The 144,179-nt window shown below is 42.0% G+C and overlaps 6 protein-coding genes across 7 annotated transcripts in view; 4 read left to right on the top strand and 2 right to left on the bottom strand.

Annotated features, from left to right (window-relative positions):
- Positions 1-31,712: 31,712 nt before the first annotated feature.
- Positions 31,713-36,943, bottom strand: LOC134290968 (uncharacterized). The gene is made up of 2 exons (XM_062858203.1): positions 32,226-36,943; positions 31,713-32,121 (listed from the first exon to the last, which is right to left on the bottom strand). Exons 1-2 carry the CDS (start codon positions 36,941-36,943, stop codon positions 31,713-31,715), a joined length of 5,127 nt encoding a protein of 1,708 aa, XP_062714187.1.
- Positions 36,944-49,684: 12,741 nt separating this feature from the next.
- On the top strand, positions 49,685-73,999 carry LOC109398945 (vesicular glutamate transporter 2). Of its 2 annotated transcripts, none has more exons than XM_029875345.2 (5): positions 49,685-50,368; positions 72,399-72,644; positions 72,699-73,163; positions 73,227-73,601; positions 73,670-73,999. In XM_029875345.2, the coding sequence occupies exons 1-5, from the start codon at positions 50,024-50,026 to the stop codon at positions 73,961-73,963; spliced, it is 1,725 nt and encodes a 574-aa protein (XP_029731205.2). In that variant the 5' UTR covers positions 49,685-50,023; the 3' UTR covers positions 73,964-73,999. The 2 variants fall into 2 exon arrangements, with proteins under 2 accessions (XP_029731205.2, XP_062711875.1); XM_062855891.1 differs by lacking the exon at positions 49,685-50,368 and adding an exon at positions 68,405-68,692.
- Positions 74,000-90,764: 16,765 nt separating this feature from the next.
- Positions 90,765-117,104, top strand: LOC115254196 (structural maintenance of chromosomes protein 2). Its single transcript, XM_029875344.2, has 4 exons — positions 90,765-91,270; positions 91,329-93,262; positions 115,588-115,736; positions 115,802-117,104. The coding sequence occupies exons 1-4, from the start codon at positions 91,103-91,105 to the stop codon at positions 117,097-117,099; spliced, it is 3,549 nt and encodes a 1,182-aa protein (XP_029731204.2). The 5' UTR covers positions 90,765-91,102; the 3' UTR covers positions 117,100-117,104.
- A 505-nt stretch (positions 117,105-117,609) lies between these two features.
- On the top strand, positions 117,610-118,976 carry LOC109399555 (failed axon connections). Its single transcript, XM_029876327.2, has 3 exons — positions 117,610-117,832; positions 117,893-118,715; positions 118,787-118,976. The coding sequence occupies exons 1-3, from the start codon at positions 117,741-117,743 to the stop codon at positions 118,892-118,894; spliced, it is 1,023 nt and encodes a 340-aa protein (XP_029732187.2). The 5' UTR covers positions 117,610-117,740; the 3' UTR covers positions 118,895-118,976.
- Positions 118,977-124,180: 5,204 nt separating this feature from the next.
- The window catches only part of LOC134289672 (uncharacterized), a 75,452-nt gene continuing 55,453 nt past the window's right edge, over positions 124,181-144,179 (top strand). Inside the window, exon 1 of the mRNA XM_062855896.1 lies at positions 124,181-124,458. The gene's annotated coding sequence lies outside the window, so the exon portion shown is untranslated. The remainder of the gene's footprint in view (positions 124,459-144,179) is intronic.
- LOC109398778 (lamin Dm0) overlaps positions 128,198-144,179 on the bottom strand; it is a 79,681-nt gene continuing 63,699 nt past the window's right edge. The window contains exons 4-7 of the mRNA XM_062855895.1: positions 129,960-130,418; positions 129,576-129,797; positions 129,392-129,496; positions 128,198-129,271 (exon numbers count right to left, since the gene is read on the bottom strand). Coding sequence (XP_062711879.1) covers positions 129,233-129,271; positions 129,392-129,496; positions 129,576-129,797; positions 129,960-130,418 — 825 coding nt within the window. The 3' untranslated portion in view covers positions 128,198-129,232. The remainder of the gene's footprint in view (positions 129,272-129,391; positions 129,497-129,575; positions 129,798-129,959; positions 130,419-144,179) is intronic.

Raw genomic sequence — 144,179 nt, 5'->3', positions numbered from 1 at the left:
TTTATGCGCATTGTCCGATGTTCAATATAGATGGCAGCAGTTAGATCGCCTCGCCATTCTATTGATATTGGTTTAAGAAGGATACGCTTTCATACCATATGAGCAAAGCCATGCTGAATGCTACTTGGATGAGATCAATGAATGGGCAAATATTTGTTTAAGTTTGAATGTTTTCAATTTCAAATGTACCTCTATGTCCAAGAAAATCATATCGTATAATGGAGTAACTATAAATTAGAGGTTGGAAAAAGTATTGAACGTGTTTTCGTTTATTGCTGACGAAATTACTAAGAATATTTAGTATACCTTTTTTTTTTTCTTTTATTACACATTGAAACGAATTATTTTCTCAAGTTTATGTTTTTGAAACTTGTATTGAGACCTCAACGATAAATTTCAATTGAACGATGAATCATGGCACTTAAGTCAAGCCACGTTAGCCAGCACATGGTAGAAATGCTTGTGTCCCATCCCTGATTTTAAAAGGCCAATGGAGTCACGCTCACATCATACTTACCTTACCGATCAGACTAAAGCCTCAGTGGCCTCTGCTGTACATAGTAGCCGTCTCCATTCCACTCGATCCATGGCTGTGTGTCTCAAGTTCCGCTCTTTGCAAAGGGTCCGCAGATCGTTCTCCACTTGATCGACCCACCTAGCTCGCTGCACACCACATCTTCTTGTACCGGTCGGATGACTCTCAAGAATCACTTTGGTGGAATCACTTAGCAGCTGATTCAGCTCGTGGAAGGCGATTCTCCAAGTCCCGTCTTCCATCTGCACTCCGCCGTAGATGGTACGCAACACCTTCCGTTCGAAAACTCCAAGGGCGCGTTGGTCCTCTACACGTAGGGTCCATGTTTCGTGCCCATAGAGGATGACCGGTCTAATCAGCGTTTTGTAGATAGTTAACTTCGTGTTACGGCGAACTTCATTCAATCGTAGAGTTCTGCGGAGTAAGCACGATTTCCTGCCACAATGCACCTCTGAATTTCTCTGCAGGTGTCGTTGTCGGCGGTCACCAGTGAGCCCAAGTACACGAACTCTTCAACCGCCTCGATTTCATCACCGTCGATAGATTCTTCCCTGGAGCCCTTTGCCATCATGTACTTTGTCTTCGACACATTAGTGACTAATCCGATTCGTCTGGCTTCACTCTTTAGTCGGATGTACGTTTCCGCCATCGTCTCAAATTTACGAGCAATAATATCAATATCATCAGCGAAATCAAACAGCTAAACGGACTTCGTGAAAATCGTCCCACTCGTGTTTATCCCCGCTCTCCTTATTACACCCTCCAAAGCAATGTTGAACAGCAAGCACGAAAGACCATCACCTTGCCGTAACCCTCTGCGAGATTCGAAGGGACTCGAGAGTGTCCCTGATACTCGAACTACGCACATCACTCGATCCATCGTCGCCTTGATCAACCGTATCAGTTTATCCGGGAATCCGTATTCGTGCATAATCTGCCATAGCTGTTCTCGATCGATTGTATCATACGCCGATTTGAAGTCGATGAACAAGTGATGTGTGGGCACGTTGTATTCGCGGCATTTCTGCAATACCTGGCGGATGGCGAACATCTGGTCCGTTGTAGCGCGTTCACCCATAAATCCAGCCTGATATTGCCCCACGAACTCTCTTGCAATCGGTGATAGACGGCGGCATAAAATTTGAGAGAGTATCTTGTAGGCAGCGCTCAGTAGTGTGATCGCGCGGTAGTTCCCGCAATCCAACTTGTCGCCCTTTTTGTAGATGGGACACACGATACCTTCCATCCATTCCTCCGGTAATACTTCCTCCTCCCAAATCTTGGTAATGACCCAGTGTAGTGCTCTCACCAGTGCTTCTCCACCGTATTTTAGAAGCTCGCTTGGTAGTTGATCTGCTCCAGCGGCTTTGTTGTTTTTCAACCGGCCAACCTCCTCCTCAATCTCTTGAAGGTCAGGGGCCGGAAGTCTTTCGTCCTGTGCACATACTCCTAGATCTGTTACCACGCCACCTTCGGTACTTGCAACGTCGCCATTGAGGTGCTCATCGTAATGCTGCCGCCACCTCTCGACCACCTCACGCTCGCTCGTGAGAATATTCCCGTGATTATCTCGGCACATGTCGGCTTGTGGCACAAAGCCTCTGCGCGAGCGGTTCAGCTTCTCGTAGAACTTTCGTGTGTCCTTAGCGCGGTACAGCTCTTCCATCGCTTCGCGATCTCGTTCTTCCTGCTGGCGCTTCTTCATCCGGAAGACTGAGTTCTGCCTGTTCCGCGCCTGTTTGTAACGTGCCTCATTCGCTCTCGTACGGTGTTGCAGCATTCTCGCCCATGCTGCATTCTTCTCGTTTTTCAACTGTTCACATTCGCCGTCGTACCAGTCGTTTCTGTGATTCGGAGTCGCGAAACCTAGTGCTGTAGCCGAGGTACTACCTATGGCGGATCGGATGTCCCTCCAGCCATCTTCAAGTGTAGCTGCGCCAAGCTGCTCTTCCGTTGGTAGGGCCACTGCTAACTGCTGCGCGTAGTCTTGAGCCACTTCTACGTTACGAAGTTGCTCGATGTTGAGCCGCGGCGTTCGACTTCGACGCGTGGTGATAACTGTCGAAAGTTTTGAGCGCATGCATACAGCGACTAAGTAGTGATCTGAATCTATATTCGCACTGCGGTATGTGCGGACTTTGGTAATATCCGAGAAGAATTTACCGTCGATTAGAACGTGGTCGATTTGGTTTTCTGTTTGATGGTCGGGTGATCTCCAAGTGGCTTTGTGGATATCTTTGTGGGGGACGAATGTGCTTCGGACTACCATACCACGGGAGGCTTTAAAGTTTACGCATCGCTGACCGTTATCATTCGATACGGCGTGCAGGCTGTTTCGTCCGATTACCGGTCTGTACATTTCCTCCCTTCCTACTTGCGCGTTCATGTCGCCGACAGCGATTTTCACGTCACGCGGCGAGCAACCATCGTATGTTTGCTCTAACTGCGCGTAGAACGCTTCTTTCTCGTCATCAGATCTCCCTTCGTGTGGGCAGTGGACGTTGATGATGCTGTAGTTGAAGAAACGACCATTAACTCTTAACATGCACATCCTTGCGTTGATCGGCTGCCACCCGATCACACGTTGTCGCATCTTGCCCAACACTATAAATCCTGTTCCCAGTTCATTGGTGGTGCCACAGCTTTGGTAGAAGGTAGCCGGCTCAATGCCCGCTTTTCCACACTTTCTGTCCAATCCAACAAAGTTCCTGCAACGCCACGGTGTCGAAGTTGCGGGGATGTAGTTCGTCGTAAATTATCCTGTCACATCCTGCGAAACCTAGGGACTTGCAATTCCATGTTCCAAGTTTCCAATCGTAGTCCTTATTTCGTCGCGTGGGTCTTTGCCGATTGTATCGAGTCGTATTTTCTCCTATGTTATTCGCGATGGGGATTTTTTTACGGGTGGCTTATTGGGCCTACGCCAACACTCCTGTCTCGCCGGAGGGCCATTGTGCCAGTTCTGTTTAACGTCCCAACCAACACTGGGACGACCACGCTGATGGAACTACCACCTTGGATCTAGCTGGGCGTGGTGCAGCGTTTCTTACTCAGCCGCTGGATGCCAGAACAGACGCTTTTTGACCCGCACCTCCTTGGTGAAAAGATGCTCGAGTCGTACCTCCTCAATCTAGCTGAAGTCAGAAGGACAACAGTGCTCAGGCTACACTACCAGCTAAGCACATAACTCTTAGCTGGCGGTCTTTGACATCGCTTGACCCGTGGAAGCATGAGGTAGGAACTTGTGAGGACCAGAGCTATGTTGGACGCTCTCCTTATCGACTCAACGTTTTGCAGCCCAGTTCGTATCCTACAGAACATATATTTCCTATATTAAGGCCGATGCAAATATTTAATTTGTTTTATGTCACCCCCCCTTCAAAAATCCCAAAATATTGAAGGGACGAAAAAAAAACATGGCGTACCATGACTCCATTTTCAATAGAAAAAATGTTTACAAGCAACTATTTTTCAATAGTTGAAAAATATTTTTTCAATAGTTGGTAAAATTTGTAATTTTTCAATAGTTTTTTTTATTGTTCCTTATTTATTTTTGTCCCCCCCCCCCTCGAACCCTATGGGAGGTCTCGGACATAAAAGAAAAATAATATTTGCATCGGCCTAAATAAAAAAAAAAAAACCTTACAAGTAGATGCAAAAAAATAGAGTTGATGTGAAAAATAGTATTGACCATCTTTTGTACAAAATCACCCAACAATGCACTGTTTTACTATCTATGCCGTTGAGATCATCACTATCCGCGGAGTTAAGGATCATAGTAGTAGCACCCTTGAGTGCAATGCTAAACAACAATAGTGGTACTGTCCAATGACTAAAATTGGTATTGGTTACCTACGTGAACTGAACAGAGATGTGAATTGTTTTTGTTGCATCACTCCCAAAAGCGGAAAAATTCAGTAGAAGAAAAAACAAAACATCACCGCAGGAAAAAAAGAATCAATTTACACTTGCACAACTCATTCTTCCACGTTCCCACTAACTAAACTCTAGAGAAGCATATCCATTCGGCGACGGGAACGACGACATTTGTTTATGGTTTTCCATTTTACGATTCCGTGCCGCCGCGCCGTGTGCAACTTGCTGCTTCCACAGTTCCACAGCCTGCATAGAAACAACAACGAGGCCTCTCCCTACGTGGATGGGGGTGGATTTGCACCTTCTTTTTTTTTCGCCCCGCCACCATCAATTCGTTAGAAACACGCTGGGTGTGTTTTTCAGCTCTCGTGAATATCCTCACGAATTCACATTTTTTTTTCTTGCCTTTGCTTTGTTCGTTTGCAATTCTACACGCCATTTCTCTGGAGATTAGAAATTTATGTGTACACTTGCATTAAACATGGATTCTGCGGGGATGTACGGGCCCCCGGAACTTGTAGCTCAATGGATGGAGCCACCAACAATATTTTTTCACTCTCATCTCGTGCGCGACAGAATTATGGATTGAGTTGTAAAAATGCTACCGGAGGTAGCGGAGAAAACCTAGGGAAAACCGGATCACAAATTAAAATAGCAGCCGACTTCGTGGTGGGTGGAACCACGGTAACAGCTCCAGAAAGCAATACATTTTACCGTGAAGAGACTTCTTTACAACCGTTGATAATCGTAAGAGATTGAAATGAGCCACTGGATTTGGCGGGGTTTTGAAATATTTAAGGAACCACCGCGTGTAGAACGTCATTTCTGCTCGTTTTCAAATACAGCAAATACCTTTGTACCTACTTCGCATCACCTGGACCAAATCACTCACTCCAAGCCGGGTTGAATCAATGCTGAGAAACGAAAAAAAAAACATTTTTTTCGTGAATAATAAATGATTCCTGAATAATGTAATTGTGGCTTGCTTGCGCGATGCTCGATGGAATCGCGAACAAGCGTATAATTGAATATTTGCGGAGGTGAATTGCGGGAGGGCTGCTGTTCTGGTAGCATAAATGCTAAAATTTTACGCAAATTTTCGGTTCGTTTTGGAAGTGGTGGATTCCGGAGCATGTGGTGGCACCATTGCCCTGGATGGAGATTTTTTTTGTCATAGGTACCTGTCTAGATGAATTCATAGGCTAGCGTGTTTCGGTTTGCTGATTACGAATGATCTCCTTCTATTGTGACCCATTCATCTGTGGAGAATGTTTAACAGATTTGAGGAAAGCATTACATTATTCATTCAGGGTTTGATTCTTTACCCAGAGCCGTAGCGTGGTCCCATGGCGCCATTAGCAAGCGTATGCTGGATCCAGGTGGGCACCCCACGGCACAAATTTTCTCTTAAAGTTGTATTTTGATGTTTCGAAGAAATATTTTCTATTTTTATAGTGTTTTTCATTCGTGTATTTGTTCAGAAATTTCAATGGGAGTAGCCCAAAAATTATACGATTTTTTTCCTCTTACACGAGTTTAAGAACGAACTCATTTTGCATTTCAAGAAATTCACTAGGACCAGCACAATAATTAGGAATTACATTGTTGAAAATGCATTGACATCCGTGTGCACATCAGAACATGTGCTCGATGAAGAAATTGAGATTTGAATAATGAAAAGAAATCCACGTACTCCGGTGAGACTCAAACTCACGACTCCCAATTTGTGACGGGCGCTTCTATTCCTTCAAGCTACGGAGTCACTCGACTACCTCCGTCGCCAGTAGGCAAAGAACTGAACTCGATTCTACAATCGCACATGGTTCACGCAGAAAAATAAATTGTAAACACAATTAAATTCTAGTTCAAATCAACCAATTTTTCAGTTTACTATAGCGATAAACTGATTTCTAGTTCAAACTGAACTGTTCTATTGTTGGATAATACAAATATTTTCATTTGCCGAAATTTTTGACAGTTTGTTAAAACAAACAGAGATATGGTATTTTCAACATGAAATAATGGATTGATTCAAACGACTGCACTTTTGCCACTAACAAACCCGGAATGTGATTGTGTTGGTGACGACAGCAACTGCGGCAGCTCGAAAATCTATTTTTAGACCGTCGGTAAGCGGATGGGGAGGAGATCGACTAAAAAAAAGACAAAAAAGGCGAAACCGATCAACTTTTTGTGGATGCTGTCGTGAGTACCTGCGCGTTATCCATCACGGCCAAAGCTGCACTTGAAAGTTGGCGTGATGGATTTGCTGCACCTTCTTCGTTGTGGCGATGTTGGGGTAAGCATTTTATAGATGTGTGAGTGCTTTCGGAACCATGTTTATGGTTTTTATTTTGTTAAAACAAATGAAATTTTTGACATTATATGAAATGATGGTAATCGGTTGTTATTATCGATAAACTCTAAATGAAAACAATTAAATATAACTTTGGAACAAGTAAATTCTCAGTTTGAAAATCAACCATGCGTTTTATTGTTTTAAACATGCGTCATTTTTCTGCATGTTATCTTCTTTTCACAATCCAAACCTCCTTCGGATGGGATTAGATGAACATCTAACACGGTGGTTCCCAAAGTGGGCGAAATCGCCCCCTAGGGGGCGAAAATCATGCCGAAGGGGGCGAAAATTTGAAATACCCAAATTGGGGGGCGAAAATACACAAAATGGGGGCGATTTTTTTGATTTGAGAAATATCAAAAGTATTGAAGTACAAGTCCAGAATGTAAAAGGAATCATTAAAACTCCCAGACATTTTAAAATATTTAGTTTCAAGGATTCGAGATCGACTAAATTTTACAGAATTTTTGATGTTTATGAGAAGTTTTTGGCACAAATAACAAGAGAAAAAAAAAAAACAAATAAGACTGCTTCACGAATTTCAAAAAAAGTCCTAGAAATCCAATGAATAAGAAACTTCTATGGTTGAAATTCTATGACTAACTTTGTTCAAGTTCATTCATTGATTGAACTTAGAAAAAGTTATGAAAGGAACAGGTTTTTTTTTTACTTGATAATAAAGTTTTGTTTCTAATTTATATGCGTTTTTTCATAAAAATGTCAGTCAAAAACATAAAGTTTAAGATGAATTTTAGAACACTTTTCGTGTGACAGTCGTCACACATTGTTTGAAAATATTTCAGAGAAGCTTTCCGGAGGTGTTCCAAACATTGCTTATTACTTGGAAAGTATTTTAAAAGTTTTCCACAAATTCAGCCTTGAATTCCCTCCAAACCGAGTAATGACTGCAATTCATTGGAAGCTTGCCAATTCTCATCACTGGCTTTTCTTGATTTTTAATCACAAAGCTGACTACATTTGAAAATAAATCCAAATTAGTTCGTAAATGTTCACATATTGCACTTCACCAAATGGATTGGTCGTTTCTGGAATCTCTTGACATTGATAACGCTGTGTCTCGCTTCACTGAGGTTGTGCTTAACAAGCTTGCTGAATTTGTCCCTCCACGTGGTCCCATTCCTAAGCCTCCATGGGGTAATGCTCGCCTTCGACATTTGAAACGTATACGTTCGAAGTCACTTCGGAAATACTGTAGATCCCGTTGTCCGTTCAGTAAACTACAGTTCAGCCGTGCAAGCAATAATTATCGGATATACAATCGTTTCCTGTACAAGCGGTATACACTACGCATGCAAGATAATCTACGGCGAAATCCCAAGCAATTTTGGCGTTTTGTCAATACAAAGCGGAAAGAAGGCGGATTACCAGTCGAAATGTTCCTGGAAAATTGTACCGGCAGCACAGCATCAGAAAAGTGCAACCTTTTCGCTTCCCACTTTGAGAGTGCATTTAACTCTTCTAGCTCATCTGCAACTCAGATCGAACAGGCAGTTCGGGATACCCCAAGTAATGTGATTTCGTTAGAAATATTCCAAATTACTCCTCGGCAAGTCAATTCTGCCATTCGCCTTGACGGAGGCTCTCTGAGAGAATTGCGCTGTGCGTGAAATCAATTTTTTTTAACATGGGAAAGGATAGGAGCTGCATTTTCAAATGCTTCTAAAATATTTTAGGGACTTCAGATTGAAAAAAGTGTTAATGTTTTGCAATATACTTTCAATTAGCTACATTATAACTGGTTTTAGACAAAAGTTTTTAAATCACAATGTTATGTCTATAATATAGCGTATCAAAATCTCATTCGATAACATTAAGAACGTTTTGCTTGAAAAAATTTCTATAAAGAATTAGAAGCATTTGAAAATGCAGCTCCTATCCTTTCCCATGTTAAAAAAAATTGTTTTCACGCAAGCGCAATTCTCTCAGAGAGCCTCCGTCAAGGCGAATTGAGAAGCTAAAATCGTCCTCGTCAAGTCCTGATGGCATACCGTCGTGCTTTTTGAAAAAGTGTAGTAATGCCTTGATTGAACCACTAACAACCATCTTTAACAACTCGCTTAGACAGTGCAAATTTCCTACGGAGTGGAAGTATTCTGAAATGTTTCCGGTGTACAAAAAGGAAAACAGACGAGATGTTGCGAATTATCGAGGCATAACTTCGCTGTGTGCTTGCTCAAAAATTTTTGAAATCATCATTAATAACGCACTGTTCGCATCATGCAAATCATACATTTCTCCAGATCAACATGGTTTCTATCCTAAGAGATCAACTTGCACGAACCTTTCTCAGTTTACTTCATTTTGCTTGCGAAACATGGACGCAGGAAAACAAGTTGACACCGTGTATACAGACTTCAAATTCGCCTTCGATCGAGTCGATCATGGAATACTGCTTGCGCGGCTCAGCAAACTCGGAATCTGCCTAGAACTTATCAGCTGGTTTGAGTCATACTTAGTAGATCGTCATCTCGTAGTGAAAATTGGAACAGATAAATCTAGAGTCTTCACGAATACTTCCGGTGTGCCACAAGGAAGTAACCTCGGCCCGCTGCTATTCACGATATTCATCAACGACCTAACCAGTGCGCTTCCACCAGGTTGTCGCCTCTTCTTTGCGGACGATGTTAAGTTGTACATGGCCATTAAAAGTATTCTAGATTGCTTGGCTCTTCAATGTCTGGTTAACCGCCTCGTCGAATGGTGCTCGAAAAACTTGTTGACTCTGAGTGTCCAAAAATGCTGTATTATGTCGTTTCATCGCAAACTGCTTCCAATTACTTACCGCTACACCATCGCTAACCAGGTCCTCGCACGCGTTTCTGAAGTCCGTGATCTCGGTGTTACGCTAGACACAGCACTCACGTTTCACTGCCACCATGATGACATTATCCGCAGAGCTAATCGGCAATTGGGCTTTATCTTCAAGATTGCAAGGGAATTCCGCGATCCCTTTTGCCTTCGTTCGCTTTACTGTGCCTTAGTACGATCGATACTCGAATCAAATGTAGTAGTATGGCGCCCATTTCAAACCACTTGGATCGCAAGAATTGAGGCGGTTCAGAAGAAATTCATCAGATACGCTCTACGTGGACTGCCATGGCGTGACCCGCTCAACTTACCTCGGTACGAAGATCGCTGTAACCTTTTGGGAATACAAACGCTGAGTCACAGGAGAAAAACTGCGCAAGCTGTATTTGTCGCTAAGATTTTACTAGGAGAGACCGAATCTCCAGCCATTCTGTCTCAACTAAACGTCTATGCTCCAGAACGAACCCTCAGACAACGCGAATTCCTACGGATGGATCACAGAAATACCGTGTACGGTTTGCATGATCCCATACGATTCATGTCGAGAAGCTTCAACGATGTCTACGAGTTTTTCGATTTCAACTCCTCTGCCTTAGCCTTCAAACAAAGATTGCTGAGCAACCGCACTCCGCCATGACCTGGATGAACCGGAACTCAGTGATAACCGAGCGGGTGAGTCTCTGTCCAATAGATTTACCGTTTTTGTCTTGTGCTATACCTGTTGTTTTTTCTCGGTTGTTCATCGTCACCATTACGTCCATCGAGCGGTCCTCACTCCAAGAGATTTGTTGAACGTCGTACTGCCAGATATTAGGTTTAAAATAAGTTATGTTCTAGTTAATTAAGTATCAACTCAGAATGTTTGTCGTTTCAATGTTTAACTAGTTTTTAAGATTAATTTTTTGTTACATTTGAGAAAAGATATGGGGTTTTTACGCTTTCTTGTTCTTGGCATAATGTGGCTGGCTCAAGGAAGCTTTTCCCCATCCCACTACATTCATTAAGACTACAAAGGTCAGATGATATGAGCAAATACAAATACAAATACAAATACATAACGTTCTGTTTTGTTAAATTTTGTTCAAGAATATCTATAGCACAAACATGATTTCAAAATGTATTGTTTTTACATACAATAATTCATTTTTTTTTTCAAATGCACACAATCAATGCTTTTACATAACAAATCAATGAAAATAAGTGCGATATTAATTTAGATATATTTATTAAATACCAGTTTTGCCACAGTAGTGTCAAAAAGTGGGCTTATAAAGGCTTTTGCTAAGCAAATTTTGAGTCTTTTGTCATGGAAAAAATAAATCTCACTTTGGGGGGCGCAAATGTTTTTCTCGATCTCCAAGGGGGCGATACCTCCTAGAAGTTTGGGAAACACTGATCTAACACATACACTGTTGTGCACACACAGATAAAAATAATTAGATTTACACGTCATGTAAACTTCAGTTCAGTCATGTAAACTTAGTGTTATGATGGTTTACATGATATATCATGTAAATTTGTGTTATATGTCATGTAAATATTCAGAGTCATGCTGAATTACATGACATATAATGGAATTTTACATGATATTTTATGACTTTTACATGATATGTCATGTAAAATTCTGTGATATCCCACGCTCCAATCATGTGCATCATATGTCACAGAATTTTACACTCTTTTTTCGATTTGTGCATGTTTGGAGAGGAAATAATTTTTAATAGATAGACGAACCAGCCAAGGGCTGAATGTCTCTTTAATAAAGACAAATCAATCAATCAATTTTAATAGAATTTACATTTCAATTTCCTATCATAAATATTTATTTCTTCAGGAATTTTATCAGTATTTTTTTGCCTTTCTCGTGCACCAAGGTGTACCGAAAGGCTATATGTTCACTACAAAAACGAAAATATGATAGAGCCTCCGGAGGGGTCAAGTCTTATATACCAATCGACTCAGCTCGACGAATTGAGGTGATGTCTTTGTCATCACTTTTTGGCAGTAAACCTCAACCGATTTTAATGACCGACGGTTCATTCGACGCGGAATCTGGTCCCATTGTTTCCTATTGAAAATGGTTCAGATCGTTCCAGCCGTTCCGGATTTATGGCCATTTAGGTGTTCCGGACCGGTACCCTAGGAGGGGGCCAGATATGAAAACGCTACAAACCCATCCATGCGGCACATCAAACTAAGGCATTTTCGATAACTTGATGAATGGTAAACAGAAAAATAGTCTCAAACCATATCTGAACCGGTAGTGTCCCGGAACCGGTTCCGGGTGTCCCGCCGGAAGTGACCAAACATAAAAGTGAACTAAACCCATGCATGCGACGTATCAAACCGCGGCTTTTTCGATAACGTGATGAACAGTAAGCAGGAAAACATTCTCAGACCATATCGGAACCAGTAGTGTTCCGGAACCGGTTGCAAATGTCCCGCCGGAAGTGGCCAAGTATTAAAGTTAACCAAACCCATGCATGCGAAATATCAAATGGTGGCTTTATTGATACTCTGATGAACAGTAAGCAGGATAATATTCTAAGACCATATCTGAACCGGTTGTGTCCCGGAACCGGTTCCGGGTGTCCCGTCGGTAGTGGCCAAATATAAAATTGAACTAAAACCATGCATGCGACATATCAAACGGCAGCTTTTTCGATAACCTGATGAACAGTAAGCAGGAAAGCATTCTCAGACCATATCAGAACCGGTTCCAAATGTTCCGCCGGAGGTGGCAAAGTATAAAAGTTAATTAAACCCATGCAAGCAACATATGAAATAGTGGCTTTTTTTGATATCCTGATGAGCAGTAAGCAGGAAAATATTTTCAGAACATATCTGAATCGGTTGTGATCCGGAACCGGTTCCGGGTGTCCCGCCGGAAATGGCCAAATATAAAAGGGAACCAAACCCATGCAAGCGACACATCAAATCGCGGATTTTTAGGCATCTTGATTTAACAAAAAAAATGTTTCCGGCCATTTTGGGGACAACCGGAAGTGTTCCGCAACCGATTACGGTTGCCCCATCGGAAGTGGTCAAATTTAAAGGAGAACCAAACCCATAAATTCGACACATTAAATGACTTTTTAGGTAAGCTGGTTGAATGGTTAACAAAAAAAATCATAGACCATACTTTGGAAAACCAATAGTGTGCCGAAACCGGTTCCAGGTGCCCCGACGGAAGTAGTCAAATGTAGAAAAGAACCAAACGCATACACGCAGCACACTAAATAACGGCTTCTTCGATAACGCGAAGAACGGTCAGCAAGAAAATAGTCTCAGGTCAGTAGTGTTCCGGAGCCAGATTCGAGTGCCTCGCCGGAACTGGCGAAATGCACAAATGAACCAAGCCCAAACATGCATTACATCAATTTGCGACTTTTTAGGAAAACTGATTAATAATTTGCATGAAACTAGTCTAAGACCACATCACGGACAATCGGTAAGTGATAAAATGTGAACCGAAAGTTGTAAATGTGAAATTGGACCAAACCCATGCGTATCGTACCATAAAACCACGCTAATTCGACAATTATTGCTGTCAAATTACCTGGGTAAACTTTTAGTTCGATAAACTAACTCTATTTTAGTTTTGTTTTGATTGTATGATTTGTTTTGGAACACAAATCTTACAAATATTGTGGTAGTACAAATTGATAGCTTGTTCATTTTACGATTGTTGGCTTCCGAGGTTCACTGCGGTTGATCACCAAACGGATCAGGTGTTGGAAAGCACCAAATTAGAACTTTCGGAAGTAGCAACTGCACGAGGAGCCGCTGCGGGTTTCAGTAACATCACCCAAGCAACACACTTGGACATTAATAAGTTCCTGTAACTTGTATGCAACTATATTGAAAGTTATGCCATTTGAACCAATCGTCATGTTAACGACTAAATTACAACTAAAAAAGCGCAAGAGGTGGAGCCAATATAAAACATCCATTCGTGATATAAACGGTTTTAATACGCAATCGAATTATAACCAAGATACAACGTATAGTCGACTTACAAACTGTGACCGGTTCGACAACTAGTCAACTAGTCACCACATTCGTCACTGCCAGTGACTATGCACCCACAGTTTCGTTCAAGTGATCAATAATTGCCGCTCCAGATTTATCGGTAAGTCACACATTTTGGGAATCCGTATTGACAAAGTACAACAATGTTGCACGCGGTACACGGAACCGCCAAACTACCCAAAATTGGATTCTTTTAACGCAATCCCATAGTTCGGCCCAATAAGTCAACATTTGCGTGAATCGATTAAACTTATGCTAGGTAAATTGCTTTTCATTTACGTGGACAAGAGGCTGTCCATTTATTACGTAAGGAAAATTTAACGTTTTTTTGTAAAAAATGTTTACCCATTGTAAAATTTGTCGTGGGAAACTCCTAATATGTTTGTACGTTACGTTAGATTTCTGAAACCCCCATATATTCCCAGGTACACGCAGAACTCGATGTACACAGAGCAACGAGTAACTTTCACGCAGCGATCGAAAAGACAAAAGAATTTTCACGCAGATTTGTGTAACACCGGATCAGCACATTTTTTGTGTTGATCCAGTCGTACGCAGATATGAGTGAAAAATCCTTTGTCTTTTCGCTCGCTGCGTGAAAGTTACTCGTGCGATGTGTTGTTTCATTTAAGAATGTACCAGTCGTTCAGTACTGCGAAAATGAGGCTTTTTTATTGAGTCTTTATTATACTTCCAATCAGATTTTTTTTTCTATTTTACCACTTTAACTTTATAACATTTGGAATATGTCGATAAATTTATGAAGAAAAAATTACATTTTATTTGTACATGATTTCATAATTTTTGAAACATTTTGGTTTTTTATAGTGCATTTTATATTTTTCATGATCACAAAAACATTTTGCCGCACATTTTGGAACGTCTACCTCTCCTGTCAAAATTGTTCGTTATGTTCTAAATAAGTTGCAGGTGCAACATGTTTATAACAATCAGAATCAATGTTTTTGTTGATTTGGTTTGTAAACGGTTGTAACTAAGATTCGTTGAAACAATAATATTATACTTCAGTTACAAATTGGTTTCGCAAGTTTCGACTAATGATGACGTTTGTTTTCATTTTGCTAGTTGTTATAAAAATGTTATACCTCAGTTTGGCATTACCAACAGAATTTAAATAGGTTTCAATTTTGTTTGTTTCATGAAAACTCAGTTGCAACATGTTTGCAACGATGATCATTTCCATTTTAGTTGCAGGTGCTACTTGGGCACAATATCGTATCATTCGTATTTACAGTGTATTACACTGTGACATTTGATCATTTTTTAATTCAACAAATTTCAAATGAGCGGGGAACAAATTAAAAAGTGTCGTATTAAAAAGTGATGAATACGCGGGGTTTGACAGTACATCAAATAGCAGCTTTTTGATAACTTCTTCTTCTTTATGGTTCGACGTTCGCATTGGAACTTGGCCTGCCTCTCTTCTACTTAGTGTTCTTTAGAGCACTTCCACAGTTATTAATTGAATGGTTTTCTTTGCCTGTCATTGCATGAATTTGTATATTGCGAGGCAAGTACAATGATACACTATGCCCAGGAAGTCGAGAAAATCTGCCCGAATGGAACGGGAATCAAACCCGCCGTTTCCGGATTGGCGATTCATAGCCTTAACCGCTAGGCCAACTGGAGACCCTTTTTGATAACACGATGATCGATTCGTAAGAACATAGCCTCAGACCATATTTTAGACAACCGGTAGTGTCCCGAAACTAGTCCTGGGTGTTCCACTGGAAGTGGTCAAATGTAAAAGTGATCTGTACCCATGCATAAGATAAATCAAATCGTGTTTTTTTCAGGCAACCAAATGTACGTTAGCAATGATATTGCCTCAGACTATATTTGGGAGACCCGGTGGTGCTCCGGAACCTGTTCCGGAAAGTAACCAATTGTACCATGCGACACACCACATCACGGCTTTTTTAATAACCTGAGGAACGGTTAACTAGAAAATAGGCTCATACCACATTAGAGACTACCGGTAGGGTTGCACAACCAGCGTTTGATGCTTCGCCGGAGCTACGAAAGTAAATAAAATCAATGCAAGCGATAAATATGTGTAAGAGAACAAAATCTTGACATATTAAACCCACATACAAACAGACGTCTCACTATACTATACTACGTTCTTGTTTCCAACGGTCAATAATGTGCAGAAAAAACTTTATCGAAGGTGATCTGTGATTGTGTAAAAAGTTATATCTTAGCTTGTTAGTATCGTCTTGATATTGATCTGCTCTCAATGTTAGTGAAGGTACTCAAGCAGTCAACTGAGAAATCTGATATTATTCAGCTCTGCTTATACGCTAAACACAATGTCGGACTATGTGCCATGAATAAGTTTTAAGTCAATTCAATGATGGCTTTGATAAAATGCTTGCTTTTCTTAAAAAATACCAGGATACAGAAACACTTTGACTTACGTCGACGGAAAGATCATGAGAACATATACGACGAGAAAGGCACTATCTCCTCTAGGTGGATTAATTTGGGTGTTTTTTTATTCAAAATTCTTCCGAAAAATATTCCTGAATCTTCTCAGGCATTTCGTAACATTCCCGTATGAATGCACCGAGAACCTAATATTGTTATCCAATTCTCCAAACGACAATTACTCTGTGGGAACGATAATCACACACAAAAAACGATACCCGATTTTCCAAAACCTTCCGTTTTAAATCCGGCGTGGTCCCAGCTCGACGAGCAGCGAACGCACTTTGCAACACAAACAAATCAATTATACTGTTTGATATTTGATTTATACCTCGATGAGTGTACATTATTCATACGTGTGCCCGTGCCATGTATCGTCCCAGTAGATCTCTCACCGGAGGAGAGACCGAAAAAAATAACCCCAAACTCGGAACCCCAAAAACGGAAGGGACGGACAACGACGCATGCTGCCGAAATTTTCGAACCCGGTACCGGAGGTTATGAATACGAATGACTATCAACCAAATTTGTAACCATATTAAATTTTATTTCAGCCATAATTCGCAACCCGGAGTCACCACTCCCCTTTTCGGGCCATACAGGCCATATTGCAACGCATCCATCCCCTGCCTCTAATCCCCTGCCTCTACGCCTACACATTGTTACAGTGTCATACTGGGCTGGCTCCACACACGTACTGACTGGCTCTCTTGTGCCGCGGCGGACGTAAATATCCCAGAGGAACTCCAAATTTTGTGTATTTTAAGTGAATAAAAAATCCGGTGGCCCTACTCCAATTCGCACACGGACTCTGCTGCATAGAGGATCTGTGGTAGGTTTGTTTCGCAACGCAACTCATGTCTGTTTGTTTGCCTGCTACATGTGTGTGGTTTATAGATTTGCATGAATGGTGTTTGGCTTTGTTTCCTTTCCACCCTTCCTCGGTGTATTTGCATTGCTGATGGAGGTCCTGTTAGGTGGACTGGTTGTGCTGAAAAGTCGAAGGGGATAGTGGTCTAGAACGTATCCATTATCTTCCAACTTCCATCTTCCATCTTCCATCTTCCATCTTCCATCTTCCATCTTCCATCTTCCATCTTCCATCTTCCATCTTCCATCTTCCATCTTCCATCTTCCATCTTCCATCTTCCATCTTCCATCTTCCATCTTCCATCTTCCATCTTCCATCTTCCATCTTCCATCTTCCATCTTCCATCTTCCATCTTCCATCTTCCATCTTCCATCTTCCATCTTCCATCTTCCATCTTCCATCTTCCATCTTCCATCTTCCATCTTCCATCTTCCATCTTCCATCTTCCATCTTCCATCTTCCATCTTCCATCTTCCATCTTCCATCTTCCATCTTCCATCTTCCATCTTCCATCTTCCATCTTCCATCTTCCATCTTCCATCTTCCATCTTCCATCTTCCATCTTCCATCTTCCATCTTCCATCTTCCATCTTCCACACAGCAAATAATTTTGTAATATCCAGGCGCGTAATTTCTGGCGATGTATTCATTTTTGAACGTAATTCGGTTACATCGTTTTTAACATTTATCACACTCACTATGTATACCCTGGTTGGCACTGGAAAGTGTTAACAAACCCATTCCAGCAAACACTCAGAAGCAGTATTATATTTATCATTTACCTCCCAACTCGGTGAAATAGCCGAGAGGTAAGGGATAGGCTTCACAATCAGCGGATCAGTGTACGAATCCATGCCAATATTTTACTTATATATGATTCCATCCATCGTTCCGGTTCTAGCGATTGCTAGACCCACTTTCAATCTGCGGCGGCTGATTTGCTGCGTAGAACGGGTGTAATTTGTACATCAATTTTACGACGCGACTGATGTGCGTCGAAAATGATGTGATGTTACAAGATTTTTTTTTGCTGTGCATCTTCCATCTTCCATCTTCCATCTTCCATCTTCCATCTTCCATCTTCCATCTTCCATCTTCCATCTTCCATCTTCCATCTTCCATCTTCCATCTTCCATCTTCCATCTTCCATCTTCCATCTTCCATCTTCCATCTTCCATCTTCCATCTTCCATCTTCCATCTTCCATCTTCCATCTTCCATCTTCCATCTTCCATCTTCCATCTTCCATCTTCCATCTTCCATCTTCCATCTTCCATCTTCCATCTTCCATCTTGCATCTTCCATCTTCTATCTTCTATCTTCTATCTTCTATTTTCCACCCTATGTCCCCACTATGTACTGTTCTCCCCTACACCATGTTTGTGATGAACAACGGAATCCAAGCAGGGGAGGGTATGTTCGATGATGGGAAAATTTGGAAACCGCACAAGTCTTCGAAAGGGATGTGGATCTTTTCGAATTTTCTTCAAGACACTGTCGAATACGGTTGCCTGCCCCGCCGAGAGGAAGGTGGATTTCGATATAGAGGCATATTTTAAGCCAAGATGAAAGAAAGCTTTCAACGGTGTCCGGGAAGGTACCTACGTACGTTGATGTATGGCGGGGAAAATTTATTGAAAAGGAAGATACGGAATTTCGACATTGGAAATCGATGCTGACTACGGAACGAATCAATATAGAAAACAAAATTGACGTGGTTTCGTTGTCATGTGGCTTGGGCCACGAAACATTTAGTCGCATCGTGCAGAGGAGCGTATGTTCGATTCCCACCGCAGCTGTCAAGAAAGTTTTCTGCTGTGTCTCCCGTATCACCTTAAGTGGGGTTCCATATATTCGCTAAAATATCAATTAATTTTCTTACCTAGAACTAACAGAAATTTCACAAAAAAATCTTCAAATCCTTATAACCGATTTTTTTTTGTATTAACGAGATTTTTAGCCCTAGGCTAGTTCAACTCGGGACCCACGCTTTACTTCCCTTCCGAAGGAACAACTCATATTTTGCGAGTTTGTCGGGAGTGGGATTCGATCCCAGGTCCTCGGCGTGATAGTCAAGTGTTCTAACCATCACACCAGGTCCGCTCCAGTATAACCGATTGTGTTTTGTGTTGAACAATGTATTATTTCAAAAATATTTGAAACAAACCGTTCTGAACAGTTTCCTATGCGTATCTTAAGAAATATCTCCGTCGAATTGTTCCAGAAAATCATACAAAATTACTTCAGTTACTTATTTAAACTTGAGAAGGAAAAATATCAGCTACGTATTATCAATTTCTTCTAAAAATAATGAGCAAAATTGTTTCTCTTTGGATTCTGTCAGTCTTTCAACAAAAAAAACTAAAATATCTTTCAAAAATAGTTCAACATTTCCTGTTAAAATTTCAATGCGGTCCAAATCCATGTTTTAGCAGGAAAAAAATCATATCTCTGTTATCGTTAATTTCAGGCGTTTGGTGTCTTCAGAGAAGTTGTTTGCATTTGTTTGCTGCATCTTTTCCAAGAACTTTTGATTAGGTTGGTCATTGTCTTAACTCAAATCTGGAATAGAACATTTTCTCTGAAGACAGGATAACAGAACAGAAGATAACAGAGATAGGATTTTTTCCTGCTAAAACATGGATTCGAACCACTGTGCCGTGTCTTGCACAAATATTTAAGACTTCTTAAGAATTTAATGATACAGGGGATACACTAAACGACCTGGACGTGATCAATTCGGCCGGCCATTTTCAAAGCAACGTGGAACAGAGAAAACATTTTTTGCAATTCCTCATCTTAATAGGCTGTTTTACCTCACGCAAATCTGACAGGAAAAGGCCTACTTTCCCACTCCAAATTATCAGTGCTGTAATGGTTCATTACAGCACTGATTTGCGTTGCGTAATGAACCATTACAGCACTGTTTTCGGTTTTGATCATTTTTTTATGCTTTTTGGATGCAGTTTTGTAAAATTGTGACAACTGCACAGTATAACCTGCTATGATCAGATTTTCTTAAACATGGCTATGAGCATCAGTATGCAGTTTGATGAAAAATTTTGTTCAAGTGGTAATTTATGAACTTGCAAAAAACGTTGTACGCAACTCGGTGCAGAACTCGATTTTTACAGCACTCGTCGTAATTATCCTACTCGGCAAGCCTCGTTGGATAAATGTACGACTCCTGCTGTAAAAATCGTCATTCTGCACCTTGTTGCGTAAACTACTATTTCAGACGGTTTTGAAAATGCAGTCGCTCGCGCGCACAGCATGCTGCGAAAGATACTCTAGTTAATGCGTTAAGTTACATCATAAGTAATCACAACAATTTCTTTATTACACCACTAAACCTAACCTCCAAAACATTTGACTATTCTGTTGTTGCTTGACAGATGTAACATGACCAAAAAGAGAACGACAACAAGGTCAGTAAAGTAGAAAATATGTTTTGTGTGTATCTTGCTTGTGTGTGACCTGAGGATTGTAAAACATTTTGGAGATTTGTTTAAAAGAATAATTCTTTCAAAAATTGCACTAGGCAATCTGTACAATTTCTTCCAAAATCTTGTAGAAAAATTCTAATAGTTAGGATTAGCCTAAGGATAGGAATAGTCTAATCGTTAGTAATCGTTCGTTGCTTGAGAATTCCTTGATTAATTCTGTCGATTTTTCAAAAAAAAAAATATTTCTTCGTACCTGTATTGAAACGAAGACTCCCTTCAAATCTTAATCAAGAAAGTTTCTCGCAATTTCACTCTCCAGATATTTTTTGAAAAATGAAACCACATTTCCTACATTTCCTGATCTCAGTGAAACTCCCAAACTATATCGAAAAATGCATAGTTTTTGAATTTTATACTTTTGTCAGGTTCTAGATGAATTTAACTAAAATCATTGTTCTATAATTCAATCTTATAATTGCACAAACCATTATCCAAGTATTGGAAATCTTTGAATGTTAAAATGATATACCAAAGTTGGTTTCTAACCCAATGTTTTTGGTATTCAGAATTGCTCCAAAGATCTTCAACGCACCCATGAATACAGCCATCCCATGCATATGCAACGAAACTGATGTACGTACTCACATCCATGCATAATAAATGGCCCGTAAGTGTATGTCCATAATTTTACCGGAAGCTACCGCAAGTCGAAGGAAAACTCCTTTTCCCTCGTCTTTCAAACAAAGATACCGCCACCGCCGCACACACAGCTTGCATTCCTGAGCATTGCCTCAAAAGTACGCCGCATATACGGTGGCTGATAAAATATTCAAATGCAGTAAAAGACACTTTTATACCTATCATACGTTGCGGAAATTTATGTTTATTTGATTTCAATACATTTCCCAGCGAGTTATCTGATCACCTTCCACGTCCCACCCCCCTTTTTACCTTGTGCTATACATATGCCGCGGGTGAAACCGAAGGCACACACGATGACGACTAAATCCCAACACAGTTTGACATCTTTGAAATTACCGCATTTCCGGTGAATAAATAAAGCCGATCCGGCATCCAACGGAGTTCCAACGCTCCGAAGCTCTATAACGCTTTTGCAATTCGCGAAGTTACCGTTCTCCTATATTTAGAAAAAAAATAGATCGATTCCAACTCGAGTGCAGTTGAAACTTGCGTGAATCAAGTTGTACAGATTTTTACTGTTATCTTCTACTTGGTTTCTTCAATGTTCTGTTTTCAGTTTACTGGCTTCTGACACAAGGCTTTTGGTTTCTGATATTTGATTTCAGGCTTTTGGCTTCTGCATTCTGGTCGCTACTGCATTCTGGTTTCTGGCTTATGGTTGCTAGTTACAGGCTCCTGTTTTTTGGTTTCTGACTTGCAGCGCGAGTTTCTGGTTTCTGGCGTCTCGTTTTTGGATTCTAGTTTTTAGCTTCCGGTTTCTAGCTTATGGCTTGTTGTTTGCAACTTCTGGTTTCTGCCTTTTAGATTGAAGCTGATTTCTGGTTACTAGTTTCTTTATTATGTCTTCTAGTTTCTGGCTTCAGGATGCTGGTTTCTAAATTTTGGCTACTTGACTTTGACTTCTGGTTTCTGACAGTCGACTGCTAGATTCTGGCTTCTGGCGTCTAGCTTCTGGTTTCTGGCTTCTTATGATTTCTGGATTTTGGCGTCTGGTTTCTGTTTTCTAGCTTCTGGCTTGATATTTGTAGTTTCTGACTTCTACCTTCTAGATTCGAACTTCCAGCTTCTGGGTTCTGTCTTCTAGTTTCTGCCTTCTGTCTTCTGGTGTCTGATTTCTGGTTACTAGTTTCTTTATTATGTCTTCTAATTTCTGGCTTCAGGATGCTGGTTTCTGGATTTTGGATACTTAATTCTGGCTTATGGTTTCTGACTATTGACTGCTAGTTTCTGGCTTCTGGCGTCTAGCTTCTGGTCTCTGGATTCTTATGATATCTGGATTTTCACGACTGGTTTTTGTTTTCTAGCTTTTTTCTTGTTGTTTTCAATTTCTGGCTTTTACCTTCAAGATTCAAGCTTCCAGATTCCGGCTTCTGTCTTCTGAATTCCGCCCTCTGTTTGCTGGTGTCTGATTTTGGATATTAGTTTCTGATCATGTCTTCTAGTTTCTGGCTTCAGGAAGTTGGTTTCTGGATTTTAGATCCTTGTTTCTTGCTATTAGCTTCTGACTTCTAAATTCTGCCTTTTGGTTTCTGACATCTCACTGCTACTTTCTGGCTTCTGGCGTCTAGCTTCTGGCCTGTTGTGTGTAGTTTCTGGCTTCTTCCTAGATCCAAGCATCTAGTTTCTGGTTTCTGTCTTCTAGCTTCCTCCTGTTTCTGGTTTCTGATTTCTGCTCATTAGTTTCTTATTATGTCTTCTAGTTTCTGACTTCAGGATGCTGGTTACTAGCTTCTGGTATCTAGTTTCTGCCTTGTGGTTTCTGACAACTTACTACTAGTTTCTGGCTTCTGGATTCTAGTTTCTAACTTCTGGCTTATGATTTCAGACTTGACTTTCCTGGTTTTTAGATTTTTGGTTTCTGGCGTCTGGATTCTAGCTTTCTGCCTCCACGTAGTTTCAAGTTTGGGCGTCTGGCTTCTGGTTTCTAACTTCTGGCTTATTGGTTGTAACTTCTGGCTTCTGCCTTCTAGATTCAAGCTTCTATGTATTTTCTGGCTTGTGTTTTCTGAATTCCGCCATCTGTTTTATGATTTCTGGCTACTAGTGTCTGATTATATCTTCTAGTTTCTGGTTCTAGAAAACTGGTTTCTTGCGTCTTTGATTTTGACCATTTGATTCTAGCAATTAGCTTCTGATTTATGCTTTTTGGTTTCTGACATCCGACTACTAGTTTCAAGCTTCTGCCATCTGTTTTCTGGGTTCTGGATTCTAGCTTCTAGCTGATTTTTGACTTGTGGTTCCTGGCTTCTAGCTTTTGGTTTGGAACGTCTGGCTTCTGGTTTCTATTGATTGTAGCTTCTGTCTTCTGCCTTCTAGATTCAAGCTTCTATGTAGTTTATGGCTTCTATTTTCTGGTTTCCGCCTTCTGTATTCTGATTTCTGTTTTATGGTTACTACATCCGACAGCTAGTTTCTAGCTTCTGGCATCTGACTTCTAGTTTCTAGCTTCTGGCTTGTACCTTCTACATGCAATCTTCTAGTTTCTGGCTTCTGTCTTCCAGTTTCCACCTTCTGTGTTTTGGTTTCTGATTTCTGGTTACTAGTTTATTATTATATCTTGAGAGTATCTAGCTTCGGGATGCTGGTTTCTGAATTTTAGCTTCTTGATTCTGGTAACTAATTTCTGGCAAAGACTGAACGTAACTTACACGACACCCCGTGGCTTAATGAACATTATTTCATTCGATGAAAAGTTTTCTCTGACTAGAATTGGAATCGAACCTATACTTCGTTGCTTACAATACGCCTAAACAGCTGGCACGCCACTAACTGCATGGCCACGAAGCCCACAATCAATGTTGGCTTCTTGATTCTGGCTTCAGGTTTCTGGTTTTTGGTTTCTGGCATCCGACTGCTAGTTTCTGGCTTCCGGTTTTTGGATTCTAGTTTCTAGCTTCTGGTTTCTGGCTTATGCTTTCTGACTTGTGCTTTCTGGTTTCTAGATTTTGAAGCTTCTGGCGTCTGGAATTTAGCTTCTGGCTTTTAGCTAGTTTCTTCCTTTTGGCGTCTGGCTTCTGGTTTCTAGCTTCTGGCTTGTTGTTGGTAGTTTCTAGTATCTGCCTTCTAGATTCAAGCTTCCAGTTTCTGGCTTCTGTCTTCTGGTTTCCACCTTCTATCTTCCGGTTTCCGGTGTCTGGCTATTAGTTTATGTTTATGTATTCAAGTTTCTGGCTTTAGGGTGCTGGATTCTGAATTATTTTGAAGTTTGTTCAACTGGAGTGAAAATTGAACTCACTCTCCGTAGCTAAGAATATGTCTGAACGGCTGGCGCCGCTAACCACACGGTCACGAAGCCCACAATCAATATTAAATTATTTGATGCTAGCTACTAGCTTCTGGCTTCTGGTTTTTGCCTTTTGGTTTCTGACATCCGAATGGTAGTTTCTGACTTCTGACGTCTGACTTATAGTTTGTGGATTCTAGTTTCCAGCTCCTGGCTTATGGTTTCTGACTTGTGGTTCTAGTTTTTATAATTCTTTTGGGGTTCTAGCTTCTGGTTTTTAGCTACCCAAGTAGCTGAATAACAGTTTCTTAAACCAAAGTTTGCTTAAGAGTAGTTTATTAAACTATTGTACAGCAAAAATGCTTGTTAGGTAATTTCTGGCTTTTGGCATCTGGCTTCTGTCTTCTGGTTTCAATCTTCGGTCTTCTAGTTTCAGATTGTTGACTACTAGTTTCTGATTATGTGTTCCAGTTTCTGGTTCCAGAAAGCTGGTTTCTGGCTCGTGGTTTTTATGCTTCTTGATTCTGGTTAATAGCTTCTGGTTTTCACCTTTTGGTTTCTGACATTCGACTGTTAGTTTACAGCTTCTGGCGTTTGTTTCTGGAATCTAGTTTCTAGCTTTAGGCTTCTGATTTATTATTTGTGATTTCCAGGGGGAGCGACACTAGTTTTGCCAAGCCGAAAAACCCCAAGAAAAGTCGAAAAAAGACGAAAAAAACCGGTGAAACCCGCAAAACTTTTGCGGGTTTTAGCGACTTTTTTCGGCTTTCTTGAGGTTTTTTGACTTGGCAAAACTAGTGTCGCTCCCCCAGGTGATTTCTGACTTCCAGATTTTGGTTTCTGACTTTTGGATTTTGACTTATTGTTTCTCGTATCAGAATTCTGGATTCTGACTTCTGCTTATTACTATCTGACTTCTAGCATCTAGTTTCTGACCAATAGTTTCTGGGTAGTAGCTACTGGTATCTGGAAAGTAGTATCAGACTTCTTGTTTCTGCTTCCTTCTTTCTGGTCTCTGGGTCTCATGGTTTCTGATATCTAATTGCTAGTTTCTAGCGTCTAGCTTCTGGTTTCTAGCTTCTGATTTGTTGGTTCTTGTTTTTGGCTTCTGCATTTTAGATTCTGGCTTGTAATGTCAGGTTTCTAGTATCTGGATTCTGCCTATTGATTACTTATTTCCAACTTCTGTATTCTATCTTCTGTCTCCTGGCTATTATCTCTTGTTTTTGTCATCTGTATTTTTCTATATTCTTTTTTACCTTAAATCGTCGTCCCAGTTTCTTTTAACTTATATTTTAAATCTTTGTTTATTGCAATACCTTTCCTCTCAGACACCTGCTTAAATGCCGGATGCCACAGCGAATCAGCATCATCGTACTTCGGAAGCAGCACCAGAAAAAAACATGTGTCGAAAAAGTAGCAAGAAGCGATAAAATTGAAATTGGATCAACACGATAAAAGCGTCTTTATACGCACCCATCAGCAGCGAGGAGGAGGGGCGGAGGACGAAATGTGAAAAGGTATTATCACGTGTGCCCCACCAACGAACGAACCAAGCAAGAACTTTCCCGCATTACTTCAGTGTTTTTTTTCTTTGGGCAGACGTGAATGCAGCATCCAGAGCATAAAACCCCAGAAGTACCTGCGGTAAAGAAATAAAAGGATTCCGAAATGTCGGTTTGATTGGCTGTCGAATGGAGCTTTTATCGTGCCTCAAATTGACGATTGCGAATGGGATCATCACAAATGGGACGGTGGTTATTTGCACGGTGAATAGCTCGGTAAATGCACTTTGAAGAAACAGATTTAGGACTGCGAATTGAAATAGTATAAAAGGTTGATGAATTTGCTGGAAATTTTAGAAAAACAACACTAACTTTATTTTTGTGGGTAGGTATCAGTTGGGCGCTGTACTTTTCCCAGCTCAATTCCACAAAAATGGAACTTTGTTTGCTACTCTGAGAACCTACTCTAAAACTTTTTTCCAGTATCTATATGTTACACCAGCATCCGAAAAAGTTAAAAAACCCAACTTTGCCATCTACTTTGATAACCACGAGAAGGTTGTTTATTTGACCAGAGGTGTCTAACTTTATGTGTTGCACCCATCTACGGAAGCACTGTTCGAAGGCGACATAGGAACGAGTGGTTCAACGAGGAATGCTACAGGATAACGGACTAGAAAAATGTTACCAGAAGCCGAATGCTGGTATCGAAGACCCGGCAGAGCAGGGAGCGATATAGGGAAACAAGAGAAGCCGAAAAACGAATCCACCGCAAAATGAATAGAAAACATGAGGAAATTGTGATTGTTCAGGCGCAACAAGAGATTATGGAACAGAACGATATGCGAAGATTTTACGAAACTGTCAATGGCTTGTGGAGAAAAATAGCGCCTTCTCCCGTCATGCGCAACGATCGTGATGGAAAATTGCAACCAGACAAAACAATGGTGGCTTCCAGGAGGAGAGGGCAACAGACACAATTTGAATCTAACGACGATGGACAGGCTGTGGAACCTCCGACGCTAGAAGACGCCATGACAGCCATTAGAGGGCTGAAGAATAACGAGGCTGCTGGAAAGGACGATCTTAAGGTATTACTTACTCCAATTGCACAGTCATATTCTCGTATTTTACAGTTAAGGTACATGTACTTTTTCTGCCAAATCTCCATCATAGAACCCAGAAGTTCCCTTCCTCTAATCAACTGCACTCACTATCAGTTTTCAGAGACAATCATGGAAATTCAAGACATTTGTTCTTAAAGTGTATTTCAGGAAACAATAAATCTCTACAACTGGAACTTCTCCACATTATTGCAATATTTCAGAATTCTGCAGAAACAATCATAAGTTTCCACCCTTGAGTCATGAACATCCACGTTGAGAACCCCTGATACACTACAGGGTCGCCTAGTGCATATATGACACACAACAACCTCTTCACCAGCAAACCCGCAAGCAAAACTTTTATTTTAAATGTATATATCTTGTACTGACACGGTAAAAAGGACATTTTTCAAAACTCCCGGGAGGGGCATTTATTTGCTTATAATGTAAGTAAATGTTGTTTCCCGGATCATCGCCACCGACGACGATGGTCACCGGCGAAAACTCTTTCCATCCACACATTGCTGTGCTGTTAGGGTTGGTTGTTTTTCTAAGCCAGCTAACATGCATGCAAGGGTATTTGAAGAAAAGGGTTCACCAAATGACAACAGAAAGGAGCAAGTTTAGAGAGATAGAGAGATACACAGCACCTGCAGAGATACTGTGTGAATATTTTAGTATTTGTGTTATCAGTCTGTTTGCTCGCTCTGTGTACTTGCCTTTTTTGTCCTAATTTAAAAGTAAATGAAACCACTTGATTAATGTGTTTATGGTTGGAATCCCGTATCTTTCTGAAGTTGTACATTATGAGATATGCGATGAAAACAAATATTTCTCAATGCATTGTTTGTAATTGGATAATCTGTTTCAAACTGTGGGCCTGGCCGACTAACGTATGTGATGGATCCTTCTTGGATTTTATCTTCTGTGGACCAAGGCATATGTTCTGTTCACGATCCATGTGTTCTTTTATAGAATTAATCAAGATTCAGCGTTGATCAATTTTTGCAATTTTTTAGGAATGTAATTTTCTAGATTTTTTTCTCAATTCGTCTTAAGGGTGATCCCGTTTCGACCGAAAATTCTTCTGGGACTCAGGAGATAATCGTGCATTGCGAATCTTCGTAAAATTTCACAAATCTCCTCAAAACTCGGGTTCAGTAGACGTTCGGTAACTGCAACATGTAAACGCTTCACTCAGCGAACGAAATTCGACAACCGCAACGCCTGACAGGTGTCAACAAACCATCAACTTATGTTAAATAATTTAACGTAAAATTCATCCGATTGTTCATTTGGTCTTACATGGCGCATAATTTTGACGTTTCGTGGTGCGAAAACTGCAAATTTGATGCACTTACCGGACTTGCAGTTAAACCGTTTGCAGCGACCGAAAGACTACTGTATTTTGCTAAAAGTTCCTCCTGAAATTTTTCTTATGATTTCACTTTTTTTTAAATGAAAGACCTTCATTTCTCTTTTTGTTCCTTTGGGACATTGGCATTCAGAACATAGTCCGCGGAACATACCAGTTGCTGCTCTACAATGTTTTTTTTTTTTTCCAAAAAACCCTTGTATTGATGTCATAAACAAACATTTATTCTGAATAAAGTTACATTTAGGGCCCATATAGCCGAGGCGGTAAACGCACGGGTATTCAGCATGACCATGCTGAGGGTTACGGGTTCGATTCCCGGTCGGTACAGGATCTTTTCGAAAAGGAAATTTCCTTGACTTCTTTGGGCATAGAGTATCTTCATGCCTGCCACACGATATACACATGCAAAATGGTCATTAGCAGAGGAAGCTCTCAGTTAATAACTGTGTAAGTGCTCATAGAACACTAAGCTGAGAAGCAGGCTATGTCCCAGTGAGGACGTTACGCCAAGAAGAAGAAGAAGGAGAAGAAGAAGAAGAAGAAGAAGAAAGTTACATTTTAAAAGCTTGTCATGGAACCGTTTTCCAAAATCATGAACGAAATCCACGATACTCTTTAGTCGATGTTCCAGAAAATTCCGTAATCAAGTATTTTGGGAGCAATTCATAGAATAATTCACAACAAGCCCTCAGTCTGTAGTGGATATCACTCAATACCCCGGACAGACATGTGATACGAGTGTAATACACGTACAACGGTACACAATGTCAAGGAAATTCTAACAAGACTTGACTGTTCAAGAGAGAATTATCAGTGTGACATTCATTTAAAGTGCAATAATTGTACAGTGATTCCTGTATCACATGTGTGTCATAAGTATGAAATACTAAAAGCTCAGATTAATTCACCTTATCGTGCTAGCGCCTTCCTCGTCAAATATTTACTCATGATCTTTCCGTCGATGTAAGCCAAAGTACATATTCGTTAGTCCTGATAAAATATGGTTTAGAAAAGCATCAATTGTCGTTATCCTTGAATTTGAATCATTGGCGAATCTAGCTTTTTCTTTTTTCTCGCTCACTCTCCTAAACAAACACTAGAAAGAGCGGGATGCAAAGAGGTGCCGCGGCACCCCTCTCCATCCTTCTCTTTCTCGTGTTTGTTTAGGAGAGTGAGCAAGAAAAAAGAAAAAAGCTAGATTCGCCAATGATTTGAATACTTGAAAAAATGTCACAAACTGTGGATTATGCAACAAGTTTAAGTCGACAGACGAAGCATTGCCTTCACCAAGAATTTAAATGGTGCGATTTGATGCATTGCATCAATTCTGACAAGATTTTGTTCGCTTCAACCATTTCTTCACTTTCAGTCTAAGGCTATCGATAACAGTTCTCAACTAACATTTATTGTGAATGTAAACGTCAACAAAGCGTCCTCAATACGGCTTGATGCTGAGTTACTGTGTTGTGCATATGGACGGAAGCTTCTATGCAAGCCCTATACCAAGCCCTATACCAATGAATCTGGCGAACTTAATCCACATGTATATGCTGTGCGATCAGCTTCTATGCCACGAAGCCATAGCTCTTTTCTCGGCTCCTATGTAACTGACTGAAACACATCTTGAGAAAGCGCCTTTTCAGCCTTTTCGCAGTTGTTAAATAATAGTTAAACGGTTGGGGATCGAATAAATATAATTAGGTTATGGATACCGTGACGCAATACATGTGGAACTGGAATTATCACTTTTAAAATTGAATAATTAAAGTACTTGCCGCTACTTGGAATCGAACTCCCGATCTCCGTATCCACTGGTCCCGATGATGTCCTCGCTGCCAAACTGTTATATATAAATAGCATAGAAAATTGCCCGTTTTGTTTTACTCCAGACAAGGCTTCATAATTGTGCCACAAGAAACCTTACCCAGCTTCTTCTTGCTGCAAAAGCTTGTGAAACGTCAAACGCAATAATGTTTATAGTGAACAAGCTGTGTGGTTGCGCCAACAGGTTCTTCGTCACAGCTTCTAGCTGAAAGAGTGTTATTTAAACAGCTACGAAGCGCTGTTGTTATGTGTATTTGGCAACATTACAAAACGTACTGTATAAAAGCAGCTGCTCTATTGGCCGGGACTCTTACTCGATTTGCACATCTTCCGGAAAATCTTCCGGAATTGAATTAAAGTGGAAAAAAAAACAAATAATTTCACAGCACAGTGATGGATAGCTGTAACGAATTTGCGTAGTAGCTATATATTCCGCTTAAATTTTGATTTGACAATAATGTTTACATCCTACAAGCCGTGTTGGTATACCATCAGTTTCTTTATTACAGCTTCTAGCTGTAATGAAATCGCATAACTGCCTTCAAAGCACTGCTGGTTTGGGAATTTGTCAGTACGAACTGTACTGTATAGTAGCAGCTGTTTTATCAGTGGGAAGTCCTATTCGATTTGTTCAAGTTTTCACATCTTCCGGAAAATCTCTCGGAGTTGGAATAGAGTGGAGTAAAGGCAACCCCAGTGACAAGTGATGGATTTCTGAAAACCGAGTTTGGTAGCTGTATGGTGCTTGTTTTGCAGTCGTGTATTAGCTTATGATTTATATTTGACTAGCTTCCGTTTTATTCAGCGTTGACTGCTTTTATTCGATGGTTACACAACAAAAAGCAAATGACTGAAGCTTAGACCAAGCCCACTCATGGGCTCAATCAAGCGTTTTAACGTTAAGTAGAGCTCCGAACAAAGAAGTGAACCGCACCGGTCGCTGCTAAGTAGGGCTCGAAAGCGAAAAGTTTACGTACGGTTCGTAGCAGGGCTTAGAATATAGAGACACGCAAAGTACGGTGTTGGGCGATCGGGGTGCTATTCAGACGGTTCGGGATGGGTCCTAGTCCTTTAGGCCACAGGCGATGACGGGGCGGGTTTAACGGGCGTAAACGGGGTCACTTTGTGGGTGGCTTCTCTGCCGAGGTTATCTTCGACCAAAGGGGCAAAAATCCAGCAGGGGAACTGTCGGGCAAATCGGGATCAACACACCGGGGAGGAACCGAATCTTTGGTACACTTTGGAGACCGTAAAATGCACACGGGATGGGTAAGAAACCGAAACCGGTTATCGAGAACACGGTAGAAATTTCGGATGTTCGCGTACTAAAATTTGCACATGCGAATGGTTCGGTTGTTCGTTTGACTGTGATGTATTTCATGGTTGGGTAACACAATGGAGTGAGTAGTGGTATCTATAATCTAATAGATGTGCGGTGCGTAAGCATACAGTAGTAATTCGATTTTATTACCCATCATAACACCGGCCACCTTTTGCAACTAATATGCAAAATAATCTAATCTACATCAAATTCACCTTGAAACATTTCACAACTTACAAATATCTCGGTGTAAACTCACGCTTCTGTTGCACATTCGATGGGGCAGATTTTGCAGACAGCCCTCTTCAGGATTCCAGATGGCGTACGAAGACTGACAACTCTGGTCACTCCGTCGGGTCCAGGATGAAGTTCGACGATGCGGGCCAACGGCCAGCGAGCAGGAGGATGGCACTCATCCTTTAAGATGACGAGATCGCCGACGTTGAGCTGGTACTGCTTCGGGTTCATCCGGTACTGTAGGTTCAGTTCCTTCAGATATTCATTGCGCCACCGGTGCCAAAAAAGCTGGGCGTGCTTCTGGAGGGTTTGGTATTGGCTAAGGCGGTTAAACGGTACGCTGCGGACGTCGGCTTCGGGAAGAGGACGGATCATGTTCTTCACCAAGAAGTGCGCTGGGGTTAAAGTGCCAAAGTCGTTCGGGTCACTAGAAAGAGGTAACAGCGGACGAGAGTTCATACAACCCTCGATTTTGATGAGCACGGTAGAAAGTTCTTCGAAGGACAACAAGGAAGAGCCGAGTTGACGTACAAGGTGCGCTTTGGCAACTTCACGGCGGCCTCCCATAGGCCACCAAAGTTGGGAGCACGGGGTGGTATCAAGTGCCATTGAATATTGTCTTCGGCGAGGTGTTTGGCGATCTTATCATTGTCAGCGCCTAGCTGGAGCATATTGTAGAGGGCGTGTAATTCGTTCTTAGCCCCGATGAAATTTGTTCCGTTATCCGAATATAGGTGTAGCGGCTTATTCCTCCTCCAAACGAAACGATCGAGCGCCATCAGAAACGCGGCTGTGCTCAGGTCACTTGCGAGCTTCAAGTGGACCGCCTTCGTGCTCAAACAGACGAACACGCATATGTAAGATTTGCGCGCAGCGGCTTTTCGGTGTGTTGGCTTCAGGAAAATAGGTCCGCAATAATCTACACCGGTGCATGTGAACGCCTCATTAGCGGTCACTCGGGCGATCGGTAATTGACCAATCGGTTGCTGGATGGGCTGAGGATTTGCTCTGCTGCACTGGTAGCACTTTCGAATGGCACTGCGAACTGCCTTTCGGCCATTTAGTGGCCAGAATTCGTCGCGGACGACCGACAAGGTCATCGAAATGCCTCCATGAACGAGTTTGCGGTGGTGATGCTTCAATAGCAGCTGCGTGAAGGGGTGGAAACCAGGAATGACGATTTGGTGTTTCACACTGTAGGGTTCGTCGGACAGCCGTAACCGGCCACCAACGCGGATCACGCCGTCTGCGTCGATGAACGGGCTTAGCAGACGGAGTGAGGATTTGCTAGACACCATCTGTCCTTTCTTCAACCGTTGCAAGTCTTCGGGAAACGTCTCACTTTGCACAAGCTTTACGAGGGCTAATTTGGCATTCTGCAATTCGATGACAGAGAGGACTGTGCTGGAAACTTTCGGCTTCAGGTTACGGGCATTGTTGTAGAAACGGAAACAGTATCCAACAGCGGAAAGGAGGGTTTGAAATGACGAAAATCTCTCGAACAACGAGTTCGGCGAAACTAATTGAGTGGTCAAAATTGAAGGATTCTTCGCCTCCAGCGCTTCTATGGTGAACTTGCTCTCCAGAGCAGGTTGAGCAGGCCATTTCGATTTATCTTCTCGCAACCAAGTGGGGCCACGCTTCCAAAGATCACTGCTGACCAAATCATTTGCGGACATTCCTCGCGAGATCATATCCGCGGGGTTTTCGTTGCCGGAAATGTGCTGCCAATGAGAACCGTGGGAAAGGGTCTGAATTTCAGCGACACGATTTGCCACAAACGTCTGCCACGTCCGTGGAGGAGCTTTCAGCCACTGGATAACAATGGTGGAATCAGACCAGAAATAGCTTCTAGAGAATTCCATGTCGAATGCGGCGATAACTTTTTCGTGTAGACGGGAGGCGAGAAGAGCGGCACAAAGCTCCAGGCGTGGGATACTCAGCGGCTTTATGGGGGCAACCTTTGATTTGGAAGCGAGCAAACTCACCTGGACACATCCTTGGGGATCTTCGGAGCGGATGTATATACATGCTCCATAGCCTACTTCAGAAGCGTCGGCAAAACAGTGCAGCTCCGCACAGCAGTAGTCAGGAGCGAACGCAAACCTACCGATGCAGAAGTTGGAGAGGCTGGGAAGTTGATCGCAGAATTGACGCCATTTCCGTTGCAGATCAGGCGATACTTCGTCATCCCAATCCAATGCCAAAAGCCACAGATGTTGCATCAGTATTTTGGCCTGTACAATAACGGGGGCGATGAGTCCGAGGGGGTCGTACAACTGCGCAATGGCGGACAGGATGTTGCGCTTCGTAGCCGGCTGGCTATTTACGGTGATTGAAACATCGAAACGAAAGACATCCGCCTCGAGATCCCAACGAATTCCCAAGGTCTTGGTGATTTCGCCAGGATCGAACCTCAGTGATGACTGCGTTCCTAGAAGTTCTGGAGGAAGTCCGGCTAGGACAGGAAGTGAATTCGAACACCATTTACGAAGACGGAATCCACCCTTTTGGAGCAGTTCATCAAGTTCCTCGCGAAGCTGGATGGCGTCAACGATGCTGTCGGCTCCACCGAGGAAATCGTCTACGTAGGTGTTTTTCGTTATTGCTTTGCTTGCTTTCGGGAACGGGGTTCCTTCATCCTCAACTAGCTGCAGAAGAGTTCGCGTAGCGAGGAACGAAGACGGGGCCAGACCGTAAGTTACGGTGCTCAATTCGAATGCCTGAAGCGGCTGGGACTCGTCAAACTGCCACAGAATTCTTTGCAACGGACGGTCGTGCTCGTGCATTGTAATCTGGCGGTACATCTTCTCGATGTCAGCCACCAAAGCGATCGGAAATTTCCGAAATCGGAGAACGAGACTGAACAGATCGTCTTGGACGACAGGTCCGACTAACAAAGAATCGTTCAGAGAATGCCCAGAGCTCGTCTTCGCAGATCCATCAAAGACGACTCTAACTTTCGTCGTGGAGCTTGACTCCTTCAGGACGGGGTGATGTGGGAGGTAGCAAGCCTTCGGATCGTCTTCCTCGTTCAGTGGAACCGGTATCATGTGCCCAAGCGAAATGTACTCCCTGATGAAATCGTGGTACTGGGTCTTCAGATTGTCGTCCTTGGAGAGTCTCCGTTCCAACAGCTTGAAACGGCGTAATGCGACCGGCTTCGATGCTCCAATCAGCTCTTCGTGGTTGGGGTGCTTTGGCATACGAACTACGTATCGGCCAGTTGAGTCACGGGAGACGGTCGCGCGATAGTAATCTTCGCACCTTTGCTCGTCGATGGAGTAGTTCGAACCGTGAAGTTCTTCCACTTGCCAAAAACGCTCTAGCTGCTCGCCTAGGGAAGCCACGGTCGCCGTATGACACGTAACTGTGGGTCGCGAAGTCGTACCACCGATTTCCTCAAACCTTCCGGACACTATCCAGCCGAATACCGTTTCGACTAGTAATGGGCCAGGGCTTTGTAGGCGGAATCGTCCATCGCGCAGGAATGAATAAAAGTGGGCTGCGCCGATGATCATATCCACTCTTCGAGAAGTGTGGAAGTCGGGATCAGCCAGGGCTAGACCTTCGGGAAGTGTCCACTGAGCGGTGGAGAACGAAACAGATGGCGAGTCATGGGTCACCTTTCGCAGAACCAGGAAGTCCAGTGATTCGTTGAAGTTGGCCACACGAGATCGAATTTCTACACGTACTTCGTGTTTCGCATTGGTGACGATGCTGTCAACTCCGGCAATCGGCACGTTAACAACCTTGCGGGGGAGGTGCAACTGCTGACACAGCCGCTCACTGATTGCGTTGGGCTGAGAACCGGTGTCCAACATAGCGCGAGCAATGTGCTCTTGACCGTAGACGTCGACGACAATCAATACAACGGTCGTAAGGAGAACGTTGGCGTTGGAGGACTTCACCGTGGATACAATCTGCGGAGTAGGTGCTGCTACCACTGCCGTGGTAACACTAGAGGTGCTGGTAGACGGTACAGCCTGACTGGGCGGTGTATTGCTTTCGGAGGTAGCATCGAACGGTCCGGGGTGGATCATGGAATGATGCCGCTTCGAACAATGCTTGCAATTGAATTTGGAACGACAGTTGCGGGCAAAATGGTCGCTACGGAAGCAGTTGCTGCAGAGCTTCTTATCAGAGACCACCCTTAGGCGGCCTTTCGTATCCAGACCGTTGAAGACAGAGCAGTCAAAGATCGAGTGCTTCTGTTTGTCACAGGCTGGACAGATCGGGAACGACTTCGACGGGATTTCAGCCGCCGCGATGGTACTAATCCGAGGCTGATTTGCTTTCTTCGTCGCGGGAACGTTTGCAGGTTTGGAACTGGAATGTTGCGGGCGATTGATGGCAATCGTCTCCAGAATGCGTGCTCGTTTCTGCAGGAATTCGACCATCTTGTCATAAGTAGGATGAGGTTCAATGGCGATCGATTCCTCCCAAGCCGTCAACGAAGCATCGTCTAGCTTATCCTCCAGCAACTCGATTAAAATGGAGCTAAACTGCGCCACTGGCTCACCAAGCTGCTCCAGAACTTTTGTGTGGCGCTGAAACTCGTCGACGACCTTGTGAAGGGCATCCACATTGTTGTGCGGGATTTTGGGGTACTTGAGGAGGGCACGAATGTGCTTTTTCCGAAGGATGGCCTTGTTGGAGTACCGGTTGACCAGTGTGTCCCAAGCGACCGCGTAATTGTTGGCCGTTATCGTGATCGACTGGATTGCGTTGGCCGCTTCACCCTTCAAAGCGGCTCGCAGATAATGAAATTTCTGCACCTGGGAAATTTCTGTCGATGAATGAATCATCGATAGAAAGGTGTCGTGGAAGGTCAACCAGGTATTAAAATAGCCATCAAACTCGGGGAGTGATATGGTGGGTAGCTTAACGTTGGCCAGAGGCGACGGAGCGACTGGCGCTGACGAAGGTCCGGGATTTGCTGGAGCAGGCGGTTTAGCTGGCATTTTCGCTATGAGACCTGCCTTCACACGAAAGTATAGCGCTTCTACTTGACCACGTAGCTCGAGGTTTGTCTTCACAGATTCCTCCGCATCATCCAGCTCTTCACATTCATCCTGCACAATCTCAAATATCTCCCATACTTTCTCCAAACGATCCAAGCGGGGGGCAACCTCACGTTGATGTTGCTCTGGGACGTAGCCGGCGAGGAACAGGTCCATTCGTTTGAAGACGTCGATTGCATTCCGCCGTTTCGCCTCCTTGGCCTTCAAGCGCTTTTCATCGGCCATCCCGTAGCCACTTATAAACGTCGTCGATCACTACGCAGCACGGCTGGAAGGGTCGAAAAAGATCCAGGAAGTACCGTACTAACGGGGGTAAGCGGGTTGGAGAGGTACTCACCTGGTACCTCTTGTTTAAAGGCCTTGTATGGTTTTTGATCTGGAACCAGCAACTGGAGAAACCTCCGGACGGGTGTTGTGCATACAAGAGCGACTAGAAGTGGGGTTATGTTTCCCACGTGCTCGGGAACGGGAAAACCAGAAATCCTGGTCACGGCACCAGAATGTTGGGCGATCGGGGTGCTATTCAGACGGTTCGGGATGGGTCCTAGTCCTTTAGGCCACAGGCGATGACGGGGCGGGTTTAACAGGCGTAAACGGGGTCACTTTGTGGGTGGCTTCTCTGACGAGGTTATCTTCGACCAAAGGGGCAAAAATCCAGCAGGGGAACTGTCGGGCAAATCGGGATCAACACACCGGGGAGGAACCGAATCTTTGGTATACTTTGGAGACCGTAAAATGCACACGGGATGGGTAAGAAACCGAAACCGGTTATCGAGAACACGGTAGAAATTTCGGATGTTCGCGTACTAAAATTTGCACATGCGAATGGTTCGGTTGTTCGTTTGACTGTGATGTATTTCATGGTTGGGTAACACAATGGAGTGAGTAGTGGTATCTATAATCTAATAGATGTGCGGTGCGTAAGCATACAGTAGTAATTCGATTTTATTACCCATCATACGGTCTCTATCCGTAGGCTCGTGCGCTCTCTCGCGTTTAGCTCTCTGGTTAGCGTAAAGAGGAGACGAAAGAACATGAGTATGGATTTGTTGCCAGGTATATAGTTTCTAGAGAATGATTTTCTTGTTTTGTATAGGTAGGAATTTATTTGAGTTTGCATCAAATATTTAATTTTTTTATTTTTACTTGCTTTGAAATTTTCAACCAAACAATGTCATAGATCGTTACACGAATAACACAACAAATTGTCTGACATACAATTGTGATAGAGTGACAATACAAACGCAGAAAAATAATAGGTTTAAATTGACAAGCTTTGCTTAAGTATGTTATGAATAAAGTTTTCCCTTCTTCGCCAATTTTAGGATTATGCATAACGAAAATGTATCGATTTTCTTATAAAAATAGTTACGATTGTTCATAATCACACCTTAAGTTTTTGATTCGGTCGATCGTTTCGAGACTAATATTTGAAGAAATGTATAGTGATTCAGTGAGTTTTGCTATTTTAACACGTACATGTTTGAGCCGGGGTTGCTACGCAGCAAGTAAAGTTTGGTTTCGCACATTTAGAAGTTCGTTCCGACAAGTTCCAAAATTATCGTCATCCGTCGCAGATTACGATGAGAAGATGTGCGTTTTTTCTAACCCGAAAAGATACCATTTGACGGTAATAAGTGACCACAAGGTTTCTTTCTCCACTTTCCGGGCTGAGATCCCCCGCTTTGAAAGAGCTGTGCCTCGCGTTTCGTTTTGTCGTGTATATTTCGAAAAAGGCAAAGGATTTTTGGTTTGATTGCTGTTTTTGAAAATGGTGGTCATATAAATTTAAAAATATAAATTAAATAAACGAGACATTAGGAAGAAAGTGTGCGAAATGGGTAACTTCACCCTTGTAGAAACAATAAGGCAAAGCAGCAAAAAAAAATCTGTGAAGACCCCATGCGAATAACATCGATCATACAGAATAGGAGGTTCGACATTAGATCAATAAAAACAACCCAACAATTGGGGAGATCTTTCCAATATTACACATTTATTCACAGCTTTATTATCCACATTTTCATATATTTAAAACATATTCATCAACATGTTATGTATCTGGATCGTTTGGTACAATATGTCCACGCATCCTTCCTCCCCTGTAAATTCGAGAAGTACCTTGCCGAAAGAAAATATTCTGTACTCCAAGTATTTCGAAAAATCATCTTTGCGCGTAAATACAACGCAGTAGACCTGGCCGCTCTGATGCATGTGTCATATCTCTGATATGCTGCAAGCATCAGTATTGACAAGAAAAGTAACACGATTGCTTTCCAGGGTGATTCCAGGGTGATTCCGTACTGGCTGCGTATGTATAAGATTAGATAAGATTAGTTACGATTTTTCAAAGATGCTTTGACTGTACCTATTTCAATTCAGATATCATAGAAGCACTTCAGTAATTTTTTTTTGTAAAAACAAACTTTAATCATACCGATAATAATAAAAAAAAATGTAGTCGAGCTGCCAAGTTTCATCAATTAAAATAGGCGGTGAATAGAAAAAGCAAGGTGTTGGATGTTAAAATACATCAATTGTTGTATGAAGTGCCAAAAAGGAGAGTGGGCTCATTATGTACTTTTAAAAATACGCAGTCTACTTCAAGCGCATAGAATCTGCTTCCAACAAAATATTCATATAGGGCACTGCATGAAATTCTCACCTTCTCTTTCACTCTTACAGAAATTTTGTAAACAACAAGGCCAAGAAACGTCAAAATCCCCTACAAAATCAAAACAATGCAGTGCCCTATACCAGCATCCAAAGGATCGCAATATATATTAAGATTTCCGATTGATGCTTTGTAACTAAAAGGTTGTGACTGAGTATAGAATAAGCTGAAGTTAAAATACACGTTATTTAAAAAAAGGTTGCGCAAACTTATCGCAGGCTGTTAGAAGACAGCTTCTACTATGACCAGGATTCAAAAATCTTGACCTACGCGAAGTTGTAAAGGAGACAACTACGTTACAAATGTGTTGGAAATGCAAGGGATGTAATTATTCAATAAACCTAATTATTAAAAAGATGCTCAAAATCTCAAATTCAGATAAATTTCTTGCGAGAAAGGCAACATGGATATCGAAGAGATGGATATTATTTTAGATAAAATTCAACCTACAAGTCATACAGTAAGTAACAAACACATAATTTAAAAAATATTGCTTGAATTCCGAGATTAAATACAATCATACATTATTGAGAAAATAATATCTTTAAACGCACCAAAACTGGTACAAATCTCCAAGGGAATTATTTATTTGAGTTCAATATTTACTAACTGTTTTCGGTCTTATCCAAAACCCCTTCTTTCCAAATATGAACACAGATTATACTGAATAAGATTTGCAATAACACCATAGAAATACACAAAATATTGCGATGATTTACAGAAGTGCAAAAAACCGATGGTACGGATAGAATAGAGACCACCGGTGCGCCAAGGGGACCGATCATTATTTTACTCACATGGAAACGAACGACCGGTGCGAAAATGAGTGGATAATGAAATTAAAAATCGTTAAGACCAAGCCCACTCATGGGCTCAATCAAGCGTTTTAACGTTAAGTAGAGCCCCGAACAAAGAAGCGAACCGCACCGGTCGCTGCTAAGTAGGGCTCGAAAGCGAAAAGTTTAAGTACGGTTCGTAGCCGGGCTTAGAATATAGAGACACGCAAAGTACGGTCTCTATCCGTAGGTTCGTGCGCTCTCTCGCGTTTAGCTCTCTGGGTAGCGTAAAGAGGAGACGAAAGAACATGAGTATGGATTTGTTGCCCGGTATATAGTTTCTAGAGAATGATTTTCTTGTTTTGTATAGGTAGGAATTTATTTTAGTTTGCATCAACTATTTGAAATTTTCAGCCAATCAATATCATAGATCGTTACACGAATAACACAACAAATTGTCTGACATAGAATTGTGATAGAGTGACGATACAAACGCAGAAAAATAATAGGTTTAAATTGACAAGCTTTGCTTAAGTATGTTATGAATAAAGTTTTCGCTTCTTCGCCAATTTTAGGATCATGCATATCGAAAATGTATTGATTTTCTCTTAAAAATAGTTACGATTGCTCATAATCGCACCTTTAGTTTTTGATTTGGCCGATCGTTTCGAAACTTATATTTGAAGAAATGTATAGTGATTCAGTGAGTTTTGCTGTTTTAACACGTACATGTTTGAGCCGGGTTTTCTACGCAGCAAGTAAAGCTTAGTTTCGCACATTTAGAAAAATGTCCAAATAAATAACTCGCGAAGTTCGTTTCGACAAGTTCCAAAATTATCGTCATCCGTCGCAGATTCCGGTGAGAAGATGTGAGTATTTTCTAACCCGAAAAGAAACTATTTGACGGTAATAAGTGACCACAAGGATTTCTTTCTTCACTTTCCGGGCTGAGATCCTCCGCTTTGAAAGAGCTATGCCTCGCGTTTCGTTTTGTCGTGTATATTTCAAAAAGGCAAAAGAGTTTTGGTTTGATTGCTGTTTTTGAAAATGGTGGTCGTCAGTGGGTGGTTTATTAAATATATATTTAAAAATATAAATTAAATAAACGAGACATTAGGAAGAAAGTGTGCGAAATGGGTAACTTCACCGTCCACGCATCCTTCCTCCCCTGTAAATTCGAGAAGTACCTTGCCGAAATAAAATATTCTGTACTCCAAGTATTTAGAAGAATCATCTTTGCGCGTAAATACAACGCAGTAGACCAGGCCGCTTTGATGCATGTGTCATATCTCTGATATGCTGCAAGCATCAGTATTGACAAGAAAAGTAACACGATTGCTTTCCAGGGTGATTCCGCGTATGTATGAGACTAGATAAGAGTAGTTACGATTTTTCAAAGATGCATTTGACTGTACCTAACTCAACTCAGATATCAAACAGTTATTTCTTTTTGTAAAAACTAAATCATACCGATAAAAATTAAAAAAAATGTAGTCGAGCTGCCAAGTTTCATCAATTAAAATAGGCGGTGTGCAGGACTGCCATATTGTAGGTTCCTCGTTATAGAAAAAGCAAGGCGTTGGATGTTAAAATACAACAATGGTTGTATGAAGTGCCAAAAAGGAGAGTGGGCTCATTATGTACTTTGACAAATACGCAGCGAAGTTGTAAAGGAGACAACTACGTTATAAATGTTTTTTTGTTTTATTATTATTATTATTATTATAAAGAAATGCAAGGGATGTAATTATTCAATAAACCTAACTCACGCCGAGGACCTGGGATCGAATCCCACTCCCGACAAACTCACTAAATGTGGGTTCTTCCTTCGGAAGGGAAGTAAAGCGTGGGCCCCGAGATGAACTAGCCTAGGGCTAAAAATCTCGTTAATAGATAAAAAAAATAAACCTAATTATTAAAAAAGATGCTCATAATCTCAAATTCAGATAAATTTCTTGCGAGAAAGGCAACATGAATATTGAAGAGATGGATATTATTTTGGATAAAAATTCAACCTACAAGTCATACAGTAAGCAACAAACATATAATTTAAAAGAAGATTGCTTGAATTCCGGGATTAAATACAATCATAAATTATTGAGAAAATGATATCTTTAAACGCACCAAAACTGGTACAAATCTTCAAGGGAATTATTTATTTGAATTCAATTTTTACTAACAGTTTTCAGTCTTATCCAAAACCCCATCTTTCATAATATGAGCACAAATTATTATACTGAATAAGATTTGCAATAACCCTATAGAAATACACAAAATATTGCGATGATTTACAGAAGTGCAAAAAACCGATGGTACGGAGAGAATAGAGACTACCGGTGCGCAAAGGCGACCGATCATTATTCTACTCACATGAAAACAAACGACCGGTGCGAAAATGGGTTGATAACGAAATTAAAAATCGTTAACGACGTGCTGTTGCGTGTGTAGTATTAAGCCCACGGGTGGGCTTGGTCTAACAACGTGCTGTTGCGTGTGTAGTATGAAGCCCACGAGTGGGCTTGGTCTTATAGCGCTGAAAATGTTACGTGACCATTTACGTGCCGTATGCATGGGTTTGCTGCATTTTATGACCTGCCCCTTTCCTGGGGTACCGATACATACCACAAAAATGACCATAACTCCGGAACGGCTAGACCGATCCATTTTCAATGCAAAATAGTGGGGCAATATTCCCCATCGTATAACCATTAGAGATTTACTGCCACAAAGTGATGCGAATTTTTTGTATATACGCATACAAATACACATACACACTCAGACACAAGCTCAGACATCACCTTATTTCGTCGAATTGTGTGGATTGGTATAAGTAATTTGACCCTCCGGGCCATCTATTAAAAAATCATTTCTGGAGTGAACATGTAGCCTTTCCAGTACACTGAGAGATTCTTCATTTTTCGCAATGAAATCCGGCACAATTTCCATTGAGAAGTTATCCGAAATTCAAATGCTCTACCCCAACGTGGAATCTGTGCTGCCATGCGCAAAGTGAAACATAGTGTGTATCAATAGAGAACGCTCAAATGATGCAAGTCTTCATCAACAGATGTCTGCGGTACAAGTAATTCTGTTGACCTCATAACTGGATGTTTAACATTGAGTCAGTGTCACCAAAAGTTTGTCGGGCAAACTCTTCGCAGAGGCGAACAAAAAATCTGCAAACAAGCATTAGATTGGAATTCAGCAACGCAAAGGCATGCCCAGAGGCTCATTGTGGCGCAGCTTCAATAAAGAAGTAAAAGTAAGGAAATTTAACCACCTGGTAGTTATATACATATGTTACACGGCATGTCTTAGTGATCTCCGCAAGATGTCTCTTACCTGAAAAAAAAACTGAGAAACCTGGAACTGTCAGGGAATTTCATTTACTATGGAAGAAACGGAGAATTATCAGGGAATTCGGGAGTCAACCAGGGAATATTTAGTGGCAAGAAAGTTTTATTGAAACTTATTGAACTACACAAATATCAATTTCATTAAGAAAATCTGGTGAAATACAATATAGAGGCATTGTTTTCATCTCTTGAACAAATTTCTTATAAACTCATCGAGTCGATTTTGATAGATCTTGGACGGGAGATGTCGACCGAAGCTGGGGAGAAATTTCTATTAGCTCCCTTAGAAGAAATTTACAGATTCTTGAAAAATATCGCAGAATTTTCTGAAGTGTTTAGTACATAAAGACGTTATCTGAAATAACTAGAGAAATTTGCAGTATGCTTAATAATTCAATTCAAAAATTAGTAATAAATAAATCTGGCGAAAAATATAGATAGTACCGTAAACCGGGGTCAAATTGGTCATTCTGGTACAACATTGTAATTCCATACTAGGAACTCTTAAGCGTTGAAATGATCTTAAACTTTTCATGCCATCTAGTTCAGAGATGTCTAGAGATGAGTGTAGGCTTTTAATTGTTTAGATAGAAGTTAGTTTTGTATTATTGTTTAGAGGAATTTGCAATGTATCTCTCATTTAGTCGAAATCATTGCTACTAAACAATCGATTGCCAATAGGACTTGCCGTGAATTCTCTGTTTTAACATTTTTGTGGAGCATTGGTTGGGAAGTTATGTAGCTATTCTGAACATGAATTGGTCAAAAACAGTTCATTTTATGATGAAATAGTCGTTTATGTTGGTAGAAATCACTTATTTCAAATTAAATTGCCTACCTTTAGGCGTTTAAGGGGGACATTTCAATTTTTAACCCTAAAAGGGATACCTTCATGGCCTCAGTTTCGTCACCTCGCTGAGTGTGTTCCATCAAAGATGAGCTCTGAAAGGCGCCTGGGGTCCTGGACCCCAGGTATCCCTTTTAGGGTTAATTTTGATTTTTTAGTATCAAATTCACTAGTTGTAAGAGTTTAAACGCGTTTTGCGGTTTTAGAAGAGCAAAATTAAGCGGAGAAGGAAATTTTCCTTTCTAACCGATGCCTAATTGTATGCTGATCAATTTCGCCCCAAACTGGTATTTCCGTTTTTTTTTGTAGTTAATTAACTTAACGTTAAAATTTGTTGAACAAAATTATGTCACAGGGTTCCATGGAGATCCACTAGGTACTGATTTTCCCGAAATTCTTTTGGCAATATTTGAATTGTCACTAATGTTATCCGCAAAAGTTGTTTTAAAGTGATCAATTTGACCCCGGATTACGGTACTCCAACATTTATAAAGGATCGATGGAGATCCTCAGAGAATTTGTATGACGGAAATCTTAACAATATTATTTTACAATTCTTTACCGGAATATATAAATGAGCTATAGCCTGGTAGTACAAAACTTTCGATCAGGTTTGAAACTTTCAAGAAAAACATCTAAGAATTACAAATAAAGCTTCTGGTGACACTACTAAACATGTTTGATGAAGTTGCTTGTAAATTTTTAATTAATGAGGGGGATGGGGTTGGTTTGGGACTGTTTAAGATTTCCTAGCATAAGTTTCTTGAGCATAAGTTATCGAATCCACATGTATAACTTGTGTGCCTTAATGATTGAATAAAAGTCATGCCTACACAGCCTCATGCAACTTTGTGCTAACAAGTGGTAAGTTCAATGTTTGTTTAAGAATTTCAAAGAGCTCCCTTGAGTATAGATCATCGGATCTACAATCATAAACGGTCTAGAACGTCTTGAATCTCTACTGAAACCACCTGGAACGTTTAAGAAACGCTTTGAAGTGCCGCTGAAATCTCCCTGAAACTCACTTAAGTGCTGTGATCCAAAATGTATTTTCAGAAACTGTAGGCCCCAATAACCCCCCCCCCCCCCCCCCCTCAAACCCTACTATAGAACCCCTGAGACCTTACGAAATCCCCGAAAACGCTTGCATAACTCCTCTGAAATCCTTCAAAAATCCTCTGAAGCTTCCGAAAACGCCCTCGAAATCCCCCTAAAACCCCCTCGGACCCCATGTAACAAACCTGAGACCCTCAGAAACCACCGAAAACGCCTATCCCAAGTAACATTTTTAGTTTTGTTATTGCCTACAAGCTGTTGTTACAATCAAGCCGATAAAACTCATTTTAATGCTTAGTAATCCTAACAGCTCTAATAAAATCGTGATAAACACCTATTAAGTACAAAAGGGCCCACCCTACAGGAGGTTGTTAAAACCATTCCTTAAAACATTTTATAGGCTACTTGATTTAACGACACGTTCCTGTAGTCTGCTATACAGCTAAGATAAGATCTGTTATGTAGGCTGTAAGAAGATCAACATGCCGTATCTAAGTTCGTAAAACATCTTCTACGAACGATTAAAACCTAAAACGAGATCTGAAATCAAAGTCATCAAATAAATTAAAATAAATTTTAAATTAATAATGACGCAAAAAATAAGGTCGGTCAGTCATGGCCATGATATTTAGTTACAAATTTCACCAGCGTAAAACTCTGTTTCTATGACGTAGAAACTCATGCCATAAAAGTTTACTCGCATAATGTAATAAGTTACTACTGAATAAGACGAAGCGCCACGTCAGCTTGCGATTTTTTCATATTGAAAATAATTAGCGGGATTGAGGTTTACATTGTTATGCATTGAAATTTCAACCCAAACATCAACATGGCGCACACAAGTTGCAATCAGGAACAGAACATCGTGGCTAAAATATGGATGCCGTCATGTTAAACCCTCTTGGGTTTGATTAAGATCGTTTAAGATCAGTTAGTGTAAAAGCAACATGTTCTAGGGTTGCTGTTCTTTATGAATACGGAGCAAAGCCCAGCATGCGCCCACTTATTCTTAACGCATATGATTTGCGCTACTCAAACTCTATTAGGTTCTAAGGAACGGCGGGATGAGACTGACTGTTCTTAAGAACTCTCCGGGTGGCTGATAGCCGTCAAACTATGTAAACAAACAGAAATTTCATGTGTTCTCCAGTTCTTCAGTAGTGGTTCGTGGTAATTTGAGGCTGTTGACTCATCTTCTCGAGTGTTAGGTAGGTATATAGTGTAATTAATCACAATTATGACCCATTGGGTGTTAACTTCGAATAGTGGAAAATGGAATCATACGTGATTGCTTACGTTTCCGATTGGATTGCCTATAAAATCTTTTGCCCACATGAAGATCGCATTGCAGCAATACTCCTAAGGTTGCTTTAATACCTCCCCTTAAAATCCCGAAAAGATTTAAGATTGCTTTATTGCGACTTTATCTTATCTATTAAGTTTTGAGGCCGATGCGATATGCGATGCATACGGCTTTGAAAGAAGTTTTAAGATTAAGATTTAATACGTACTTAACAGTCCACATAGATAAAAAAAAATTGCTTTGCAAAAAGGCAAGCGGATAAGTTTTACTGAGTAGACTTCTAGATATCTACAAAGTGCTTTAAAGTTACATGTGTCATTAAGACTGCTTTACATTAAATAATGCTTTATTAAACCGAGAGGGGTTTACCAAAGCAACGACAAAACCTCCATAAATAAAATCTAAGAGCAGAAAGCATTGAAATTGTTACTTGGGATGTAACGCCCCTGAAACTCGCCAAAATCATCTGAAGCTGTCTGAAATGCCTTCGAAATTCACCTAAAACCCCCTCAGACCCCACGTAACGAACCTGAAACCCTCAGGAATCACCGAAAACGCCTACGTAACGCTTGAGTAATACCTCTGAAACTCGCCAAAAACTCTCTGAAGGTTCCTGAAATGCCCTCAAAATCCCCCTAAAGCGCCATCGGATCCCATGTAATGCAACTGAGATCCTTCGAAACTCCCCGAAAATACCCCTGAAGCCCACCGGTGCAACGCCTCTGACAAACCCCCCCCCCTCCCCCTCCTGAAACTCCCATGAAATCCCTATGAAACCCCACATGGCCCCCTCTAAATCTCCAGGCCAATCGACGTTCTTAAACTTCTTTTCAAACTTCAAATCCATTTAGGTAATGAACTGAATCCATTTAGATAATGAATACATTTAGGTAAAAACTCTATTTAGACAGTCCCGATTCGTTACCTAAATGGAGGTTTCGATGTAAGAGAGTATCCATAGCTGTGTAGTGGCACTGTTCTAGATGATGCCCAATAGCTCTGCGGTGTACGCCATTAAGCGCAATCTCCTGGCAAGCAAGGTTGCAACCATTCATTTGCAAAGATTTACATTCATTTGCTATTATCTCAGTTCAGAAGCATGCTATCGAAAAACCATGTATGGATGAATTTAACCTTGTAGTTTTATCTGAAAGTTTTCCGAATAACATTGGGGTCGCAAACGTATACCAAAGTCGTGAGCGAGCTGTGAAGGCAACTCTCCACGCGGTGAATGTAAATTTCATTCACGCTGTGGAAAGTTGCCTTCACAGCTCGCTCACGACTTTAATATACGTTTGCGACCCCAATGTTATTCGGCAAACTTTCAGATAAAACTACATGGTTAAATTCATCCATGTATTGTTTTTCGATAGCATGCTTCTGAACTGAGATAATAGCAAATGAATGTAAATCTTTGCAAATGAATGGTTGCAACCTTGCTGGCAAGTGTCACCTCATCCATACTAAGTGTATCCCCATACTGGGTAAGGACGAGGTGATACTGGCCAGAAATTTGCGCTTACTGGCGTACACCGCAGAGCTATTGGGCAGAGTGCTTCGAAATGCTCGGCACGAAGAGCCTACTTAAATCTGCTATGTTAGCCTCAATGACCACGCAGCAGCCTATGTGGGACCATTCTACAAAAGGTAGTTGGATCCACAGGTTAGTTCCTAGGGTAGATAGATGTGTTAACTGTTACAGGTGTCATGGCAAAGTTTTATACCACTTGACCCAGGCCCTTTCGAACCATGGCTACTTTAGACAGTAAAGTGCCCAGTTTTGCTCATGGTGAACAGCTGTTCCTACTACATGGAACAACCACAACCCACAGGCACAACCTGTTGAGAGCTGACACGAAGCTGCAGATCAGATACACTGGCAGATACGAGTCGTTCTATGCTTATCAGTTGTCCTACGATTACTCGTAGGTACATAGGCAAATACTACAGCGTGAGAGGGATAAAAGTAACTAATTAAATAATAAGGTAAGAACCATTCAAAAGACCTTTTTGTGATGATGATGAACCTGGGCGTATTAGTTGAATACCCGTAAGAAAAAAGAAAATCGAGTTACTATTCCTTTTAATTTCAACTACATGTTTGCATCCTATGACAAATAGGCCCAGACAACCAGTAAACGCATAAGATGTTGCCTAAGAGGATAAAGTGGAGGCCATATACGTACATGCCTCCATTTAGGCGCATGTTAAATGTACGCATTTCGTCTTCACTTTAACATCGTATGCAACATCGTATGCGATCACTGGTTCAACTGGTCAACTGTAAGGTCATCTTCACTGTCTCATCGTACTTAAGTTTGACCTTTTTGTAGTTCAGAGCCGTATGAAGTTTCTATTTATATCCACCTTCTCTATTATCTGAACAACCATTGTTACTATTTAACTTAAGAGATACACGTTGAACAGTTTCGCTCTTTGAGGATCAACATCGAGCAATAAACAGATTAGTATGAACGTCAGCAAAAGGAGAAACGGGAGGCTGGGAAACGTGAGAAATCGCATATTTACTTTTCGCTAATTGTCCGTTTATTTAAACGGACCACACACAGTAAATCAAGCTGAAATATTTCAAAATCATTGTCAAGAGTTGCCATCCGAGAAATTCCCATTAGGTGTGAAACAATTTGCGATTAAATGTGTTAATAATGACCAACATAAATTTCATTCTCAAAACACTACAGATAGTGAGCTCGTTGCTCACGTGTGACCTTCTTCTACATATATTGAAATCCTCTCAAAAATCAACTGAATTCCGCTAGCACTGCACTGATTCAAACGCGCACACGGTCCGTTCGCCCCGAAAGGAACAGATGATTTATAACGAGGTATTATCACGGTTATTGTGGCGCTTTACGCGTTCTCTCGCGCAAAGCCACTATCTCCCGGCATGTGAAGATTGAAGACGCTGCGCTGTTAAGAATGTAGTACTATAGGTTAATTCGAGTCCGGCTTTAGTAGCACACCGCTTGATAAGATCCAGGCCCATCAGTCAGCCGGCGAGTGCTGCCAGTGCTTCGTTGAGTTAGACCGAAGCTCAAGTTCTGCGAGCTAATAGGCGCCGATCATCAGTAGTACAGCGGATCAGAAATCCGAATACTCGGTAGGAACGTTCCACGCACGCCCTGTCAGATCTATCCGGTCCGGTTCGGTATCAACCGTTCTAAGAAGAGGATGATAGTGACAGCGCTGGAGTGACTTAATTAGTGGCGGTTGTTAGTTTAAACAAAGTATTCGTGATAGTCAATAAGATCGTGAAGAAACTACGGTTCAAAATGGGAAACGAAACGGGAGCAAGTGCGCGATCAGTATTATGGTACCTGGTGTTTGTCGGGTTTGCGGTGAACTACATGATCCGGATCAATTCCAATATCACAATCGTCACGATGGTGAAGTCAGGCAGTGCGAAAAAAGCGCAGCTTGATCAGGAACCGGAGCTGATGAGTTCGACGATGACTCCAAAGCAGAGTCAACCGAAGATGTATGCTTGCTACGTGGAGAGGAACGAGTCGGATCTGTCGGTTGGCGAAGATTCGGCTGGTAGAAATCGACCAACAGGGAGAATACGAAGTGAACCGAATTGGGTGTCTCCGGAAAAATGGCTACTTAAGACATTGCAGGTAGAATATGGTTAACCCTCCTAAGATGTTAGGATATGTTACTAGCGTTAAATACACTGTGATATATTAACGTTAACAGAAACATTTTATTTACATTAATGAGCGTAGTATGAAGTATATTTTAGTTAGTCGTATCGTGACATAGTGAGAAAACTGATTCTCTTCGTAAAATCTCATGTGTTGTAGAATCAGTAAGTGAATATCGAGAACTATTAATCTTCAACCAACCTGTCTTTTTTAATACAAGTGATACGAAAAGCAAATTCGGTTGCATTCGGTCACATCAGGATGCATGTGTGCATTGCTGTTTTGCGTTCTGCGTTGAAGAAATTTCTGAATTGATTACTATTCGTATTATGAGCTACGCGCCAAGGATACATACATGTTCTCATTGAGATGTGCTCGGACAAGGGCGTAGCCAGCTTTTCGGTCAGGGGGGGGGGGGGGGGTCAAGAACCCTTAGCAAATTTGTACCTACTAGCTTTTAAAACTAAACGCAGCACGATGAAATTGAGTATATTAACATATTAACATATATTCTTAAAGCATTATTTGTATTTTGTTCAATACGTTAAAAAAAGCTTACCTGATCTACACAAATCAACGTGATGCTGGTAGCGGTGATCAATTTCAGGAAGATTAGCGATTTTTATTCACTCGTGCATAATTTTGCTCTGATTTTTATATTGTTAAAGTTAACAAAATATTTATGCTAAAATCTTATTACGAACTTTTTTGAAGACTAACCTAGAATTTCCTAGTTCCTGTATGCAACTTTTTTAAATTATCTTTCAATATTATTCGCTGGAGCAATTCCTCCACAAATTCTTGAAATATAAAAAAAAAAATCACGCAATCCCCGAAAAGATGTTTGTAGGATTTCTGATATTTCCGAAGGAACTCCCGAATTAGTTTTTATAGAGAGGGGGAATTTGTGAATTGAGAAACTGATAAATTTCTGGAGAAATCCTTGGAAGACTTCCTGGATAAATCCCTGAAGAAAAACCTGGATGAATCGCTGTTACAATTCCTACAGGAATACCTGGAGGAAGCCCTGTAGAATCCCTGGAGGAATTCCCGGCGAAATTCCCGGAGGAATACCTGGAAGAATTTTTGAAAGTATACCTGGAGGAATTCCTGTATGAAAATATGGGAGGAATACTTAAAGAAATTTCTGAAGAGATCTCATGAGGAAATCCTAGAAGAAATCCTACATTAATTTCTGGAGGATTCTTTGGGGGAATTCTTGGAGAAATCCCAGAAAAGATTTCTGGAGGAATCCTTGAAGTAGTTCCTGGGAAAATCTCTAGCGAGAATCCTGGAGGAAGGCCTGGAGAAACTTCTCAACAATTTCAGGGCGTAATTCCTGGAGAAATTTCTTGGATGAATTCTTGGAGCAATTTCATCTTCAGAGGAGTTCTAAGAGAACTTTCTGAAAAAAAAATCCCTTGAGAAATTCCAGGAGGATTTCCTGGAATAACCGTTGGAGGAATTTCTGGAGAAACCTCTGGAGGGATCTCTGGGAATATCCCTGGAGATATTCGTGGGGAAATCCCTAAAGAAAATCCTGGAGGAATCTCTGGAGGAATCCTTGAAAAATTCCTGAAAGTATTACTGGAGAATTTCCTGGAAGAATCTCTGAACTAATCCCTAGAGGATCTTCTGGAGAAATTCCTGAAGGAATTGCTGATACAGCTTCTGAAGGATGTCCAGAAGCAATTCCTGGAGGAAATCCTGAAGAAATTCCTGGGGGGTTTCCTGGAGGAGTTCCTAGAGAAGTTTCTGGAGAAATTCCTGGATAAAATCCTGGAGAAATGCCAGGAGGAATTCCTAGAGGTATTCCTGTGGGAATTGCTTTAGGAATCTCTAGAAGAAATCTTGTAAGAATAACTGGATGAAGTTCTAGAGGAATTCTGGGAGATTGCTATTTCTATTTCCGAAAAAAATCCCCTGAGAAATCTTTGAAGGAATTCCTGAAAAAATCCCTGGGGGAATCCTGGAATAAATTTGTGGAGAAATCCCTGGAGGAATACCTGGAGAAATCCCTGGAAAATTCCTGAAGGTATTCCTGGAAGAATTTTTGAAGGTATTCCTGGAAGAATCCTTGGAAGAACTTTTGAAGGATTTTCTGGAGGAATCCTTGGGTAAAAAGAAATTTCTGGAGGAATCCTGGGAAAATCCCTTAAAATCGTGAAGAAACCCCTGGAAGAATACCTGAAGCAATTCATGAAGGAATCTCAGGAGGAATTCTTTAGGATATTTTTGGAGAATTTCCTGGAAGAATTTCTGAAAAAATCCCCAGAAAAATTCCTTAAGAAAATCCTGGAGAAATTGCTTACATAATTTCTTAAGGATGTCCAGGAGCAATCCATAGATAAAATCCTAGAGAATTTTCTGGAGAAAATCCTGAAGAAATTCTTGGAGTAATTCCTCGGGAATTTCCCGGTGGAGTTCCTGGAGAAATTCCTGAATGAAATCTTGAAGGAATTCCTGGAGGTTTTCTTTTGAGAATTGCTGGAGGAATCCCTGAAGGAATTCCTGGAGAAATTATTACAACACTCTCTCCTCTTGGCGTAACGTCCTCACTGGGACAAAGCCTGCTTCTCAGCTTAGTGTTCTATGAGCACTTCCACAGTTATTAACTGAGAGCTTCCTCTGCCAATGACCATTTTGCATGTGTATATCGTGTGGCAGGCAGGCACTTTACGAAAAGATCCTGGACCGACCGGGAATCGAACCCGTCACCCTCAGCATGGTCATGCTGAATACCCGTGCGTTTACCGCCTCGGCTATATGGGCCCTCACAAATTATTACAACAATTATTACTGAATAAATTACTGGGGGAATCTCAGAGGAACCCTGGGAGAAAGTTCTGGAAAATCCCCTGAAAATTCATGGAAGAATTCCTAGATAAATTTATGGAGGAGTTCCTGGAGAAATCTTCGAAGGAATTCGTGAAGAAATCCTTGGGGAATAATTGGAGAAATTCGTGGAGAAATCCCTGGAAAATCCCTGAAGAAGTTCCTGGAGGAATTTTTAGTGGAATTCCTGGAGGAAGATCTGGAAGAATTCTTGGAGAAGTTTTTGGAAAAAAAAAGAAAAAAAAACCTGTCTGAATACTGTGTTTTTTTTAATACAGCTCCAGTGAGAAGTGCTCCGCTCTCTTTCCGAAGGAAGAACCGTCCTCGTCCCAAAAACACCTGCATGCAAATTTTCACGCCGATCGGTCCAGTAGTTTTCAAATCCATAAGGGTCAGACAGACACACAGACAGGAATTCATTCATTACATATACATGTAATTCGAGAACTTTTTCAGGGATTTCTCATTCAATAATGCGTTCAGGGATTCTTCTAAAAAAATCATTCAGGAATGTCTCCAAGAATTCCTCCTGAAGTTCTTCGATGATTTTTTGTGATTCCAGCAGATATTCCTCCGGAAACTACTGCAAAAATTTATATAGAGAATCATTTAGCAGTTCCTGTGGGTATTCCTCCATGTATTTCCTCAGAAATATTTTTTACAGGAATTCCTGCACGGGTTCCTAAAGGAGTTTTTCCGAGAATTTTTCCAGGAATTTCTTCAAGAATTGTCCATGATTTTTTTAGAATATCTCAGAAATTAGGAATTAGGAAGATTTATTCAAAAAGTACTCATAGTTTTCTTATGGAAATTCCTCCGCGGAATCCATCTAGAACATCTTCAGGAATTACTTCAAAAAATCTTCAAAGACTCCTTTAGCAGTTTAGGGATTTTCCCACGGATTTTCTCATTAATGTCATCGAAGGGTTTCCTCAGAAATTCTTCCTTAGTTTTCTTTTTCAAAGTTTCCATATTTTTTTTAATTGATTATGTTTTATCACAATTTTTAACGATGCTCCAGAAATGCCTTGGAAAATTGCGTCTTGGGTTACTGAAAAAAACAGGAAGGTTTATGTTGAACATCAATCAGAATAAAAAATGAATTTGCAATACTTCTTAAATAAATAATATAATGATCATCCTACAAAAATAAAGCCATTTTGGCCTTTCATTCATTGTATATCGCTTTATATAACTTCTATGTACTAGCTAAATCTATTAGGTTAAACTAACTTACTAATACTTGTATCATGCGCCATATAAAAGTAAACCCCCCTTCCCGTAGTTATCAGAAGGCTGGCTTCAGAGGCACGTTATCCTCCATTTGGGACATTTCTGCCATTCCCGTCACGGCGTGTGTATGGGAAAAGTTTATAACAAAAAAATGGGCATCGTCAAACTTTTGGCTATTCAAAAATAGAGGCTTTCAGCTTTCATTTGCAAGGTCCCTCAAAAAAATCCACCGAGGGATCCCGAACAACTTTTTCAGAATACTGTTTTTCCCCATACAAAATGCACGGTCCCAAATTAATCCCTATTTCTACTTAAAAAACATACCCAAATTTTTGTATGAAAAAGTTCCCCCGATGGAATATTTCGATGTTGGGCTTGAATGAAAGCTGGTAGCGTCAACTTTCACGTAGCGTAAAAATTAGCGATGCCCATTTTTTTGTAATAAATTTGTTCTACCAGACACACCGTGCCGTAGTTAAGTCAGTTCTTGTGAAAAATACCGCCTGTGCGAACCGAAACGTGTTCCACTTCGAAAACCCTCAGTGAAACGCCACGCCTGTGTGTAAAGTGCCCCACACAATGCATACGTTTGCGTTTGCGTGACAGTAGTTTGACACATTTCCCATGGGTAAACTGTCAAAAAAACGCAAACCTCGACGGAACGGACGCTATGTGTTCCAGGCTTAACCCCTAGTACAGTATATACCAGGGGTTCCCAACCTTTTTGAGGTGACGACCCCCTTTAAGAATTGTCAAAACATTTGGGACCCAATGAAAATTTTAGAAAAAAAAATACGAATTAAATGAACGAAACCGAGTTTATGGGTACAGTGATGTAGCCAGAAATTTAATGTGGGAGCGATTTTCGGCGAGCATTGATACTTATTTTCATTCGGCATTCACATTCCGTAAACAATGATATCTGGCGTTCAATTTGAATAGGTCGTATGTTTGCTGTGATTCCTATGCTATGTATGCTAAATATATTCAATTTGAGTCGTAGCTGAAAAATAGCGGCGCAGCAGAAAAATTTTTCTTCTGAAGGCGTTTTGTACTGAAAATTTGTTCCTCAAATTGTGGCTTTTGGGGGTGGCAGTTTACAAAATTAAAACATTATATAATTTGCTCAAAATAGAAAAAAAAAATAACATTTTTCTTGGTAACACCGCGGCCTCTCTGGGCTGGCTTCACGCCTCCCCAGGGGGGCGCGGACCACCAGTTGGGGACCCGTGGTACATACAGTCCATCTTAAGCGTGAAGGCGTGAAGGCCTGCCCGCGAATTTCGAGAGAAGTGAATTTGGGGTCGGAAAAAGTTACTGCTAGAACAGTTTCTTCATGGAATTTCTCATGCAGTTCTTTCAAAAATATCTCCTGGAATTCTTTTAGAGATTCCCGCAAGATTTTTTTTTACATATTTCTCCACGGATTTTTACAGAAGTTCTCAATTAAATCACATAAAAAATACTGGAGTAATTCTTCATGGGTTATTTTAGGGAATTTCCAAAATAATTTCTAGAGATACCGCTGGAGATTCCAAGAAGAAATTTTTAAAAATTTCTTCAAGAGATTCTTGAACGAAATTCTTGGAAGCAGTTTTTGAATCATTGGAGAAGTTTCAGGACGAAACCTAGAGGAACCCTTGAGATGGCTCTGGAGAAATTCCAAGAAGAATTTTATGTGAAACTTTTGGAGGAATTAAAAAAAAATTGCCGGCGGAGTTTCTGAGAAAATCTCCGATGGGATCTTCAAGGGATACCCTTGAGGAATTTCTGAAGCAAACCTGGGAAAAACTCCTGGAAAAATTCTTGTGAAATGTCTGAAAGGTATTATGTAGTGTACAAAAATACCTGGAGCAGTTTCTAAAGGTATCCCCTTTATTCTTTTATTTTGAGTAGGGAGAAAATGGGAGCGTAAATTCTTAGTAAGGGAACAATCCTAGGGCAGACTGTTTAAAGCCGTTGACGAAAACTTCATCAACGTCTCTTTTATAATGGTAAGAGACTATTTCAGCATTAAACAATTGTATTATCTGTATTAGCGAGATTTTTAGCCCGAGGCTAGTTAATCTCGGGATCCACGCTTCACTTCCCTTCCGAAGGATGAACTCACTTTTTATGAGCTTGTCGGGAGTGGGATTCGATCCAAGGTCATCGTCGTGATAGTCAAGTGATCTAACCATCACACCAGGTCCACTCCTCTGCAGTGGACTGTTAATCAAACAAAAATCTACTAAAGAAAGATTGAGGTAACCAAAATGTGATCCACGTAGTTTACAAAAAGCAACAAATGTTCAAATATGCAGTTTTGGGAAGGCTATAAACAAGGTTGCACCCAAAAAAAAGTTCAGTAAAATCTACAAATTCCAAAAAATCTACAATTTCAACAGGAGACCTACAAGTGCTATCAAGAGAAATTTTCATTACTTTCCTTCAATTTCATAAAAAAATCTTCAGTTTTTACATGCTTTTTATTCAATTTTTGACAACTTTAGGCTTGAGGGACCACTTAGCCTTGAGATACTGACTTCAAATTTTGACACGATCATTTATTAGGTAAAACGATCATTTTCCAACAACGAACTACTAACTTCTGCAGAAATTCCATAGATTTCTTCACAGATTATTTCAAAAATTCCTGCGGGAATAAAGTAGTATCATACTACTAGTATGTAATATAATCCTCTCTGGATGCCTTTAGTTTTTTTTTTCAAGATTCTATTTTTTCCTGAAATAATACTAGGAGCACCAGTACCAAGCACCAGTACTCAGAGTGTTCTTTAGTTCTTCCTAGTTTTAAAGGTAACGAAATTTGATTAAGATAAGTCCATGAAACAACTTTTAAAGAAATCCATCGCTGAAATGTCTAAAGAAAATTTTAAAATACTGAAGAGTTCCTGGAGATAATTCTGAAGAAATCCTGAAGAATTTTAGCATTAATTCATGTAGGAATTTCAATAAAAATTCATAAATGATTGTTAAAAGTAATTCATTTTCATTTATTTAGTTAACATCAAATTCATGATAATACTGAATCAACAATTTGCCGCCATAATACTCGATTTGCAGCTGCAGCTCTCCAACGTCGGTCACGCCCAACACTCGCCAGATCACGCTCCACCTGGTCCGCCCATCGTGCTCTCTGCGCTCCACGCCTTCTTGTACCAACCGGATGGTTAGCAAACACCAACTTTGCAGGGTTGTTGTCCGGCATTCTTGCAACATGCCCTGCCCACCGTATCCTTCCGGCTTTGGCTACCTTCTGGATGCTGGGTTCGCCATAAAGTGCAGCGAGCTCGTGGTTCATCCTTCTCCGCCACACACCGTTCTCCTGCACGCCGCCGAAGATCGTCCTTAGCACCCGTCGCTCGAAAACTCCGAGTGCTTGCATGTCCTCCTCGAGCATCGTCCACGTCTCGTGCCCGTAGAGAACCACCGGTCTTATTAACGTCTTGTACATGGTACATTTGGTGCGGGGGTGAATCTTTTTTGACCGCAGTTTCTTCTGGAGCCCATAATAGGCACGACTTCCACTGATGATGCGCCTTCGTATTTCACGGCTCACGTTATTGTCAGCCGTTAGCAAGGAACCGAGGTAGACGAATTCTTCTACCACCTCGAAAGTATCCCCGTCTATCGTAACATTGCTGCCAAGGCTTGTCCTGTCTCGCTCAGTCCCACCTACCAGCATGTACTTTGTCTTAGCCGCATTCACCACCAGTCCGACCTTTGCTGCTTCACGTTTCAGGCGGGTGTACTGTTCTGCCACCGTTCCAAATGTTCTGGCAATAATATCCATGTCATCCGCAAAACAGACAAATTGGCTGGATTTCGTGAAGATCGTACCCCGGCTGTTGAGCCCGGCTCGTCGCATAACACCTTCCAGGGCGATGTTGAATAGTAGGCAGGAAAGTCCATCACCTTGTCGTAGTCCCCGTCGAGATTCAAATGAACTGGATAGTTCACCCGAAATCCTTACGCTGTTCTGCACACCGTCCATCGTTGCTCTTATCAGTCTAGTCAGCTTCCCGGGAAAGCTGTTCTCGTCCATAATTTTCCATAGCTCTGTGCGGTCGATACTGTCGTATGCCGCTTTGAAGTCGATGAACAGGTGATGCGTTGGGACCTGGTATTCACGGCATTTCTGGAGGATTTGCCGTACGGTGAAGATCTGGTCCGTTGTCGACCGGCCGTCGATGAAACCGGCTTGGTAACTTCCCACGAACTCATTTACTTTAGGTGAAAGACGACGGAAGATGATCTGGGATAGCACTTTGTAGGCGGCATTCAAAATGGTGATCGCTTGAAAGTTCTCACACATCAACTTGTCGCCTTTCTTGTGGATGGGACAGATTATCCCTTCCTTCCACTCCTCCGGTAGCTGTTCGGTTTCCCAGATCTTGACTACTAACTGGTGTAGACAGGTGGCCAACTTTTCCGGGCCCATCTTGATGAGTTCCGCTGCGATACCGTCCTTACCAGCCGCTTTGTTGTTTTTGAGCTGGTGGATGGCATCCTTAACTTCCCTCAGCGTGGGAGTTGGTTCGTTCCCGTCCTCTGCTGCACCAACATAGTCATTTCCTCCGCTGCCTTGGTCCTCCGTGCCTACATTCTCTTCGCCATTCAGGTGCTCGTCGAAGTGCTGCTTCCACCTTTCGATCACCTCACGTTTGTCCGTCAGGAGGCTCCCGTCCTTATCCCTGCAGATTTCGGCTTGCGGCACGTAGCCTTTGCGGGATGCGTTGAGCTTCTGGTAGAACTTGCGTGTTTCCTGTGAACGGCACAGCAGTTCCATTTCCTCGCACTCCGCTTCTTCCAGGCGGCGCTTTTTCTCCCGGAAGAGACGGGTCTGCTGCTTCCGCTTCTGTCTGTATCGCTCCACATTCTGTCGGGTTCCATGCTGCAGCATTACCGCCCGCGCTGCATCCTTCTCCTCCAGAACCGCTCTGCACTCCTCGTCGAACCAATCGTTTCGTCGACTCCGTTCTACGTACCCGATAGTGCTCTCAGCTGCGTTGTTGATGGCTGCTTTGATTGTACTCCAGCAGTCCTCTAGAGGGGCCACATCGAGCACACCCTCGTCCGGCAACGCTGCCTCGAGATTCTGTGCGTATGCGGTGGCGACATCCGGTTGCTTCAGTCGCTCTAGATCGTACCGGGGCGGCCGCCGGTAATGTACGTTGTTAATAACGGAGAGTTTTGGGCGCAGTTTAACCATCACCAGGTAGTGATCGGAGTCGATATTAGCGCCACGATAGGTCCTGACGTCGATAATGTCGGAGAAGTGCCGTCCATCAATCAGAACGTGGTCGATTTGCGATTCCGTTTGTTGTGGTGATCTCCAGGTGTAACGATACGGGAGGCTGTGCTGGAAGAAGGTGCTACGAATGGCCATGTTCTTGGAGGCGGCGAAATCGATGAGGCGTAGGTCATTTTCGTTCGTCAGCTGGTGGGCGCTGAACTTTCCAATCGTCGGTCTGAATTCCTCCTCCTGGCCTACCTGAGCGTTTAGATCCCCTATGATGATCTTGACGTCGTGGTTTGGGCAGCGGTCGTACTCGCGTTCGAGCTGCGCGTAAAATGCGTCTTTGTCATCATCAGTGCTTCCGGAGTGAGGGCTGTGCACGTTTATTATGCTAATGTTGAAGAATCGGCCCTTGATCCTCAACCTGCACATTCTTTCGTCGATCGGCCACCAACCGATCACGCGCCTCTGCATGTCGCCCATCACTATAAAAGCTGTTCCCAGCTCACGTGTGTTGCCGCAACTCTGGTAGATGGTATGATTACCTCTAAACGTTCGCACCATAGATCCTGTCCAACACACCTCCTGCAGCGCTACGATTCCGAACCCGCGGTCCTTCAGTATATCGGCGAGTATGCGGGTGCTCCCGATGAAGTTGAGAGATCTGCAGTTCCACGTACCGAGCTTCCAATCGCAAGTCCCTTTTCGTCGCTGTGGTCGTCGCCATTGGTATCGTTTCGCATTCTTCTCTTGTTGATTTTCCGGTGCTAGTCTTTTTTACGGCTGGCTCGCAGGGCCTGACACCAACCCACTAACCCAGGGAGCTGGGCTTACCTTCCCGGAAGCTACGGGTTCTGTATTGGCATTTCCTCCAACTACAGTGCTAAATAGCTAGGCTCGAGCGCCAGTCTTCGCCGGGGGTGGTGTTTTTAATGGGCGCCCAGGAGATAATATTTTACCTGAGCTTCCTCTGGTAATCTCTAGTCTAATTCCGGTAAAAATTCCTGATGGTATTTTTTAAGGAACCAAGGGAGTTTTTGCAAAAAATCCTGGAGGAACTCCTGGAAAACTTCTTGGGAAACGCTTAGAGAAACTTCAAGATTTTTTGCAACTTCAGAAGAGCTTCTGAAGATATCCTTCCAATATCTTGAGAAATTTCCAATAGAACTGCTGTAGGAATTCCTAGGAAATGTGGTTGAAGAACTTTTTGAACCCATAGAAAAATTCTTAGAGGTCCTTGAAAGAAATGATGGAGGAATTTCAGGGGAAATATAATGAGGAATACTACTGAAACTCCTGGATCGATAGAGGAATTATGAGATGAATACCCGAAAAAGAATTTCCAGCAAAAATCTATTGAGCAATTACTATATTGACGACGACTGTTTTGAAGACATCCGGGTAGTTTTTGGCGTTTCAGTCTTTCCGGGAGTCAAAAATAACTAAATGTTTTCTTCTCCTAACAATTATTGGATCTTCCTCAGGGAATCTGTAATTTATATTGATTATTTCATTGGCTTTGGAGTGATTCTTGCCAAATTCATAAAAAGTTCCTGCAATTATTCCAGAAAAGGTGAAACATTGTCCATCCAAGACTTCCATTCGAATGTATGTACAGTAAAGGATCTTTAATCAACCCCTAGGTTTTACGTTCATAAACTTTCTGGTCTTTGAATTGATATTTTCCTTAATCTAGTATGAAAATTGAAAAATCATAATTTGTTTTGCTTATTCGCTAGAAAATGAAAAAAAGGATGATTGTTGGATAGTATATTGGACACTAGGCCGTCCCTTATTTTGCGAAAATTGGAAATGTTATAAGTTCGTTAGTGGAAAATGATCGTTCTAGCTAAGAAATGATCGTGTCAAAATTTGAAGTCCGTACCTCAAGGCTAAGTGGTCCCTCAACGGGCCTAAAGTTGTCAAAAATTGTATAGGACCAAAAAAACATGAAATTTTTTCGACAAAAAAAAATACGCTATTCTACTAAAACCGGTGATTTTAGAACCCTTAAGGGCCAAAAATGTGCTTAGGTTTGCGTTATCTCTACTCGTTTTTCAGTTATTGAACAAAATAGGATAAGTTTCCTTCGGAATCTAAAAAAATGGTCAAAAATGCTGATTTTTTCAGTTGTTTTTTGTCAATATCTTGGAAACGAGTAGAGATATCGCAAATCTAAGTACATTTTTGGCCCTGAAGGGTCCTAAAATCACCGGTTTTAGTGGAATAGCGTATTTGTTTTGTCGAAAAAAATTTCATGTTTTTTTGGTCCCATACAATTTTTGACAACTTCAGGCCCCTTGAGGGACCACTTAGCCTTGAGATACGGACTTCAAATTTTGACACGATCATTTTTTAGCTAAAACGATCATTTTCCACTAACGAACTTATAACATTTCTAAATTTTGCAAAATAAGGGACGGCGTATTGGACACATTCTACCGTGACGTTTCAACATTTTGACGCCTTTTTGGCCAGATTTTTTACTATAACCCATAAATGCGTACCGTAAACCTCTAATAGTTTTCCTTGTTGTCTTCTTATTCGGATTTCTTGTAAAATTTCCAGTAAATATGATCTGTTTACAATTAGTTTTCATTGAAAAAGTATGTTCAAAATGGGAATTAGTAGCGTGACGTTACAACGTTGTAATGTCACGCTACTAATTTCCATTGTGAACATACTTTTTCTATGAAAACTAAATGTTCAACCGATCATATTTACTGGAAATCCAATCATATACAAGGAATCCGAGTATACAAAAATATTTGTACAAATCTGACCAAAAAGTGGTCAAAACGTTGTAACTTCACGGTAGAATGTGTCATAGACCTTTCATTTGAAGTTGACTTTTTGGACAGTCATCTTGAATTTGGCCCTACATATTGAATTTTATCATTAGATCGCAATTTTAGCTATGTTCGCAGCCATAGATTTAAGATCTGAACTTAATATGTATTAGAAAACTGAAAGTCTAAGTTTTTCAGAACATTGAAATATTTAGGTGAGCATTGACCGCAGCAATGAAATATCTATTGGTAAGCATGGTATCGCAACTGAACACACAAAGATGGACTAAAAAAGTTGGCTGCATGTCTGCATCAGGGGTCGTCCATATACCACGTGGACAGCTTGGAGGGGGGAGGGGGTTAGCGAAAAGTCCACGCTTGTCCACGGAGAGGGGGTGGGGGTTCGTCAAATGTCCACGTGGACAACATTAGGAAACAGAAATCAACAAACGAAACAAATTATGTCGCATCATAGATGAGATTCTCTTCAACAGTTCTTTCATACATTTTATTTCATTATACAAAAAAAAATTATGGAAAAAACACCGTCTTCAACCAGAGGCTGTACAGACTAAACATTGAACAATCACTAACATTAGGCGATAGACATTACTAGAAAAACACCCAATGAAGAATTTCCGTTTGACGAAAATTTTTCACCAACTGGAGCAAGAATCGAACCCACACTCTCACAAACATTAAGCTGAATTAAAAACAATGTTGTAAACTTGTAGGTACCTATTTTCTGCTACTTGTTTGTATTCTATGTAAAGCTATAGAATATTTGTATTTTATCAAATTTTCAATTATATTTAAGACATGATTTACGAAAAAAAAACTTTTCAAAATCACTTTTTCTATTTTTTTAGAAATGTGAAAAAAAAACTTTTTTTCTGATGTCCACGTGGTCATTGGGGGAGGGGGGTAGGGGTCAATGAAAAATCCACGCTTGTCCACGGGGAGGGGGGAGGGGGTCAGAAACCATGAATTTTCTGTCCACGTGGTATATGGACGGCCCCTCAGATTATTATTATTAGCTTTATTAGGGAGATTTTCAGCCTGAGGCTGGTTCATCTCCACGCCCCTCAGATGACAGTTAGGATCTGGGAACCGAAAAGCTGTCGGAGGAGTGGAAGGTAGGGGTTAACTGCTCCACTTACGAAAAGTGACCATTTGGAACGTGAGAAATTCATAGCTAACACAATTCTGAATACATTTTACAAAGTGCTATCCCAGACCATCTTCCGTCGTCTGTCACCTAAAATGAATAAGCACAGAGAACAGACATCCAAGTCCAATCTGAATTTTGTGTAAGGAATATTTCATTGGCAACACAAGTGCCAACAACGTGGCGCTGCAATCGATTAGTTTCTCATACTAGTATAATTCACCACTTGAAATGTTTCAATTCACCACTGACTGTGGCAATATAGAGTTTAGCGGCGTTAGTGTTGTCATCGCATATTGGCTTGCAAGCTTACTCAAGTGAAGATTGAAATCCTTACACAACTTTCTGAATTGAATTTGTTCAAGGATGTCTGTTCTCTGTGGAATAAGTTCTTTCTATGTATTCAAGCCGGCTTTATCGGTGACTGGTTGACATTGGACCAGATTTTCATCGTACTGCATCATAGACGGTATAAAATTATGGAATTATTTTAGAACTATTGGATCTCTAATGGTAATGGCTTGGCAGTCTTATTAAATAATTAAGCGGACTACAATGTTCTCGCTCCGACGTTTCGGTCCAGGATTGCGCCCTTCTTCAGGGATCTATAATTTATTTACAATCCTCATTGTAAATAAATTTACACCGAAACGTCGGAGCGAGAGCATTGTAGTCCACTTAATTCTTTAATAAGACTGCCGAGCCATTACCATTAGAGATCCAAGGTGATACCCACACAGCAAAAATTAATTAAATTTCAACGTCATGTAGAAAGAGTCTTATTTAATAATACACGAGTTTAATCTATCGTTTGCTTGAATTTCACATTGAAATACATGCACATATCTAGAACATGTATTTCAATTTGAAATTACATGTTTATTGATTTATTTTCAGTTGCAGTATATAATTAAACTGTTCATGTACAAATAAATTTATAAACGCTCATATTTGAGCGAAAATCAATTGAATTTTACATGGATGTGTAAATACCAGGCAGATCAACATTGGTCAATCAGTCATGGCGGAGCTATGTTTATTTTTACTACCTCTTTCTTTAATGTTTAATTTGTGAGCTCAACATTTGGCGTTTTAAAGGCTACAATTAATAAGAATGCTAGTTGTTCGAGTCACCTAAGCAATATAATCCAGAATCCAGGTAAGATAAAATGAATTCAATTTTCCTGAGAGGGTATTTTTTATCATATACTTCGTTTCATCTTCCCGCAGATCGATTGCAAAACGATTCCAGGACGTGAACTTGATTTTTTGATCCCACACATCAATTTCCGCAGCGGCGTTAACAATACTTCGAGGGAGCACCTAAAATAACTTCTCCGCATTGGCATTGATTGCCGAACATCCCCTGGACAAGATTCCGCGGAGAAAACAAAGTGCTTCGTGAATTATTATCCCGAAATGTATTGTGGATTTACCGGCTACTTGTATTCTACCGGTTACTTAAGTAGCCGTTACAAAGTAGCCGTTTTCATATAAAAATCAACTTGATTGTCAAAAAATGAATGTCGCTGAGTAGCTAGTGGCAACGAGGAATAGCGTATACAATAAAAATGTTTAAAATCATTTTTAAGTTACTCTTTTTATAAAACGGCTACTTTGGAGGCCATACTGAAGCGACCGGTAGAATACAAGTAGCCGGTAAATCCACAATAGTTTTTTTTTTGTAGTGAAATAAATGGAAGAACTGTTTTCAACCTAAACGGTGTAGTGTATCACTTTGCTCCCTGAGATACGCGGCGGGCGGAAGAAGACGCATTCTCAATGGGGGAACGAACGAGAAATGAAACAAAACACACGTCGTCGAACCGCGCGTTGCGGTTCGTGTAAAAATCAACAACGTTTAAATTTACACATCTCGCCTTTCTTTCCAAGTCGTGTAAATATAAAACGCAATGGAATTTTGCGTTTATTTTCATGCTCCAAATATGTGCATGAAAATACACTTGAATTTACATTTTTATTTTAACTGTGCAGTCGAAAATATCGCCCAAATTTTAGAACTATGGAAGGAATGCATAGGCGATTGTCAGTTACTGCAGCAAGGTAACGTAATACCTGCTCTGCGTCCAACCGCACTAAACAGCTGAACTACGATTAAAATCCGTCAAATTTGTAGGCTTTGCGGATGACATGGATAGACGGAGATATCTTAGAAATGATGGATGAATTCTTCTAGCTCGGCTGCATTCTAACGACTGACAACAATGTGAGTCGTGAAGTACAAAGGTACATCGTCAGTGGAAGTCATGGCTATTCCAGAGACTCCAGAAGAAACTGCGGTCTTAAAAAAAATCACCCCGCACCAAATGTACCAAAACGTTTATTAGTGGTTTGGTTCATCGGTTGTTCATAGGTGATTCTTTACGAACACGAGGTATGAACCATACTCGAGGAGGACCTACACTCACACGGAGTTTTAAAGCAACGCATGCTAAAGACGATTTTTGGTCGTGTGCAGCGAAGGATAAACCACGAGCTCACTGCACTTTACGGCAACCGTAAGATTTAGAAGGTAACCAAAGCAGGAAGGATACGGTGGTCAGGACATGTTGCAAGAATGCCAGACAACAAACCCGCAAAGTTGGTATTCGCTACTTATCTGTTGGCATAAGAAGGCATGGAGCGCAGAGAGCACGTTGGGCGGACCAGGTAGAGCGTGATCTGCCGAGCATTACATTGGTGTAACCGAGGGTGGAGAGCTACAGACACAAACCGAGTATGAGCCATTTTACGAAGTGACAACAATGTTGATGATGATGTTGGTTTTCACGGGTTATTGGACACTACCTCCTGTCAAAATTCATTCATAAAATCGGCTCGTAAAATAGACTATTCTAGTATACTATTGTTGACTGTGTGTTGTTCTTATTGTGATGTAGCGCAAATGAATGTATTACCACAGGCAAACAGACGTAACTCTTAGAGGTAATTCATCAAACACTTTTCCGGTTGTCTTTTACATGAGTACACTGCCACCTATTGGTAGAACCGCGCGAGACACTGTCGGCCATGATGGATTTCGATTTGACGTTTATCTAACACGCACACTACTACACAAATCGACGGTAATTTTCGTTTGCAACGTGTACACTGGCAAACGTTAAAGCGATCTAACACTAGCGCCTCTGGTGAAAGGATCGCGGAAATCAAGTGAGATTTAAATTGATCGTTAACTGCATCTGCCAAGCCGTTTTGAAGAGTGTTACGTCTGTTTGTCTGTGGTATTACAGTCAGGTCTTTTTTTATGCGGCTGCGTAAATGAAGACTCCGTACAAAAAAAAATCGTTGTCTTATTTTTGCATGATTCGTCGAGAAATGGTGAGACTACGCGGTTTTTTTAAATTTTGAACTGAGTTCTTTTTTCACGCCCCCGCGTAAAAAACCTGACTGTATAGCTATATGTGTATGACTTCTCCGACCCCAAAGAGGTCTTTTTGAATCAATCTCGCGCAATCATAATGGGTAATAAGTTCGTTAATCCATGAACCGTGTAATGAAGCAATCCAAAAACATCGCAAGGGAAAGTGATCTTACGCACGCGACAGATTTATGGCCCATTTAAAAATGATTAAGACACTTTTTGGCTGTTCCCCGTCTGACGACATGTGTTCCACCTTCATCGCGTCAGTACAGTGGTTGTTTTGAATCTTTCACCAAGGCAACTGATGTCCAAAGACACGGTGGGAAATAAATCACAGGCAGCCATGCCGCCATGCGACAACGATAAGGCACTTGTCGCGGGCTCATCATCAGCTGTGAGATAACGGAGTCTGCAGCCGGCCAAACGGTTGTTATTCTTCTCCGGGAAAGAAAACGCACGGCCTTTGGTTTTTACTATTTGGGTTGCGATTTGCAAACTCCTCCTCTGCAAATAGGCTTTTTGAAAATGAAAGGGTTGTAAAATTTGATGAGGCATTGTTTTCGTGAACTGGGTAAATATTATAACACTGCTTGACTACAAAAGTGTTTGGGACATGCTAACAGTTTGAACTTCTTGTTGTGAACAACAGCACCTGTTGACCAGCAACGTGCAGGTCGGACTTTGTACAACCTATTTGAAGTCTTCGTAATGAAAGGAAATGTAATCAGACGGTTGTTTTGTAACATTCAAAGCATCATTATTTTTAAGCAGTTATCTGAACTTGGAAGTTCACTTAAGCTTTTCAGAAAGCGTTCTAAGCAGCTTCTGTTGGAACTTTCACTAAATATATGTAAAAACAATAATGCTTTTCAGATTTATAGGATTGGACATACTTATACCTTACAATGTATGATAAAAAATTGTTAAAATGCGCATAACCCTTAACCACAGACAAGCAGACGTAACACCTAGAACAATTTTCGTGCAAATCCTTCGCCCACTTCACACTACCATCATCTGGTGGAAATGTTTCACGAAACATTGCGTTCAGTAATATCGTCAACAGAAGGCGCTAGTGTGAAACGTCAAACGCAAAAAGAAAAACGATGCGCGCACTTCTGGTTGTGAAAACAACAACTATGAAGATATGAAATAATCGTGGTCGATGGAAATTTTGCAAGTGTTACGTCTGTTTGTCTGTGCCTAAACTGTGAAGCAGTTTCTGGTGCAGTATGAATGTTGTGTGATAGTGGATTCATACTAATATATGTACCAGTTGGCAGAGGCGCACGGCACATCTTCTGATCACAGTAGGCATGGCAAATCACAGCCACCCGCGTTGTCGTCACTCGTCGCGTAACGTCAAAGTGCAAAAGTACGTGTGCATTCCCACAGCTGCCGCTTGCTCGCAGTTAATCTAAAGCGCACATTTGGCGATCCTGCCGGATTAATTACGTAAGAACCTATTGAAAGTGATTGTGGGCAAGCGGGGGCGTTCAGGGATGGAGTGATTGTGTTACTACTGTGCGGATTTTTTTTTTCAGTTGAAGTGATTGTACCAAAAGAAAACAAATATATGTGAGTGTGCTCTTGGATTTTTGTGAGGTAGGACAAACTGACGGGCCTGGAGACTCCAGGTCTAGGTATGGTAAGTTCCTTGTGTATCAATCGCAACCATCGTATTTTCCTTATGTGAAGAGCGTGCATCTCCTGACAATGCTTGAGAACGAGCTTCAAGTTGTAAATGAATGTATTTTGTTGGTTTTCCGAAAGATTTCTTGGCGGCTGTTCGAGTGAAAATAACCGCTTTGTTTTATCTTGGTCCGCAATCGCAAGCGTTGCGGCTGCTGTTTACTTTTTTGTCCTGCAATTATAGGGAACACAAAAAAAATCTCAGTACTTCCGAAATGGTTCAAAATGAGTCGCCTGTTAGTTTGTTGGTAGGACAATATGTCATTTAAAGAAAATAAGCTTGCGGCATCCAAATGTAGTGATGACGGTATAGTTGTAAAAATGGTTTGAAACATAAATGTTCTGATGCGTTTCGTCCATCATCCCGTTTTAGAAGTTTTGCATGTGTGATCAATTCAAAACATCAAATCTATTGCATCACTAAGACATGGCACACTAGATATAGATTTTCAAAACAGTAGCAAAGGCTAGCGAAGTCTGAAGAATATATATTACTTAATGATTTCTTTACAATAAGTGACTTTGATGTTTGATTTATCTGTACAGAAAAGTGGATATCCATGTTGCAACTGACAAAAAGAACGAAAAAGTTCGATGATGATGATGACGATGTGACGGATTCTATTTTCGGTCGATCTCGCATGGTAGTTTAGGGATCAATCAGATACCATTTCTGGAAATGTTTTTGCCTGTGCAAGACTAAAGTTTCAAAGCTGTAGAGAAGCTTTAAATATTGAATGTCAAGTTTGCATGTGCATGAATGATGCAAGAGAAATATATCACGAGAAAAAGGTTGGAAACAATCACAACATACAACAAAGAAAAGATCGTTTTAATTTCAGCCAGTTCAACACAGTTGTTGTTCTGTATCAATAGTGTACTACTAGTGCTATTGACATAACAAGGAAGAATAACTATTTTAAGTTGATTATAACTCCTTTAAATTTCCCAAAATTGCCTACGGTAAATTATTACTGGTTCATAGTTAAATGTTTGCTTGGAAACATGACAAACACACAGAAAATTTTATTTTGTCGAGACGCTCAGTTTGGGAACTTTAACATGCAATTTATTTATTATTTGGTTATATCCACAGCTTGTATGCTATCTAATCTAAAATAAGAATAATGGATGAGTGAAAAGAATATAAACGTGAATTTTGTATTGATTGAATTACTTGAGTTTCACATTATCATATTTGATTTGCATAGTGTGCATTCGTCATAGTGTTTCCTAGTAAGTCTGCCTTATGGCGGCAGTAAAAGAAAAAAAACAGACCAAATCACTGCACCTTAGCGTAGTGCTGGTATTTATCTCTGGTGATAATAAAAAAAACTGTCCACAGCGAGTCCGGATGACCGCACCCCAGTCCACAGCGTGTCCGGATGACCGCACCATAGTCCACAGCGTGTCCGGATGACCGCAACCCAGTCCATAGCGTGTCCGGATGACCGCACCTTAGCATTTGTAAGTTATTGTCTCTTGGCGACAATATAAAAAAAGTCCACAGCGTGTCCGGATGACCGCACCATAGTCCACAGCGTGTCCGGATGACCGCAATCCAGTCCACAGCGTGTCCGGAAGACCGCACCCTTGTCTACAGCGTGTCCGGATGACCGCACCCTAGCATTTGTTAGTAATTGTCTCTTGGCGACAATAAAAAAAGTCCACAGCGTGTCCGGATGACCGCACCATAGTCCACAGCGTGTCCGGATGACCGCAATCCAGTCCACAGCGTGTCCGGATGACTGCATCCTAGCATTTGTTAGTAATTGTCTCTTGGCGACAATAAAAAAGTCCACAGCGTGTCCGGATGACCGCACCATAGTCCACAGCGTGTCCGGATGACCGCAATCCAGTCCACAGCGTGTCCGGATGACCGCACCCTAGTCCATAGCGTGTCCGGATGACCGCACCCTAGCATTTGATAGTAATTGTCTCTTGGCGACAAATAAAAAAAAGACCACAGCGTGCCCGGATGATCGCACCCTAGTCCATATCGTGTCCGGATGACCACAGCTTAATCTATAGCAGGTCTGGATGACCGCATACTAGTTCACATCGTGGCCGTTTGACGGAAATCCACAGTGTGACCATAATTTAAATTTTATGGGTGTGACCGGGTGACCGCACTCTGGTCTGTTGACTTGTCATTAAGACACACGTGCTATATAAGATTGTATTGTGTCCTGCCTACAAATATATAAAAATGTTCACAGCATTTCCGGATGACCGCACTCAAGTTCATTGGCGTGCTCCGATGACGGCATCCTAATTCGTTGGCGTGTCTGGAAGGCACTCTTTTGTATGATTATTACATCGGATATATAAAAATTGACAATTATTTGGTATTTTCTGCCAAATGTGGGTAAAATGTATTTCTGCATGGTCAAATGTCTTTAAGCATCATGTATCAGTTTTTATAAATATAATAAATGTAGAAGAATGGTAAATAGCGATAGATTGAGAGAGTTATCGAAGAGGCTATTTTCTTAATAAGCCCAGAATTTTCACACAAAATGTATTAATTTGAGAGCTTTATCGTATTCGGAAATATCAAAGAATCAATGTGCATTTACTCGCGAATCCTGTTACCGATAGATACCTCGCTATGCTAATGGGAACCAAACGATTGGTTGCTGGCTGTGTCGTTCTCTCGTTCTCCTAGGTCGGCTCCAGAGGCACGTTCTCCTTTATTTGGGTAATTTGTTCCATCGCCATGAACACGAGCCTTTTCATCATGTACCTGAGGCAGAAGGGAAGGTGAAAAGGATTCTACAGGGAAAAAGACAGGCAGAGGAATAGGATCGTTATACACGTATAAGCGTACCATAACGGGTTCGCACAGCGTCCTGAAAAGGATACTGTTATAACGCATAAGCGTACCACAATGGGTAATTTACCATAACGGGTCAAGAACAACTAAACATCCTGAAGATTCAGGTTTCTGAAGTCCTGAATAACCATCTAGCGTACGTAATGTAGGAATAATAAGTTAGAAGCAGTGAGATGCAAATTTAATTTTATACACTCTCATCCAGTGTTATTTATTAAGCGAGAACATTTAAGACTATAATGAAATCTGTAGAAGAAAATCAGTCTCCAGGAAATATGAAATCCTAAACCTTTCATGATACATCTATCCTGTCGTTAAGTTGTTGGGACACTTTCATATTGTGGTATGACATTTACATATTTTTTTTTCCAAAAAAAAATTTTTTATTCCTGAGAGGAGGGTGGATGTGTGATAGTGGATTCATACTAATATATGTACCAGTTGGCAGAGGCGCACGGCACATCTTCTGATCACAGTAGGCATGGCAAATCACAGCCACCCGCGTTGTCGTCACTCGTCGCGTAACGTCAAAGTGCAAAAGTACGTGTGCATTCCCACAGCTGCCGCTTGCTCGCAGTTAATCTAAAGCGCACAAATGTAATATCAAGATTAACCCTAAGAGGGATACCTGGGGTCCATTGGCCTTTCAGAGCTCGTCTTTGATGGAACACACTCAGCGAGGTGACGAAACTGAGGCCATGAAGGTATCCCTTTTAGGGTTAAATACCATTGAGTAGACCGCTTAAGTTTGATGATTTAATGGACCACAATAGACTTCACGACCTTGAATACCTCTGACTCTGGCCACGTCGTTTCTCTTTCACAGCTAGACACCAAGGACGACGGCTTCGAATGGGACGAGTACGAGCAGGGCTTGGTGCTGGGAGCGTTCTTCTGGCTCCACTGGTTAACCCAGGTACCGGGAGGTGTCCTGGCACGCAAGTACGGCACCAAGCTGGTGTTCGGCGTTGCCAATGCGGTCGGATGTTGGCTGTGCTTCCTGATGCCGCTGGCATCCTATCTGGACTACCGGATACTGATCTTCCTGCGCGCCTTCCAAGGATTGATATGCGTAAGTTTGAAGTCTTGCATGTAGAATGGTCTGATAATCCTAGATTTCTTTCAGGGAGTATCGTGGCCGGCAATGCACCACATGGCAGGCCAGTGGATTCCACCGAACGAGCGCAGCAAGTTTGTAACCGCTTACTTGGGTAGCTCCGTGGGAGTTGCTCTGTTCTTCCCCCTTTTTGGGTACATAATCTCCTGGACTTCCTGGGAGTACGTATTCCACTTTTGTGGAATTTTCGGCACAATTTGGTATGTGGCGTGGCTTTACTTCGTGTACGATTCACCAGCGGAACATCCACGAATTCATCCCAAGGAGCGCGAATACATTGAAAGTTCTCTGGGTATTACCGAGAAATCCAAGGAACAGGAACGCGAAGAACGAACACCCTGGATGAAGATGATCTTCTCTAAGGCGATGTGGATGACGGTAATTGCCCAATGGGCTGGCATCTGGGGTCTGTTCACGGTGATGACGCAAGCTCCTAGCTACTTCAATTATATCCACGGTTGGGATGTCAAAATGGTAATTAACTAGGTAGCTTTTAATAAGGTCCTCAGAACGTTTCATCATCATTCTCCCTTACAGACGGGAATCCTATCCGGAATACCTCACCTCTGTCGAATGGTTTTCGCGTACTTCTTCTCCATGGTTGGAGACTACCTCCTACGCCGGAACCTCATGTCCCGTACAAACGTCCGCAAAATGGGCGGCGCAATGTGTTGTCTAGTCAATGGCCTGTTTGTGGTAGCTTTGGCCTACAGTGGATGTGATTCAACTTCGGCCATCGTATTCCTCACGCTGGCCACGATGGTCCATGGAGCGGTGTCCACCGGACCGCTCGCCAACATCATCGACATGAGTCCCAAATACGCCGGCATTCTGTTGGGAATCAGTGGAATGATTACCGTCGTTCCAGGATTCGTCTCACCGATTTTGGTGGGAATTCTTACTTTGGGAAATGTAGGCATCAAACGTTCCAATTTCTTCGCTCAGACGTGACCTTACTGTCTTCCTCTCTCAACTTCCAGCAAACGGTCAAACAGTGGGAGTACGTATTCCTCATCACCGCCGGAATGCTCATAGTTGGTGGAATCCTCTACACGTTGTTTGCGGACGCAACGCTACAACCGTGGAACACTGGTGGCACGGAAGACGCACAGGATGCGCGCGAGCTGGTTAGCTTGAAGCTGGACGTGGAACAGGCCATGCTCGAGAAGGAAAGGGAAGCCAGCGAGATGGTTCAGGAAGCGGTAACCGCCGAACTGGCGGACGATGGTGATTGCAGAAGTGAAGATCCGATAGGTGCAGTATTAGCGCGATGAACTTTGTGGAATAAAGCAAATTGCGGGAAAATGTGATTCTATTTATTGTGTACTTGAAAGTAGTTAAACGATCACCTACTAAATATTAAAATCAACCGTTGAAATGTAATCGATTCAATTGAAAACGCTACAGAATAGATTCTAGAGTAATATCTGCATGCAGGAAATCCAATGCCTAATGGAATACCCACAGACAAACAGACGTTTCACACTGTTCGCAAATCGCTCGATTACAGCGCTCGCAGTTTTTGCTCCTGTTTGACGTTTGCTCACTACCGCCACCTACTGAGTGGTTTGCTTAACACAGCCTGATTAGCATTGGGCGATTATGTTTTCGTGACGATGATTTTTATCGCATTTTGTCCCAAGTAATACGTCTGTTTCTGAGACGAGACTCGCGAAGACGGTCTTCTTTTTCTCCAGTTTGTTATTTTTTTCTTCTTCCTATCTGTGTTGACATTGTGTTTTGGGCTGGTAGTTCAAACACGAACGTGACCGCATCATCTCACATGCAGTGTGACTGAATCCCATTCACGCACAAAATCATTTTGAGATGAAATTTTGCATCGCCAACAATCGCCAAGCAAATTAATCATTGGAATATTATGTTTTCAATTTATTTTTGACAGCACGGGAGAAGAAAATGCTGCTCGGAGTGAAGAATTTATCTCGGATAGCAATACTTTACTCATTTTACCCGGATAAAAAATTACCATTCATTACATGGTAAATATTATTAACATATGACTGGTTTTATTTTTCACAATAAAGCACACAGTAGATATATCACAGACAAACAGACGTAACACTTCGAACATTTTTCGATTCAAATCATAGTCGCGGAAACATGTTCGCCCAATGCTAAAAGGACTGAGTTTGGCCAACTTTCAACTAGGTGGCGGTAGTGGGCAAACGTCAAACTCGAACGAAAACGATGCGAGCGCCACGGATGGGCAGTTGTCCAACTATCAAATTTTTAAATAGACCGTTAAATCGGTGTACGATGAAGATTACCAGAGTGTTACGTCTGTTTGTCTGTGGATATATTGTTACTTTTTACAATATAAATCAAGCCCGTATAGTTCGTACAATAAGTGAACATCAGCTTTATTAGTGACTTATTGAGTTGATTGTTTTTCAATACAGTCCGGATTCGCTCGTTGGGTCACGACTGCGCCCCGATTAGCGAATCGTGTTCGTTCGTTGGGGCAACTGACAACTGATCCAAATGCTTCAGACACCCGCAACTGACGAGAAATACGTCACGAAACACTCGCATACGTACACAAACGTTCTGTATATAGGAGTTGCGATGCTACGGGGGTCAGACGTCAAACTTGTTTTGCCAGCGATTTTGACATTGACAGTGCTTTTTAGTTGGGTTTTGCCCCAACCAGTGAACACTCAACCATCGAGACAACCCATCTAACGAGCCTCCAACGAACGAATCGGCACTGTAGTTCTTTAATAATTTAAAGTTACTATCAGTAAAAAACAATTTAAGTTGTTTTCATACAGTTGGAAAAGTGCCTGCAAAGTTCTCATGGACTTTTTATTAAAAAAGAATTTATTTCTCAATTACACTTAAAACAACTTGTAACAAATAAATAACAATAAATATTATTGTTGCTTGGATCATGTAATAATGTAATCAAATACAAAACCCTCGACAAAATCACTTCCCGCATAGAAAAATACGATCAATGCTATCGTTCATATTATAAAATATTTGTTCGTGGAACGATTACAACAAAAGTTATAATAGTTTAATGATTGGATGATTGAAGTTGAAAATTTGGCATTATTCAGTATGTTTCAAGAATCATACCACTTTTCATGATGATTCATCCAATGGTATATTAATAATTTTTAATAATATGGTTTTTGTACGCTCGGCAAATAACAATGTTTTAACGAGTTTTTTTTTTTCAACATTTAATCACTGCCACACTTTCAAAATGGGTAAAATGGTCTATTTGTGTTTCTGTGTCGTTATAATCGTCGGAAATCAGCACTTTTGAGTTCTAGCTTTTCGATCACTAGTAAGAAACAGCTACTTTTAGCGACCGTCGTGCACCAGCCGTTGACTAATTACATGTACATTCGCAAATTATCATAAAAACTCACCTTCATTGGCTGCCACAGCATGCGAGGGTACCAAAAGAAGATTGGTCGTTGATAGTGGATGGTTTCTTATTACTCTTAGGAGTTATCCTACCGCAGCTTCTGTTATTTTAATCTCACCTACCCACTTCTCCAGGTGAAGAACTTTCACGCATTTGAGCCACCCGCGAGCACTGATCCGATTTAGGGAGAATGCACACGAGAACGCAACGCTGCCGCACCGCAAACGCGCCGCACCGTGTGCGGCACGCAATGTCAACGCATGCCCCACAGGAACGCTGCGGCGACGCAGCGTGAATTCACGCAGCGTCAATTAACGCTCGTGTGCATCGGCTCTTAGAGTGTCTACGATTACGTGAATCATTATTTACTTTTGCGGTTTTTTGTGTTTATTTTCTTGAATTGGGAATCGAACTGTGTGATTTCCGAGGTTGCTTCTACTGCTTCTCGCGCGGTGTTTACTTACTACTCTAAATCGGATCAGTGCTCGCGGGTGGCTCAAATGCGTGAAAGTTCTTCACCTGGAGAAGTGGGTAGGTGAGATTAAAATAACAGAAGCTGCGGTAGGATAACTCCTAAGAGTAATAAGAAACCATCCACTATCAACGACCAATCTTCTTTTGGTACCCTCGCATGCTGTGGCAGCCAATGAAGGTGAGTTTTTATGATAATTTGCGAATGTACATGTAATTAGTCAACGGCTGGTGCACGACGGTCGCTAAAAGTAGCTGTTTCTTACTAGTGATCGAAAAGCTAGAACTCAAAAGTGCTGATTTCCGACGATTATAACGACACAGAAACACAAATAGACCATTTTACCCATTTTGAAAGTGTGGCAGTGATTAAATGTTGAAAAAAAAACTCGTTAAAACATTGTTATTTGCCGAGCGTACAAAAACCATATTATTAAAAATTATTAATATACCATTGGATGAATCATCATGAAAAGTGGTATGATACTTGAAACATACTGAATAATGCCAAATTTTCAACTTCAATCATCCAATCATTAAACTAATATAACTTTTGTTGTAATCGTTCCACGAACAAATATTTTATAATATGAACGATAGCATTGATCGTATTTTTCTATGCGGGATTCCATCTGAACACCCCCCGACTTCCGCGCCAAAAAGCTGGTGGCTTTACCGGCAACAGCTGTTCAGGGCGACTGGTTAGCTGTCCTTGTTCCACCAATTGGGTTGTTTAGTGAATAAAATATTGCTATTTTCTATAGCCTAATCGGAAGAGCTCATTTTTCTGAGCATCACGTGATTTTATTGGATTCCAATACCTTTGTTTTGATGGTTAAATTAACAAAACAATTTTAATTTTCGTGGATAGTGTAGTGTCTACCTAATGGTTGTGTGCATAGGATATCTACCTACATGAAATACTATTCATTACAGTACCTAAATGTCTAGGTATGATTCATTATGTCTACCTAAGGTAGTATAAATACGGGTGGTCATTGGACCACACAGCGAAGACTGCACAAGCCTTGGACTTGTCAACATCTTTAATATTCTTCTTTTGAAGGATATAAAAGATAGAATGACAGTTCAATCGATAAAGTGACAGTTCGACCCGAACAAAAAAATTTCTCCATACAAACTTTAAATGCATTTAAAAAATAGTTCCCGAACTCCAAAAATTATGAAAATTTGGATTTCGAATAATTTTTGGGCGGAGAGTCCGATTATGAAATAATCCGGATACCCCTAATGCTACGTTCACACTGCGCTCTATATCAAGTAATATAGCGAGATGATATCCTATATCAAGTAAGGTGTTCACACTACGCCAACTTGATATAGGTTGACGTTTATGTTGGCGAACTAAAAAAAACAATAACATTGCGCGGAAACGAAACTAAGTTCTGTTTGGCGATTTCGGCTTGGTGATTTCGGTGAAATTACGGGGTTAATTTTCGTTCCCAGGAAGTTTCTGGAGATATTCTGGATTGGAAGTGCAGGAGAAACAGGAAGAATGTTGTCGGCTCGGTTATCGGTAATCTCATCCATGACTTTTTTATGCGGTTTCTCAAGGAATCCGGGATTCCCTTAACGGTTTTTTTAGATTCTTCCAGGAGTACTTTCTGGGAGCTATCAGTTTCCTCTTCGAGTTCTCCCAAAATTCCTTCTGGGATGTTTTTAAGAAGTGGAAAATTGTCGCAAGGAGTTCATCAATAATTCCCAAGAGTTTCTTGGGAATTTCTCTAGAATAACCCTGGAAATTCCACCAGAACTTCCGCATACATTCCCCCAGGAGTGCTCCGGGAGCTTTCCGAGTATTTCTCCAGGATTTCCTCGAGAATACTGCAGAATTTTCATGTAATTCTTCTAGGGATTCCTCGGGAATCCTTCCAATAATTTGCCTGGATGATTCCCGGCTTCTTCAGATATATTTCTAGGAATTCCATGAGAGTTATATAAGCTTCCCTAGATGTGTGGTGTATTTTATACTAGTAATTTCATTAAAATTTCTTTGGTAATTTCTCCATAAAATATCCGAAAATTCCTTTCAGAATTTTCCAATAAATACTCCAGTAATTATACATGAATCCCTTCAAGATTTCCCTAAGATTTCGTTCATGATTTTCCTGGAACTTTCTTCCGCAGTTCCACGGGAATATTCACAAGAGTTCCACAAAAAATCATTCAGTCTCTCGGGTAATTCTCCAGATATTCTCCGTGGAATTACTCAAATCCCCAGAAGTTTCTCAATAATTTCTCCAGCAGCTCTTGGAGAATTACTACAGGAGTTCATCAGGAATTCCTCAAGAAGTATCTCAGGAAAACTTAATGAAGGTCTTCGTAAATATCACTTAAACATTTTCAGGAATTTCTCTTTGACTTCCTTTGAGTTTTTCCATAAGTTCCCCATGGATTTTTCAGGATTTCCTCAGGGATTTTTACAGGGGAACCCCAGCAATTCCTCAAAGAGCTCCCACTAATTCCTCCATGAGTTCCATGGGGATTCCTACGGGAGTTCTCTGAGATGTTCTAGGAAACCCTCCACGAGGTCCCCGAGAATTCCTTCGTGAAATTTACGGGGATTCTACCGGGAATTCTCCGGGGATTTATCAAGAAGCTTCCCGGGAATTTCTGCATTGATTCCCCCGGGATTTTTCCCGGAGTTCCCTAAGGATGTCTTTGGGGTTCTTTCAGGAATTCTCTAAAGATTCCTCCAGGAGTTCTCCGGAGATTTTCCAGGAGTTCTCTAAGGATTCCTCCGGGAGAATCTCGAGAATTCCTTCAGGGGTTTCCTGGGGAATTCCTCTGGATATTCCTTCAATAGTACCTGAAGGATTTCTCCACAAGTTATCCAGGGATTCCTCCAGCAGTTCCCTAAGAATTTCTCAAGGAGTTCCCTGGGGATTCCTCCAGGAGTTCCTTGGGGATTCCTCCAGGAGTTCCTTGGAGATTCCTCCAGGAGTTCTCTAGAGATTCCTCCAGGAGTTCCCTGGGGATTCCTGCAGGAGTTCCCTGGTGATTCCTGCAGGAGTTCCCTGGTGATTCCTCCAGGAGTTCCCTGGGGATTCCTCCAGGAGTTTCTTAGAGACTTCTCCAGAGTTCCCTGGGGATTCCTGCAGGAGTTCCCTGGTGATTCCTGCAGGAGTTCCCTGGTGATTCCTCCAGGAGTTCCCTGGGGATTCCTCCAGGAGTTTCTTAGAGACTTCTCCAGAGTTCCCTGGGGATTCCTCCAGGAGTTCCTTGGAGATTCCTTCAGGAGTTCTCTGGGGAATCCTCCGGAAATTCCTCCAGGAGTTCTCCGGGGATTTTTATGGAGTTCCGAAAGGATTCCTCCGGGAGTTCCACGAAAATTCCTTCAGGAGTTTCCTGGGAATTCCACCAGAAGAACTCTAAAGATTTCAGGAGTGTCCCGCTTAATCCTCCAGCAGTTCTGGAGATTCCTGCAGGAGTTCCCAGGGGATTCCTCCAGAAGTTCCCTGGGGATTTCTTCAAGAGTTCCATGAGGATTCTTCCAGGAGTTCCCTAGGGATTCCTTCGGGAGTTCTCTGGGGATTCCTTCAGAAGTTCCCTGGGGAATCCTCCAGGAGTTCCCTAGGGATTCCTCCAGGAGTTCTCTGGGGATTCCTCCAGGAGTTCTCCAGGGATTCCTCCAGAAGTTCCCCGAGGATTCCTCCAGGAGTTCCCTGAGAATTTCTGCAAGTGTTCACTGAGGATTCTTCCTGGAGTTCCCTGAGAAATCCTCCAGAAATCCCTCAAGAATTTTTCAGGAGGTCCGTAAGGATTCCTCCGGGAGTTCCCCAAGGATTCCTCCAGGAGTCAACTGGGAATTCCTCCAAGAGTTCACTGAGGATTCTTCCAGGAGTTCCCTGGGAAATCCTCCAGAAATTCCTTCAGGAGTTCTCCGGGGATTTTCCAGGAGTTCCGTCAGGACTCCTCCGGGAGTTCCCCGAGTATTCCTGCGGGAGTTCCCCGAGAATTCCTCCAGGAGTTCCCTGGGGATTCCTCCAGGAGTTCCCTGAGGATTCCTCCAGGAGTTCCATGAGGATTCCTCCAAGAGTTCCATGAGGATTCTTGCAGGAGTTCCCTAGGAATTCCTCTAGAAGCTCCCCGAGGAATTCTTCCAGAAAATCCTCAGGACTTCTTCCAGAAGTTCCTCGGTAATTATTACAGAAGTTCCTCGGGAATTGTTCCAGAAGTTCTTCGATGATTCTTCTAGAAGATTTTCAGGAATTCTTCCAGAAATTCCAGAAATCCCAGAAATCCAGAAATTCCAGAAATCCCAGAAGTTCCTCGGGAATCGTTCCAGAAGTTCCTTGGGAATCGCTCCAGAAGTTCCTCGGAAATTGTTCCACAAGTTCCTCGGGAATTCTTCCAGAAGTTCCTCGGGAATCGTTCCAGAAGTTCCTCGGGAATTCTTCCAGAAGTTCCTCGGGAATTCTTCCAGAAGTTCCTCGGGAATTATTCCAGAAGTTCCTCGGGAATTCTTCCAGAAGTTCCTCGGGAATTCTTCCAGAAGTTCCTCGGGAATTCTTCCAGAAGTTCCTCGGGAATTCTTCCAGAAGTTCCTCGGGAATTCTTCCAGTAGTACCTCGGGAGTTCTTCCAGAAGTTCTTCAGGAATTTTCCAGAATTTCTTCGAAAACACTTCCAGAAGTACCTCGGGAATTCTTCCAGAAGTTCCTCGGGAATTCTTCCAGAAGTTCCTCGGGAATTCTTCCAGAAGTTCCTCGGGAATTCTTCCAGAAGTTCCTCGGGAATTCTTCCAGAAGTTCCTCGGGAATTCTTCCAGAAGTTCCTCGGGAATTCTTCCAGAAGTTCCTCGGGAATTCTTCCAGAAGTTCCTCGGGAATTCTTCCAGAAGTTCCTCGGGAATTCTTCCAGAAGTTCCTCGGGAATTCTTCCAGAAGTTCCTCGGGAATTCTTCCAGAAGTTCCTCGGGAATTCTTCCAGAAGTTCCTCGGGAATTCTTCCAGAAGTTCCTCGGGAATTCTTCCAGAAGTTCCTCGGGAATTCTTCCAGAAGTTCCTCGGAAATTCTTCCAGAAGTTCCTCGGGAATTCTTCCAGAAGTTCCTCGGGAATTCTTCCAGAAGTTCCTCGGGAATTCTTCCAGAAATTCCTCGGGAATTCTTCCAGAAGTTCCTCGGGAATTCTTCCAGAAGTTCCTCGGGAATTCTTCTAGAAGTTCCTCGGGAATTCTTCCAGAAGATCCTCGGGAATTCTTCCAGTAGTTGCTCGGGAGTTCTTCTAGAAGTTCTTCAATTCTTCCAGAATTTCTTCGGAAATACTTCCAGAAGTTCCTTGAGAATTCTTCCAGAAGTTCCTCGGGAATTCTTCCAGCTGTTCTTCATGAATTTTTTCAAAAGTTCCTCTTGAATTCTTCCAGAAGTTCCTCGGGAATTCTTACAGGAGTTTCCAGGAAATCCTGGAGAAATTCCCGAAAAAATCCTGAAGGAATTCCCACGTAGAATTTCCGAAGAACTTCTGAAAGAATTTCCGAAGAACTCATGGAGAAATTCCTGAGGAACTCCTGGAGTTATTTTTAAAAAGCTCCAGGAGATATTCCGGAGGTTCTCCTGGAGGAATTCTTAAGGAGACTTTTTTGGAAAACTCCTGGAAAAAAATACCGGAGAACTGCTGAAGAAATTCCCGAACAGGAGAAAGAACTCGTGGAGCATTTTCCCAGGAATCCGCAGGTAACTCCGAGTAACTCCTGGAAGAATCCCTAGAGAGCTACCGCAGAAATCCTGGAAGAGTCCTTAGAGATATCCTGGAGGAATCTCCAGGGAACTCCTGGAGGAATTCCAGGGAACTACTGAAGGAATCCCCAGAACTGCTACGAGAGTTCTCTGGGGATGCCTCTAGCAGTTCCCTGAGGATGTCTCAAGGAGTTTTCTGGGGATTCCTCCAAGAATTCCCTGGGGATTCTTTAAGGAGTTACTCAGGGAACTCCTGGAGGAATCCTCGGGAAACTTGTGGAAGAATCCCCAGAGAACTCCCGGAGGAATCCCTAGGGAACGTCTGGTAGAATCCCCACGGAACTCCTGGAGTAATCCCTAGGGAACTCCTGGAGAAATCCCCAAGGAACTCCTTGAGACAGCCTTAGGGAACTGCTGAAGGAATCCCCAGAGAACTCCCGGAGCAGTTCTGGGGATTCCTCCAGTAGTTCCTGGGTATTCCTCCAAGAGTTCCTTGGGGATTCCTCCAGGAGTTCCCTGTGGATTCTTCAAGGAGTTCCCTAGGGATTTCTCCGGTAGTTCTCTAGGGATTCTTCCAGGAGTTACCTGGGGATTCCTCCAGGAGTTCCCTGGGAATTCCTCTAGGAGTTCCCAGGGAAATTCTCACGGAGTTCTTAGAGAATTCCTCCAGGAATTCCTCGAGAATTCCTCCAGGAGTTCCTAGGAAATTCCTCCAGAAAATCCTATGGGACTTCCCCGGCAATTTCGCGATGAGTTTTCCGAAAATATTTCCAGAAGTTTCTCGACAGTACCTGGGGAATTTCTCAGGGAGTTTCTCGGCAATTCTTCCACGAGTTCTCGAGGAATTCTTCCAGGAGTTATTCGGGATTTTCTCCAGGAGTTCCTCGGGAATTCTTCCAGAAGTTCCTCGTGAATTCTTTAAGAAGTTCCTCGGGAATTCTTCCATAAGTTCCTCGGGAATTCTTCCCGAACTTCCTCGGGAATTCTTCCAGAAGTTCCACGGGAATTCTCCCACAAGATCCTCAGGAATTCTTCCAGAAGATCCTCGGGAATTTTTCCAAAAGTTCCTCGGGAATTCTTTCAGAAAATCCTCAGGATTTCTTCCAGAAGTTCCTCGGGAATTCTTCTAGGAATTCCTCGGGAATTCTTCTAGGAATTCCTCAGGAATTCTTTTAGGAATTCCTCGGGAATTCTTCTAGGAATTCCTCGGGAATTCTTCTAGGAATTCCGCGGGAATTCTTCTGGGAATTCTTCTAACAGTTCCTCGGGAATTCTTCTAGGAATTCCTCGGAAATTGATTGGGAATTCCTAGAAGAATTGCCGAGGAATTCCTAGAAGAATTCCAGAGAAATTCCTAGAAAAATTCCCGAGGAATTCCTATAGAAAAATTCCCGAGGAATTCCTAGAAGAATTCCCAAGGAACTCCTGGAAGAAATCCTGAGGATTTTCTGGAAGAATTCCCGAAAAACTTTTGGAAGAATTCCCGAGGAATTTCTGGAAGAATTCCCGGGGATCTTCTGGAAGAATTCCCGAGGATTTTCTGGAAGAATTCCCGAGGATTTCCTGGAAGAATTCCCGAGGATCTTCTGGAAGAATTCCCGAGGAACTTCTGGAAGAATTCCCGAGGAACTTCTGGAAGAATTCCCGAGGAACTTCTGGAAGAATTCCCGAGGAACTTCTGGAAGAATTCCCGAGGAACTTCTGGAAGAATTCCCGAGGAACTTCTGGAAGAATTCCCGAGGAACTTCTGGAAGAATTTCCGAGGAACTTCTGGAAGAATTCCCGAGGAACTTCTGGAAGAATTCCCGAGGAACTTCTGGAAGAATTCCCGAGGAACTTCTGGAAGAATTCCCGAGGAACTTCTGGAAGAATTCCCGAGGAACTTCTGGAAGAATTCCCGAGGAACTTCTGGAAGAATTCCCGAGGAACTTCTGGAAGAATTCCCGAGGAACTTCTGGAAGAATTCCCGAGGAACTTCTGGAAGAATTCCCGAGGAACTTCTGGAAGAATTCCCGAGGAACTTCTGGAAGAATTCCCGAGGAACTTCTGGAAGAATTCCCGAGGAACTTCTGGAAGAATTCCCGAGGAACTTCTGGAAGAATTCCTGAGGAACTTCTGGAAGAATTCCTGAGGAACTTCTGGAAGAATTCCCGAGGAACTTCTGGAAGAATTCCCGAGGAACTTCTGGAAGAATTCCCGAGGAACTTCTGGAAGAATTCCCGAGGAACTTCTGGAAGAATTCCCGAGGAACTTCTGGAAGAATTCCCGAGGAACTTCTGGAAGAATTCCCGAGGAACTTCTGGATGAATTCCCGAGGAACTTCTGGATGAATTCCCGAGGAACTTCTGGAAGAATTCCCGAGGAACTTCTGGAAGAATTCCCGAGGAACTTCTGGAAGAATTCCCGAGGAACTTCTGGAAGAATTCCCGAGGAACTTCTGGAAGAATTCCCGAGGAACTTCTGGAAGAATTCCCGAGGAACTTCTGGAAGAATTCCCGAGGAACTTCTGGAAGAATTCCCGAGGAACTTCTGGAAGAATTCCCGAGGAACTTCTGGAAGAATTCCCGAGGAACTTCTGGAAGAATTCCCGAGGAACTTCTGGAAGAATTCCCGTGGAACTTCTGGAAGAATTTCCGAGGAACTTCTGGAAGAATTCCCGAGGAACTTCTGGAAGAATTCCCGAGGAACTTCTGGAAGAATTCCCGAGGAACTTCTGGAAGAATTCCCGAGGAACTTCTGGAAGAATTCCCGAGGAACTTCTGGAAGAATTCCCGAGGAACTTCTGGAAGAATTCCCGAGGAACTTCTGGAAGAATTCCCGAGGAACTTCTGGAAGAATTCCCGAGGAACTTCTGGAAGAATTCCCGAGGAACTTCTGGAAGAATTCCCGAGGAACTTCTGGAAGAATTCCCGAGGAACTTCTGGAAGAATTCCCGAGGAACTTCTGGAAGAATTCCCGAGGAACTTCTGGAAGAATTCCCGAGGAACTTCTGGAAGAATTCCTGAGGAACTTCTGGAAGAATTCCTGAGGAACTTCTGGAAGAATTCCCGAGGAACTTCTGGAAGAATTCCCGAGGAACTTCTGGAAGAATTCCCGAGGAACTTCTGGAAGAATTCCCGAGGAACTTCTGGAAGAATTCCCGAGGAACTTCTGGAAGAATTCCCGAGGAACTTCTGGATGAATTCCCGAGGAACTTCTGGATGAATTCCCGAGGAACTTCTGGAAGAATTCCCGAGGAACTTCTGGAAGAATTCCCGAGGAACTTCTGGAAGAATTCCCGAGGAACTTCTGGAAGAATTCCCGAGGAACTTCTGGAAGAATTCCCGAGGAACTTCTGGAAGAATTCCCGAGGAACTTCTGGAAGAATTCCCGAGGAACTTCTGGAAGAATTCCCGAGGAACTTCTGGAAGAATTCCCGAGGAACTTCTGGAAGAATTCCCGAGGAACTTCTGGAAGAATTCCCGAGGAACTTCTGGAAGAATTCCCGTGGAACTTCTGGAAGAATTTCCGAGGAACTTCTGGAAGAATTCCCGAGGAACTTCTGGAAGAATTCCCGAGGAACTTCTGGAAGAATTCCCGAGGAACTTCTGGAAGAATTCCCGAGGAACTTCTGGAAGAATTCCCGAGGAACTTCTGGAAGAATTCCCGAGGAACTTCTGGAAGAATTCCCGAGGAACTTCTGGAAGAATTCCCGAGGAACTTCTGGAAGAATTCCCGAGGAACTTCTGGAAGAATTCCCGAGGAACTTCTGGAAGAATTCCCGAGGAACTTCTGGAAGAATTCCCGAGGAACTTCTGGAAGAATTCCCGAGGAACTTCTGGAAGAATTCCCGAGGAAATCCTAGAAGAATTCCCGAGGAATTCCTAGGAGAATTCCCGAGGAATTCCTAGAAGAATTTCCTAGGAATTTCTGGAAGAATTCCTGAGGAACTTCTAGAAGAATTCCCGAGGAACTTCTGGAAGAATTCCCGAGGAACTTCTGGAAGAATTCCCGAGGATCTTCTGGAAGAATTCCCGAGGAACTTCTGGAAGAATTCCCGAGGAACTTCTGGATGAATTCCCGAGGAACTTCTGGAAGAATTCCCGAGGAACTTCTGGAAGAATTCCCGAGGAACTTCTGGAAGAATTCCCGAGGAACTTCTGGAAGAATTCCCGAGGAACTTCTGGAAGAATTCCCGAGGAACTTCTGGAAGAATTCCCGAGGAACTTCTGGATGAATTCCCGAGGAACTTCTGGAAGAATTCCCGAGGAACTTCTAGAAGAATTCCCGAGGAACTTCTGGAAGAATTCCCGAGGAACTTCTGGAAGAATTCCCGAGGAACTTCTGGAAGAATTCCCGAGGAACTTCTGGAAGAATTCCCGAGGAACTTCTGGAAGAATTCCCGAGGAACTTCTGGAAGAATTCCCGAGGAACTTCTGGAAGAATTCCCGAGGAACTTCTGGAAGAATTCCCGAGGAACTTCTGGAAGAATTTCCGAGGAACTTCTGGAAGAATTCCCGAGGAACTTCTGGAAGAATTCCCGAGGAACTTCTGGAAGAATTCCCGAGGAACTTCTGGAAGAATTCCCGAGGAACTTCTGGAAGAATTCCCGAGGAACTTCTGGAAGAATTCCCGAGGAACTTCTGGAAGAATTCCCGAGGAACTTCTGGAAGAATTCCCGAGGAACTTCTGGAAGAATTCCCGAGGAACTTCTGGAAGAATTCCCGAGGAACTTCTGGAAGAATTCCCGAGGAACTTCTGGAAGAATTCCCGAGGAACTTCTGGAAGAATTCCTGAGGAACTTCTGGAAGAATTCCTGAGGAACTTCTGGAAGAATTCCCGAGGAACTTCTGGAAGAATTCCCGAGGAACTTCTGGAAGAATTCCCGAGGAACTTCTGGAAGAATTCCCGAGGAACTTCTGGAAGAATTCCCGAGGAACTTCTGGAAGAATTCCCGAGGAACTTCTGGAAGAATTCCCGAGGAACTTCTGGATGAATTCCCGAGGAACTTCTGGATGAATTCCCGAGGAACTTCTGGAAGAATTCCCGAGGAACTTCTGGAAGAATTCCCGAGGAACTTCTGGAAGAATTCCCGAGGAACTTCTGGAAGAATTCCCGAGGAACTTCTGGAAGAATTCCCGAGGAACTTCTGGAAGAATTCCCGAGGAACTTCTGGAAGAATTCCCGAGGAACTTCTGGAAGAATTCCCGAGGAACTTCTGGAAGAATTCCCGAGGAACTTCTGGAAGAATTCCCGTGGAACTTCTGGAAGAATTTCCGAGGAACTTCTGGAAGAATTCCCGAGGAACTTCTGGAAGAATTCCCGAGGAACTTCTGGAAGAATTCCCGAGGAACTTCTGGAAGAATTCCCGAGGAACTTCTGGAAGAATTCCCGAGGAACTTCTGGAAGAATTCCCGAGGAACTTCTGGAAGAATTCCCGAGGAACTTCTGGAAGAATTCCCGAGGAACTTCTGGAAGAATTCCCGAGGAACTTCTGGAAGAATTCCCGAGGAACTTCTGGAAGAATTCCCGAGGAACTTCTGGAAGAATTCCCGAGGAACTTCTGGAAGAATTCCCGAGGAACTTCTGGAAGAATTCCCGAGGAACTTCTGGAAGAATTCCCGAGGAACTTCTGGAAGAATTCCCGAGGAAATCCTAGAAGAATTCCCGAGGAATTCCTAGAAGAATTCCCGAGGAATTCCTAGAAGAATTTCCTAGGAATTTCTGGAAGAATTCCTGAGGAACTTCTAGAAGAATTCCCGAGGAACTTCTGGAAGAATTCCCGAGGAACTTCTGGAAGAATTCCCGAGGATCTTCTGGAAGAATTCCCGAGGATCTTCTGGAAGAATTCCCGAGGAACTTCTGGAAGAATTCCCGAGGAACTTCTAGAAGAATTCCCGAGGAACTTCTGGAAGAATTCCCGAGGAACTTCTGGAAGAATTTCCGAGGAATTCGTAGAAGAATTCCCGAGGAATTCCTAGAAGAATTACCGAGGAATTCCTAGAAGAATTTCCTAGGAATTTCTGAGGAACTTCTAGAAGAATTCCCGAGGAACTTCTGGAATAATTCCCGAGGAACTTCTGGAAGAAATCCTGAGGATTTTCTGGAAGAATTGTCGAGGAACTTCTGGAAGAATTCCCGAGGATCTTCTGGAAGAATTCCCGAGGATCTTCTGGAAGAATTCCCGAGGATCTTCTGGAAGAATTCCCGAGGAACATCTGGAAGAATTCCCGGGGAACTCCTGGCGGGGTACTCTTAGAATAATTCCCGCGGAAATTTTAGAAGAATTTCCGACGAACTGCCGAGGAAATGTAGGAATTTCCGAAGAACTTTCATTGAAAAAATCTGAATTACTTAGAATGTAATCAATATTCCCCTGTACTGAAATCGTGGGTAGATGGGTCCAATCCTGGAAGAATTCCTAAGGAAATCCATGAATGATTCTGACATAAATGATGGAGAACTTCTTTGGGATATTCTAAAGAAATTCACGGGAAACTTCTGAAGTAAATTTCGTTGGAGGGAATTTCCGGATAAACTATGGAGGAATTTCCTAAGAGATCAGAGAAATTCTCAGGAATATCATGGAGGGATCTTACGTAAATGTTGGAGCAATTCTTGATTACCTTCACAAGGAATTCCTGTGGAACTTCTGGGTATATTATTGGAGAACCCATTAGGGGTTCCCGAAAAATTACTGAAGAATAGTTGTGAACCCATGGGTGGAGGAATTCTCGCAAAACTGCAAAAAAATAGTCGCTAATGAACTACCGGACATATTTTGGGAATATGCCTAGGGAACTCCTGAAGGGATTGCCGGGGCACCTGCAAAATCACGAGCAACCGCTGTATGAATGTCCTGGAAACTGACGGAAGACTTTCCGGAAAACTTGAAGCAATTGCCAGGGAAATGCTGGTGAAGTGCCTGGGGAAATCGTGGAAGAATTCCAGAGGAAATTATGAAGAAATTCACATAGAAAGCTAAATGAATTTTCAAAAGCTCCTGAAGGAATTCTGCAGAAACACTTGAGATTAAGCACTTGAAAACCCTGGCGGAAAATACCAGTGAAATTATGAAGGAATTCATAGGAAACTTCTTGAGAAACTTCGAAGAATTCTCACATAGATATGTACTTGGAATTCTTGGGAATCTCTTGAAAAAAATCCTGCACACGCCGTCTCGGGGGACATTCACTAAATACTGGTCATAGCATCCACAAAACGAAATTTTTCAGGAACCATCAGTATTCTGCAGGGATCGTAATCACTCCCGGAAACCTCCGAAACTACCATCCGCGGGTAAAACAAGATAAAATCGCAAGAATCATCAAGTTCTGATGATTCTTCAGTCTCTGATCTTTGGGCAAACTGATTTTTTTTTATTTTTTCATGTTGTTTTGTTTTGGTTGCGTGCGACTTGACGTTTCGCAACATAAAATATCGCCCAGCGCTATGTTCGCCGGGTTGCCAACCACAACTTTTCGGGTCTATATTACGAAACGAACTTGATATACGCTATATCACGTTCCGTTCTTAATATAGGATGACAACTGATTTGTATGGTATATCAAGTAATATAGAACTTGATATAGCCTCTATATCAAGAATCGCTCTATATTACTTGATATAGAGCGTAGTGTGAACGTAGCATAAAGAACCCAATTGCATGGTTTTGAAAACGCGTTTGCGCGCGAAATCTTTCTCGCTCATTTCTGCTGTCAAATCCGTCACCGACTGTTTCACTGCCGAAAATTCACGCAACTTATTTTCGCGCAGGATTCTAAACAGGTGGAATCTCCGCAATATAGGAGAAATTACCTATTCTCGGCCGTTTTGTTCTCTTCGTCTTAGGGGGTTTTTTGAATCCTATTGAACTCAAAGTTGGTCTCAAATACTTCCCAACTAAGCTGAATTACATGGCCAAGTTTCAAGCAATTTTTCCGACAAAAAACCCCCATGACGAAGGGAACAAACCTGCCGATAATGCCCATTGTCACCCTATTTGACCTGATTTATTTATTTATTTAAAATTCCCGGGAGAAATTCCTGAATAAATCGCTGGAAGAATCCCTGCAGAATTAATCAAAGAATAATGCATGTACGGATAGGATTTTTTAGAGGATTTCTTGCTGAGGCCTTATGAAAATCTTAAATGTATTTGACTGAGTGATTAACGACGAATAGTAGCGATTAAATGCGGATTTTCCGGTTAGCAAAGGACGTGCGATCACCGACGAACCGACGTGACAGCTAGAACAAATAAATTCAAATTTGTTGTCCGCGACGCCATGATGAAAAATAAGCGAACACTATCGCCACCTCTATAACGGCCCGCGATGGTTTGGTAGCTCGACACCGAACCCCCATGTGTTCATATAGGAAACGGTTCGCGTCTGCGCTGATTTGACAGAAGCGATCGCTCGCTTCGGTGGTCGACCGTTAAATTTGGGGGGGACACTTTTGAATCACCACTGTCACGTCGGTTCGTCGGTGGTGCGATTCTCTCCTTGGATTCTCCCTGATACCAACGGTCATTTCAAAAACATTCGACCTAATGCAGTCGACCTAAACGGGACCTCCGTCCGCATAGTGTGCATGTGGGTTTAACATTATTTTGACAGCTCCTGCCCGTGCGAAGCTTTCACCAACACACTCACGCAATCCGCATCTGCGGCTGATTGTTTTCCCAACCGTCGTTCCTGTCAGTTCTGCCGTGCACTCAAACAAAAATCGAATTTATTTCGGGAACGACGCTTCGTTTCGCTTCTCGGGGCGCTTTTTTCCGGGAGGATTTCTTACGTGAATTTAGTGGATTGTGCAAGACGATGAGCTAGAGGTCGGAGTGTGTAATCAATCGCGAAAAAATGTACATCAAATCCATTATCATCGATGGTTTCAAATCGTACGGCAAGCGTACCGAGATCCATGGCTTCGATCCGGAGTTTAACGCCATCACCGGGCTGAATGGGACCGGGAAGAGCAACATCCTGGACTCGATCTGCTTCGTGCTGGGCATTTCCAATTTGGTTCATGTAAGTTGGAACGGTTTATATGGCGAGGAGGGAAGCTTTAAATGATTGGTTTTTCTAGGTTCGAGCGACGTCCCTCCAGGAGTTGGTGTACAAAAGTGGCCAGGCGGGTGTGACCAAGGCCACGGTTACGCTGGTGTTCGACAACACCGACAAGGACCAGTGCCCGCTGGGGTACGAAAAGTGTAATGAAATTTCCATCACGCGTCAAATTGTGGTCGGCGGGAAGAACAAGTATCTGATCAACGGAAAGACGGTCCAAAACAAGAAGGTCCAGGATCTGTTCTGTTCGGTGCAGCTGAACGTCAACAATCCGAACTTCTTGATTATGCAGGGTCGGATCACGAAGGTGCTGAACATGAAACCGCAGGAAATTCTGTCGATGATCGAGGAAGCGGCGGGAACCAGCGTGTATGAAGCGAAGCGAGAGCATTCAATCAAGCTGATTGAAAAGAAGGATGCGAAACTGAATGAACTGTACACGGTTCTGCGGGAGGAGATTGAACCGAAACTGGAAAAGCTACGGAAAGAGCGAGCACATTACATAGAGTATCAGAAGATCTGTCGAGATATTGAGTATCTCACGAGGCTGTACATATCTCACAAGTACCTTCAGCACGTGAAATCCGTGGAGAACTCGGAGAAAGCGATTGCCGCTTTAAACGACGTCATTGACGGACATCGGAAGAAGATTGAGGGAAACATTGCGGAAAGCAAAGAGATCGAGAAGAGTGCGAAGGATTTGCAGGAGTTGATCGATAACGAAGGAGGGGGCGTATTAGCGGAACTGGAAGCAGAACTAAGCGCCGAGAGTAAAAAGGAGGCAACGGCTTCGGCTGAACGTGATAGCACCAAGGAGAATATTGGAGCCGAACAGAGGAAACTGAAGAATCTGCAAAAAAGTATTAGGGATGATGAAAATGCCTTACAGAAGAAGGAAGCGGAGATGCAACGTACGGGAGACATGTTCCAGAGTTTGAAGGATGCTGACGAAGCGGATGCCAAGGCTTTTACAGATGCGCAGAAGCGTTTCGAAGCAGTCAGTGCTGGGTTGTCCACGAACGAGGACGGTGAAGCAGCGACTTTGCAGGATCAGCTGATGGCAGCAAAGCAGAAAGCAGCCGAATCAGCCACCTCCATCAAACAAAGCGAAATGGAAGTAAAGCATTGTCAGCAGCTACTGAAGGAGAAGCAAGGTGACATGAACTCCAGCGACGCCGCATACCTCGATGATAAGAAGAAGCTTACCAAGGCCGAATCTCAAATTCAGTCCATCACAGCGGAACTGCAGAAGATCGACTACGAGGAAGGAACAATCGAGCAGCTTCACGAGCGAAAGCAAGTCCTATCCCACGAAATTCGCAACCTCAAAGGAGAACTCGACCGAAAGAACGCCTACCGTTGGGAGTTCCAGTACCGCGATCCGGAACCGAACTTCGACCGTCGCACTGTACATGGCATGGTGGCCAAACTGGTTTCCGTGCGGGACAAGAAGTACGCCCTCAGTTTGGGCACGGCCGCCGGAGGCAGTTTGTACAGTGTGGTTGTAGATACGGACACCGTTGGCAAGAAGCTACTCCAAAAAGGTCAACTCCAAAGCCGCACCACCATGATCCCGCTGAACAAGATCACCAGCCGGATGATCGACGCTGGAACCGTTCGGGTAGCGGACAACTTGGTGGGCAAGGGAAGGGCCGTGACGGCACTGTCCTGCATCGGGTACGACCGGCAGCTGGAAGCGGCGATGAAGTTCGTTTTTGGTCACTCTTTCCTGGCGGACGATATGAATGTGGCCAAGCAGGTAACCTACCACCCGCAGATTATGTCCCGCTCGGTGACGTTGGACGGGGATGTGGTGGATCCAAGCGGTACGCTTTCCGGTGGTGCGAAAGCTAAGGGCGCTGTGGTACTGCTCGAGGTGGAAGAGATCAATCAGATCCAGAAGCTGCTGGCACAGAAAGAGGCCGAGTACCAGCAAGTGTGCGCTGAGATCAGGTAAGTGCCCAGAAGTTAATATCAAGGGACGATAATTGTTGTGGTTGTGATTTTAGGCATTTAAAGGTATTACTGGGCAGTGCATCTTTTTTACATACAGTTATTTCAATTTGTACGCTGGATCTCTTGCAAACACCAGCTTTGCAGGGTTGTTGTCAAACTTCTTCAGCTGCATGAAGGAGTACAGTTCTACCACTGTTCCTAATTATTATTATTATTATTATTATTATTTATTAAAGACCTTTTAACCTAACGGTCATTCAGGTCTGATTTTATCAACTATGTATCTACAATTCATTTATTTAATTCAAAACTTTTTTGTTTGTTTTGCTGTTCCTAATGTTCTAGCAACATTATCCATGTTATCCGTAAAACAGACAAATTGGCCGGATTTCGTGAAAATCGTGCCCCAGCGCTCGTCCCATAACACCTCACAAGACGATTTTGAACAGCTGGCATGAGAGTCCATATCCGAGCGAACCAGACAGATCGCCCGAAACCCTTACGCAGTTATTTACACCGTTCATCGTCGCTTTCAGGGTGTCTACTAGGTACCTAGAAAAACCGGGAATCCTCAGGGAATTTTATTTAACAGGGAAAAACCTGTAGAATACTCATGAAATATCTTGAGTACTCAGGGGAATTTTTCTCCGATAAAAAAAAATAAAACATTGGGTGGTTTGAATAAAAAGAAGTGAACTTTCACTACTTGTTGTAGATCTACTCAAAAGAAGAGGGCTCCTAGGCCTAATATTTCCGACAAGCCGACGATTCTGATAAGATGCTGTAAATTCTACGTGGACGTGGATGAATTTGGTACTTAAAATCCATATCGAAATTTTACTATAAGGATTTTTTCTAGAAACTCCCTCGGGGTTTGTTCTGATACTTCTTAAGAAATACGTCCTGGAATGCCTCCCAAAATTCCTTCCGTATTTTTCACACTGTTTTCCTTACCTTACCTTACCGATTAGGCTAAGGCCGGGTGGCCTCTGCTGCACATAGTAGCCGTCTCCATTCCACTCGGTCCATGGCTGTTTGTCTCCAGTTCCGCACTCTGCGTAGGGTCCGCAGATCGTCCTCCACTTGGTCGACCCACCTAGCTCGCTACGCTCCACGTCTTCTTGTACCGGTCGGATGACTCTCGTGAACAATTTTAGTACACTGTTTTCCTATGTATTCCTTTTTGATTTTTTTTTTCTCGATTAGGTGTACTTCCGGAATCCGTTCAGCACTTTTTCCAGGATTTCTGAATGTTCCTCCAAGGATTTCTGAAGGAGTTCTTCACGATTTTTCTACAGGAGTTCCTCCCGAGATGTCTTCCAAAATGTTTCCTGTAATATCTTCAAGAAATGCCTGTAGGCTTTCTTCGACATTTCCTTTCGGTTTTTTTTTACAGGAATTCCAGCTGGGATATTTCTTGAAGATTTTTGCGAGGTTTATTTTGAAGTTTTACCTACGATGTCTCTCGGAGTTGGTCCTGAGATGTATCCCAGAGTTTTTTTTTTTGAATTTATCTTGGACTTTCTCCTACGATTTTTTCAACAGTGCCTTCTGCGATTTCTACTGAAGCTATTGCTGATATTTCTCATTGAATTCTTCCCGTGAATTCTTTCAAAGCCAGGCTGTTCTTCATAGTTGTTCCGGATTTCTTGCAGTGATTAACCTAAAATTCTTTTTTACATATGCCCTCTGCATTATTCCCAAAACTCTTCCCAGAATCTTTACTGGAAATTGTCCCGAGATCATGGTTACTCCCTAGGAATTTCTTTAATAGGTACTTACAAAGTTCTTACAGGGATTTTCCGTCCTCAGGATATCTCCTAGGATAATTTACAAAAATCCTTATAAGAAAATCCTGTAGAAATATTCAAGTGAATTCAAGTGAAATCTTGCGAGAAATTCCATAAAGCCTTATTGAAGAAACCTCCACAGGAAATTCAGAAAAAAACCTAAGAAAAAATGAGACATCTCGGAAAAAATTCTGATAGTATTACCGAGAGGAACTATTAGGAACTGAAGGACATCCAAGGAGGAACCCTGAAAAACCTCATGGAATCCTGGGAGCAACTACGGGCAAAATTCCGTGAGGAAAACCAACAGAAATATCGGAAAACTATCGGTAAAAATCCCGAGACAAATTGTTGGATAGATATCTCGGAAAACCACTAAATGACATTCGTGAAGGAACTTTGAATAATGCTGAATGGAACTTCAGGAGGAATCCAGCGAGAAACTCTGGAAGCAAATCGGAAAACCTCTGGAAGCAATATCTGGAGGTACTCCAACAAACCCGCAAGACCAGGAAGGGCCTCTGGTAGGAATCGTAGGATCAACTCTCAGACATCTTGAAAGATGTTTACCTAATGTTTAGAAAATTTGGGATATTTTTATCAATTTTCATTTTTTTCCCTATAAAAACATGGAAAACTCAGGGAATTTTTAAGTCATGAGTAGACACCCTTTGATCAGTTCTTTGTCTATGATTTTCCATAGCTCTTTTTAACTTTGAGTTGCTTTCAAAAGTCAAGAAGCAGAGGATGATTCCGCTGTTAGCTCTCGTTCTCTCGCCTCATCAAAAATGCACGAATGACAGCAGAAACATCTTTGAAGCAATTTCAATCATGGCATGGTGTATCTACTGAAAAATATTTGGAGAAATTCTTTCTCCGAATTCCTAGTGAATAGAAGACTATCTTCTGACGTTCACATTTAACGCTCCGTCAGGCAACGTGATCCGCTTTCAATGATTTTTTTTCCCAAGCGCCATAATTTGTGCATATGCTAATGGCATTTCGATGTTCATGAAATATGAGAGAATGCTGGAACGAGTAACAAATATCTTCAGTGATTTTGAAGACGAAGCCGTAGTTGTGTTTACTGTTAGACTCATGCTTGGATATGTAAACTTGTAGAAAAGAACGAAGTAGCTGTCCATTAACGAAATTCTTACTGGGATAAAGCACAGAATTTGGGCATTTAGTCCTAGGAACACAAAAAGAGGTACCGTGACCGGCCCTAATTCTGCGCAGTCCCTAATTCGGCGCACTTTCGCGAATATACCACAAAATCACGGACGCTAGTTCAATATTAGCTTCAAATATATTTTTTGAATATTGTTTCAATAGTAATGAAAAAGTTTGTGAAGAAAAAAATTTGAAATCAACGACCATTATTTTGTAAAAAAATAAAATGATGTTGCAAGTACTGGAAATTACCTGAAATCTGTGTTCGTTAGGGAAGCTGCTAAAAAGTTGCCTCATGAGCTGAAGCATTTTGCGACATAAATAATGGAGAGAATGTCTGCTTTTCCATACGCATCCTGTACTGCTGTCTTCGAGGAATCAGAATCGGCAAAAAAACAATTGAGTTTTCTTCTTCCTTTCTTAATCTTCTTGTTCTTCTTAGGTGCGCAGAATTAGGAACCGGTATTAACCCTTCAGCGCGCGCGCTGTTGTAAAAAGTACAACACTGCCAAAAAACCTCGCTTTTCGTATATAGCGCGAGCGCGGTGCAGTTTCGGTTGCTTGATGGCGCGCGTCCCGGAAGGTTAAATATAGTCCTAATTCTGCGTAGACATTTAAACACTAAGTTTTAAATATATAATTAATAAACAAACATCATATACCCTGGCCAAGTTCGCAGGGGTTGACGGTATTAAAGTGAAGGAGTTTCATTTTGATTATTGTAATGTAGTGTTCTTTAGTGAAACATATCACTTTTTAATCACTTTAATGCGCCTCCAACGGTTCATCACGAACCGGCTGCTGCAGATGGAGTATGGCTGATCATATGCATCAGACATGCTCGATAAACACGGAGGAACCGCCGGGGCTCATTAGAGTCTATTCCCAAGCAATAGTTCCAAGTCGGTTGGATTTGAGAAGGGTTTGATGATTGTTACAAATCCAAATAAAAGCATTATAGGATTTGTGACAGGTTTTGGAACCCTTTACAGTCAGCTGACTTCAAAATGTTGTTTGGGCTTTATTTCCCACGTTTCTCGGTTGATTTTGATAAGTAATATATTAATATCATAGTCGCTTTTTCGAATTTCTACAATGTTAGGTACTTGGTTATATTTTCTTTAAATAAAGCAATAAAAATCAACCGAAGAATTAATAGTGGGAAGGAGATTTGCAGCACTTAATTGTGCTGATAGATTTGAAGCTAACGTGCGAACACTTAAACGCATTGTTGACGTCAATGCGTTCGACGTGACATTTTGGACAAAAAACTGACTGCTTTTTATTGGCTTTCAAGGGCAAAACAAAACATACTGTTACCCATCTTTGTTTCGGTAGCGCAACTACCGAACTGATGATGTTTACCTTTTTTTACGTACCTATCAACATAATCTGTCGGGGGAATTATTTTATTTTTCCTACTTACAACCCACATCCGACATTTTTTTTAAGTGGGAATGGTAGAACTTTCAATTCCCTCGGTCGCACGTACATTAGTTTTGCATTTTGTTCCACCATTTCCGTGAAAAATGAGATCCGGCTTGTGCAAGTGTGGAGTTGAGGTTAGAATTGTAGGATATTCTAGGTTAGATTTGCTATCCACTTCGCCTAAACGATTTTCAGACCCAGAGATATCGTACTTCTAATTAGTTTTCACTGCCGTAAAAAATACTGTTATGCTCAGAATAAACAGTTATACCTTCGGATCACACTCATTTACTCGTAAATCTCAATCTGACTGTAAAAATAATGAATTTCTTTCCAATGTTTTGAAACCCCGAACGAATTTGACATTGCTTTCGGGAAGCAACATCACGACGACGACAACACTCCCAAGCGGTCGAATCGTCGTTTTGGGGGCGAATTAACTGAACAACGTTACTTGTGTATGACTAGGTTGACATTTCTAGGCCACGCTTGAGACAATGACATGGTTTATCGAGGTAGGACCGATAGGACAAGTGAACGAATTTGAATATTTTTCGTAGTATTTGTAGGGGGATGAATACATAAGAGTTGACAAGCAATCTTTGTTATTTTAAAATTTTATTACAATCAACTGATCGACTTGGTGTATTTTTGTTTATCTCTTAGATGGCATTATGACACCAACAGAAAAATATCAGCAGTTCAGTTACATGTTTCTGTGGGTTTTGGAACGATTAACGACAATAGGACAGATCGATGAAGTACTAGATTTGTAGTAATGAGCTGAATTTTTGTATGGTGAGAAGGTCAATTCTCCGTTTCTGTAAAGAAATGGTGCAAAAAGCGTGGGTATTATGATTCCTAGCCTAATTTGATGCTGTTTGAGCAAAACTTTGGGCAACAGTGTTGTTGTTTTCTCAATTTCTCGCAACATAAACAACATAGTTATCCAAAGTTTTGCTCAAACAGCATCAAATTAGGCAAGGAATCATAATACCCACGCTTTTTGCACCATTTCTTTACAGAAACGGAGAATTGACCTTCTCACCATACAAAAATTCAGCTCATTACTACAAATCTAGTACTACACCGAACGTGCCCCATTTAAGGACACAAAAGATGAACACAGAGAAGTAGAAAACGATTAGCGAAATCAAGAAAACAATTTGACACAGGATCGACAATATTTTACCTGGCAGCACTGGCTCGCGACGCGGTCTCTACACTGAACGAAACTCCCCGCCCAAGATCGACTGAGAGGCGATACGATCACGCCCCTTAACGATATTCGGTCGGAAACCGTACACGGAGAAACTGAAAAACTCAAAATTAGGTACTTTTAAACTCAATTTTGAGTTCTTTTTCATCTCCCTTTTCATGCGCTCTTTCTATTGTTGTCAGAGAGTGAAGAGAGAAACAGCCCAACTTTTGCAGTTCCGTGCGTCAAGTCAAAACTGAGTTTCTAGCACAGTACTCAAATTTGAGTAAATACAACCTAGTCGAAATTTCGGTTGGGTGAAAAAAACTTAAAATTAGGTACTTTTTTCACATGGAAGCAAGCGGGAACAACCCAACAAAAACATCGATTCCATCAACTCAAAATTGGCTTGACGCACGCAACCCCGAAGTTGAGTGGAAAGAACTTACTTTTGGGTAGTTTCGTCTCTCCGTGTATGGTCCGCCGGCCAAATGATGTCATCTTAAAACCGGATGACAGCGATATGAAAATAGAATGTCGACCATATGGTCGAGCAACTTTGTTTTTAAGCGATTGATAACAACAATGTCACCGCTATCTTTTTCAAAAATTATTTGCTTAGTATGGCCAGGTTGCCCTCGCGGGCACCCTTTCAAAAAATATGACATGTCCAGGATAGGACATGCGGAACAACATCGTCAATGTCCCGGGTGTCACGATCAAGGAACTTGTTACGCTATCGATGAATAAATTCGGTGCATCTGTGTGGCCTTCTTGGTGGCCTTCGCTCTGCAACTAATATTCATTCTCATAGCGTGCGTCGACTCATACGCGAATAAGGTGATCGTCATCCGCTTTTTGGGATGATTGCCGTATGACTGATTCGTCATTCGAAAACACGATTTTGGTAATTTGGACTGGATGGTCGGACAAATCAGTCGATTTCGGGATGGGGTTTTCGTTCAGTGTACTTTTCGTCTCCGCTATTATATAAAGTTTTTTTTTTCTAAATTTCCGACGTTTCCGGTGGCCACTGGTGTGCCGGTAACTTAAGTTGCTTCCCAGCCACCTGTAGGTAGTGAAGTTCCTGCGAAAAAGACCGTATTTTCGTAAAAATCGTCATCTGACTCGTGAGTGCCCCAAGCAGCAAAATCGCTTGCCCGACATAACCTTGAAGTTTGCTGCCGTTTCTGTGTTGATGTATTAGTGACTTTCGTGTGAATCGTTCGCGTAGTGGTTCCCTATCACCATGAGCAAAGAAGAAGACAAGTGTGGTCAGTGCAAATCTACTAGTCCACCATCCAAGAGGAAAAAGTCGTCGAAGAAAACACAAAACATTGGCTGGATTTGTTGTGACAGCTGTAATGTTTGGTTTCACCTTGCGTGTGTGCGAATCAGCAACGCTCTCTGCAATGACATCCAGCTGTATTCTTCTGTGAAAACTGCGTGATCCGTGGAAACCTTTTCCTGAAACCGGTGAATGTAAACCCTCCTAGCAATGAGTTAACGCAATTACAGCAGGTTGTCCTAGATCTTTCGGCCGAGCTCAAAAAGATGCAGGCAGAGATTGACAGTGTTCGGTGTGCCAGCAAGAAGCAGTTAGATAGGATGCTGAGCAGAATCAACAAGATGGACCAAACGGATTGCAAACGTGATATGCCAACCACTCTCATCCATAACGTCGAAGAAAAACTCCAAATTATCGAGGAAGGTGCAAAGCTAGCCAATACATGCGCTCAAAGAGTGAACACCGCCCGGCTCGCCATCAACAAGGTCCCTTTCCGTCAGGGCGAGAACGTTCGAGGGATCGTTCAAGATGTTTTGCGCTTTCTCGATGTCCAAGATCTGGTGGGCAACGTCTCTAATTGTTTCCGTCTGCAGGTAAGGCCATCGAAATGGACAGATCGTACGTTAACCCCTACCATCGTTTGTCATATTGCGGCGCTCATAATAAATCCACATTGAGCGGCGGCGATATGCCCGCGAGGAGATTCCCGCGATACAGACGCAATGTCACCCACCCAGCAGCATCGCAGCAGCCTTCAGGCCGTTAATATCAAAACAAAAGTTAACACAATGGAAACTCAGGTGGCCAGAAATCGTAATAATATTTATCGCGACATTGATTCACTATACGCATACGCATCACCTATTCGGCTTTGTGTTTAATAATCGGGATGTTTTTTAGTGATGCTGCAGGGGATGCAGCTTCATCTTTTCCATTTCCACATTGCGTCTGTATCGCGTGCATCTCCTCGCGGCTATATCGCCGCAGCCTCATGTGGATTTGATATAAGCGCCGCATGCAGATTTTCTGACCACCAGGTCGCTCATAGTGGTGCGGTCATATTTTTGCAACTTGATGGAAAAGAAGAAGACAAACGCGTTTCGCGGATTTATCTTGCAAGGCACAATATTTGACAACCAGGAAACCCGCGACACCGTTCTCAAAAGGTATTTCGAGAGGCACAAACATGCAAAGTTGTGTCAGCTAAAACATGCCCCTGCACTTGAGTATCGGTTCACTCTCAACGAAGTGTTGTCCCCACAAACCTTCCGGATCCGGAATCTCGCCATTCGCTTGAAACAGAACAAATCTATTCGGTCAGTATTCGTGCGTAATGACAGTGTGTCAGTCCTGTTTCCCGATCACAAGCGGTATACACCGATTGCTAGTACAGCACAAATTCTCGAGCTGGTTGAACAAAAAGTCACACAATCAGCCCACGACTCTTCCTCTGTCTTCTTTGACGCTTTGTCAGCGGACCTGTCCGCTTCTACTCATTGCTAAACCAACAATCACACTACTACGCGGACGTTTCGAATTTTCAATATGCCTTTAACCAACCTATCAAACCTTCGAATCGGACATCTTAATGTCAGAGGATTAGAACGCCATATCGAAGGTATCAAGCTGCTGCTTGACGGAACTCGATATCACTTTTTTTGCTGTGACAGAGACGAAACTAAAATCGTCATTCCCTATTGGCCCCATACGTATCCCAGCATACAACCTCATAAGACACTCCTTACCTTCCGGTAGAGGACGCGGAACCAAGACCTGTGGTGGAGTTGGATTCTACGTACAAAAAGGAATTAAAGCCACACCTATTTTGAAATCAACCCTTGATCCCGAAATCCCCATTGGATCGCGCACGAAATTCCTTGCGATTCAAGCTACTATTAACGAAATCAACATCTGTGTGGTGGCTTTCTACAACCCACACTGCTCAAACCCTCATTTCTGTCAAAGCTACGAGAAAATTCTCCTTGACCTGTTGGAGATTGGATTCGACAGGTTGTACATCGTTGGGGATTTAAACATTAACGTCACTTCACCACTGCCATCCGCAAATCTCGTCGGCCTGCACCGAATCAACACCGTGTTCAACCTCACCATTCTACCTACCGGCCCGACGCGCATCACCGAGACTACTGCTACTACCATCGACTTGCTCATCACTGACTCTCCTGAGGCGGTGATAAAGTCCAAATCGATTACAGGCAATTCAATTTCCGACCATGAAATAGTCTATCTTCTGTCCAACGTTAGAGTACCACGGCCTATACCACAAACTATTCGAGTAAGAAATTTTCAAGCCATCGATCCCCTGCGGTTGCAGGCTGATTTTCAAGCAAGGGATTTCCGACACTTTTTCGCTGCTGAGGATCCTAGTTCGAAGGCTGACTTGCTGACCACCGAACTGAAGCAGATGCTTCAACACCATGCCCCTGAACGGAACATCATCGTCCGGGATAAACGTACACCCTGGATTACAGAGGACATCAAACGTGCCGTCGAGTTGAAAAATCTGGCCTACACGCTATACGCACGTAATCCGAACAGGGTTCAAGGTGACGTACAATGGCAGGACTACGTACGGAAACGTGATAGAGCAAACTCACTCGTTTTCGAGGCCAAAAAACGGTACGCCGATCAACACTTCGACCACAATCTACCAGCCAAGAAGCTATGGAGCAATTTGAAACGTGAAGGAGTCCATAATACAGCAAAGAATGCCTCTGCCGAGGAAGCCAACATCGACGAATTGAACCAATTCTTCAGTGAGGGTCACCGGCAGCTACCAAACACAAACCAGCCCAGAACTTCAGTTGAACCTTTACACCGCACAGCAGTTGACCGCGGAGCTGCAAATTTCAACTTTCGCCACACCAACACCGAAGAAGTTTCCCGCATGATCTATGAAATTCACACGAATGCCACTGGTGCCGACGATATCCCGATCTCTTTCATAAAACTCCTGTGTCCCTTTATCCTACCGGTACTCAGCCATCTTTTCAATGCAATCATCGATGCTAAATCGTTTCCTGAAAATTGGAAAAAGGCGATGATCACACCAATTCCAAAAGTCTCCAGTCCCGTCCAACCGAAAGATTTTCGACCAATCAGCGTCCTTCCAGCAATCTCAAAGGTGCTGGAAAAAATCCTCTTGGTGCAAATAACTGACTACATCGATAACCCGAACGCTCCGCTGTTGGCTAGATTTCAGTCTGCATATCGAAAAGGATTCAGCACGACGACTGCTATGACAAAAGTCGTTCATGACATATACAGTAATTTCGATGACAGCTTCTGTACGGTTATGGTTCTTGTCGATTTTTCTCTGGCATTTAATTGCGTTAATCACCTGATCCTCGAAACTAAACTGCGGAACGAGTTCCAGTTTTCTCAGGCAGCCTGCGAATTGGTATCTTCATTCCTCGCGCGACGGAAACAATCGGTCCGTTTGGGAAATGCTGTATCGGCCGAGCGCGATGTACTTGATGGCACTCCCCAGGGGTAATCACTAAGTGCACTGCTATTTAGCCTTTACATAAACAGCCTTCCGTCAACATTAAGATGTAGATACCACCTATACGCGGATGATTTGCAAGTTTATGTTTCCGGTCCATCCTCGGAAATCGAACGACTTGTGAGTTCCATCAACGAAGATCTTCGATCAATCTTCACATGGGCTGAGGCGAACTGTTTGTCACCAAATCCTAAAAAAACGCAGGCAATTATTTTTAGTAGGACCGGAGTCGTAACCCCTCAAACAAACATCGTGTTTTGCGGAGAAATCATACCAGTCTCGAACAAAGTAACGAATTTGGGATTGGAATTAGACAACAATCTGTCGTGGACCCACCAAGTTAACGGTGTAATACAGAAAACCTACAACACCTTGCGAACACTTCGTCGCTTTGCTCCTGTGCTCTCCATGCCGACCAGGATGAAACTTGTGCAGTCGGTGATAATGCCCATCTTCACGTACTGCGATGCTGTGTATTATCCTGGTCTCACAATTTCCCTTAAGGATCGACTACATCGATGCTTCAAGTCAACGCTACGGTTTGTGCACGGTCTTCGTCGTAGAGACTCAACCGAAGCCGTCCGGAGTTCAATTTTGGGACACGATTTGCCATCTAATTACAAGCTGCGGATCTGTTGCATAATGCGACAGGCCTATTTCAATCAACCCAGTTACATCATGGACCACATGCAACAAGGACGCCAGGAACGTACCCGCTCCTTCATCGTCCCTCGCCACACAACGTCAAGCGGGAAGAATTTGCTGATATACGGTGTCTCCTGCTGGAATGGCCTACCACTCGAAGCAAAGATGAAACCAACGTTGACGTCCTTCAAATCAACTGTTAAAAGATTAGTTTAGAAGTATTGCAACCATTTTTGATAGTTTAATTTTTATTTTGTGTAACTTTGTCCATGTAGCTTTTCAATTTCAATTATTTTCAAGTTCAAGTAGTTTTTGTAAATTTTATGTCTTTCCAACGTTTTACTAGTTTCTTCCGACAGTTTCCTTGACCCGATAAAAAGTGTAAACTAACTGGTTATTGTTTTCAATAAAAATTACAATTACAATTACAATTTTAACATACGGGTTCGACTGATTCGATGAAAAAAAAAACAAGCATGCGACACCTGTTTTAACGAGGAGAAAAACATATTGAACCATACCACAAAACTAAACAAGAAGGCAAACACAAACCGTGTGACCATAACACTACATAGCAAATCCTGACTGACTGACCAATTGAAAACTTTCCAACCTTCTACCGTAACTTTCTGAGTCAGTAGGCAACAGTGTCTTAATGGATATCATTTTCCGCGTACAGCTGGCAAACTGCTTCTGAAAGATTACGTACTCTTTTCTATCTTCGGGTCTAGTGTAGAGGTTTCAACTCTATTCAGAGTGCAGCTAGAAACCTAGCAAAAAAAAAAATAAGCAAACATCATATAAATGCCACAATAGTTATAACTAGGATATGTTTCTAGCAATCCGGTGAATGTAATTACGTCTCAACAAGTTAGATTATAAACTTCGAAGGCTAATTTACGATTCTTGCATTTTTGATCTGATAGTTCGATCGGACTAACCACTTGTTTTAAATATTTGTTATCAACCTCGGAGGAAATTTTATGTATTCATATTCATGCATGCATTCGTCAAATGCGATATATGGTGTGAGTTTTGATGGAATTTTCTTAAACCATGGAAACCCTGGAGATAGACAAGTAAGAAGTCTCAGTTTGCAAACAAAGATTGTGCCACCATCAACTGTAATGGCGAAAAAGTTTATAATGCCTTTAGAAATGAAAGTAAATTTTAGTAATATGTACATATGCGGATAACTGAAAAACTTTACGTAGTAGTATTCGATAATGCTAATGCTATAAAATCCTTTTGTGTATTATGATTGAAATTCCCTTTGCTTAGTAATCAAAGTAGGTAGTATCAATGTTGGGGACATGCAAAGTTCCAATATGGTCGTAATGTCGTATAAAAGTTGAAAATAAAGATTTCAATTGAATTTAATCTATGAATCATGTTCTCATTACAATATGTTATCTTTTAAGAGTTTTTCCCATGTGCGCAAAATTAGGAGCATTCCAAAAAAGGGTGTGCAGAATTAGGAACAAAGACACACTTTAGAATGTTCATGATTTTACATATAAATTGAGTGATTTGTATAACCCTCCCCCTGGATATTCAATCTTGACGCGATGGGAGGGCTTAACCCATTAGCACTTTAGTGCCAGTTTATTCACCACCGCTTGGACTTTGAGCTAGATATATCTGGTTTACAAGTTGAGCGCAAGTGAAGGAACCGGCCGTAAGTGCTAATGGGAACCAAAGGAGTATCCGTTGTGCATTTATCACAAGTTCAAGACAAGTTATAATTCAGCTTGCATAGACCTAATCTTTGTATTCATTGAATTTTCTCCAATTTAACAATAATTGTTAAATTTAACGTAACGCAAGAGTGGGTAGGGGAGGCCTCTGCGTTACACTCATCATTCATTACTTGAAATCGAAAGTACACAGGACAGGGGACGCTAGGATAAGTTGACTTACAGCCTTACAGATTAGATTCTTTACAATTAGAAAATAATGGACTGATTAGGTAAAGATAAAACTGTTGATTATAGGAGTTTATATTTGTATTTCTTATTTTTATGGGTTTTGTGAATTTATAAAGGTTGACAAATAATCATTATCATTTTTATTTTTGACAAAAATCAGTCGACTGAACCTTTTTGTTTTTATATCTTAGACGGTATTATTTCACTGATCAAAAAAAGCAGGAATTTAGTTAGGACTTAGGACGGTTGACAGTGTAAAGGGTTACGATGGATATAATATTACTTTGGACTGAGATGATCACAGATATGCAGAAGACGACTAGCGAAATTAGGAACACAATTTGATACATTATTGACAATATTTTGACAAATAGGGTTTGACAAATTTCTTTACAATATCGAATGGAAGCTCAAAAAGTGTTATCTAACACTAATATGAGAGTTATTTGGGGATGATGCTGGTGCTGTCAATGACTAACATCGGTTATTGACACTATTGGTAATCAGCTTGAAATAATTTTCAGAATGTACTATAAAATAATTGAGGATATTATCTGAATATTGTTTGGGGAAGCTGTCAGAAAAACTAGTTGCCCATATCGGCTAAAAACGCTAGCTCTGGTAGCTGTCTTTGAATAATTTTCAGAAATATCAAATGTTTAAAAATTAGCTACGACACATTTTTTTTTTTCTTTTTGCTCTTTGTATATTTCTTAAGAATAGTACTCTGAAGGCGTTAACATAGACATAGACACCCTTTTTTATCTCTGAATGTTGTCCAGTGACCTCGGAGATTTTCGATTATTGATATATTGTTCAATTACCAAATCATCTTTGGAGCTTCCATTCGATCAAAAAACTAGTGCGATGGGAAAAGTTAAAAACAGTATTTTTAAAAACTACTACGACCCAATGCTAATTACTACACACTTTGCTCAAGTTGACGACATCGTCTAGTCCATCGTGAGTATTGGTCCTAGTAGGGGGAAAGTTGGGAAAGGGTCCAGGCTTTGCTATCAGCTGTCCTGCAGCTCCACCTGGTCACTCTTCAAAAAAAAAAAAAAAAAAAAAAAAAAAAAATTGAGTGATTTGTATAAGAATTATATTTTTCCCTTATTTACAAAGCTAATAACTATGTGCGGTCAAAAATTCAGCCAAATCGATTCAATTTGAAATTTGTTACAGCTGATTGAAATTGAAAAAGTCTTAGGTGCGCAGAATATGGGCCCTCCACGGTACATGAAAAACGACGGAAGATGATCTGGAATAGCACTTTGCAGACGACATTCAGAATCGTGACCTCTCGGTAGTTCTCACAGTTCAACTTATCACCTTTCTTGTAAATGGAGGGGCAAATGACTATTGATTGCTACAGGCAGGTGGCCAACTTCTCCGGGCTCAACTACGATAGCGTCCTTATTGTCTAGTTGACTAATTGTTTTTGATCTGTTGTATAACATGCTTTATTTCCTTCACCATGAGAGTTCGCTGGATTTTCCATGCCTGTGCTCCTACACCATTCAGGTGCCCATCGAAGTGCTGTTTCCACCTTTCCATCACCTCATGTTCGTCCGTCAATCAACTTCTTCTCAAGGAGTTCCATGTGAAAGCTCGGAGACTCATAGCGGTTGAAATTACGTTAGTTTTTTTTACTCCTAAAAAATTTCGTAATGGGATAATTGTGCTCGTCAAGAAATAAAAGGCAATCGCAACAACATAATATTTGGTTTCCGTGGAATATCTCCTAAGTAGATTAATCGCTCATAGTGGGATTTCCTGAAGGAATTCATGTAGAAATTTGGTGAAGGATCTATAGAAATCATTGGAGAAATCCATGAAGAAATCATAGCAAAAATCATAGCAGGAATTCCTGGACATCGCATTTTTAGGGCTGTTACAGGTGGCGTGGATTTTGCGTTTTTCGCGGTTTTTGCGTTTCGCGAGGATTTCGCGCGTTTTTACTAATTTTGACGCGGATTTTGCGGAAATGATTTACAAATGTACTTACATCAAACATTTGGACACGGAGTTCAACACAATCAGAAAAAAAAAGAACATTTTCAAATTAGAGTTATGGAATTTTGTGTTTGAGCAAAAATAATGTTTATAGTCAATAGCGTGGAAAGATCGGATTGGTTGTTAATTGAAAACTCCATCAAAGTTCTTGGTATTTACTTTTCTGCGAAAAAACGCGTTGCCAGGGATCAAAAATGAAACGAAATTCTGGCTAGAATAAAGCAGAGAAAAAGACGAATGCCTCAGAGGTAAAGTCTCTCTAATAAACAAATAATAATAATAAAGTAGAGAATTTTGGGCATGTAGTTTTTGGAACCTGTCACTGCCACTAACACACAAGTTGATAAAAATACAGGGGATAGACAAAATGATCGGGACAGGCAAAATTTTCACTTTTCAAAAAATGTTCAATTAGCTGTAACTTTTCGAAAAGTGCATCAAATATTCTCAAATTTTTACTGTAAGTTCTTTAACTAGTTGTGTATCAGTGGACAAAATTTGGAAAAGATCGGACAATTCTTCACGAAGTTATAAAGATTTTTGAAAAAGGTAAAATTATCCGATAGCCAACTTTGAGCTATTTTATCTCCGGATTTAATGAACCGAATGCAATGAAATTTTGACAATTCATGACTTATATAATGAGCTATGAAAAACCATTGACTGAACTAAATATTCTTAACACGGAAGAAAATTATAACGATTAGATTATTTTTCTAATAAAACACCAAATTATCCAAAACATCAATATTGTTTCAAAATTCAAGATGCAAATTATAGGTCATTTAGTTTCCCTCTAATTGACTTATATATAAATGCGTTTTGAAGAAAAGTTACAACATAGCTGCCAATAAGTTGAAAAAGTAATGGGATGCATATTAAAAAAAGACCAATTTACTAAAAAATCATGAAAAAAATAAAATCGCTATAACTTTTTCGCTTGTTAAAAATTTCAAGTTAAGTCAAATGTTCTGGAAAATTATACAAGTCATGAATTGTCAAAATTTCATAGCAATCGGTTCTTTGAATCCGGAGATATAACAGCTCAAAGTTGGCTATCGGATAATTTTATCTTTTTCAAAAATCTTTATAACTTCGTGAAGAATTGTCCGATCTTTTCCAAATTTTGTCCACTGATACACAATTAGTTGAAGAACTTACAGTAAAAAATTGAGAATATTTGATGCACTTTTCGAAAAGTTACAGCTAGTTGAACATTTTTTGGGAAGTGATAACTTTTCCTGTCCCGATCATTTTGTCTATCCCCTGTACGTACGTAGGGTGCGTGTACCAATTATGGCACTACCTAAGGAAAGCTATTTATACAAAAATAACGAGAAGACCAACCAATGTCATCAATATGTTAAAAGACAGCTTAGTTTCCATACTTGACAGAACAAATATAGAAACGAAGCCAATGATAATAACCATGTACCAGTTATGGCATACATTTTTTAACTTCGGTTCCTTTTCGCACTATTTGCATGCATTCCTTATGGGGTTAACCCTCTACTTCCCATGGTTGCTCTAGAGCACCATCGATTTTCGACGAACTCGAGACAAACGAAATCAGATAAATATGATGCAATAGTTTTTAGAATGTGATTGTAATCTCATTAGGTAAACCCAACTCCCAACTACTTTTTTCAATAGTGACACTATTGATAAACAATCAAAATACTATTGATTTACAACTTAATTTTTTTTTTCGGTGATTTCGAAAAATTTGGTTAATTTGCAATAACTTTTGTTCAAGCACTTTCTTCGGAAACGCTTTCTTGGCATAGAAAAAGTCGATGATGATTAACCTGGGCTTGTTAGGGGAATATCTGTAATAAAAAGAAAATCGGGTTAAGTACGGTTCCTTTGAATTCCACTAAGAATTTGCATCCTTTGACAGATACGTATTTCGACCTCAACTGTAAGGTCGTCTTCAGTGTCTTGTCGAGTCGAGTCAAGTACAAGACACTGAAGACGACCTTACAGTTGAGGTCGAAATACGTATCTGTCAAAGGATGCAAATTCTTAGTGGAATTCAAAGGAACCGTACTTAACCCGATTTTCTTTTTATTATAGAGAAAGTCGTTCAAAGTCGTGGGAAGGAAAGGGTTAAGCCCAGTTTCGAGTTCAAAAGGAATCGCTCAAGAAACTTCTTGAGCGATTCCTGGCAGAAACTTTCTACGGTCACTGCCATTTGAACTGTCATTTCTTCGCAACTGTGTACTGTGATTGAAGAAAAAGCGGTTTCTTGAGCGATTCAGGCAAGGAATTTGCCATGCATCAAGATAAGCTGAGAAATTCCTTTAGAACTGCAAGCAGCCCTTTAGCCATAACTGGTACACTATGGCGAAAAAGGGTGCAAGGAAGCCGAAATTTTAAGGAAAATGATTTATTTCTACCATGATTTGAGCAAAATGTGGAGTTTAAATGAGTGCGACCATCATTTGTGAACGTGATCTGTTGTTCACATTTTTTTTTTCTTGTTAATTTACATCGTTAAAGGGTGAAAATCAACTATGGCGACTAATTGGTACTATAGCCATAATTGGTACACTTACCCTATGTAAACTTTAAAATTTGGAATGTAGGTAGTATCAAACGTATAATATACGTTAGATATTATATCCCCAAAAACTTTGAGGCATGGATCATCACTGAAATTCCAAAATATGGACGGGTCATGCCGTAAGGTTAGCAGTCCAGGAAATCGCTTACTTGCCTCCTTCAATAATACGTCTTGAAATTACTGTAAACATGGATTTCTTCAGATTTTTTATCCAGGGATTCCTAAAGAAATTCTTCCAGGAATTCGCTAAGAAAGCTCTCCTGTTAAGAGATTTTCTTAGAAATTTTTTTTGGCATTCCTTGCGAAATTCCCCCTGGGGTTTCTTAAGGAACTCCTCCAAGGACTCCTTTAGGAACTCCTCTAAGAGTTCCTCTACGCACTCTTTTTGGGATTCCTTCAGGATTTCAGCGATTTCTTCAAAACTTCCACCAGAAACTCTTTCTGGAATTCCCTCAGAAATTGATCCTTGGATTTCTCCCTGGTATTCCTTAAAGAATACCTCAAGGGATGTCTCTAGAAATTCCTTCAGGAATTGTTCCAGGATTTCTTTGTGAATTCCTTTGTGGGTTCGTCTAAAAATTCCTAAAGAATTTCTCTAAAAATTCCGCTAGAGATTCCTCTAAGAATTCCTCCGGAGGATCCTCCAGGTATTCCACTTGAGATACCTCAAGAAATTCCTCCAGGAATTCTTTCAGGGATTCCTCTAGGGATTCTCCAGTGATTCTTGAAGAAAATCCTCCAGGGATTGCTCATGAAATTTATGCAGGGATTGCACCAGGAGTTCTTCTGGAGATTTCTCAAGGATTCCTCTAGGAATTCCTCCAGAGATTCTCAGATATTCCTCTAGAGATACCTCAAGGAATTCCTTTTGAAATTCCTGCAGGGATTCTACCTAAAAGTTTTTCGAGAAAATCCTTCAGAAATTCCACGAGGGATTCCTCTACGGATTGCTCCAGGGATTACTCCAGGAGTTCCTCTGGAGGTTTCTCAAGGATTTGCTCTTGAGATTCCTCCAGGAATTCTTACAGTCCCCCAGGGATTCAGCCAGGCATTCCTCCAGGATTTCATTCAGGGACTTCTCCAGGAATACCTTTAAGAATTCTTCCATGAATTCCTGCAGAAATTCCTCCAGGAATTGATCCTGAATTTCTTTCTAAAATTTCTTCAGAAATTTTTCTATGAATTTCTCCAGGAAATCCTCCCGGAGATTATACAGGCATTATTCCAAGAACTCCCCCAAAGACTCCTGCATAAATTCTTCCTGGGGTTTCTCTAGGAATCTCCCAGCAAATCCTCCAGGGATTGCTCCTGGTATTTAAACAGGAATTATTGCAGATATTCCTCCAGTATTTCCAGAGGCAGGAATAATACCAGGAATTACACCAAGAATACCTCCAGGAATTATCCCATGAATTTCTTTAGGATTTTTCCAGGGATTGCTCCAGAAATTCTGTCAAGATTTTCTTCCGTAATTCCTGGAGGAATTTTTCGAGGGATTCCACCAGAAATTTTTCAAGGGCTTTCTCCAGGAATTACTCCTCCATGGATTCCTCCAAATATTACTGCACAAATTCCTGCAGGAATTATTTCATTGATTACTCCAAAAATTTCACCAGGAATTCCTCAAAGAATTTAACAGGAATTCCTTCAGGGATGCCCCTTAAGATTATTCCAGAAATTCTTCCAGGAATTCCTCTGATAATTCCTCCAGTAATTCATCCAGAAATTGCTCTGGGAATTCTTCTAGGATTTTTTCTAGGAAATTCTTCTGAAATTTCTCCAGGGATTCCTTCCAGAATTACTCTAGAGATTGCTCTAGAAATTCATTCAGGGATTCCTCCAGGAATTCTTCAAGAAATAATTCTTCGGAAGTACCACAAGAAATCCTCTAGGGATTTCTCCAAGAATTCCTTCTAGAATTCCGCCAGAAATTTGCCCAGACATTCCTCCTAAGGGTCCTCCAGAAATTCCTCCAGGGGTTTTCCTAAGAATTCCTCAGGGATTTTTCAAAGAATTTCTCCAGAAATGTCTCTAAAGATTCTTCCCGGAATTTCTCGAAAGGTTTCTTCACAAATTTCTCCAGGGATTCCTCTCAGAATCCCTCTGGGAAATCCTCCAGGTATTCATCAGAATGTCTCCCAGGGTTTGCTACAGGAATTCATCCAGGAATTTCTGCAGTAAGTCCTCCAAGATTTTTTCCAAGAATTCCTCCAGGGTTTCCTCCACGGATTCATCCAGGCATTTCTTTAGAAATTTATCATGGGAATACTCCAGGCATTCGTCCAGGAATTTCTCCAGGGATGCCTCCAGGAAATCCTCCAATAATTCCCTCACAAATTTTTTCCAAGAATTCCTCTAGCGATTCTCCAAGAATTCCTCCAGGGGCTCCGTCAGGAATTTGTCCAGAATTACCTTCAGGATTTTCGCCAGAAATTCCTCTAGGAATGGCTTCAGGGATTTTTCCAGGTATTCTTGTAGGGATTTCTCCAAGAATTTTTCTAGAAATTCCTTCAGGAATTCGCCCCAAAAATCCTCCAAAGATTTCTCCAGAAATGTGTCTAGGAATTCCTCGCATATTTGCTCTAAGGATTTCTCCAGGAATTCATCCAGGGATTCCTCCAGGTATAATTTCAGAAATTCCTCCAGAGACTACTACGAGGTTTACACAGGCATACCTGTGGGAATTCCTCTAGAAATTTCTGCAGGGACTCTCCCAGAATTCTTCTAGAGATTCCTCTAGAATTTCATTCAGGGATTCCTCCAAGAATTCTACTAGGAATAGTTCCTCGGAAGAATCCCAAGAATTCCTCTAGATGTTTTTCCAGAAATTCCTTCTTCTTGAATTCCACCGAGAATTTGTCCAAAAGTTTCGCTAGGCATTCCTCTTGAGGTACCTCCAGAAGTTGCTTCAGGGATTCCTTCAGAGATTTTTCAAAGAATTCCCCTGAGATTCTTCCAAGATTCTCTTTAGAATTTTCTCTAAGGATTCTCCCGGAATTTCCCAATAGGTTTCTTCACAAATTTCTTCAGGAATTCTTCTAAAGAACCCTCCAGGAGTTCATCCAGGGATTCCTTTAGGATGTCTACCAGGGTTTGCTCCAGGAACTCATCCAGAAAATTCTGCAGTTAGTCATCCAGGAATTTCTCCAGAGATTCATCCAGGGTTTGCTTTAGGAATTCCTTCAGGAATTCCTCCACAAATTCATCCAGAGATTTCCCTAGAAATTTGTTTCGGCTTCCGTTCAGGAATTTCTCCAAGTATTCCACCAGGAATATGTCCAGATGTTCCTCCAGTATTTCCTCCAGAGATTCCTCTAGGGATTTTTTTTTATAGAATTTCTCCAGGGATTTCTTCAAGAATTTCTCTAAAAAATTCTCTAGAAATTCCTCCAGGAACTCGTCTAAAAATTCCTCCAAAAATACCTCCAGAAATTTGTCTAGAAATTCCTCTCAGGATTCTTCAAGCGATTTCTTCAGAAATTTCTCTGAGGATTCCTTTTATTTGCTCTAAGGATTCCTCCAGGAATTCATCCAGGGATTCCTTCAGGTATACTTTCAGAAATTCCTCCCGGGATTCCTACACGGTTTACTCCATACATACCTGCAGGAATTCCTCTAGGAATTTCTCCAGGAATTCTTTCAGCAGTTTTTTTTTTTTTCAGGAATTGCTCCAGTAATACCTGTAGTTATATCCTCAGAAATCCTGGATCTTTTCAACAATTGATGCAGGGTCTCGGTCAGAAATTAAATCCGTTCATCATCTTTTCCAGGGATTTGCCCAAGATTTTTTCCAGAATTACCTGAAGATTTTTTGAATTACTTGAAGGATTTCTGTAGGAATTCCTCCAGTGATTTGTATTGGAATACCTTAAGATAAGGTTAGAGAAGTCCACACTTTCACAATTATTTCCGAGAAATCTTAAAGAAATTCATCCACAGATTTATTCAGGAATACAAGGAGTTGCTACAGAAATTCGTCCTGCATTTTTTTTTTCAGGAATATATCCTGTTATTCTTTTACAGTCATTGTGACTTACTTCAAACATATTAGTACTTACATGCTAGACGTACTTTCACAAATTTTTCCAGGAAATTTTCCAGGAATTCACAGTACCAAGAGATATATCGCAGGTGTTATCACAGAATTTCTCCTGAAGTTTCCCTCAGGATTCCTCTTGAAGATTTCCCGCGATTCCTTTCAGTGTTCCTCATGGGGCTTCCCAAGAGATCTTCCCATGATTTTTCCCAGAATTGCTGCCAGGAGTTATATTTCTCAGGGAGTTTTTCTTTCAGAGCTTTTTTTTTCAGGCTTTTCCTCGTATTTGTTCAGCGCATTTCTTGCAGTGATCCACCGAAGATTATTTTTTTCTCAACACCGCTACTGGAAATCGTCCCAAAATGATGAAAGCTCTTTTTATGATTCCTTCAATAGTCGCTCGCGGAGTTCTTGCAGAGATTTTTCTAGGAGTTTTTCTCGGAATGTCTCCAGGGATAACTTTTAAAATTTCTTGTAAGAAATTGCCGGAAAATTATCGGCAGGAATCCAGGTGAAATCTTGCGAGAATCTCCGCAAAGATCTATTGGAGAAATCTCGAGAGGAACTTTGAAAGAAGTCCTGGGAAAAACTGCGACATCTCGGAAAAAAAGTTGTGGGAGAAATCTCGGAAAATGTTAAGAAAATTTAAAGAAGAACTTCGGGCGACATCCCGTGAGGAGATATAATCTCATTTGTACTTCTACAATAAATAAATATCTGTCTTACAGCAAACTGGAACGTGTCGCTCACCGATACAATCAACTCAAGGAGCAGTTGGATATGATGAACTACGAGATCAAGACTCTGCAGCAGCGTCTCGCGCAAACCTCCTATCAACAGGCACAGCAGGAAATCGAAGAGCTGAAGGCGAAAGTTGGTTAGTATAATTAGGGTTCAAGCAAAATTCTATCTTGTAAAATTTTAACTTTCCTTCACATTCAGAAACCCTGAAGCAAACCATGGTGGACGCCCGTCAAGCGCAAACACAGGCGAATGCCAAAGTGAAGGACATATCGGCGAAAATCGCCGACAGCAAGGGACATCGCGAACGCGAACTGAAAGCCGCTGAAGACGAGCTCAAACGAGCAAAAAAGAAGAGCGATGAAAGCCGCAAAAACTGGAAGAAACACGAACAAAGTTTCGAAACGCTGCGGTTGGAAATCGAAGAGCTGCAAAAGGGTATTGCCGCGGCAAAAGAGCAGGCCACCAAACTGGAAGAGACCATCGCGGAGTTGCAGCAGAAGCTTCAAGCGGCGAGCGAAAACAGCGCAGACATGAACAAAGCGGTGGCGGCCGTTAAGCAGAAGATCAAGGAACACAAGGACAAGATCAACAGCCAGAACAAAGAGTTGAAGGCGAAGTACCATCACAGGGATAAGCTGCTGAAACAGAACGAAGAGATGGAGCTGGACATCAAGAAGAAGGAAAATGAGATCCAGAAGGTTCGGAATGAGAACAAGGATGGGTACAATAAGATCAGCGGGCTGGAGGAAAAGTATCCTTGGATCAGCGAGGATAAGGAGTTTTTCGGTGTAAAGAACACGCGGTACGATTACAATAAGGAAGACCCTCAGGAGGCGGGTCGGAAACTTAACAAACTGCAGGACTCGAAAGAAAAGATGAGTAGAAACATCAACCAGAAGGCGATGGTTTTGCTCGAGCGAGAAGAAGAGCAATACAAGGAGGTGATGCGTCGCAAGCAAGTAGTCGAGGATGACAAGAAGAAAATACAGAAAATTATCACCGATCTCGACGAGGAAAAGAAGAAACAACTGAAAGTCGCCTGGACCGAAGTCAACGAAAACTTCGGAAGCATTTTTAGCACCCTTCTCCCAGGAACCCAAGCCCAGCTGAAGCCTCCGGACGGAGTTGACTTCATGAAAGGTCTCGAGGTGAAAGTCGGCTTCAACGGCATGTGGAAGGAATCTCTCACGGAATTGAGCGGTGGTCAGCGATCTTTGGTGGCCTTATCCCTCATTCTGGCCATGTTGAAATACAAACCCGCTCCGCTGTACATCCTGGACGAGGTGGATGCCGCCCTGGATCTTTCCCACACACAAAACATCGGCAACATGCTGAAGGCGCACTTTACCAACTCGCAGTTCATCATCGTGTCGCTCAAGGACGGTATGTTCAACAATGCCAACGTGCTGTTCCGGACCAAATTTATCGACGGAATGTCCGGGGTTACGAGGACGGTCAATGTGGCACACGCCAAGGCCAAAGCGGCCGGAAGGTGAGACATTATTTTGCTTAAGAAGAAGAGTGGATATCATTGGCAAGACGTGGAGAGGTACAAAATTTGCGATTTTTCTAGTGTTATAAGTTTGAATTGAATTTCGATTACAAGTACATATAAGACAATATTGATGTTTGCAGATGACTAATAAAAAATAATTATAAAATGTAATTTAGGAATGCCTGTTAGGCCATGATCCGAAACAGTCATCCGCAGCATCCGTTGATTATCTTAGTGATTGTCGTAGTACCTTCCACCTTTCAATCTTCTCACGTTCGTCGGCCAAGAGACTTTCTATATTACTCTTGTACAAAGCCTTTGTTGTATGCGTTGATTCTCTGGTAGAACTTTCGTGTATCTTGAGAGGCGCAGGAGTTCCATTTCCTTGCACTGTGCTTCTTCTAGACTGCGAGATTTACGCTTTTGTTTGTATCGTTCACACCTTCAGCTCTCTTCTGTGTCTTCTGTATTCGGAATATTCGGAGTAGATAAATACCAAATGCATGAAACAAGCAGTGCTAAACAAAAAGGCTTGCATCAAAGTAACCATAGGTATTCGCTGCTTGACATCTTGAACACGAGCACCCAAACTCAACGAAAAAAAAAGTTTCAAAGAGCTCAAGATCCTATTCAAGAACCATCATGGAAACACAAAAATCCGACCATCCAGTTGACCTGGGAGCTGGTGATGGAGTCCTGCCCTCTAAAACTGTCGATATTGATTTAGAAATCTCGTAAGTATCAAATCCGCCCATTTTTGTACACGTAACTAGAAACGATCTGATCTCTTCTAGATCGCTTCCAAATCAATCCGGCGAATCCTCCACCGATCAAGATTCAAGCTCACAAGTCGCTTCCCCACTTGTTGCAAGTGACTCGGGTTTCGCCGAAGAACCCGTCGCATTGCCACCAATCTTTCTTCACCTCTGCGGGCAATGTCCATCGCTTCCAAGTTTCCAATCCGACTGCCTGAAGGTACTAACATGGTTACGTACCTTGGCAGTGCCCTTCCAACTCTTCAACCACAAATTAAACCTCGACGGACGTTTCCCCACCGTAGAAATCGGCAACGACGAGCTCACCAACACCGATCACATCCTGAGTGATTTGTCTCGCCACCTCGATCGAGCCCTTGACGCCCCACTTACCGTTGAACAGCAGATCCTCGCCTTTAGTTTGGGATCGCTGGTTGAGCACACCCTGGCCCGAGAGCATCGCGAATGGTTCCGCTCCAACCGAGGCGAATTGCTCCGAGCGTACTCGATCGATTTGAAAAAGTCATGGAAAAAGATGCTCCCCACCTCAGTTCTTCACTTCCTGTTCAAGCGCTCTTCTTACAAGTCTTCGACCCACGCGAACCCGGCTGATATAGCGACCGTCATCACCATGCTCTCGAAGCTCCTTGGAACGCAGAGTTTCTTTTTCGGCGAAGACACCGTCTGCAGTCTGGATGTGATAGCCTTTGCCATTCTGGCACCGATTTTGGCCATTTCGGAACTGGTACCGTACTCGGCCCGGGATAAGATCAAGCTGGAATGCGAAAATTTGGTGTGGTTTGTCGAGCGGATGAAGCAACGGGTCTTTCCGGACTGGGACCAGTTGTGCGATGCCCAAAAGGTAAGGATGGTGATCGTAATTGGGCTTACAGACGATGACCTTAACTAAACGGTTCATGTTATTTTTTTTAGAAAGACGCGGATCAAACTGCGGAAATGTTAACTGATATAAATTTGATCGACGAAAACGAGGTGCCCGCAAAAATAGAGGAACAGTCCATACTGGAAACCGCAGTTTAGTTACATACCGAACGTTTTTAGTGAACTAACAATTTCATATTTATTATTAGTATAAATGTTAATATAATTATTTCTCTGCTTATTTGTTGTATTTTCTTTCTACGCTACACTATCCTGGTGGTGCAGAGGCCATCACCATTCGAAACTGTAGTAGTGTAGAAGGTATGTCGGACAGGATCGATGATGCGAACGTTAATACACAGACAAATAGACAATTTTCTTAAAAATTCATCTCAGACCTCACTATTTGCTGGACGAAATACGGTTTCGTGCAACTAGGCCTTTAGAAGGCGTGAAACCACGTCTTTCGTGAGGAATTTTTAACTAGGTACGTGAAATTACGGCCAAGCGATGACAAAGACCGCCAGCTAAGAGTTGTGCGCTTAGCTGATAGTGTAGTCTGGTCACGGAAGTCTTTCTGACTTCTGCAAGATTGAGGAGGTACGTCCCAAGCGTCTGTTCACCAAGGAGGGGCGGCTCAAACAGCGTCTGTTCTGGCATCCAGCGGATGAGTATGAAATGCTCCTCCACCGGAAGGGAACGTTCAAAAATTACGTCCATGATTTGGGGGAGGGGGGGTCTAGAAAAGTGTGACAGTTCGTGTATTGGGTATAGGAAAAGTGCGTGACAGAGGGGGGAGGGGGGGTCTAGAAAGCCCGAAAAACGATGGACGTAATATTTGAATCTTCCCGAAGCTATATACCTAAGGTAGCAGCCCCATCACGGTGGATAGGGGACCTAAGGCCAACAACCTACTGTTCTCGAAACCAAAAAAACCGTTACAGAAACCGAAAATGAAAGAATACAAACTGAATCAACGGCAACGACTTTAGCGTGAAACATCGGACAATAATTAGAACTTGAAATGTATTAACCCTAGCACAGCAGGGTTAACTGGCACAACTAGACGTGTCGTATGAAGTTAGAGATCCTAGGACTGAGCGAAGTTCGAACTTTGGAGAACACAGATTCTGCTATACTCTGGCCTACGAGGTGAACACGCTCCTCGCCACCGTGGAGTTGGTTTCCTGCTCATCGCTCATGGAATGGGAACTTTTTAATTGTCCCATGTTATATGGGATTTCCATATAACATGAAACAATTGGGCGTAGAACGGCAAATATAATCCTCTGTCCCATGTTCATTTATTTTTTCTGAAAAGCTATCCCATGTTCAATTTATACGTATAAAAAGCTATCCGAGCATTTCTGAGGGAATCCTGAACATTCTCCGGAAATCCTAAAATCATTTGTATAATTCAACATGGGACAGCTTATACTGCAAAACTCGACATGGGATAACTTATGAAGAATATCTCACATGACCATGGGACAGCTTATGCCGAGAAAATCTCGAAAATTACTAGATTTATCGGCATTACAGTCCCACCAGAGTTTTTCTTAAAAAAATCAAAGTTATTTGAATGTTTATGAAACTTTTTGTTCATACTTCAATGATAAATACCAATTCTAACGCACGCTATGCTGATGGATCCACTTTGTGTTTTTATTACACTCGTCCGTAGAGAAAGGAGGAAACAATGCTGAAACTTAAAACGCGTTTTGCTCAGTTTGCTGTTTTGAACATGGGACAACTATGCTGCACACGGCAGAGCTAGTGACAAATATATTTGTCCGTCTAATGGACTATTCACGACGAACACCTGAAAGGTGCGGGGAGCGCACACATGGAAGACCAAAGCAACGCTTCCATTTGCTGTTACTGTGTATCGTTCTCAAAGTCCTCTGCAAAGTGATCCTTAATCGGATACAGGAGAAGAATGCCGCAACTCTCCGACGGCAGCAAACAGGATTCCGTGCCGGACGATCCTGTATGGACCATATTGTCACGCTCCGTATCATCCTGGAGCAAATCAATGAGTTCCAAGAGCTTCTCTACCCGGTGTTCATTAATTACGAAAAAGCTTTCGACCGTCTCAACCACGGAAACATGTGGGAAGCCCTCAGGCGCAAGGGTGTCCCTGAGAAAATCATCGGCCTCATTGAAGCACAGTACAGAGCATTTTCGTGCAGAGTACTGCACAACCGTGTTTTGTCCGATCCCATCCGGGTCGTTGCTGGAGTGAGGCAAGGATGTATACTATCACCGCTACTGTTCCTCATCGTAATCGACGAGATCCTGGTTGGTGCGATTGACAGTTAACCAAATCGTGGATTGCTGTGGCAGCCCATTACCATGGAGCACCTAAATGACTTCGAATTGGCTGATGACGTTGCTTTCCTAGCTCAACGGCGCTCTGATATGCAGAGCAAGCTCGATGATCTTGCCAATCGCTCTTCAGTGGCAGGTCTTACCATCAACGTCAACAAGACCAAATCGTTGGATGTAAACACGGTCAACCCTTCCAGCTTTACGGTAGCTGGGAAATCTACGGTAGCTGGGCAGGTACTGGAGAATGTTGAAAGCTTCCAATATCTTGGTACCCAAATGTCGGTCGATGGCGGCACCAAGATCGACGTAGGTTCACGGATCAAGAAGTTGAGGGCTGCTTTTGCGAGTTTAAGTAATTAAGTGTATGGAAAAACAACCAGATTAGTCGACGCACTAAAATTCGAATTTTCAACTCGAACGTGAAATCTGTGCTGCTACGCTAGTGAACCTGGTGTGTAACAGTGGAGAACACTCAACGGCTGCAGGTCTTCATCAATAGATGCCTGCGGCTAGGCCTGCGGTATATAATTCGAACATGGTGGCCTCACAATTGGATCTCCAACGTGGAGCTCCATCGTCGATGTTATCAAAAGACGATAGCGACAGAAATTCGGGAGCGGAAGTGGAGGTGCGTCGGCCACACTCTACGCAGGGGCGGAAACGAAATCCTGCTGACTTCAGCTACATTGAGGAGGTACGACCAGAGCGTCTGTTCACCAAGGAGGTGCGGCTCAAACAGCGTCTGTTCTGGCATCCAGCGGCTGAGTAAGAAACGCTGCACCACGCTCAGCTAGATCCAAGGTGGTAGGCCCATAAGCGAAGTCGTCCCAGTGTTGGTTGGGACGTTAAACAGAACTGGCACGATGGCCCTCCGGCGAGACAGGAGTGTTGGCGTAGGCCCAATAAGCCACCCGTAAAAATCCCCATTGCGAATAACATAAGAGAAAATACGACTCGATACAATCGGCAAAGACCCACGCGACGAAATAAGGACTATGATTGGAAACATGGAATTGCAAGTCACTAGGTTTCGCAGGATGTGACAGGATAATCTACGACGAACTACATCCCGCAACTTCGACATCGTGGCGTTGCAGGAACTTTGTTGGACTAGACAGAAAGTGTGGAAAAGCGGGCATCGAGCGACTACCTTCTTCAGACTCTAGTTTAATTTAAAAACACTTCACTAATACTTCACTTTTGCAAAAGAAAATAAAAAATGAATAACTCTTTTAAAGAAAACTAGAAAGGACGAGCAAATTCCTTTTAATTCTACTACTGTGCTTATCTTCGGACAGATAGGCCTATTTCGTCTGTGACTTACAGACTTCTTCAGTGTCAAGTGCTCGACTGAAGAAAACCTCGCATTCGTTGTGGTATTTATACTAGGAGTGTATGTGTAGGTACGTGTGTGGGTAAAAGTGTAGGTATAAAAATGTAGGTACAAAATTGTAGGTACAGATTTGTAAAAAAGGGGGTGTATCTACCTGTTAGAAAACAGGGTGTCAATAAGATACCTAAAGCTAGGAAAATTCCTACCGATTTGGTAGGTAGTCAATTGGTGTTTGTTGTGTTATTTTTTCCTGCCGATTTGGTAGGTAGTCAATTTGTGTTTTGTGTATTGTGTAATGTTTTGTGTGTGTTAGGTAAAAATTTAAACAGCCACGTGTACCCATTGCCCTGATCCTTGTTAAGTAGTTTTTTATTGTTTTGTTTGTAAATTTCTAAACTTTCTGCAACATCAAGTTTCCATGGGTTTGTAATGTGTCGTAAGAGTTTAATATTTGAAGTATTCAAAAAATGTCCTTCATTGAAAATATGTTCAGCAACTTTAGATTTAAAATGATGAATGAGTCCCTTGTCTGTGTCTTTGTGTGCTTTTGATACTTCCGTTATGTGTTCTTTGAATCGTGTGTTGAGTGTGCGTTTTGTTTGTCCTATGTATATTTTGTCACAGTGATTACATGTTACTTTGTAAACACCAGATTTTGTTAAGTTGTCCAACGGGTCTTTCGTAGATCCTAAGAGAGTTTGAAGTTGGTTAGCTTTGCTTGTGAAAACTAATTCAAAACCAAACTTTCTGAGAATTGGTCGGAGTTTTTTGGTGTCATTGTTGTAGTTCACAGTTATCCGTTTAAGTGTAGGTTCTGTCCGTGTCAGTGTATTCAAAGAACGTCTGTATTGTTGTTGTGTCTTTTTGTTGATAATCTGTTGTATTGTTTGTTTTGTGTAACCGTTCAACTGTGCGGTTACACAAAACAAACAATACAACAGATTATCAACAAAAAGACACAACAACAATACAGACGTTCTTTGACTACACTGACACGGAAGTATCAAAAGCACACAAAGACACAGACAAGGGACTCATTCATCATTTTAAATCTAAAGTTGCTGAACATATTTTCAATGAAGGACATTTTTTGAATACTTCAAATATTAAACTCTTACGACACATTACAAACCCATGGAAACTTGATGTTGCAGAAAGTTTAGAAATTTACAAACAAAACAATAAAAAACTACTTAACAAGGATCAGGGCAATGGGTACACGTGGCTGTTTAAATTTTTACCTAACACACACAAAACATTACACAATACACAAAACACAAATTGACTACCTACCAAATCGGCAGGAAAAAATAACACAACAAACACCAATTGACTACCTACCAAATCGGTAGGAATTTTCCTAGCTTTAGGTATCTTATTGACACCCTGTTTTCTAACAGGTAGATACACCCCCTTTTTTACAAATCTGTACCTACAATTTTGTACCTACATTTTTATACCTACACTTTTACCCACACACGTACCTACACATACACTCCTAGTATAAATACCACAACGAATGCGAGGTTTTCTTCAGTCGAGCACTTGACACTGAAGAAGTCTGTAAGTCACAGACGAAATAGGCCTATCTGTCCGAAGATAAGCACAGTAGTAGAATTAAAAGGAATTTGCTCGTCCTTTCTAGTTTTCTTTAAAAGAGTTATTCATTTTTTATTTTCTTTTGCAAAAGTGAAGTATTAGTGAAGTGTTTTTAAATTAAACTAGAGTCTGAAGTAACAAGTTCTACTAAAAGCTCTAAAGTAATAGTAAAGAGACTACCTTCTACCATAGCTGTGGCACCACCAATGAACTGGGAACAGGATTTATAGTGTTGGGCAAGATGCGACAACGTGTGATCGGGTGGCAGCCGATCAACGCAAGGATGTGCATGTTAAGAGTTAAGGGCCGTTTCTTCAACTACAGCATCATCAACGTCCACTGCCCACACGAAGGGAGACCTGATGACGAGAAAGAAGCGTTCTACGCGCAGCTAGAGCAAACATACGATGGTTGCTCGCCGCGTGACGTGAAAATCGTTGTCGGCGACATGAACGCGCAGGTAGAAAGGGAGGAAATGTACCGACCGGTAATCGGGTGAAACAGCCTAAAGACTGCCCCAGAAAGTATGGACGCACCTAGTCTTCAGTTGTCTGGGCCTAATCGATGGTTCTTGTTTCGGGCTTCGTTTTGGCTGTTTCTGCTTACTATAGGATCGAAAATTCAAACGTTCTTTGCCACGATGAACATTGGAATTCGAAATGGTAACTTTTTTGATCATACCCCGCTTTGTGTAAGTTAGAAGGTTTTTCCTTGTGCTCAAACACCTTCATTATTTGTTTATCCAAACGAGGGTTAGCAGGATCTTTATTTTTTACCCAGTTTCTACCTATGCTTAAACGTGTTATCTCCACTGTGGTTGCTGATTGTTGCTTGTACGATTTTCTCACTTACTCCCAGGGAATGAAATTATCGATCACGATCGCGATAGTAGAAAACTCTCCCACACGCATTATCGGCGAAAAAAGACGTGCGATAAATTCAGACCCGGGTTTCTCCCGAGAATGTGTTTTCGCTCGTTCAGCAGCGCCGAAAATCGATTATCATCAGCAATGAAAAGTTGACTGGTTTGCTTTCTGCTCTTTTTTCGCCTTTCCGTAGTCCCATCGTCACCGGCTGTAGCTTTTATGTATAAAATTTCTGTTCTCTCTCGAGCAGCTTGTGTGGTCGAGTGGTTATGGTGCGCGCTCATACACATTTTTGTGGAGGGTCTAGGTTCGAATCCCGTTAGCGGCAAATTTTTGTTATTTACCTTCTGATAATTATCGCGATAACTTTGCAGGCGATAAAGTCGGATAGCGAAAATGAAAAGAGCGATATCCAGTTTTCGGCTATCTTTGATCGGGGACAAACAGCAACGACCGATAAACATTTCTCACAGGAAAAGTAAACACAGAAAAAATCGGTTGCTCGAAAAACGCCGTTTTTCGTCTCAATTTGCTGATAATTTCATTCCCTGCTTACTCCCACCATATTTTGTTTATTTCCTAAGTGACCTTTCAAACTCTGTACATCATTTGTGCACATTTTTTCGATGATGTTCCGCTGAAAGTTCATGTATTTTCAAACAAACTGTTGGAATCGCAAAAACCGCTATACAAATGTTGAGAAAATAGGTTGACCAACAGGATGTAGCTTTCAAAAAGAACTAGTCATCAATAGTTTTGAAATGCCAGTATTTTGTTACTGCGTCCATACTTTCTGGACCGGTCTTTACACGCCGTATCGAATGATAACGGCCAGCAATGCGTAAACTTTGCAGCCTCCCGTGGTATGGTAGTCCGAACCACCTTCTTCCCCCGCAAAGATATCCACAAAGCCACCTGGAGATCACCCGACCAACACACAGAAAATCAAATCGACCACGTTCTAATCGACGGTAAATTCTTCTCGAATATAACCAATGTCCGCACATACCGCAGTGCGAATATAGATTCGGATCACTACTTAGTCGCTGTATGCATGCGCTCAAAACTTTCGACAGTTATCACCACGCGTCGAAGTCGAACGCCGCGACTCAACATCGAGCAGCTGCGAACGTAGAAGTGGCTCAAGACTACGCGCAGCAGCTAGCAGTGGCCCTACCAACGGAAGAGCAGCTTGGCGCAGATACACTTGAAGATGGCTGGAGGGACATCCGATCCGCCATAGGTAGTACCTCGGCTACAGCACTAGGCTTCGCGACTCCGAATCACAGAACCGACTGGTACGACGGCGAATGTGAGCAGTTGAAAAACGAGAAGAATGCGGCATGGGCGAAAATGCTGCAACACCGTACGAGAGCGAATGATGCACGATACAGACAGCCGCGGAACAGGCAGAACTCAGTCTTCCGGATGAAGAAGCGCCAGCAGGAAAAACGAGATGGAAGAGTTGTACCGCGCTAAGGACACACGAAAGTTCTACGAGAAGCTGCTTTGTGCCACAAGCCGACATGTGCCGAGAGAATCACGGGAATATTCTCACGAGCGAGCGTGAGGTGGTCGAGAGGTGGCGGCAGCATTACGATGAGCACCTCAATGGCGTGGTTGCAAGTACCGAAGGTGGCGTGGTAACAGATGTAGGAGTATGTGCACAGGACGAAAGACTTCCGGCCCCTGACCTCCAAGAGATCAAAGAGGAGGTTGGCCAGTTGAAAAACAACAAAGCCGCTGGAGATCAACTACCAAGCGAGCTTCTAAAATACGGTGGAGAAGCACTGGTGAGAGCACTACACTGGATCATTACCAAGATTTTGGAGGAGGAAGTATTACCGGAGGAATGGATGGAAGGTATCATGTGTCCCATCTACAAAAAGGGCGACAAGTTCGATTGCAGGAACTACCACGCGATCACACTACTGAGCGCTGCCTACAAGGTACTCTCTCAAATTTTATGCCGTCGTCTATCACCGATTGCAAGAGAGTTCGTGGGGCAATATCAGGCTGGAATCATGGGTGACCGCTCAACAACAGACCAGATGTTCGCCATCCGCCAAGTGTTGCAAAAATGCCGCGAATACAGCGTGCCCACACATCACTTGTTCATCGATTCCAAATCGGCGTATGATACAATCGATCGTGACCAGCTATGGCAGATTTTGCTCGAATTCGGATTCCCGGATAAACCGATATGATTGATCAAGGCGATGATAGATCGAGTGATGTGCGTAGTACGAGTATCAGGGACACTCTCGAGTCCCTTCGAATCTCGCAGAGGGTTACGGCAAGTTGATGGTCTTTCGTGATTGCTGTTTAACATTGCTTTAGAGTGTGTAATAAGAAGAGCGGGTATAAACACGAATGGAACGACGAAGTCCATTTAGCTGCTTGATTTCGCTGATGATATTGATATTATACCTCGTAAATTTGAGACGATGGCGGAAACGCGCATCCGACTGAAGAATGAAGCCAGGCGAATCGAATTAGTCATTAATGTGTCGAAGACAAAAAAAAAGGGTTCCAGGGAGGAATTACCGCGCCCGCCATCCCGAATTTCTATCGACAGTGATGAAAATCGAGGCGGTTGAAGAATTCGTATGCTTGGGTTCACTGGTGACCACCGACAACGACACCTGCAGAGAAATTCAGAGACAATTTGTGGCAGGACATCCAGCTTACTTTGGACTCCGCAGAACTCTACGATCGAACAAAGTTTGCACACAAAGTTAAATGTCTACGAACGGAAGGTGTTGCGTACCATCTAGGATGGAGTGCAGATGGAAGACGGGACTTGGAGAACCAATAATCATCCACACCGCGAAAACCGGGAGGCTACGGTGGGCGGGTCACGTCATCAGGATGTCGGATATCAACCCGACTAAAATGGTTCTCGAGAGTCATCCGACCGATACCGAGAGTCAGCCGACCGATACAAGGACGATCTGCGGACTCCTATGTACAGCAGAGGACACTCAGGCCTTAGTCTAACCGGTAAGGTAAGTGCATGCTATGCAAGGAACATATACTACCAAGTCCTAGATGCTGTATTATATTAACGTGTCAAGGCTAGGTAAGGTGGATAAGGAATAATTTCGGATCAACTGAATATACTTGGTAACTTTTTTGGGTGTTTATGTTTATTTAAAATTCTCATCTTAATGATTGAATAATTCGTATTTATGACGGGACAAAAATATGAGACAACAGATATAGTGTTTCCACATGTTAATGCTTCGAATTTATAGAAAACCTTTTTACCAAACATTGAAGAAGGAAATTACCACTAAAGGGTAGTCGATCGCGACATTTCTTTGAAGTTAGTTGTTTTTTACAAACTAAACGATTTTGTGAGTTTCTCTAACGAAATATGACGGAAGCTATACGATTGAACGGGTTTTACTCTTAGCAGTTAAAAATATATCTCTTTTACCTATCTTCTTTACAGTAATAAAAGTAAAAAACGGCAAAATCAAAAATGCAGTTTTCTGTTCTTTTGTTTCGATTGTTCACACTAGTAGTACAACGCGGTATTATAATAGGATGGTCACAAAAGGCAACGAATGCGCTTCTCTCTCTCTGAGCCGCATTTCATGTCTGAGTTTTGATTTCCAGCTGTGGAACATTGAAAAGTATCATAAATATACGCTACAAACGGACAAAACACTGAAAAATTAGTTCCTTAAAGTTAAAGCATCAAATAGCTACCGATTACGCTCGGTAGTGGTTCCAATTCGCTGCTGCACTGATTTTTTCTCCATGGTAAAAACAAATAATTCGGCAAAAATGTTAAAAATAAAAAAAAAATCGAAACTTTGTCGTCTTGTTCTTTACAATTATGGCATTTTAGGTGTTGCTTCTTTTATTAAGGGCCTTTTGTCAGCTTTGAATGGTATAAATGTATAAATGCTATTTTTTTTTAGATAATCGGATTTGCAACTCTCAGTTAACCAATGTAAGCCTTTTTTCCTGATAAGGTTAGTATAATAATCGTTGTGCTGCTTCCGTTATTTCCATAGGACAACATTTGCATCATTAAGTATATACTTTCATCTTGTTAACTGCATTTCTTGCCGAATACGAAAGTTAGTATCGGTTACATTCATCTGTTTCGAATTGTGGTGAGTTTTGTATTGTATGGTTTTTAATAGTGATTGGTAGATTTCTTATTTCTACATCTATTTGTTCACACTAGTCTCTCTCTCGTACGCTCGCTTCCTTGCGCATTACACCCAAACTGTTGGGGTAATACAACAGAGTGTCACACGAGACTGTCCGTTCCGTGTGTAGGTTTATGCAATACGGGATTCAACGGTACATTGTTTCGATAGGGGCACATGCACTCTTAACGCCTTACCTTCACATGATGCGGCATTTCTCCTCACCCTTTGGTTCTCCCTAAAGAAAAATTGAAAAAATGTAGGTTAAAGTAAACGATGCAATGAGAAAATCCTTCTTAGAGCTTTTTGAAAGTTTTCACAACCAATCACCCGCTTTTTTAAAGCTACCTAAACTTACCTGTTGGTGATACAGCTCTTCTCCGCTGTAAGAACCGAGGTACTCCCGATGGCGTGATGCGGCAGTGGAAACAATACGCTTGACACGTTCCGACGCTGCTACTTCCTAAAAAGGCGTCGAAAGAACAAAAAAACAATTAGTACTTCATACAAATGGTATTCCGTCGTCGCTGGCTGGTACAAACCTCTCCTTCGCCGTTCAACAGCTGGGTGGTCATGTTGTCGCCGGAGAACCACTTCTGGCCCTTCATCACGATCGTGCTCGGAGGTTCGTGCGTATGGCCAAGATCCGACGACCACACCGTCACAAAGCAACCGCCATCGACCTTCAGCGTTCGGTGGAACTTGAATACGGTTTCGTTGGTGCCGACCTTGCGAACCAACGTCCAGCCTCCGATTTGTACTTCCTGGAGGAAAAATTTGAGAAATCAGTAATGTTTGGCATGCAATTTTAGAAGACTTATAAAATATGAAAATGTGGAACGAGCTCACCAAAGCAGCCGAGTAATAAACGCAAAAAATGATACTAATTGACGCACAACATTCTTTCTTTAAAATCGTGTACATACCTTAGCAGACTTGTTGTGCAGCTTGACGAACTTTCCCTCCGGATCGACTTCGGAGATCTCGATGTCTCCCTTGGCGGACGAAGTGACCGAGAAGTCCGACACACTGCGCTCGTCCGATTCCTCCAGCACGGTACGCTTGCGTTTGGCGGCGGTACGCTGCGGTGTACGGCGTAGCGCTCCGGATCGGCCCGCACTGGTGCTGCTCGAGGACGTCTGGAAGATGGTGGTCTGGCTTCCGGGGGTGATGTTCAGGCGGACTTCCTCGGACGACAGCAGCTTGTCGTAGGCGGCAATTTCCATGTCCAGCGAGATCTTGATGTCCATCAGGTCCTGGTACTCCTGGAGCTGCTGGGAGATCTGCTTGCGGAGGCGCTCGATTTCGTCCTGCAGTTTGCTCTTCTCTTCGGCGTGGCGCTGCCGTTCGGCGTTCAGTTGCAGCTCCAAATCGTGCAGACGAGCCTGAAACAAGGTAGGTCAAATTAGTATGATAATATTAGTCAAAATATAACGTGGCATCAAAGGAAAAAATTAAATGATTCTTCAAGGCGTAACGTTCCAACTGGGGCAGAGCCTGTTTCTCAGCTTGTGTTCTCTGAGCACTTCCACAGTCAATAACTGAGAGCTTCTTATACCAATGACCACGAAGATACTCTAAACCTAAGACTGTCAAGAAAATTCCGCCACGAAAAGTTCATGGGTCGATCGGGAATCCAACCCGTCCCCCTCAGCATGGTATTTTCTTGAACAATCTGTGATGTATTTTTTAAGAAAGTTATACAACATTTTTAGGAAAAGTAATAAAGAGCATAATTATAGAAGAATCACTGTTTAATCTTCTTCGTGTATTAGTTCAAGTTCATTCCTGTCTAGTTCGTGCCTGTCTGGGTCGACTAGAGTTAAATAAAAATCAAGAATTATGCTCTGGACGATTGGCTTTCCGGGAAATTTGGCATAAAGTCACCCGACCTAATGGTCATTTCGCATAAAGAACACTTGCTATAATCAAAATGCATCATTGTATTTATGCCACATGTTTATGATGTCAACTGTAATTTATGCCAAGTGGCCTTATACCAAACGGTCTTATACAAAATGAAACAGACCCAGACAATAGTTTCAACGATCAATCCGATTCTCCTGATAGAAATAATCAAGTGATTTTAGCAAGAAATTTAATGGGAACTACCGTGTACTGGTGATCCGATTTAGCCATCTCCCAACGTTGCCATCCCCGATCTTGCCAGTTTTAATCAATTTTTTGAAAAGGGTTAAAAACTTTCACAAACTTACATATTTATTCTCTTCCTTTAATCTAACATCGAATAAAATTGCTACAAGACTCTTTTTCACTTTGTTTCACTTTTGTTCTTCGAGGAATTTCTCTCAAAGTTCCACTGGGAATAGGGATCCATGCAGGGTTTCCTCTGTGGATTTGTTTACTTTTCTCTACAGGATTTATCCAGGGATTTCTGTAGGGATAATTTCTCCAGAATTTTCACCAGAGATTCTTCTAGAAATTCATCTTCTAAGATTACTACAAGGATTTCTTCATAGATTTATTAGAAAGTCCTCTGGGAGTGGGATTCGATCTCTGGTCCTCAGCGTGAAAGGCATGCGATTCAATTAAACATTGTTAAAGGCATTTTGTCAGGAACTCTTTTGAGCATTTTCCGCAGTATTTTATTTATAACAAAGTTTCAGACCAGGCTTTCCAAATGTACAGCCTTCTCGCAACAGCCCGCGCAAGACTGAATCGACACTCTCTTATGTGTGCAGACCATCTCTCGCTACCGTGTGCAACACCATCAGTGAGAAATGTATCGCCAACAGCACGCACACGCATGAGCGAAAGATGTATTGAAACAGCCGCTGCTTCGGCTGCTTACCTGACAGTTGCATACTCGAGTCGTATCGAGCTGAGTGGGAAACGTCGTGAGTATTGTTGGCCGCATGGCGATGACAATCTTCGGCTAACCAAGCCGGCTGTCGCGTAAAGGGTGTCATAGGCTGTCACGGGAGCACATGGCTTTACGCTAAAAGTTATTCACAAAATATGTGCTCAATAAATATTTTTTTACAAACATGGTATGCCTTTCACAAGATGCCCCAGGGGCGGAAAGAAGTTTGTGCCAGCGTTTTTCAAAATTGTAATTTGGCTAAAATAGACCACTGATGTGAGATTAAACTCTCTTTTATATTGAAAACATGGCAGTGTATTTCACATGCCAATAAAAAATAATGCTATGCAAAATACTCTACTAGAACAAGACTTACAAGTACATATTCTCTATTTGAAAAAATACATAATACATTAAATGCGTCGAAAATTTTGAGCGTGGGATATACCACGATACTCGACACGTTCAACAGAAAGTAATGCTCGGGCCGAGCGCAGCGATTTTCGTCACTTCGTGTACAGCCAACGAGAGACGGTTTGGGTGAGAGCCGAGGTTGTCATCGGCGAACGAACGCACAGCGAGCGCAGACGATGTGAGCAGTTCCCGACAGTGATGTTGTACGTCGCATGAGTTTTATTCTGTGGGCTGTCATGAACCATGCATTCACAAGGCTGTCATGGGAATAAGAGTATGACAGCCATCAAAATGCTATCATGATGCGATACTTTTGGGAAGCCTGTTTCAGACATTTCGAAACAAATCTACGAAAGATTGTAGGGTAAAAACACTAGACTTCGCCCCCCTAAAATTCTGCTCTAATCTTCGCCACTTCATACATAAAAATGGAATTTGTATGGAGGGGGCGGAGACTAGAGCAGTGGCGAAGTCTAGTAGTTTTACCCTAATTAATAAACCTGAGAGAGATGCCAAATTTCGTAGAGAATCCGAACGGAATTGTTCTCTAGATTTTAAACCCTGTAAATTTCAATTTACAGCCAACGATGACGTGTATCTTTTTTGTCTGATAATTTATAGCGTACCGGGATTGGTATAATGGAAATTTGGTATAATAAAAATGCATGCTTATGTTTATAACACATGAATATTATGCCAACTGTCCTCTATGCCAAACAGCCTTATGTTACATGAAACAGATCTAAAAAAAATGTTTCAACAATTAATTTAGATTTCTCGCGCTTAGTATCATACGGGCGTATCTACAATGATCGATTTCTCTTCATCGATTTTCTCTTTGGTTAATAACTTGGCCGACAAATCTTGTTCGGTTGTTTTTGTTGTTTTGGATGCTAGCCTAGTCGTCCTTCACCGAAACACACCAAGAGATCATCAGAATATTGGTCGTATTTCCCGGGATAATCCTAAGAGAAAATCGATGAAGAGAAATCGATCATTGTAGATACGCCTGTACTCAGAGGCGTCGCGTGGTCGAATAGGGGACCTGTTCAACTGTTTTTGATACACTCATGGTGAAGAACATGCATTCCAAAACTGAAAGTGGTGCAATTTTCTTCTGATTAATCACAAAATCTCAGATTTGTTGGTGCCAAAACGAATTCGTGGCTATTCGATTAATGACGTCAGTGATCGTGGCACATATTTGAAGTTTGGGTTCGATTTCCATCCCACTACTGTTGGAAAAAAGCTTCCGTCAAACAACAAAACCTTCGCATGGCCACCATTTTTTTTCAGTTTGAAAGTTAAGGGACTGGGATATCAGTGCAATTAGTAATCTTACGCTCCCAAATCCATCCTATTAGAAAACAAGTGTTGAGTATAATGAAAACGGTAGCACTTTAGATTTCTTGCCAAAAAATATTGAGGCGTGACTTTTTCTGTGCGCATTCGCGGCACAGAATATACAGGGTGTTAGGTTCCTGAGTGCAAACTTTTTAAAGGGTGATAGAGGACCATAAATGGAGAAAAAATTGTTCTACGCATATGGTCAAATCTCAACCGTTACGTAGTTATTGAACTTCCCATGTTTTTGGCTCTTATTGCCATAACTGGCAATAACTTGAAAATGGTCAAACTTATCGAAGTTTTTTTAACCTTATTCGAAAGATTATTGAATTTTCTAACAAATGGCATCTTTGAATCGATTGGTTTAGTTAAATAACTAAGCTTTCTAGAGCAAAATAGCTAAAAATAGTGTATTTTGATTGGTTTTTGTCAATTATCTTTGAAACATGCGTAATAAATTAAAATTCTTTCTTTGGAAAAGTTGTGGCCCCTGTTACACTCTACAATTCGTTTTTTGACACTAAACTTTTATCTCTTATCGTTTTGTTGCAATTTCGATTTTAACATCGCATTTCAGATCATAAATTCGCAACTGTCATGGAAAGCACTTTTTTGCGCATTGTGCCGCACATTTAAATCAAAATTGCAAGAAAACAATAAGAGCTAGAAGTTTGGTGTCAAAGAACGAATTGTAGAGTGTAACAGGGGCCACAACTTTGCCAAAGAAAGAATTTTAATTTATTACGCATGTTTCAAAGATAATTGACAAAAACCAATAAAAATACATTGTTTTTAGCTATTTTGCTCTAGAAAACTTAGTTATTTAACTAAACCAATCGACTCAAAGATGCCATTTGTTAGAAAATTCAATAATCTTTCGAATAAGGGTAAAAAAACTTCGATAAGTTTGACCATTTTCAAGTTATTGCCAGTTATGGCAATAAGAGTAAAAAACATGGGAAGTTCAATAACTACGTAACGGTTGAGATTTGACCATATGCGTAGAACATTTTTTTTCTCCATTTATGATCCTCTATCACCCTTTAAAAAGTTTGCACTCAGGAACCTAACACCCTGTATAATGTATGTTGATCAAATCAAACTAGCCCGGCTAGCATAAGTTTAATTAGAATCTATAAGAATTGCATTTTAACACTCAATAATGTACGCAATAAACACCGAACGAAAGCACGTCCAAAGCTTCAGTAGTAGGTACGCATGGTTGGTTGATGCGCAAGCCACGCGCATTGATAGCTTGCAATGATGACGGTGAGAAAGCCTCTCTTTTTTCTTTGTTTTATCTCTCTCGTTCAAGCCGGTGGGTTGAACACGACGAGAAACACCGACGCCAAGCTGCATGCAAGTTTACCGCGCTTTTTGATACGGTACGGTAAGAGTGGCTCACACAGTATGTTGGTTTATCAAAAATGGTTCTGTTAGAACTTAGTTGTAAACATATAGCGCTTTCTGATTGTTGGGACGAGAACATGACGATAATCATGTAATTTAACTATTTTCTATTGAAATCCGTTTTCTGCGGAAGCATTGGGCGGCATCCACAAATTACGTAACGCTATAGGGGAAGGGGGGGAGTATGGCCGAGCGTTACGACCCATACAAAAATATTCGGGTTTTCATACAAAAAAGCGTTACGGAGGGGGGAGGGGGGGGGTTTGAAAAATGGCGATTTTAGCGTTACGTAATAAATGGACGCTGCCTTGTCATGTGCAATGCGAACTCAATCCTATGCAAATCATTTTTAGCGTCAAGCAAAAACGTGCACGAGAGCCTCTCAGCACTTGACAGCAAACGTTGTTCAAATTCTCTCGTAGAACGGGTTGATCACACACATTTACACCTCCTGTTGTATACGAACATGCGATCTAATGCAGTGTGTTGAGGCGTCTTCATATGAGAGCCAGTTCAACAGGAGAAGTTGAACTACGGTACGGACGGACCCTGGTGCGGTGTGCTTGTTTTGCTACTCGGCTGATTCACGATGGGTGGTTGGGCGACTGTCTTCTAGTGGTGGGATGGGTGGTACGGTTATCACCCGATTTTGTATTCCAACGGGGATGCATGATGTACATAAATCATGTAAAAACATTTTTTTAAGATTCTGTGTTAATCCTGATGTTAATATAAAATATAACCCGTGTAATTTAGGTTAAATGAAAGACTGAGATAGATTGGGATGGTAAAACAATTTATATTTGTTTTCTTTCAAAACGAATACCTGTGCAATGAACTGGTTGAACACGCCGACGAGACGCCTCTGCCTGTACTGCCCCCACTCGCATAACAGTCCCATTTGCAAAAAGTAGGAATTGAGAAAACGGCATTTGAAGTTTGAAAACTTGTTTCCAACAAACTTTGAAAAATAGCCAAAATTTGAGAAATATTTCGATCGTTTCAAAACTTTTACAAATTGCTTTGCACATGAATATATAACTGTAAAAAATATTACAATCCTTACAAAGTTGTTCAGTTTTGCGTTACGTGACACAAAAATCTATGATGGGACTGTTATGCGGGTACTTTTGATATGGGACGCTCATAACTTGGTATTTTTTTCACACATTAACATAAAAATTCGTAATTTTTATTGTTGTTTCTGGAAGTACATAAAAAATGATGACTATTCATAACGTTAACTCAAAAGTGATGAAAAGTCAAATGGGACTGTTATGCGAGTGGGGGCAGTGTATGATACTAAACGCGAGATTTGTTTTAATCTAGTAATTTTCAGTGTTGGGAATACACTAGATTATTTTTTGCACGAACGTTTTCCAGCTATAACTCAGTCAATTTTGAACCAATTGACTTTATGTTTTGTATACAGATAGAAATAACCATGTCTCTCTGTGTACAAATTTTCATGTTAATTGGTTCAAAATTGGCTAAGATATAGCAGAAAAACGATCCACGCAAAAAAAAAATAATCGGGTGTACTCACTTGCAACAGTTATATTCACTTAGTTTAGAAGCATGCTGTCAACCGGAGTATGAAGTAGTTTTATCTTAAATTTTGCTGAATAATAAGAGAGCCGCATACGCATACCGTATCGTGAGAGATCTATGACCTCGATTATTTGTTACAATTTTTTTCTGATGTTGTATTCTTTACAACATACACCGGAAGTAGAAATCCTCTACCAGGGTGTCTACTCATAACTCAAAATAAAGGTTTCCTCAAAATAAGGTTTTTTCAGGAGAAATTTTGAAAGTTTATAAATAAAAAAATATTTTCTAAAAATTATATCCATTCAAAAACTATGCAAAAATATCCCCAAAAATTAGGTATTTTCCAAGATTTCTGAAAGTTTTTCCTGGGATTTCTACCAGAGCTCCTCCCTTCTTGGAGTTTGTTACGAGATATCTGTTGGAGCACCTTCCGATATTTCTTCCAGAGTTTGTCGCTGGATTTCTCCTGAAGCTGCATCCAAAATTATTTAAAGTTCCTTCACGAATGTCACTTTGCTGTTTTACGGGATAGCTTTCCAACAGCTGTCTCGGGATTTTTACCGATATTTGCTCCCAGTAGTTGCTCCCAGAATTCCATGAGGTTTTTAGAGTTCTTTCTTGATTACGCTTAGAACTTCTTTCGAGATGTCTCATTTTTTTTCTCAGGTTTTCTTTTCTGAAGTTCCTGTCGAACTTTCTTCAATAAGACTTTGCGGAGTTTCTCTAAAGATTTCACTTGAATTCCTTCGAATATTTATCCCAGAATCTCTTGAGTTATCCCAGGACACATTTTGAAAAAAAAAAGCCGTGGAAAAATCCCTGCAACAACTCTGGGAGTGCCTATTAAAGAAACCCCTAAAGGAGTATCCAGAATCTCGGGAAAATTTCCGGGAAGAGTTCTGGGAATAATGCAGAGAAAATATGTAAAAAAAATCTCAGGATGATCACTGCAAGAAATCCGGTACAACTACAAAGAACAGCCTGGCTCTGAAACAAATCACGGGACGAATTCAATGAGAATATCAGCAGTAGTAGCACTTGTAGAAATCCCAGAAGGCACTCCGAAAAAAAAAAACTTATGCGAAAGTCCAGGTTAAATTCAGGAAATCTCTGAGAGACATCCCAGAACCAACATCGGAAGGAATCTTTTAAGAGAAGTTTCAGGGCAAACTTCAAGGTAAAAATCTAGAAGAAGGTTCACACAAAAATCGTGAAGATGTTGCATGGGAAAAACTTTGGAAGAAATATCCGGAGGTATTCCTGCCAAAAAATCTCGAAAAACTCCATAAAAAATCCTTGGCCTGGTAAAAATCGCAAGAATAACTCCTGTAGCAACTTTGATAGAAATTCGGCGAAAATCTCCTTGCGAAGTCTCAAGAGGAATACGGGAAGGAATCGCGTAAAATCTCGAGAGAAATTCAAGTTCCACGACAACTTTTATCCCGATAGAAATTCTTATAGAAAATGCGGGATAAACGCTCTCTCTGGCATCAATACCGGAAAAAAAAATTCTGTATCATCCCCGGTAAAAACCTGGAATTTGCAGCAAGATATTCCCTGAGTATTCCAGCTATTTCCCTGCTAAATAAGTTTCCCTTAGGATTCCCGGTTTTCCAGGATTTTCCAGGTAGTAGACACCCTGCAGACACAAGTTATCATTACTTGTCTGCCCATTTGAATTCCGATAAAACCCATTTTTTAAGAGAAATTAAAACATTGTACCGGAAGAGTGGAACCCAAATGTTGACCGATTCTCGCTATCTGGTGAGGCTTCTGAGAGTTTCCCGGGGGTTCCAGGGGTCTTCCAAGGGTGTTGCAGGGATGTTTCAGAGTTCCAAAGTGTATCAAGACTATTCATGGGGTCCTAAGGAGTTTCCGGGGGATTTAGAGGGGTTTCAAATTTAAAGCGGTTTTCAGAAAAGTTTCAAAAGGTTTGGATGCGTTTCAGGTAGTATATATCCCTTTCGAGACGAACCAGCACAATTGTGCTGTTGAGCGGAGCGGTAACAACTTTGCTTATTTTTTCATCTGTTTAGACTTTGTTTTATGTGATGAAAACTGTTTCAATAATTCAGCTATTACTTATACTTGTATGTGTGTAAACAAACTTTTGTTTACGTTGCCTGTGATATTTACCACAACAAGGTAAACAAAAAGTGGACAAAAACTGTAAAACATGGAAAAGTTTTATCTGTCGCATATTTTTATTTTCCGATTTATCTAGGTATTCTTTTTTTTTTTTTTTTTTTTCATAGTGATTACGGCGGTAGCACACTGTGCTTATGTTCTAACACCGCACCCTTTCCCTACGTTTGCTTCTATGAGCCTCTATTTTTGTTTCAACACACAGAAGTACGTAGGCATATCGTGGCCCAAGTCGACACTGTTTTGGCCTACGTTGAACAAAAATAGTTATAATAAAAGTTTCCCTTTTTTTCTTTTTGTCAATTGGTTTTTTGTAGTATGGTCCATGTATTTAGTTAGGTTCTTGTCAATTTGTCAGTTATTCGAAGTAGGTTCCCAAGGTAATAGTCAATTAAGTCATTCTGATCTGTTCTATCATACCAGTTTTAGTCATTGCTTTATTGAAGTATAGTTTTATTGGAAATATGCTGAATGTCGTTATTAAAAAGAGACGGATGGAACTGTGTCCTGGTAGTTGTTGCGTCATGCACATACGTCATGTCTTAATAATGCCTACGATCAAAACGATCAATTCTGACTATACATGTCAATGGTTGCTCCTCCGTGATTGATCTGAACTGGTACCAATTGCACTGAGATCCAACTGAATAAGAGGCTGGGACATTCCACTTATTCTCTAAGTGCAATTTTAGCAGCTCATGCGTATTTGATCAATAACGGCGCCGGCCAAGTCCTTATAGTCAGCTGGGAAGGGAAAGGAATGATAGAGTGTACTGATTGTTGCTACTAGAGACCGAGAGCACTCTGCGTCCCCACAACCCGCACGGACTGGGGTATTTTTAGACGGAAAGGATGGAAGATCTGGGAGTCACCGTTGGGTCGGTGATGCGATCCATGGATAGGAGATATTTATAGTGTTCGTGATAGATTGTGTGGTGAATAAGGTCAAGCGGCACAGCACGCTTTGGTTGCATAACTTATAGGCGTTATATATACACTGTGCTGTGAGTAGAAGTTGGAAGGGAGGGAAACGACTTTTTTCAATTCGTTTCTGGTTCTAGCGATGGCTATGAACATATGAATATACATGAGTTGTATATGTAGAGAAGAGAGAGCGAGAGAAAGTGGATAGAAAGATACAAAGTAGGATGAAAAGGACGGGCCAGGGATTGAACCCATGACCTTCTGCATACGAATCAGAAGCGGTAGCCACTAGACCACCAAGCCCGTCTCCATACGTCATGTCTTAATAATGCCTAGGAGATTAACAAAAACACGTGTGTTCGGTCAGTAGAAAGTCAAGGAAAATAGGTTTCTTTATTGTCAGTTGTTATGTAAGCCTCGCTTGAAGCACTTCCCGTGAGAACCCTGTCATCTGTACACCAACTAATCCGTATCTTCGTACTCAGCTAAATACCGTACTGTCAACCGTCGAAAAGCCTACGGGTAAATATTTAAAAAAATGAATAATACTGCTGTCTAGCGCATTGTTTTCTATTGGCCACTATTTTAGTCTAGTCCCAACTGCAAGCTATTTTCCAATCTTAGCATCAATTGTCTTCTAGATACTTCTAGACTGATTCATCGAATCAGTCGAACCCGCATGTTAAAATATAGTCGATTCTTTGTCAAATTGTTTTCTTGATTTCTACTTCTCTGTGTTCATCTCTTGTGTCCTTAAATTGTCATCGGTGAAAAACCCACAGAAACATGTAACTGAACTCCTGATATTTTTCTGTTGGTGTCATAACACTATCTAAGAGAAGAACATGTCAAGGACGACAAACCAATCGTAGTAGTTAAGATAGTTTTAGATCAATCATAGTAGTCATGTTTGTTTAAATAAATCAGTCTATTCTAAACCGTTACCAGGGGCAGTCGTCTTTCCATTACTCTGCCATTCACGACAGGTTATTAGCCCAGCACACCTGTTGCTATTGGAAACGGAAGTTGTTTGGAAGAAGGAAGATTTTTTTCACTGAAGAAAATGCAAGCGGAAACGAAGCCATATCTTTTCGACGGCAAGAACTTTCCGAATTGGAGCTTCCGGGTGGAGACGTTACTGGAGGAGCGGCAGCTGATCGATTGCATCCGAAGGGATGCGGACGAAATCCCGGAAATCCAGGAAGACGAAACGGATACGGCGCAGGAGAAGGCTCGGAAGGAGACGAAACTGGCGGAGCGGAAACTTCTGGAAGCACGTTGCAAATCGTTGCTGGTGGAGAAGATCGCGGATTCGCAGCTGGAGTACATCAAAGGCAAGTCCACTCCGAAGGCGATCTGGGCAACGTTGGAGAACGTGTTTGCGAAGAAGGGGATTTCCGGCCAGTTTTATCTACTGAAGCAACTGGCCGTGATGAAGTACAGCGAAGCGGAACCGATGGAAGAGCACCTGCTACGGTTCGAGCGGATCATCCGAGAGTTGGCCTCAGCGGACATCGTGATGCATGAGCGGCTGGTGGTATTCAATCTGCTTCAAACCCTGCCGAAATCGTTCCAGCAACTGGTAACAGTCCTCGAAACCCTACCGGCGGAACAATGCACGCTCGACTTCGTGAAGGCCAGGCTACTTAGCGAAAACGTCAAGCGGAGGAACACCTGCGGTGAAGCGGAAGGTACGGCGGATGACGAATCAGCGTTCTTCGGAGAGCGGCCGAGGTTCAAGTGTTTTTCCTGTGGAAAAGTGGGTCACAAGAAGTCAAATTGCCCCATGAAGAAGGAAACCGAGCGCGGAAGGACGTCATCCCAGAAGCCAAAGAAGGGAAGAGCAAACGCTGCAGGTTCTGGAGTGGCATTCATTTCGAAGTCGGATGGTGTGAAGAATGAAGGTAAGAGCTCGAGTCAGTTCCGATGGATCCTTGATTCGGGCGCATCCGAGCATATGGTGCACACAGCGGATTGCCTTCAGGACGTGGTGAAGTTGGATGAACCGATCCCGATCGTGGTCGCTTCCGGAAAGGTCGTGTACGGTCGACATTCTGGAACCGTCAAGATGATATCGCTGGTCGGTGGACGACGAATCGACTGCGTGGTGAACGACGTGCTATACGTACCGGAACTTCAGTACAATCTGTTTTCCATTCGGTGCGTGGGCAAGCTTGGGATGCGTGTGACGTTTGAAGACGAAGCAGTGGAAATCAAGCGCGGCGGCGAGGTCGTTGCCACCGGTAAGTTGTCCGGCAAGCTGTACGTGCTGAACGCAATTGTGGAGCGCGGATCGGTGGACGAAGCACTGGTCTCCCTACCGGTAGACGAATATGAGCTGTGGCATCGGAGATTCGGCCACATAGGCAAGAGTGGTCTCAAGACTCTGGTGCGCGACGAGATGGTCAGCGGCATGGCGTTGAAGAAGGAAGCGTTCCGGGGAAACGAAGTCTGTGAACCTTGTGTGCTAGGCAAGCATGCGAGACAGCCCTTTGGAGACGTCCCGGTTCCGAGATCCAATAGACCGTTGGAACTGGTGCACAGCGACGTGTGCGGCTTCCTAACACCGACGGCCTGGAATGGAAAAAGGTATTTCGTTACATTCACTGATGACTTTACCCATTTCAGTGCCGCATACATCCTTGCGGCAAAAGATGAGGTACTGGATGCGTTCAAGGAATACGCGAGCATGGCGGAGGGCCACTTCGATCGAAAAATTCGTCGCCTGCGATGTGACAACGGAGGCGAATACGTTGGAAAGGATTTCCGGCATTACTGCAGAGACCGTGGTACGATGGTGGAGTACACCATTCCACACACGCCGCAGCAAAACGGTGTGAGTGAGCGGTTGAATCGAACAATCCTGGACAAAGCGAGGGCGATGGTTGAAGATTCTGGTCTACCGAAGAAGCTTTGGAGCGAGGCAGTACAAGCGGCAGTGTTCATCATCAATCGAAGTCCGACGGTGGCGTTGAACAAGAAAACGCCATACGAAATGTGGTACGGACACAAACCGGACGTGTCCAAACTCCGCATCTGGGGAAGCAAGGCCTACAGCTATATTCCGAAGGAGAAACGATCCAAGCTGGACGCGCGTAGCCAGGCGTGTTACTTCGTAGGCTACGGTGTGAATGGATACCGTTTGTGGGACAGTCGCAAGCAGAAGGTGTACCATGCTCGGGATGTCGTCGTCAGTGAGGCAAAGTATGAATCGACCAACGAAATCACAACGAAGGAAAACGATGTGCAGCCGATTTGGACCCGGTCAGAGCCACAGGAAGTCCCGGAAGAGCCGGCAACTGAAACTGAACCGGAAAACGACGTTGATCAGCCGATGGACGATGGAAATGATAGCTTTGTTTCACTGGAAGAAGAAGAGGAGGAAGAGGAAGAAATTATTGCGAGAAGAAGCAACCGTGTCCGGAGGCCCCCAGCGAAGTTGGACGATTATTCTTGCCTGGCGTACGCGTTGAACGCCGAAAACTATGTTGAAAACCTACCGGATACCATTGAAGAAATGAAGACGAGGGAAGACTGGCCGCGGTGGCGTGGAGCCATCGAGGATGAGCTGAAATCGCTCGCGACGAACAACACCTGGGACCTGGTAGATCTACCGGAAGGACGAAAACCGGTGGATTGCAAATGGGTGTTCAAGCTGAAGTTGAAACCGGATGGCACCATCGACAAATACAAAGCAAGATTAGTTGCCAGAGGATTCACGCAGCGGTACGGGTACGACTACATGGAGACCTACGCTCCGGTGATCAAGATGTCCACGGTTCGGATGATGCTGGCATTGGCAAACCAGGAAAATTTGCTGATCCACCAAATGGATGTACGGACGGCGTTCCTCAACGGCAATCTTTCGGAGGAAATCTTCATGCGTCAACCTCGAGGATTTGAGGAGGGGAATCGGGTCTGCCGACTGAACAAATCCATCTACGGTTTGAAGCAAGCATCGAAGGCGTGGAATGATCGATTTCACGAGTTTGTGACCCGGATTGGTTTTCGACAGTGCCAGAGCGACAGTTGTCTCTACGTTCGGGAGCGTGGTAGCGAAAAAGTATTTCTGCTGCTGTACGTGGATGACATCCTTATCATATCTCGTACCCTCGGGATAATTGGCGCTATCAAAAAGATGATGAAGACGGAATTCGCGATGCAAGACATGGGCGAAGCAAAGATGTTTCTTGGTTTGAAGATTAGCCGTGACGTACTACTAGGACAAATGACGTTGAGCCAGGAACATTATACCCGATCCATTCTGAAGCGTTTCGGGATGGAGCAGTCCAGATCCGCGACAACCCCGATGGAAGCGGGTCTGCAACTACTGAAGAGTGAGACGAGCGAGAAGCTGGATAAGCCGTACCGAGAGCTGATAGGATGCCTAACCTATCTAATGGTCACCTCCCGACCGGATCTCAGTGCGTCGGTAAGTTACTTCAGTCAGTTTCAGAGCAATCCGACAGAAGAGCACTGGGTTCATGCAAAGAGGATTTTGCGGTACCTGCAGGGGACAACCAATCAC

The sequence above is a fragment of the Aedes albopictus genome, chromosome 3 (genome assembly GCF_035046485.1).
Source record: "Aedes albopictus strain Foshan chromosome 3, AalbF5, whole genome shotgun sequence".
NCBI lineage: Eukaryota > Metazoa > Arthropoda > Insecta > Diptera > Culicidae > Aedes > Aedes albopictus.
The sequence above is the reverse complement of the archived record's forward strand: the minus strand, read 5'-3'. Positions and strand labels throughout refer to the sequence as shown.

What these genes read in the sequence shown, in the direction of transcription:
- LOC134290968 (XM_062858203.1), bottom strand. Translation starts at nt 36,943, where the DNA reads ATGGCCGATGAAAAGCGCTTGAAGGCCAAGGAGGCGAAACGGCGGAAT. An exon ending in AAGTTGCCAAAGCGCACCTT is followed by an intron (nt 32,122 to 32,225) that starts GTACGTCAACTC and finishes ACCTCTTTCTAG; the next exon opens with TGACCCGAACGACTTTGGCA.
- LOC109398945 (XM_029875345.2), top strand. Translation starts at nt 50,024, where the DNA reads ATGGGAAACGAAACGGGAGCAAGTGCGCGATCAGTATTATGGTACCTG. An exon ending in GGCTACTTAAGACATTGCAG is followed by an intron (nt 50,369 to 72,398) that starts GTAGAATATGGT and finishes TCTCTTTCACAG; the next exon opens with CTAGACACCAAGGACGACGG. An exon ending in ACGGTTGGGATGTCAAAATG is followed by an intron (nt 73,164 to 73,226) that starts GTAATTAACTAG and finishes TCTCCCTTACAG; the next exon opens with ACGGGAATCCTATCCGGAAT.
- LOC109399555 (XM_029876327.2), top strand. Translation starts at nt 117,741, where the DNA reads ATGGAAACACAAAAATCCGACCATCCAGTTGACCTGGGAGCTGGTGAT. An exon ending in GATATTGATTTAGAAATCTC is followed by an intron (nt 117,833 to 117,892) that starts GTAAGTATCAAA and finishes GATCTCTTCTAG; the next exon opens with ATCGCTTCCAAATCAATCCG. An exon ending in AGTTGTGCGATGCCCAAAAG is followed by an intron (nt 118,716 to 118,786) that starts GTAAGGATGGTG and finishes TATTTTTTTTAG; the next exon opens with AAAGACGCGGATCAAACTGC.
- LOC115254196 (XM_029875344.2), top strand. Translation starts at nt 91,103, where the DNA reads ATGTACATCAAATCCATTATCATCGATGGTTTCAAATCGTACGGCAAG. An exon ending in CAAGTGTGCGCTGAGATCAG is followed by an intron (nt 93,263 to 115,587) that starts GTAAGTGCCCAG and finishes TCTGTCTTACAG; the next exon opens with CAAACTGGAACGTGTCGCTC. An exon ending in AGAGCTGAAGGCGAAAGTTG is followed by an intron (nt 115,737 to 115,801) that starts GTTAGTATAATT and finishes CTTCACATTCAG; the next exon opens with AAACCCTGAAGCAAACCATG.